Here is a 138834-nt window from a genome sequence, read left to right on the forward strand (position 1 = left end):
GTCATAAAAATTTAGGTGTTATAAAATGATAATTAAAAATGTGTAAAATTATAAGAAAGTAAAGTATAATTTAAGATTAGTTATAAAAAAGTGAAAAAAATTAAATAAAAGTGAGAAAATATATTTTTTAAAAATAATATATATTTATATATAGGAGCATAATCTTCTCACACTAATTTAAGTCTAAAAACTCTTACATTTAATCTAAACTTTTTATTTAATTTATATCTAACTTAACGGATATAATTTATTATTTTATTAACTATTAATTAAATAAAAAATTTAAATTAAATTTTTACATTTATAATAGTATAAGAAGATTCGTCTTTATTTATTTATTTATTTATATATATATAAAAAAAAGAGGGGTATATTCAATCAATCACGCACATAAGGCGTTATCTAAACAAGGAATCTTCTGCTCTCCTACTTTTGTTTGCAAGTATAAAACCAATGGCAACTTCATATGCATATTGTTATGTCAAATTACAAATTTGTGATGCCAAAAACTCAAAGCACTAGTGGTGAGTTTTTCAAACTAGTAACATGGACAAGTGGTTGACTAAAGCCATTAGAATTGAGACCCTCTTTGTTCCATTATTATGAAACCTATAACCAATAAGTGCAAGAGGAGCAAGGACGGATTTAGGTTGTTAGGGTAGGTCTGTCCCTTATATATAATTATAAGATCAACACAACTAATTGATACTTAAGTTCTTTAAGTATATTAATTATGGTAGAAAGTATATCTATTTGATTCTATGTTTATCATAAAATGAATTAATCTCTAACAATAACTAAAGATATCTTTAATACATATAAAAAAAAATATAGCATATACATTAAAGTCTATATATTTTCAATTAACCTTCTTCACTTGGCAGAGATTTTTGACTCACAGCCACACCTTGGGCCAAGGAAGAAGAATCTGGCGATTTAGAAACACTAAATTTCTCATAAAATATTGTCCTATGTTTATGTTTGCCGTTTGTGTCTATTTGTTGGTCATTTTCATTACACTCCTTTCGACTCTGCCCATGTGCAAGCATAAGCATGCTATCCCTTAAAGTGTATTCATTTTAAGGAACAATCCAATTTGAATGATAGCTAACATAGGCTTAGCTCAAGCGATCATTATGCCGAAAATTATTATAGAATAAGCATTTTTATTTTACATTTGTCTAAGAATGACATGACATTGCGTTCATAATGATAAAAAAAAAAATTATGCCCAAAATCCCAAGTTCATTGAATGGAAATAATATATGGGCATCATGAACGCATCTTAACATTTAGAAAATTTTCAAATAATCAAACCAACTAAAATAATGAATGCACAGAAGAGAAATTGCCGGTAGCTAGAGGGTTTCTTTCACTATCTAAACAAGTCCACGCCACAAGCTACACACCCACCCCAAAAAAAAAAAATAATAAAAAACAATATCCTTAAAATTTAAATGACCCCATTCAACTAATTTTAGGTAAATAACTTGTTGTGACGTTAATAATTTTGATAATTTACTCCCTTTGCAAGTACTAATTTGTCATCATTTTAATTTTAGTGGTTAATCTATTTAAAACCTCAAATGTAGCTAAATGTTAAGAATGTAACATATAAAATTACTTGACACATTAAAAACTAGGAGGAATTAGTTATCAAAATGAAATTACATAGATTATTTTGTTACATACTAAAATTTGAAGCAGCAAATTCTCAAGAAAAAATCAGTCAATATTAAATGAAGTGATTAATATACTTAAAGAAATGTTAAAACCTCAATCGGCATAGGTCACTTGTTTCCATTTTTTGAGAGCCAAAAGATGATTGCACTGATAAAAATTGGTATGACTCCTTCCACGTTAGGAGTGGATTATTGCTTCCAATTTAGTAGTAAATTATTGTTCACAATAAATAATTGTACTCTTTTATATACTATAAAATGTTACGAGATATACAAGTGTCAAATTCAGAGCTTCATTATAATTTTATATCAAACAAATCCAAGACAGAATTGAGTTATGGACAGACCATAGTTCTCCACAAGAGGAAAAGACTTGAAACGTAGGGAATGAATCAATCATGCAAACCTTCTCCCAAGTTTGATAATGACATCCATTTTAGGGTTGTCATTGCTAGCTTTTGCATAGGTACCATAGGCTTCCTTCATCATTTTTTTATTATGTCATAGGAAAATGACTTTGTTATCGTCGGTTCATATGATATAATTTATTTTATTCTTTATTTAAAAAGACATTTTTTAATTGTTTTGTGAAAAAAGATAACTATTCATCAAATCACTTCAAGTTGTTGAACTACTAGCATGAAAAATGAAAAAAAAAAGAAAAAGGTCCCCACAATGTTTTGGATTGTGTCACTAGTAAAGGCACCTTATTTTTTAAATATATATGAATTCTAACCAAGTAATAATACATAAGTTAGAAAATTTATTAGTGGTGTAAGGAGCACTCAATACATAATTATGAGGTACTTATAATGAAGAGTAAACTCCTTTAACTGCTAAAATATAAGGAACGTTACTAGATACAAACCGAGTTACGTATGAATTTAGGCATACAAGACAATCTTAAGTTTGGTTCTATTGGATTGAGCCTGATTGTATGAACCTAGAACAACTTTATTTGAATGATGGGAAAAATGAGAAAAAATAGACATGCCATTTGATCATAGGTTAGCAATAATGTCTAACATGGGGTGTGCACAAACCATACCAATATAGTGATACTAAGCCGTATTAACTGCAATAGATGTGGCACATTTTTATATTATGTACAGCCCAACCCATCTTTATTATACTATAGTCTATAGCTATAGCCTATAGGCTTCATCATATTTGGAAGCACAAGCACTTATTTTCCAACAGAAGTGATGTACCCTTCACAGAGTCTCTTCTTGGGAGCTAATTACCACCACACCCTTCAAATAACTTTCATAGATGCATTAAATTGAGCTGTGAGATTTGGCAATATGCAGAACACAAAAAAAGTTTCAATTAAGAATATGAGATCATCATATAGTACAGTCTGGTTTTCTAGCCATGACTTTCGTCCTCTTTGAACTTAAAGCAGTGTCTCCAATGTTTTGGCACTTTCTGTTTTACATGATAAGCAACTTGTAACTACTAGTGTATACATTCAATTAACAGCTATTTGATAATAAAGTAAAGCGATATTTTTTATTTTTCTTTAAAGTATTGTTATGAGGATCAAATTTGGTCTGCATGCCAAATGCATGTTCACTTGTACAACAATTTTATAACTTAATCATACTGTTGCATATCAAATTTAATACCTCTGCACCATATCTAAATTCCCATGCTTTTATGGGCATAGTAATCCGTTAAGTTAAATATTAAGTGTGTCATTTTAATATTACATATATACTTGCATTATTAATTAAAGTGTGATATATAAAGTGTAATTATATATAATCATTAATTTAAAAAAATGACTAAGATTGTTCTAACTTTGAAGTTTGTCATATCTATACTGGTATTATATCACACTTTCAATCATTAATTGAAGATACACTCAGAGGTAGCTGAAGTGTTAACTCTAGTGCACAAAATTGCCATGGATCCAATGGGTTTTAAACAGCAGACTGGAGATCCAATATAAAGAAACAAATATTATATCTTTTGTTTTTTGGGATTTGGTACAATGTAATATATAATTTCATGAGAAATCATATGTATATATAAGAGAGAGAAGTGTGAAATAAGATAGATAATAGGATGAAGGAAAAAAAAAGTGTTGAAATTGTTATAAAAGTTTGTTGCATAAATAATACTACTCTGATTTCGTAGACCAAAAAATAAATTTGATTTCATAGACATGCTCTAATAGCATACATAGCTAGGATGAGTAGTGGTTGTGATGAATTCCTGTGATACCCTTCAAAGAATGACGTGTGATTTTAAATATATATATATATTATTCTTAATTTCTTTGAGAAAAAAATGAATTTTCTTTTAATCTGTGTCTTTATTTTTAAATTTAAATGTCCTCTGTCTTAATTTATTATATTATAATTTCAATTTTTTTTAAAATACATGACACGATATTAAAAATATTAAATAAAATTACAAAGAATTAAACATATTCTAAAAATTATTATAGTTTTATTGTAAAAAAAAAATCACGATATTAAAATTAGTAAAAAAGTTTCGTCACTCATCATGGTTTTATTCAATCCAAAATGAATTAGCTAAACTTTTAGATTAATTTCTATACTAGATAGGACATCATTTGGTCTTAATAATAAAAGAAGGAATTTGAATACTCCTTTAACATCAATAAGACGAGTATTCTCTAAGTAAGATTAAGAATAAATTAAAAAATAATTAAATCAATTAGAATAAATAATCATATTATTATTTACTTAATTGAAGGGTTAAAGTCAGAACTAATCCACAAAAAGTCTATTAGCCCATAAAACTGCTTATAAAAGGAAGGTAAGAGATACAGGTAAATGATTGACTTTCGAATATTTAATAGCATTTATTACCTAAATTGACACTTTCGAATATTTAATAGCATTTATTACCTAAATTGACACCTAACTTTATCATCGGAGTATCTTTTATAGGTATACTCCTCCTACATCAGACAAAAAAAAATTAGCAGTACTGACAAGGATATGACCTTATCTCACAACAGAGGAGTATCGAGAAGATCAGTGTATCCGTGATAGGAACAATTTTTAAATACCAAAGTCCTAATCCACAAAAAGAAAAAAAAAATAAAAAGAGAAGCAAATGACCATGTTATTCCAAGTTCAAAAATAATTACTTTTACACCCAATTGTATTTGGGAGATAATGAGGAAACCTAAGAAGTGATTAAAAAGGAAAGCATAAAAGCTACTTTAAGATTTCATCTTAATGAAATAGGAAAGTAAATTTACCCTTTTCTCATATATAGTTGAGATTTGAATGAGACTCCACCTCACTGGTGGCTTTTGTCTTCGTGTAATGGAATTGGACTACAGTGCAAAAAAGATAGGTAATTGAGTTAAAAAAATATATATAAATAAACAAATAGACAAGTTATAAATGAGCTGAGCAAATTAAGATAGAGTTTCATAGGTTTTTAATAAATTAAGGTAAAGTCTTCATTTTAACATATCTAAAGAAATAAATCAAGATTAAGCATTATAAGTCAACTTAAACTTTAATTAGTTGATTTCACTCAACTCCCTTACACCTGTAGCATGATCAGTTTTGTATCATGACATAAGAAGTATGATGTTGAAATTATATATATAAACATTTATGCAGAGAGACAATTCCATTTTTGCAAGAACTGAACGGTCCAGTTAAGTAAAACACTTTATATCATATTCTTTAGGACACATTAAAATTTAGTGAAATCTATTAGATAAGAAATGAAAAAACTCACATTTTTAATAGATCTCGTATGAATTTCACAATAAAAAGGGTGTTTACACCGCAACGCATAATCAAAAGGATTCACATGAGGATCACCAGCATGACTACTGTAGACAGTACTAGTTGTTCATGTACCTACATCGTGTTTTGATATTTTGGATGAGAAAAAAAATTAACATTGCTGCTGGTAGTTTACTTGTTAAAATTTATAAGACGTAACACTCAACGCTAGTGGCTGCCTTACATTAACATATGCTTAGCTCGGAATTATTAATTAAAACTTAAACGCTTGTATCATAATTATTAATTAACATTGCTTCATGGAGTACTTAAACGATTGTATTTGATTACCCGTTGAAAAATTACAACACAATATGGGAGGAGAAAAAAATGTAAGAGTAGGTTTTTAACATTAGGCGAAAAGTCCGTTTAGTTGTATTTTAACTACAAAATAAACATACACTTGGACGATACAATTAATCGCTTGGGTATTTTGCTTTTGAACATTTGGACAAACTTATAACATTAACATTGGTAATTAAGCAATTGACGAATCTATTTGGTAACCAAATCCATCCACGTTTTTATGAATAAGCTCTCATTACAAATTCGAAAATTTAGCATTTCTCTACTACTTTAAGAGAATACATTAACAACATAAATGATCAGGAACTCATATTCCAATGTCAATAAACATTTCTTTCTGTCGGAACTATTAATCAATAGCAGTATGGGCCTTTTTCTTCTATGAGGGAGGAAGCAGTGGAACCCGAAGGGCGGGTGCTAAATCCTTGAGATTAACATTTCATTACTCCAACCTCCTCCTCCCCTACTAGGCTTTAGAAAAACAAAACTGTAACCAAAAACGTAGGATCCAAACAAAACAGTTTATCTTGATACTGCATCCAAAAATAGGGGGAAAGAACAAAAATTTAAATAAGATAACAGTTTAATATGCTAAGCAACATATGATATATCAGAGATCGTGTGGCCCTGCAGCCATGCCTACCCTGCACGCCTTCAGCCTGTGGGAAGGGACCATACATACATGGAAAACTGAGCCATAAAGATCAAGAAAGATCTAAGAAGAATCGAATACCATTTACAGTATGTAAAAGGTCATCATCGACGACCTCTTCTGCCATTCCCACGTTTACCTCTCCCTTGACCATGAAAACCTGATCTGTGGGTCTTAAGCCCCAAGGATTGAACTCCTCTCTTTTTCCGGTGTTGCACTTCTTGATCTTCCTTGTCTTCCTTATACTTAGCTGAGCTTCTCGTGGTGAAAGTGATTTCCCGTGATCCTCCTGGACCCTGCTTAACACCACGTGGAACACGAGAAGATTGTTGATCACCTTTGAGAGCTGCCACTCTATCTCCCATAGGAAGTGAATCCTCCCCTGCAAGTGATTTTTGGCTCCAGAATGCCTCTGCATGCTGCTCATTCTTAATTTCATACATTCTGCACATTATGTAAAAATATATCAGTAATTAAGAATCAAAAGACATGGAACAAATATAAAGAATGCATATTTCATAAACATGCAGCCAATAAAGAGAAGGAAAACGTAAAGGCATTGTCATAAAAATTTGATAAAATGCTCCAAATCCTCACGGATCACCCTATTTATCTCCCACAAAGGGAAAGACACCTTACAAGGAAATTGGTAACAGATTCTCACCTTGGAACCCGAGTTTTCTCTGTCACTCTATTCTCAGGTTCATCTTTTGATGATGTTGATGCATCAGAATCACTTAGACTTTGATCATCATCTGACATGACAGGTTCAAAATGTTCCTTTAACAAAGATGTTTGCTTCTTAGAACCCATAGGATGTAAAGCCAGATATTCTTGCGAGGAATCCTTAATCTCAAAATCCTGAAACCGAATAAGAAGTAAAATCGTAAGCAACAGAAATGTCTCATTTAAAGAAAGAGAAGTCAAAACAAACAAATTACATGGATCCACCATATTTCCCATCATATGCTTTCAAATATTTTTGTGCTCCAGTTGAATTTGAAATTTGTGGTCAGAAGTTCTTGGGTACATAAATTTACAATGGGCATCCACAAGAAATTTAAAATGATATGCTCACTGGGGCGGAAATTATTGCAACAATGATTTATCTGTATGCCATAATTTTTGTACATCATTAATCACAACAAGTGTGGGCTTTAAATTCAATTCAACCCATTGAGGACGGTGGAAAGTTATAATGTTAAAATGCATCAGCTATGCGAATGAGAAGTATCTTGAAACTTGTTAGAATAAAAGGGCTGAGGAGAGAGGATAAAGTCATTAAAAAAGACTAAAACAACTGGCAAATTTCAGATTACAGTACCTCATTAGTAAATATAGCTTTAAATCTTTCATCTTGAAGATCTTGCATGCTAAGCCCTTTCTTTTTCTTGGATGCCTTTTTAGTTTCACCATCATCAGCATCTCTCTTCTCATTTTCAGCTTCTTCACATTCAAGAAGGCGAGCTGCAAGGGCCCGATTAACTTTAGGTAATTTTTTCCTGATCTGCAAGGAGAATGATTGAGGCATAGCAATGGATTAATATTCCAATCCAAATCATTTAATCACCCTTGCCTATGTAAAATGTGAATAGAAAACTAAAACGATTAGTGAAGGAACCAATTTTACTGTGATTCTTGAGGCACGTTCAGCTTCCATCTTTTCTCTCTTCTGCTGTTCGATATAAACTTCATATTCAAAAGGATCTGCCAGTGCTTTTGCCTACAAAATAATTGATGCGTCATATGATAAACAGAATCTAGGTCTAGCAACATCTAAGAAAAATAACTTCAACATAAAGATGATTACCAACATTACCTTAATCAATCAAGATAAAATATTCTAAAAAATAAAAGAAAATTAGAGTGATAAAAAAAGGGAATGAAAAACTATGCAGCGGATTGATATCCTCCAAAACTGACAAAGTAAAATGCAAAACGAAGAGAAAAATAAAAAAAGCAATGATACCTAGTCTTTTTGCACACAAGAAAAGAGAACTCCCTCGAAACAGCTATGAGCTAACTATCAGATAGAAATCACATACACAGCCCTTTCCAAAATTCAAATTTAAGGGCAAAGAGACACCATTGAAAATGTGAGCATGTCTCAAACTAAATACACCATAGACACACTGACACAATTCGACCTCCTTTTTCTACCATAAGCACTGGGACAAACCAAGAGAAACTGCTTCAGCACCCAACATTCACCCCATGCGCCAAACACATTATTCCAAAGGAAATTAGCCAGTTTACACTGTAAAATTAAATATGGCCCACACCAATAAATAAGCACATGATAAAAGCAAGAAAAGGATCTTCAATCTCCACCATGAAAGCCTACTCAAGTTCTTAGATGTTTTGACTCATAAGATGCCAATCACTCATGTCTTTTTCCATTGAGCTAATAAATTAAATAGTTTTTTGTTTACGAAATTAACATGATAAAAAAATTCACCGAAAAAACTGAGAAAGTAAACATTCAGTTAGGATAGTAAGCAGAATTAAGAAAAAGAAGATGAGAAAGGATATTTCTGAATTCTAACTTTTGTGATGGAATGCAGGTCTGTAACTGAGATATACAAAATCTGGGTAATTAGTTGTGCAAAAAGGGTATACAAAGAAGAAAGAAAGTGCCTAGGCAGTTAGAGAGTTCCCAACCTCTTCCCAAAATCCTAACCTAATTCCAGCCTACCTCTCCTCCCTTAGTCTTTCCGTGTATTAAACAGATCCCTTTACCTCACAGCCAACTCAGCAGTTGGTTACAAACTCTCTTGAATCTTTAGGGTATCTTTTCCCTTTTTTCCTAGAGTAATATCTAGCGAAACTTCTATCCATTTGGGCCTTGTCAACATTTTAGACCTCATCAGGCTCTTTGGGGTTAAAAAAAAGATATCAGCATTTCAATAACTCAAGATACATGTAAAGAAGAAATTGTGCTGAAGACAACCCACCTTTTTGTATAATGCATGATTAATAAAGAAGCCATGCATGTAGGCTCTAAGTAGATTGGTGCCAATCAGGTTGGTCAAATTTAACCTCTCAAGCTCCTCCTTTGTCAAAAATTTGTAATGATCATAAATAGTAGTTTGTCCACCCATGTCTAACTCCTCCTGTAAAAATAGTTCTAATGTCACAAACAAAGATAACTAGACTAAAAATCTAATAATCAATATATTAAGAACATACAGTGAAATTCTCTAGGGAAGAACACCACTTGGGAGCAGGTCCAAGTGATGGTATGAAGTAAGATGGCATTTGGCTACAATCTAAGGCCAGCAAGATCAAACCACTGCCAGGAAATGTACACACATCATTTATGGTTCCTGTTGTCGGTTCAATGCTGGTCAAGCCTTCTCCCTGGGAACAACAAATTACAATCTATTACAAAACCCAATGCTGATGAGCATACAATATAAATGCAGTTATTATTTAAATGTTTAGGAACAAGGAATACCAAGCTCATCTAAACATAAAATGAATGTACAATTTCGTTTAGATATTGCAAAAACATCCTATTTACAAAAATCCTTCACTGATAGCCAACAAGTGAAACACAATATGAAGGTAATAAGTTGAACATGATTATATATAATCATGAACATTTTGCAAAAGTCTGACATCTTTTAACAACTATATCCAAAATATAGAATGTTGAAGATGTTCCAACATGTCAAAATTGAGTTCTTGAAATCAATCATGCCATGCAACATTATTGATCATTCTTTCTCCTAGGTAAATGATAATGACTGAACTAGTAAAAAACGACAATATGATGCAGAATTTTAATGAATGAAAACAAACATGACCAAGGAGTACAGATCAATTTGGAGAATATAATTAAACTGTTAATCGGAATTATGTGAGTAGGAGCCAAAATCCCTACCGTTTCAGGATTCCATATCCTAACAACATGACTATCACTGGTAATCAACATTGGTTGTTCATAGTTAAGAGTACGATGCCACTTAATATCCAATATTGAACTGCCATACCTGTAAGACAATTTTTAACCAACCGTTAATTTTATATAATAATGTTAATACAAACATAAATTTCTTGAATGAGAATGTCAACTTACATATGATCCTGTATTCGTACAGGATGTGATGAACGCAGATCATAGATGAGAACCTGCACATGCAATATTAAGATGTATTAAATATCCATGTTCAAAGGGACAAAACACATGGAGATTTTGTTTAGAAAATATGAATGTATTTCCGCAACTAGAATTTTTTCTGCTAAAAGAAATAAAAGTTTTCCTTATAAATAGCTGTTAGAAAAAAATACGGAAAATTAGTCCATCCTCTGTACTATCTCCATTTTGTGTTTACTTTTTAAATCAGCTGTCTAAGAGGTCTAATCATTTCCTAACAAAACTAGGGATCATGTAAAAGGTTCAAGCTTATCTTCTGACTTTGTAGATTCAATTACTTTAAAATCCAGCTGCCTTTTGGGCCTAGTAATAAACCACCTGTTAGAGATATCATACCATTCTTGGACCTCCAATTAACAACTCAGTCCTTAACATGGTATTGAAGTCTGAAAAGACGAAATGGTCAACAGTTGATCATTGGTGCCCCCATTGCTCCTAACTAAATCAAACTTCAGCACAAGGTAAAACTGGGCCTACGCATTACCCATTCCTGAAACTCAATAGGCTGTTGCATGAAGGGGTATTAGAAGGTAACTTCAAGTCACAGACTTTCACCATTGGGGGTTTTCTGCTACATCCAAAATTCTCCTTTATCTAATTTTTTTCCTTATCTCTATTTTAGTCACTTAAGATTGTATGGAGTGCAATGTATATTAGATTTCATTGTCAGAGTCACAAAACCATTCATGGAACTCCACTTAACAGCTTCAACTTTTGGGAATTAGCAATTAACATTGCCCATCTCAAGAAATAAGTCTGGCTTATCTTAATAGTATACATCCATAAATGCAAAACTACAATTGTGAGATGAAGACAAGCTTTCCTTAAAATCCCATATAACACAAGCCATGACTATTGTTCAGCTCAATCATAAAGAGGACAAAGTAAGTACTACAAAATTTGCTACAACTGTTGCAATAAGGACACTAGTCACACAGCAATTATGCTTTCATGGGCAAATAAAGTAGCATCATTACCTTTCCTGCACTACTTCCAACAGCCATTAAGAAACCTCCATCTGCATCAAACTCCAATGCAGTGACCTCCTACGAACATGGAAAGGTTAACAATAAAGATGTCAACTACACAACAAATTTTACATAGAAATCTACAACCTCAATTTTGGTTTTGATATGGACAAATGGAAATGACAAATGTTTCCTGCCCATTTGAAACTTGTGTGAGTAAATAGATGGGCAGGTATATGAGATTGCGATACATGATATTTACCTTATAACAAAAGCTTCAGCACATAAAAAATAAAATAATATATATATATATATATATATATAGGCAACTGTGAGAGAAGAAATGCTACCTGGTCTACATCACCACTAGGTCCAACAGCATCAATTCTACCAACTGAAGATCTCACACGCATGTCAAAGCATTCTACAGCACCATCTTCGCCACCACAGGCAACTAATCCGTGAAGCTTGCTAAAAAATTCAGATAAGATTCAAGTTCCAGTGATTCAATACAAAATTGCAAGGTGCATAGCCTCTAAGGAAAATAAAGCAGGGAAAACAGTATTAAGTTCCAGTAATTACCTTCGAGAAACTACATTCAATGCAGGGGACTGTGTGTTTAGGGAGGAGAGAAATCGCCCCTGACAAGTAAGAGAAAAGAAGCTTTCCATTTTCAGGATTCCTTTCTTCCAAATTTCAACTAAATTGAAACGGTATATACACACTACTAATGACATTATCATCACAGCAAGCTATAAGCTAAACACCTGCTCTAAGTTAATTCTGTACAGATCTGGGGATGAAGCGGCACAAAGCAAGTCACACGACCAGCAGTCATAAGTAATATCCCTTCCCATCCTATCAAATGAGATCGATAAATAGCCATTTTTCAACATAAATCAGATTTTACACTCCGAGAGCAGCACACACAAAGCCTAGAGAAGAAACCTTGGTATGCGCAAACTGTAGTGCTTTCCATATTTCGCATGTAGACAAACAGAGCGATCAGCACATAAGAATGCAAGTTTTGAATAGTCATCAGTCAGAACCTACACCATCAAAAAACATTCACTCATTACAATGAAAAAAAATTAAGAAAATATGTAGTTACCCCAACAAACTAATCCCTCTGTAAAAGACTGCTTACAAACACAATATTCATTAATGTAAATATAAATAAAACTAAGCACAACTATTGGAATATAAGCACACCCGTTTTCAAGGAAATAATTACTTGTTTTTCAAAAGTTCTTTCTTAAAATAAAACTACAAACGCTTTTCGTATCCCATACAAAATTGCATATACTAAAAATTTAATAAATAGTAATTTTTTTATTGAAAATTGTAGTATTTAATAATATCAATGCATTAAATTTGTAACTTTCAATAAAAATTTACAATACATAGATTCTTATTATGCACAATTTTACACAGGTTTAGCAAAAACCAAACTAAAAAATATAAATGATTGTTTTTTCAAAATAAGCTGAACTAAATGTAGAATAAATTTCCAAGCCAATCCTCGAGATTATGAGTCTGGCATTATAGTTCTTAAAATTTTAAAAACTCTTTATTAGTCTCTGACTTTGGTTCATTTTAATCCTTTGTTACTCTATTTTTCACTCTCTCGTTTTCCCCTAAAAAGAATAAAGTGAATGTCATTTTCCACTAAAAAGAACAAAGTGAATGTCATTTTGCAAAGCCAACATTAAGAGGTGCGATACAAAAAGACTAATTTGAAGGTTTATTTCCCCTTTATATTTTTTTGAAGTAAAGTTAGTTTGAGTACCTGAAAATCAACAATCTCCGAATCAAAATGGCGTTCGAACTTCAACCCTAGCTCCCTCACCTCATAGACTTTCACTTGCGAAGGATATATACCTTCAACATCAAATCAACACAATTTTTCACTAACACACATCATCGTTCCTATCCACATTTTCATCAAAATCATAATCAAAATTGTACCTGAAGCTATGATATACTCTCCATCAGGAGTTGCCTTAATCTTAGTGGCGGCGGTTGCGAACCTCAAATCCTCGAGCAATTGCAAGTTCTGCGTGTAACCTAAAAATCAAAAACAGAGATATGAGCGAAGAGAAGAACGAAGGAAAAGAAAGAGAGGAATCAGAGGTAACTACTTTTCACGTTGCGATGAGATTTCTTTTTCTTAGAAGAGAGCCATGAAGCGACTGAAGGTTGCTGTGAAGCTATCGTGTACATCTTGACTCCGTTAATGGACGTTGACTTCATGCCGCCGTCACGAGTAGCCATTATTACTGTTTTCGAGTTTGGAGTTCTGTATTCTTCAACAATCTGTTTGTTTGTGACGTGAATGGCGAAAGGTAACAAAGCACGAAACGGAGATTAAAGTGATAGAAAAAAGAGATAAACAAACAAAGACTAAGGAGGTTGCAATCGTGTCGCGCGGTGGTTGTAGAACTGTACCAGAGGAGAGAGAGTGTGTAAAAGAGAAGATGGCAGGGCTTCTGTTCGCGGCGAGGCGAGAAAATTTTAAGGGTTGTTTGGGGGGTTTTGGAGGGGAAGGTAAATTTTTATTTTTAAATTAACAAAATTATATAATATTTACGATAGCAAATAATATAATTAATATATTATGTTTATGTTAATTTATTATTTTATATTTTAAATTTTGAAAAATATTAATTTAAAATATGTATCTAAATAAAAATTTTGTTTTTCTTTTTTAATTTTATCTTTTAAATAATTTTAGAAAGATTTTTTATCGATTTTAAAATACAAGATTTTTTATAATATATATATATATATATATATATATATTAATATCTGTTGAAATAAATATTAAATTTAGATATTTACATTTATTTAATGAATATAAATATAAAATTAATTAATTTAATTACGAATTTGAAAATATTATAAATTAATTAATTTTATAAATTGTTATATAAAAATAAAATTAATAAATACTTTATTGTATGATTTTATTTTAATGAGTATTATATTTTTTTAAATATAAATAAATATTAAACTTTAATAACAAAATCGTATATGTTTAAATTGGGTGAAATTTAATATAGTAATGATGAAGATGTTAGGCTTAAGGTTTGTTGACTCTGTCTCCCTCACTCCTTCCATTCCCAAGTTTCTTAATTTTCATCCTGCAAGGTTCTACTCTCAGTCTCAACCCACATTCATTCACTATCTCAATGATGCCGTTGCCTCATTCAATCGCATCCTCAAGATGCGTCCTAAGCTTCATATCACTGAATTCAACAAGATTTTAGTATCCCTTGTGAAGATGAAGAACTACCCTATTGCTATTTCCCTTTCTCAAAAATTGGGATTCGTGGGAATTATGCCAACCCTTGCTACTTTCAACATTCTCATCAATTGTTGCTGTCAAATGCATCAAATCACCTTTGCTTTTTCCATATTGAGTAAAACTCTCAAAATGGGTTATCAACATGATACCAGAACATTTAATACACTTATGAATGGTATGTGTATTAGTGGTAAAGTTAAGGAAGCACTTTACTTTCATGATAATGTGGTAGCACAAGGGTTTGAGTTGAACCAAGCTAGTTATGGGATTTTAATCAATGGGTTGTGTAAAGTAGGAGAAAGAAGAATTGCCTTGCAGTTGCTGAGAAAAATTGAAGGTCATTCAATCAATCCTGATGTAATTATGTACAACATAATCATTGATAGCTTATGCAAAGATAAACTCTTACTGATGCGTGTGATTTATATTATGAAATGGTTGTCAAGAGAATTTCAGCAGATGTTATCACTTACACGTCTCTAATTTATGGCTTTTGTGTTGTGGGTCGGCTGAAAGAAGCTATTGATTTGTTTAAGGAAATGGCATTACAAGACATCAACCCAAATGTTTATACATTTATTACATTGGCTGTTGCATTAAGGAAGGAAAGTTGAAGAAAGCTAAAAATATGTTAGCTGTGATGATAAAAGTGTCCGTGAAACCTGATGTTGTTACTTATAATTCTTTAATGGATGGACTCAGTTAATGAAGGAAACAATGTATTCAACAATATGGTTCCATCGGTGTTGTCAAATGGCGGTTATGGTGCCTAATGGTGGGATTTATGGCAGTATTTGTGCTCTTTTTGATAAAGATGAGAATGATAAGGCAGAGAAACTTCTTCGTCAAATGATTGATGGAGGCCTATGGAAAGACTAAAACTTGGTGAGATGCTTTCTAGTTTCTAGTTATTTTGAATTTTGATTATGACATGCTAATATTTGTTTCTTTTGTTAGCTAAACGACAAAAGAAGATGCACTATATATTATGTGCTCACTTACTCTTTAGCTACAAACAATGGTTGATTATTTTGAGAATTCACATGACTGTCCTTTTTCACCCCAATGTGTTGTTGACATGCCTCATTGAACTTTTCAGTTAATGCTCATTATTCATGTTTTAGAATTCAGATAGCATACCTTGCAGAAACTGTCATGATTATTTGAAATTCTTTATCTCTTTCAGTTGATTCTATTTATGCAAAATTATGGAAAGTAGAACTTTGTTTTTTTATGCTTCATATATGTTGTGGTCTTTTACTAAAATGGAAGAGTTAAAATACAAGCTTATTTTGTTTGCATCATCTCAGTTATCTTGGTATTAAAAATTCATTGTATTTTTTTGTATGTTTTATTTTGATGATAATTATTTAAAGAATGTGTGTTCTAGTGTTGATGTTAAATTTACATTTACTAAAGAATGAATAAAACAGATATAAGGAATGAATTATTTAGAAGGCTCACATTTTACTTTCTAGTTTATTTATGATCATTTATTGTGGTTTTTAAATCAAAAGTCCTAAGATACATAATACCCTGTTGCAAACTTTTTGGAGGATTTGAAAGCATCTCCGAGCTTACTCATTGTCACAATTCACTTTTTGCTGGCAAATTTTCCTCCTCTAGTGCCTCAAGTATCAAAACAGTTTGTTGACTTTCTGTTCCTAATAAGCAGGACTTATAATGAATGCCAAGAACATTTTGTGAGCAGCTACTCCAGACAATGCTTTCCATGCATAGACAAATATGATAGTTTTCAGATGCTAAATAAACACACTAGATTTTCCTTGCTGCCTTCTCCAGAATATTTCCCTTCTTGGTGAGTTTACATCAGCTACATTGCATAGTTAGAAAACTTTCAATGAATTTTTTGGTACAAGTTAGCTTACTAGAGTTACAAAGCTCTTATAAGTTTTGTTTTTAAGCTGTTCTTACTTTATTTCTTATAGAAGTAGATCAAAGTTCTTAACTTGCGTTAGATTGAGTAGTCAAATTGCTTTCGCATTATTCTTAAATTAGAAAGAACCAATATACCCTCCTCTTGTTTCTATTATCAATATCACTAACCCCCATTCTACGTTATTCTCAAGATCTGTTTTGAGGTTGACTTGTCATAATTGTTAGCAGCCATAACTTGTGGTATCTTTACCACCTTTAGAAATATTGTTCATCTGCTATTTTTCGAGCAGCTTTATTATGATTGAAGAATTAGCCGAGAAATGTTTGAAGCTGAGAAAGAAAGTACGACGGGTGTAAGAACTCACTGCTATGAGAATTCTGATACATTGATACTCTCTTGATTATATGTTTTTCTTCCTCTTAGTTTCTCCCTTATGATTAATGTTACAAAAATAGAAAACTGATATGGCCTTTAATCAGGTCATTTCAACAGTTGGTTTCTGAAGTCAACAAAAGCTAATTATTATTAATCAACAACTTTCTGCAATTAAGAATGTAGCATCTTTTTGTGGACTCATCATATAAGAAATTCCGAACAATAAAATATTGATACAGGACAAATATAGATATCTGAAAAAGTAGCTGTCTTTTCAGTCATGTTATGCAAAACAATCTTGCAACCTTGAGTCTCTTGGGACCATGAGTCTATAGGTGAATCTTAATCCATACATGTTCATCTTGGTGTTTCATGATATCCTGTCTCTGGTACTTATCTTGATATATTAGCTAGGTACATGATCAAATTGACTAGAGGTGAGTCGTAATCCATCCATGTTCATTGTTGATGTTTCATGATATTCTATGTATTCGTCTTGATATATTAGCTAGATATACAACAAAATTTATTAGAGTTTTATAATTATTTGTTAAGGTTTTCTGGACAGTTTATCATATTTATGTAAAGAGTGAATGTTGAATTGGTTTTTGATGTAGGTCATAACTTCAATATCTTGAAGTTGTTTCATTGATGCTGTATATTACTCTTTCCTGGTGTAGCTTGCTGCTCAAGGAAACCTTTGTCGTGAACATGTGGAGAAAACTGTGACTTGTGTGAATTCTTTAAGGTTGATCCCTGTGAATTCTTCACTGGATCCCGATGTAACACTAGCTTGACGTTAAAGGCACTTATCCTAATCACCTGGCACGTAAATTCTGGAATTACTAAATCTGATTGTTTTCATGATCTATCTACTAAGGCTTCTGGAGTAACTTCACCAATTTGTCCCAATCATCTTTTAAAAGATCAGAAACTCTTGTGTGCAAGTTGTTACTGCTAGTACAAGTTAACAACATAATTCCCCGAAGATTCCAATTGTTCCACAAAAATGCCATGCTTGAAAATGAATGAACCTTTAGCCATATTCCTATTCTTGGTTCTTTGTATTTTCCTTTATTTTAAGGAAGATCTCTTATCCTACCAACTCTTTGTAATCATCTTCTCTTTGTCTTAATGAATTTCTTCTTTCATATGTTAAAACAGTTTCTGATTAAGGAAACTTCCTCTGCTGTGAAAGTAATTAGCATCAAGCAACTGTCCTAACCAGCAGATATCTTTTTAAGAATTTGATACCCTTTTGTACCAATTATCTCTTGTCAAATCCAAACTTAACTAAATTTCTAATATGTTAAATGGTTACTAATCTTCATACTTGTCTTTAGCATCACTCTTATTTCAGGGAGCAGAATCTCCTATATTTGTATAATATTTCTGAGTGAAATTAAACTCTTGGCCTTGTGACATAAATAAAACAGTAACTTGAAAGCAACCCTGCTAATATAGTATTATAAATTAAGAAAAACCAGGTAGGAATGTTTTGAAATTCTCCTGTTACATTCATTCTCTTGATTCATGCCATAATTAATATATTAAATGTAATGCATAATCTGCGCATAACCAACCATATGTGTTTTTAAACTTATAATTTATTGCACATACTGCAGTCTTAGTTTCTGTTGGGAAGCTACAAGGGCAAGTAATTTTTATGCTTTGTTTCGGAAATAAAAAGAAAAGGAGAAGAAAGAAAATAAAGAGAGAATGAATAGATTTATGTCTGTTTGTACTCCAACATGTATTGAAACAATGGATAGAGGGGGCATCTCTATATGTTTATTGTTGATAGTTTGATTTGCTTTACAATAATGATAGTGGACTAGCACGAAGTATGGTAAACCACAAGATGGGTTATGGCATTTCCTTTACTTGTCATGCTTTCAAACCACAAGATGAATGTTTTCTTTCAGGAGAAATAAAAAAAGGCAATATCTGAATTAAAAAAAAAAAAAAAAGATTGTTAGAGGGATAAACAATCAATGCCAAATTATATAATATGCCCTGATAATGCTTAATGAGAGGACTGAGTTATTGGTCCTTTCTTTAGAATTTTTTGTTCTTTTTCATTTTCTTCTTTCACTCTTTTGTTTCGATGCTTATGTACCTTCTTTTCATAAAAAATTAATTCTAATAGTATATTCTTTTAGTCTGATTAAAGATTATTCCCTTCATAATTTGCTTGCAGAAGCAATTGTGAAGAATTTGAATTACAATTTAGTGATCAAGAAGGGTTGAGAAAAACTATACTTTTCTTACATGTTGCCTTCTACGTATACCAATTGTATTTAAAATTAAGCATGGCACCCTGCTTTATTTCTTTTTGACTTTAATAAGATGCTCCATCCTTTCATAAATACAATCATAAGCCGTGTCTAATAATGTATAGGCCTTTTTGGTTTGAGCTGATCCATTCTTGTTCTTATGATTATATTTAGATTCACTATAAGTAAACTAAAAATCTTCGGAATGATGAATGTGAGTGACACATCGTGAGGAAAATCTCTATTCTAATAAACAATACAGTGATCTGTCAACCAAAATTCACCCCTTAAATTAATGAAAAGGTTTAATCAATTTCCATTGAAATATATAGTCACATCCACAGAAATACTTGTGTGCATTCCCAAATATTTTGAATTAATCAACAGTATGTAGTTACACAAGAAATAGAATTGTAGAATCTCTTTATCATACTACTAGTGATTTGTTTAGGGGGTACTACATAGATATTATTAAATTAAATAATATAAGGCATGTCTATTTTAAAAATTAATAAGTTTTAGAAATGTAAAAAGAATAAATATTATAATTATTAAAAGTAAATATTTTATTATATTAAATAAAATTAAATGAAGAGATAAATTTTAAATTAAAAAATAATTAGTAAAACAAGAAAAAACACATGACATAATCTGGAAGCGAACTAATTTTGAAAATTATTTTTATTTGAGAAAAAAAATTAATTGTACTTATATAGAGATTGATTAGAATAAAATCAATGATGTTCCCACTACAAGGGAAAAGAATAAAGCATGTGTGTAGTTAGATTATTTAAAATTGAATACAAAAGCAGAAACATTGGGAAATTGAATTGTAGAATAGATAACGAATCGCATGGAGGAAAAGGCAAGACAGAGGAAGAATAAGAACCCTTGACAACGTATTGTAATTTTATGGGGAAAAGTTGAGTGAGTACAAAGTTTTGCATTTATAATATACCAGCTCTAAAATCTACATAAAAAAATGTTACACTTGTGTATATATGACAAGACAAGCCAATGAGATTCCAAAAATTTGATCCCTTAAATAAATAAAAAAATAATATATATATATATATATATATATATATATGTATATAGGGGGCAGGATCTTCTTACAACAGTGTAAATTTAAAAACTCTTACACTCAATCTCAATATAAACTTTTCATTTAACTTAAATTTAACGGATTATAATTTATTATTTTATTGATAATTAAATTTAAGTTAAATAAAAGACATAAAAAATTTTAAACTCACACCTGTGTAAAAATTCTTTTTTCTATATATATATATATAAAAAAGTAGGATTCTTCTCACACTGAAATAAATTTAAAAATTTTTACAATTTTTCATTTAACTTATATTTAATAGATTATAATTTATTATTTTATTGACCATTAAATGTAAGTTAAATAAAAAACTTAAATTGAGTATAAGAATTTTTAAATTTATCTTTGTATATCTATATATATATATATATATATATATAGGAAATATACCTCTCTTATTACTGATAATACCCTGTGACAATTGGCGAGTGAATGAGCTAGCAATTATGCATTTAAAATTTAATTAAGTATTATGTACAGGTTTTGACTTGATAGAACAAATTAGAATGCGGATGAAATTCAAGTGCAATTTTGTATGTGTCATTGATTGTTTATTAATTAAAATTATTTTTATTTTAATAATATGAGATAATATTAAATATATTTTTATTAAATAAATTTTAATTAATAATTAAAATTAATAACTCCTAAATAACATAAGTTTTGACTTTAGAATAATTAAACGATGGTGCAAAGCTATCAAGAAAAGAATTTGAATTGTCTTTAAAGGAGTTCAAAACCAATTTGATGAAATAATCTATTCAATTACGGTTGGTTTAAATTTGTTTGATAAAATATAAGATTTGAGCTTAAAATTTTGAATTTAAATTGAATTCAAATTTTTTAACTTAATTCGATCAAGTTGTATACAAATTAAATTTGCTAATGTTTGTTGTTCAGAATAAATTTTACATCAATTAATAATTGACCGGTCTAATAAAAAGTGCAACAATATTTTTAAAAATAATAAAAACTCTTTAATATTAATTGTAAAAATAATTGGTATAAAAAGTAAAAATAAAATAAAATAAAATTTACATTAGTTGTTGTAACATGTGTAAAAAAATTTAACTTTCTATATTGACTATATCTATCGATTCTTCAACCAAGATAAAAAAAATTTAATTGATATAAAAAAACTTGTTTTACGCTAATAATAAATAAAAGACAAGCTACGATTAATGAGTATAAAGTATTGAAGACGTTTTAAAGAAGATGGCAACCACTATTTATGGTAATTAGCATTATTTATTAATCACAACTAAAATTTTACATTAGTAAATACAATGACATTACACATTTGTTATTAAAATAAAAAAAATAGTTAATAAATAGTACCAAGAACACTTAAAAAACATCAAATAAGTTTGGTTAAAAATGCATGTTGTTATGAGAGAACATTTGGGAGATAATTGCTACTTTTCTCATACGTGGAGTAGAGGGCAAGTATGCATATTAGTCAATTATTTATGCTAGAAATAGAAATAATTGTTCTTGCCTTCGTCAATTATCCTCTTAAGTCCCTTCTAAGCTAATTGACAATGTCTTGTAACTTTAATAACCATTCATTAGAGAATATTCTAATATTTTCATTACTACCTTCCTACAACATATTTCTTCCCTTGACCAAATTCTTCATTCAATATCTATGATAACATCAATAGTGACTAAAAAAATAATTTCATTATATAGCATGATGTTGGTCTTTTACTACTATGAAATCACCTTATTATTTTGCTATTTGAAAGAAATAGACATGTTTTTCTTCAAAATCAATTAGGGTAACTTCAATATTTTTCATTTATTGATAGCATCAGCACTTCCATCCTAAATTATTTCTTGGTTTCTTAATTTGATGCCTCAGCAATTTTAATATACACACGATGTCACATGTTACTTGCATTACCACGCTGCAAAGACAAAAAAAAGTAACACCAAAATATGGGACCAAAAGTAGAATTGATTTATTTCAAAATTATATAAATTTTAAAATTGATTATATTTAATTGATTTTTAATCTTAATTATCTATATATGATTATAAAATTCATGTTTATTTATATTTGATGTGTGTGTGTGTATGTGTGTGAATAATGATTTTAAGATATTTGGTATTTGGTTTGAAAAGTTTTTAACAAATGAATTTTTATAGTAAAATTATTAAATAAAGGCATGGAATTTTATATTCATTTGTTATTAATTAAAAACAAAATAAGAAAATAGAAGTTGGTTAGAAAATAATTTGATAATTTTAAATTATAAATTTTAAGGTTTTAATTTGTTTATGAAATTTTTTTATCAGTATGATATTTATAATTTAGTCAAACATACTAGGTTTTGATGATAAACTGAAGCCATGCAATGCAATGTTCTCAGCAATTTCAGAGTGTGAAAGATGAGTGACACCAAGTTTGCATCTCTCTCTCTCTCTCTCTCTCTCTCCCCCATGCATCCATGGCTGGAGGTCCCTAACAGCTTCCATCATGTTGCTAAGTTATATAAGGAACCATGAAAGTCAAAAATGGAATAAAAAAGAAAGAAAAGGTGATAAAATAAAGGAAACTCAATCTCAAATGTCCCATGTATTGGCAGGACAAAGCAAAACCACTAACTTTGTTTTGAATATATCAAATAATAGTCTTAAGATATTAATCAAAAACTTAAAGTAATTTTATATGAAATTATGTTAATATATATATTATAAAAATATGTATTAATAATATTTTTAATCATTTCAAAAAGTTAAAAGATTATATAGTTGCAATGGATGCCCTGCCCTACTATACTTTTTTTTCTATTGGTGTCAAAAGGTTGTTGGAAATGAGAAAAAAGAATTGCTTTTTTCTCTTTAATTTTTTTTAGTCTTTCAATCATAGTGCAATTGATTGCAAAATCATTTCTCACTACACTCCCTTCAAGTGTGTTGGCCCCATATTGCTTTGGAATTTGTGCCCATAGTAGTACGAAAAAGAAAAAAACAATTTTAGATTATTTTTGAAATTTAATAAGTATTTTAAAAAAAAATTCCAAATAATTGATTTTAACAGCATAAAAAAATAATCATTTTAATGGACTGATGTGTGACTAAAATCGTTTCCTTTAACAGTAGAGTAATTAGCCTTAATTATTAATTTTCTACATAAACGACTTGGATCTTGCAAACTAAATAGTAACCAGGTTTTAAGATATTTGGTAAGAAATTAGATTTTTTTTATTAAAAGTAATATTTTTAATGTTAATAATATATTGAATAGTATAATATAATAAAATAATTTTATTTATTAATTCATTAATTAATATCTTAAAATACTAACTAATGAAACTCTTGGAACATTCTTATTATAGATGTGTCTTATATTCTTAAACAACTTTGTAAAATCAATAACTCCATTAAAAGTCAATGAAATACTAAAAGAAAGTGCAAGATATAAACAATTTTCTAAAATTATAAAGCGAAAAATTTACTGTATTAAAAAGTTATTTAAACGTCATTATTTTATAACATATGTAGTATAATTGCTTTTACTATCTCCAGATAAATTACCAACCCATTAATTCAATTTCCAATTTTTTCACACAACAATTTGATGTGTTTCACATTCACTCAGGACGTGTTTGAAAAAATAATTCAATTAATAATATTTAATTAAGACTGATTCAATCCAATATCATTCTTGATTTTATGATTTTCAATTATTTTTTACAATTTATATTAAATTAAATGGTTTATATATAAACATCCTTACAATTTATATTCTTTAAAAAAGTTAAATATGAAATTTTTAAAAAATTAAAGAAATATAAGAAATTTTTAAAAAAATTATTTTTTATTTTAAATTTTTTAATAAAATTTTTCTTTACCTAAACAGGTAAAATTCAAGTACGACATAACCAGCAGTTGTTTCATTGAATAGAATTAAAGCACAGGTCTGCAAAAGTTACTAACATTGCCTTTTGCTTTAGTTTCTTGTCCTCCTACTAATCAACATAAAGTACATTGCATTATTTCAGTAGGTCACGTTTGAAAATGCAACAAGGTAATGCAATTTCTTTTTTGAAAATTCATTATAATTCTTACAATGGTGCACATTCAAAAATAATTATTATAATAATTCTAGATCAAACATTGCTATATGTGGCACTCAATAATTTTAAAAGATAAATCAGTTAAGGCTTAAGTAAGAAGGTCTAAATTTAATTTGATTAATGATTTCATTCAAAATGTTCATAACATGCTATTTACATTTGAGATATAGTCTAGGGGAAACTTTGGAATTTGTTTTTAAAAATATTTAAGCAAACTCTAACTAATGTCACAAGAATATTGATTATGAAAATAAAATATTAATTATTTTTTCAATAATGTGCAAAACCTTAAAAGTCAAGAAAAAAAAATGAAAGGAGTATAAAAATACACACTTTCATTATTTATAATGTATTACTAACTTAATTTTTAATAAAAACTTTGAATCTTGCTGACTATTATCTTAACAGTACGTATTGGTTAAAAAGTTAATAAATAATAAATCTTAATCAAAATTACGTATATTCATTAAAAGTTATAAATATAAATGCCTTTCTAAAATTTAATTCCTTAACAAAAACTCTTTAAGACATTAAATTAACATTTTCTATAAAAAAATTGTTAATTTTTTTTCAATTAACACCTTTAAAACATTCATCAGTGGGACCAAAAATTTATAAGAGTGTTTGTTCTCCCTTCTTAAAATTGTCCCTGGATCTGGTGCCCACCTCATTCTGTGTCTCAAGAACTTAGCAATTTTCATACAACATCAGTGTAGGAAGAAAGTAATTAGAGCATTGATGGTGATTAGAGAACATTGATGGTGATTAGAGTGATATCAAAGAGGCTAAGCCTACCTCGTTATAGGTAGGTCCAACCTGCATTTATACAAGTTGGAAAATAAAACACACTTTTGCCTCTGATATGTAATGTCACATTTTTCTTCTTTTTTATTATTAATTTTAACAATTTTGTTAAACGTAAATTTTAAGACTAAGTTTTTAAACATTTTCTAAAAAAAAAAAATTATTATATTTTTGTTCTAAATAAAAGATTAGGAAGTATTTTTAAACTAAAATAACTCAAGACTTTTGCACATGATACACTTTTTATCTCCAAAGTCATATTTTATAATAAATTCTTAATTGTACTTTTAGTTGTCATCATATTTTAACCGTTATATGATACTGATTGTCTTAATTTTAATTACTAGTATTTAATTAATTTCTTTAAATTTTAAATATTTAAATTAAATTTTTTATTTTAAAATTTTATTCAATAATTAAAAATATAATAATCATACTACATATAATAAAATAAATAAAAATAACTTATTATATTTTTTATTAATTTATATAAATAATAGTATGTCACACATTTATTATGTTTTTATTGTTTATCAGGTAAAATTTAAAAATATATTATTATTATATATATATAAAAGATTTTTTCATATTAAAAACTCTTATATTTAATCTAAATTTTTTATTTAACTTATATTTAATAAGTAATAATTTATTATTTTATTTACCGATAAATATCTTGAAAGTGTAAATCATTGTATGGATGTAATAAATAATACATGCACTATGAATGACTGAGTCAAGTTTTATTAAGCTCTTATAATTTATTACATCTATTTTTATGAGATTATATAATGATTATTAATGAGAATAAGCATTTTGTGGTATAAGATATGAGAGGATGACACTAGAAAACGTTGTTGGGGGGATTAGAAAGGAATATTTGGAAGGTGATGAAAGGGAATTAAGAAAGTTACAAATGAGTTTGAAATAATAGGGTTTAGAATGACAAATATGTGGAAGCAAACAAACAACCCTTTAGGACCTCTTTCTTCGTCTCTATGTGTCTCAGTGTCCCTTCACACATTCAGGTCAATGGGTCCACCAAAAATTTCAACATTCTTTATCTCACTATTACAACCACCGTTCATTCATTCATTCATTCATTGCCAATCATAAAATTACCTCATATTGCTATCCAACTTTCATCTATTCACCTACACAAGAGTTTAAACAAAAACACAGAGTATATCAATGCATGTTGATCCAAGTGACAAACAGCTCAGTGTTAGTAAGTGTGATTTAAAGCATTGATTTGTAACTATCATGTTCTCACAGATAAATTTTCCTTGTTAAAATCTCTTTTTCCTTTGTTAAAATCTCTTTTTGGGTTTCCTTTTGTTAACAAATGATAATTCACCTTTCGTAAATATATGATAACAAGATAATAGACCTATGGCAGCCGCTCTAGTTTTCATTTGTTTTTTTAGTTTGTTTTTTTCTTGAGATTTGTGTTACTTTGTGGCAGATGATTTGTTAATGTTAAGCTATGTATTTTATCCCTTAAAATATCAACTTTTTTTATTTAATTCTTGTATTTTTAAAGAAAAGTATATATATATTTTTAATTTTCATATAACCCTACGGTTAGTTTTGTCGTCAAAGTATCGTTTATAAATAATACAAATTATTTATTTAATTTTTAAAATATAACAATTTTTTAGAGTCCTTTTTTTTTCTGATAGAATCCTTTTATTATTTAGATTCTCATTTTTTAAATCACATAAACACTTCTGTTAGGATGACTCAAGTTTTAATAATAAAAAACATATTTTTCTTCTATTAAAATCCTCATCAACCTAAGCATATACTTTTGGTGTAAATTAAGTCATAAATTTACCTCCTTTAATTATTAGAAAAGTTCTAGTTCATGCTCTTAATTATGATATTATTTATTAACTTTTATAAAATCATTTAATAAATATATTATTATTAGTAAACTTTAGTAAAAATAGTTTGTGATCAATTAAACTATTCAATTTTGCAGAAAAGTTTTTTTCCCATTAAGTAATTGTCTCTTTTATTAAATATATATGTTTTCTTTTCTTTAACTCGTCAGACAGAAAATTATCTGTTCTCTCTTCTATATTTGTACCGCAAAAAGAACTGTCATTACTTGACAAATAAGAAATATTATGTAATTTGTATATTTGAATTAACGAGTCTCTGCCATATAAAGCTGTTTGATTATGCAAAAAAGCACAAGGAATAAGTGCTTTTATGTGACAAATTATACAAGATCAATTTCACGCCCCAAAAGTGATTATACATTGAGAAAGACTAGAACATCAAAAGCATTAGATTTGACGAGGATTTTCAACATCAGAACTTCAACCTTCATGAATGCAATTCACTTACCATAATTATTGTTTGAAGAGAAAAGTGTAACTGAAAGCTCCATCTTGAAAGATATATATATAAAAGAGTATTTAAAGTTGAAGGAGTTTGTTATTATGAGAAGTGAAAAACATTAATAATAATAATTATTAGATTAAAATAAAGAGCTTAAATTTGATATTATTATCATATTATCTATTTTTTCTTTTTTTTTTACTGTTTATAATTATTGTTTCTCGCCTCTTACTTGAAATATTATATATATATATACTCTTAATTAACAGTCAACTTTTTATTTAGTATACCAATCTACTTTAACTAAATTAAAGTTATCTAGTGTAAGAACATAGGCTAGTAAATGCGTATATCTTTGTCAATTTTAAGCATCCACGCAAAATATATGAACGGCGCATGAGAGTTTCTTGCAGTACAACTAGCGGATAAACTAGAAACCAAGATCTTTTTTATTTGTCAAAGTTACCATGTGAAATAAATATCTCTATCTTATGTAAATTAATGAAATCAAAATATTATATTAAAGGTTATATTTTTTTTTAAATTCAATTAATTCACATTGGGTCAATGGAATTATTTATTATGTGAGATACTTTAGTCAAACCCTTTATTTTTTTAAAAAAAGAAAGTCTTTTTGAACATCTAATTGAGAACATTTTTAAGTATTTTTTTATGTTGTAAAATATATTTTTTAGATATGTACATAAAATTAATATAATTATATAAAATATTACATGTAATGTTAATAACTCAAATAACAACATTATTATCTCTTTGTAATAAATGAGATAGATAAATAAATGCGTGTATATCGATACATATGTATTATTCAAAGACGTAACAACTTATTCTTTTCTTAATTTCTTATGTTAATTAATGCTAATACTAGCTAGCAAGCATCTATCTGAATTTAAAAAAGCTAGCAAATAAATGGATTAAAATATTTTTTGTGAGTAATATAATATGATTATAGTAAAGGTGTAATTAATTAATTTTATAACAAAATATGAATATTTTTATTTGATAAATGTTATATATATATATAGTTCTTTTAACATAACTATATATATTACTTAATAACGTAAGAAAATTTAAATTTCAGTCAAATTATGATCTCATGGAAAACATATACTCACTTTAGTCATTATCTGGCAATAAAAAATTGCATAGTTATTTGCTATATTATTATGCGAGAATTAAGAGAGGGGAAGAGAGTTTTTGGGGGATGATGATGATGAGATAGAGGTAGGAGAAGAAACAGTGCATGCAACCCTTCTTTGATTACTCTATTTAGTCTTCAATATATTTCAGCCCGTCGTCTTTGGAGATAGAAAAATCAAACGCACCAAAAATTGTCCCAACTTTGCAGTTTTTGCGTGTATTGACTACGCAGAAAAGCAAAGTTAATAATAGAAAAAGAAAGAAAGGAATTGTTGGAGTGTCACTTTCCTATATATACTCTCAACTCAAGTTAACCAAGAAAAATACACACTCATCTCTCTCTTTCTTTCCCATTCCCTTTATATTTTTCTTTTGTTTATATTATATGCACCACCACACCTCTCTCTCTCTCTCTTCCCCGTTAGAGTCTTTGAACCATGTCTGATTTGTGAAGCTGAGAAAGGGTCTTCTTAGCCTTCTTTCAAAGAAGATATATTTCATCCCCACTTTGCACCTCTACTAATTAATCACCTTGACTAATTAATATTCTAGTTTCTTCTTGTTTGTTTATTGCTTTGGTGTTCTCTTATACTATATTTATATATATCAAATTTCAATCAATAGTAATAGAGGAATAAATATCAACACCACACACACACACACACACCCTTGAGTCCTTCGTCTGTGTCTTGTTATTCTGGTTCTGAATTCTCCTTCTCTAAGGTTAAGTTCTTCTTTTTTTTTCTTTTTGTTCCTTTTCCTTTGAGTGTTATACTATATACTATAGCTTTGAAATCATTTCTGGGAATATAAGTAACTAAAAAATGCCCCAGAATAAGATTTTTCATGCCCCATCAACGAATCCGATTCCTGATCTTTCCCTGCACATTAGCCTCCCAAATAGTGCTCCTTCTTCAATTTGCACTGATGGAGATTCACCCTTTGATGTATGGACACAAGCAGATACTGATGGCCTCAAATCTCATAGTGATGGTTCAATCAAGGGTTGCCCTCACACCGACACAGAACTGTCCTTAGCCAACACCACAAGTACTGCTACTCATGAGGTTGAAAGCACATGGAGGAGGAGAAACTTTGTTAGAATCAATAATCATGGGTTTTCTGAGGGTGAAAACACAAGGCTCATAAATGGAATCCCTCTCTACAGTAACTTTTCTTCTTTGGAGAACAATATAGAGAGGGACCCTTCTAAGTTTTCTTCTCTCTATGCAGTTCCATACCCTTCTTGTGTCGCTAATTCAGCTCCTAATTATGATAATAATGGTATTATTGGGGGTGCAGCAGTAGAACCAATCTCAAGGTTTAATGGGATAACCATGGAGAGTCTAAGACCTCAACAGTTTCGGTACTTTGATTTTCCTCATCACCAATATCATCAGCATCAACAGCATCATCAGTTTGGGAATAATAACATTGGAGCTTCTGATTTTTCAAATGGATTTTTGAGGTCAAGAATGCTGTCGAGGCAACAAAGTAAGAGAAACATGAGGGCTCCAAGAATGCGTTGGACTAGTTCTCTTCACAATCGCTTTGTTCATGCTGTTGCGTTGCTTGGTGGCCATGAAAGTGAGAATCTCTTCTCTCCCTACTTGTGATGTGTATGTGAGAGAGGGCTCTACACATCTACTTATGTAGCTTTTTCCATGTTTTAAACTCTTGCATATGTATATTTTTTGGATTGTGTAGGGGCTACTCCTAAGTCGGTTTTGGAACTCATGGATGTCAAAGATCTAACATTAGCTCATGTCAAGAGCCATTTGCAGGTATACATGAATATGACTCACCCCTTGTTCTTACTTCTTACGCTTTTTTCTTCTCATTTAAAACAAAATCACAAACGAAAAAAATGAAAGAAAGAAAAACTATATATTTCTCTCTTTCTCTTTGTGGTTGTGTGTGTGGGCGCGTTTGTGTGTGGACTGAGTAGTGTGTAGACTTTGTCCAACGTCTATCTAAGAGGCACAAGAACCAAGGCATGCAGTGAATGAATGAATGCGAACAGTGGAAGCTGTTGTTTGATGCAGGGAACATGACAACTTCTACTTTTCATGAGAGAGAGATAAAGATAGAAAGAGAAAGTAGGAAAAGTTGCCATCATTTCTCAATAATAGAAGCAATTACTTACCTTACCAAACATCAACCTCGTGGTTATTAAACTAACCCACAAAAAGAAGCATCTGATTTGATTTTTTTAATATATTATTTTCATTTTTTTATTCTTCCTCAAAATCTTCTTCTTCATAGACAATTCAGATTTCCGATATCTATCATTGTTTAATTATTTATTTTTATAGTCATTTCTGTGTATTATATTCATCTTATTTGTCCTTTTTTGGATACTGCAGATGTATCGGACTGTTAAGAACACTGACAAGCCTGCAGCTTCTTCAGGTAATTCATATTGTAAATAATAACCTTGCCGCTTGAAATATTTTTTAACCTAATGTATTTTTTACTAATTAATTCCTTGATCTCTGCTCCAAATTCAAGTCCACTTTTTTCAATTCCTGTGAAGATTCCCTCACAACCCTTTATGACTCAGACCCTATTAATCCATCCATTAATATTGTTTAATTCATGTACATGCATAAAGTTAACATGTACAACTTGGTAAAAAAAATAATATCTGAATTCATATTTGAATGATCGTGATTTTATGTTTATTTTAATATTATTAGTTATATTTTTTTATTAAATTTATGTTTACATAATTTTTAATTTGATTTGAAATATGCACTTAATTATTTAAATTTTCGTGTATGTTTACAATATTACGAGTTATATTAATGCCTGTATATAATGAAATGCATATAACAGATGGGGATGGGGATGAGGATTTCATGTCCCTAACACTACCCCTTAATCAAAATAAGAACTTTTTACCAAATCAGAGAGGACCTCCAAATGCATCTATAGATCATGATATTGGCTATACTTCAAGCAATCTATGGGCTAATTCTTCTTCCAGGTAACCTCTTCTCTCTCTTTCTGTGATGTGTATGAATGTTTGGGCAGGCAGGCCATGGTGTCACTGTCTGCTATAACTAATTATATCTGCATGGGTGCATGGTTAGATTCATTATCTCTCTATCTATCTATCTATATATATATATATATATATATATATATATGCATGGTTGAGTTTTATATAATTAAAGTTGGAAAAATTATATATAAACCCAATGTGCACCCTTTTGTGAAACTCAAAAAGTGCTTCTTTCTGACAACTTTTGCTTTTCATTTATTTTCTCCACTTCTGCTTGCTTTCTGAAGATCAAAGTAGTGATTCCTCATTTGGCCGATGCACCTCTTTTTGATACAATGTCACATTCAGCTCCTTTAAATGTGTAGAAAGAAAATTTTTCTGGAACTAGATGAATTTTTTAGTGGTTATGTGCAAATTAATATTCAAGGAGCTAGCCTTCATTGTTCAATAATGCTTTCTCCGGATTAAAATTCTACTTCTAGAACAACATATTTTTATGCTCTATATTGACTTTATTTTTTTTACTTTCTTTGGCCATTTATCATTGCAAGTCTTAAAGGACTGGCTTTGATCTTCCTTCAATAACTAACACTATTTCACAACACTTCCTTTATCCAATTTAAGGGCTTTAACTCAATTCCTTTTTTTTTCCTTCTGCAAAATCGTACATTTGGTATTTGGCTTTATCAAAGATTGATGCTTGGTACTAGCTGGATTCTAATTCAAAATTTGAGTCAACTAATACGACAAAAGAGGCTAGGAACTTAGGTAGGAAACTCCTACTATGTGTACTAACCCCAACAAGGACATTTTTCTACCGAGAATTGGGATAGGTAGGGGAACAATTTCTAGTGGAATTGAAGGTACAAATTTACAATTCTGAAAATTACAGTCTTTGGGTGATCTAACATAGAATCTACTAAAATTAATTCAAAATTAATGCAATAAAAAATGTTGCAACTGGCACAGTCAAATATAAAACACCTACTGTTTAGTATTCGTAAAAAAAAAAAAGATGTGATTCAAAAAATAAATTATTAATATTTTGCATTCAACTCAATTAATTGTACCCTCTTTTTACTACATTGAATCCAGATTTCACTAAATTATATAGCATCTTTTTGTGGCGACAATGAAAAAGATTAGACAAGCAATTCCAGAACTGCTTTGAGACAAAGAAAATAAAGAAAACTTTATTAATTAATATTATGATTTATGACATTCAAATGAATCTGCAAATTGTGCATAGTACTAATTAACATACATAGATTGAAGAACATAAATTCATATATATTAAATTACCAGATTGATCACTTTTAGCTTCCCTAAATCATGATAATGCTGGTCCAGAATTGAGTTAGCTTCTGATCAGCTTTGACTCATATGCAAAATTTTCTCGGTCCTCACGTTTGTACTGCAAAAAAGTTCCTTCGAGTCAGAAAGACAGGTAGTGTGAGGTTGAACTTGAATGCATTGTTTCTCTTTGCTAGAGTACACAGCCCATACACGAGAAATAATGCTAGTAAAATAATTTATTTAACATTTTCTTATTAATATTCTTTTGTTGTGATGTACTAAATTGTATCAGTTATGTTATAAGCCCCTTTTTTGTTTAGTAAGATTCAGAAAAGAATTACCTAATGATAAAAATTTAATAAATTCATATAAATTTATTTTAAAAATAAAAATATGCTAGTAAGATAATACATTAAAATATGCTTAATTTACTACACATTTCATATATTTAGAAGAGAGAAAAAATAAGTGGTACACAGTTTTTATAATTTGTTCTTTTAAACATTTTTTTTGTAATTGAGTAAATTTTATTATCCACATTAAATAACTTAGGCCCTTTTCTTAAACTTGTTTGATAATAAAAATGTATTAGTAAAATAGGACATTAAAAAGTATTCTAGTATTGACCTAAAAGAAATGCTAGTAATATAGCAGCATTCTTGATGTTCAAAAATGACTTGCTATCAGTTACCGCATCTTTAAATTCACTTCCACCTGAGAGTAGGCCCATTATTACAAATTGCAACAAATATATAAAAGTAAATACTTGATTTAATATTATTAGGTAACTATAATTATAATATCAGGTAAAAGGGTTATCTTTGCATATGAAAGAAAGAAAGAAAAAAATTATTTATATAATTATATATAGATAGTTAAGATAGAAAGTTACTTAACATTGCACACAACCATTTTTATGTTTCAATTTTAATTATTTATGTTAGATTCAAAGACTTGCCTTATTCATTCACTCACTCATATAAAATAATTCTTTCATTTAATAATTTTATGTGTGTGTAAGATGTACTAAGTGAAATATTTTTTTTAAAGTAGTAAAATGACCTTTTTTATATATAAAGATGAGAAAAATAAATATAAACTATTAAAGTTTACATAAATAATCAAAATTAAAATGAATTTTTTTATGGTATTATCATAATTTTAATTAAACAACCAAAAACAAAGGGAAAGGAAACAACTAAGAGTGGACATATACAACACTACAAAACATCAGCCAACATAATATATCCCATAGTTAAACAATACAATTTTAAGTTTAATAATTTATGTATGATAATTATATGGTCAACACTTGTGTGTGTGAGTGTTTTGGAATTTTTAAGTTGGATACTCTCCATCTCATATATTATATGTCTCTTTAATTATTTTAGTTTGTCTCAAAAATTTTATCACTTTAAAAAATCAAAGAAAGTATTAACTTTTTTTCTTTTAACAATATCCACATCTATTAGTATCTCACATGAATACTTAAAATAGATTGATAACTACATTCTAATTCTTTTAATATGAGAATTTTAATTAATGAAAAAAATTCTATTGCAGTAATTCATATAATTAATAATTTAAAAAATATGTATTATTCTAATAAACAATTAGTATAAGAAGGTGGGAGCATAAAATAATGAAAGAGTCAGAATTGATTATACCTAGATTCATCAACCCTATCAGGCTACTGCAATAAGACTTTTCCTAGGTTGAGTTGAATCAGTCAATTTCGTTTGACCAAAGAAAAAAAAATAATCAATTTCTTAAATTGAAATCCAACCTAATTATAGTTTGAGTAAAACCAGATTAATTAGAATCAAACTAAATTGATATTTAGATAAAATGTAACAATTCAAATATTATATATCGTTATAGCTAAGTTATAAATTTTCAAAGTAAAAAATTTTAAAAAATTTATGCTTTATGATATGTATTTCAAAACAAATATATTGTTTTAGTGTAAAACATATACTATTTAAAATAGAGAAGTCTTTTACTTTGTCATTAATTTTTAAAATAATTTTAACTCGAAATGTAACTCAAATTCAACTCAATAAATTACAAATCAAGTTAAGTTATTGGACTTATTTCCTGAGCTCCTATACATATTGTAATAATATTTTATTTGAGATTTTTAGACATTATAACCATTCAGGAATGATCCAGAAATATCAGAAGGAAAAAAATGAGCACAATTCAATGTATACATAACTGTAGTTGTAAACAGTAAAACTGTACGGTTTATAAATATATAGAAAAGAATTAAAATGATGTTTGTGCACCTAATGAAATATTTCCTTCTATCTCACATACATGTAGAGAGAGGAATAGAAATGAATCAAGTTAGGGTGAATTTATATTAAATTAGTTTTTTTTTTAAATTCTAAGAACTAAGCATGAATTATTTTATATGTTTTTTAATATCTAGTTTGGCATTTTTAACAATATAACTTAACCTAAAATTTATTTAAAAATCTTTATAACAAGACATTAAAATGAGTCAACAAACCTACTTTAAATAAGATAATGGTCATGAACATAAATGTAAGCCAATAAACTTAAGTATCTAAATAGATTGTTAAGTATATAACTTTTAAATATTATTAAAAAATTATTATAATAATAATATTTACCATATTATTTATATTTATTTAAATAAATTGATTTGTTAAACTTAAAAGATTTTTACTGGTATATAACATTGCCTTTTATAAGAAAATAAGTTTTTAAAAAGTTCTGGTTTAATTTATTTTATAAATAGAATTATCTTGAATAATTGAGTCATTAAGATAAATAATAAATCGTATGTCCTTTACTAACCATCTTACCTATTTTTATTCCTAAATATATTGTTTCTCTATGTTACTGTATTGTAAATTAAAGTCATTAGAATAAGTTTAATTAGCATATAGAAATATTTATATAATTTATACGAAGATATAAATTCAGTTATCAGTATCACCTATAAAAGAAAAAGAAATGTTCCAACTTGATTACAATGTCTAGGCTAAGTATCGGGAAAAGTAAATAAATGATGTATGTTGAATTGATGATATCTTTTCTACTATAAAGTTTTTCTTGAAATGAAGACTACAAAGGTGTTTATTTTGGGAAATGATTTTTCATTTTTAAGAATAAGATGCTCTAGAAATAATATTTTTAGGAATGTTATTCTTAGACACTTATTACATTGATCACATTTGACGTTTTATACATTTTTTAAAAATTTATGAAAGTATAAATTTAATTCATACTAGTTTAAAATTTTTTATATTTGATCTAAACTTTTTATTTAACTTACATCTAATGATAATTAAAATAATAAATTATAATTTATTAAATATAAGTTAAATAAAAGACTCAAATTTGTAAACTTATTCCAATACAAAGACATCTGTGTCTCATATATGTATATATAACTAACGCACCTTTCCCTCCCAGTATATATGCACTACCCATAAAATACTTGAATCATACTCATCTCCTTTCATGGGTACAATTTAGTGGAAACTACACTTAAAAAAATATGCCTAGGAATAAATTTAGGTGGGAATAATTTTTCAAGTCTTAAAAACATATACATGACATTATATACCCATCTCAACATTTTTGTGAATATAAACTAATTCCTCAAACAAATTAATGCCTCCTAAGTTTATTGAAGAGTTTTCCAGGAGCAAGTTTTGAATCTATCGATGAAATAAAGAATTGTAAAACATGAACGAAAAAGAAAAAGTTTTGAATGTGTATATGTTCTTATTCCAAAAGGTCTTAGCTTAAACATTACTTGTAGCTTAAAAAAACAGTAGAAGACATAAATGTGAGGATAATTTTTCTCAAAGCACTAAAAATATCTGCTGAAACATATGCACCTTGACCTTCAGGAATAAAACTTTCGGTGTACCTTATAATATAGTTTAGTATCGTTAAACCTAATTATAAGATTGGGCTTAATTGATCAAGAATACATTATTTATAATCATTAAAGGAAAAAATGGTAACAAACATAAAGTCAAATATATAAACATTAGAAGTGTTAACTACTTTTATGTGTTGTGGAAACTAGAAAAATACCATTTTCTAACAGCATGTATACTTAAAAAATATATTTATTTTTCATTTTTTCAAAAATATAAAAGAAATAAATGATAGTTTCTTAAATAAACTAAACCAAATATACAGTACTTTAAATGATTTTCTCCCTATTTTTTATTTTCTAACACAAGATCACCTGTGCACAACTAAATAAGGGTTTGTAATATAAGGAAACATCCATATATGCTAGGATAATATACATTTCAGTATTGTTGTATTTGAATTAAAGGGGAATGACACCTTAGGGCACATTTGATTCATGAGGATATTTCCTGTTTTCTTTGATAATTACAAAATTGTTATCATATTTTTATTTTTTATAATTTGTATAAAAAATAATGAAAATAAAAAAACAAAAAAAGTGAAGTATAAAGAAACTGATGTTTATAGAATTATAAATAAAATATAATTACTAATAAAAAATACATGCATAAAATATTTCAACAAAGCAAATGCATCTTTACATTTCCATCTTAAAAAGTTAACAAAGTAAGTAGCATGCCCAATGGAAATTAAAAAAGAAAGCTGCACTTATCACAACCAGGAAATGACCTACATATCATGCTTGTTGAGGAAAAAGATTATTTAAATTATATTTTCCGGGTGTGAAATAAGTGGATAAAAAAGAAAAGTAAGAAACAAATAGAAAAACAAATATGATGAATTATAAGTAAAAGAAAAAGATTAAAAATATGTAAAAATATAATTATATCGACTTAGTATAAAAATTCATGATCGCTAATCCACCTCTATCTTACCGATATTAAATTGGAACAATTATATGAATTGCTTTTCAACTAATAAAAGCTAACAGAGACTAGCTCTTTACAAGAACAGAAAATGAAAAATAAATAAAAGATAAATATTATAATGTGTTCTGCAGGTATACTGAACCTCTAGCCCAAATTGATAATTTTCCCTCTATTCAATATTCATGGCTTCCATGTGCAACCTATGCTCCCCTCTAATATTATCATTTCACCATAGCTACCTGAGTTCAAACGTCACGTTATTTTTTGAAGCTCGACAACGTAAAATTATTCAGTTTATTTCCTCTTTTAACCTTCTTGTTCATGCATGTGCGTGTATTTTGATATATAATATGATGGGAATAGGGTGTGAACCAAACCTCATGCAATTAAGCTTAGTCAGTCACCACTAGTTCAACCCATGTGTGTTTTTATCCTTTCACTTTTTCACTGCTTTCCTTCTTGGAATAACAAAAAGGGTATTGTTCTTGAATTAATGAAGAATTTTTTTAATATATTGAAAGACACAATAATATAAATATTAAATACATTGAATATTATAATTGTATATAAATTTATATTATCAAATATTACACATTAGAAAAATCAAATGAAAATTGTTGTATGGTGGTTAATGTGTGTGTATATCACATTCATTCAAATTTGTGTTCATTGAAATGACTGGCAGTAGAGGAGCACGAATACAAGCAAATTCCCGAGATTTGGAAGAGCTTAATCATCAAGATATTGTATCATCTCAGCATGTTGGGAAGCTGTCAGAGGTTGTGACATAATCTTCACTACTGCTATATATTCATATTAGTAGCTAAGAGTATGACCTTGGTGGTATGAAAATAATTGCTTTGTGCAGGGAAGCAACTATACACAAACAAGAAGCTTCAAGGATCAAAATTTGGAGTGTCAGAATCCAAGCTTGGAGATCACCTTAGGAAGATCAAATTGGCACAACGATGAACATGCCTAATTTTATTTAGTTGGTTTACATGATTGCTTTACAAAGCCAAAAAAGAAAAGATTAATGCACAGATATATAAATAGATAGTGCTTTTGTTAAGACAAAGATGTCACTTTCCACAAATCTAAAGCATCTCTGTATATTCTTTTTGAGCCAAAGCTTGTTAGGTTGTGTTAGTCATTATATAAATGTTATAGCTTAAAAGTAAAAGTTGAAGAAAAGAAGGAATCATATGTATTATAAGGCTTTTGTTCCATCTTTTTTTATATATATTTTCTTTTTCCCTCCTTTTCCCTAGGTTCCTAAAGATTTGTCTATATATAACTTTTTTTCATTATATAAATGTTATAGCTTGAGTGATCAATGTGTGTGAAAGCTTGATAGCTGTTATCTATCATTAGTACTTTGTTCCTTGATTTTACACTTGACTTGTGCACACAAGGGATACCATCAAAGCTAAAAAGTAGTGATGGGTGTGAAAGATTTGAAGAATATATTATTGAGCTTTCTTTCATAAGTGTAAAACCACATCTTTTGGCAAATCATTTCTGAAAAAGGTTGTTTGTGCTTAAAAATTCCGGATACATCGGCTATGATTGGAAGATATCCACGTTACTTCACACTGTGATTTGCATGTTGATGTTGTGATTGTGGGTTGCATTATGCCCCACTAATGAACACCTTTTAGTTTATATGATATGCCTATTCCACTGACTTGATGCAAAAACCAGTTGTAACAGCTGTAACCTTAAGTGAAGCATATTCAAAGGCTGCAAGGAAACTATATATAAATATATATTAGAACATTTAGGTTGTTAAGGGCTTAATTAGCCCCTCCATTTCACCTTCAAGATAAATGATTTCTCATTATATCTTTGTATTTTATTATATTAACTGAGGACGAGTAGATATCTTGACAATGATAATTTGTTATTTATTATATGATCACACAAGATTAAATTTTAGAAGAACAAAACTTAAATACAATAAAAAGAACTTTTAATTCTCATTTAAAATTAGTTTTATATTGATAAAAATTCTATAATTTAATTAGATAATAACACAAAAATTACTTTAAAAAATTATAAATAAATTTTGCTAATTTTAGAAACAATTTCTCTATTTACAAGAGTAAGACTTGGTGTATCGATCTATCTCTCCAACCCCACTCAGTGAGGGCTTCGTGTATTATATATTGAAAATTGCAAACCTCTTTATTAGTGGTTGTTTCATTTTGGGGATAATATTAAAAATCATATAACATTGGCTAACTTTGGTTCAAGTGTTGAGAGAGTGAAACACTAATAATTGCATACAATGTGTCTGAATTATTTTGGCATGATGATGTAAACACACTTGGAGAAACGAAAGAGATTGATGAATTGACTATCACCATAAATTCACAATATATAATTGATATACCAATGTGGGGGCTAATGAATCATCGAAGATCACATATCAGGAGACATTCAGTAGTTTTATTTGAACACGCTTCCTCAATCTCACATTTATTTGTTAATTTCTTGATATATTTATTCATCTTTGGGACTGTAATTTTCTTCTCTCTTTTCTTATGTTTGTTGGTTTTGTTGCAATTTAGATTTGTTTAATGGACGAGATAAAAGAATAGAATAAGGCCGATAAACCTTTTTAAATAATTAATGCAAAAAATAAATAAAATTTTTATTATAAGTTAAAAATATTTTTTTAAAATTTTAGAAAATTTAAATAAAAGAGTTTATAAAAATAGATAAATGTAAATTCTTTTTAATTTATGAGAGAAGTTTTATTTATTTTTTCTTAAACAAACTTTTTTAGAAATTTATCTAAATTAAACTTAGGATAAATATATTTATTTTATTTTTATATTTATTTAACCAATAAGATATAATTCATAATTTTAGCCAATAAATTTATTTTATCCGTTTTTTTCATATATTCAAAATAGACAAAATATAAATTAATATAATACACGGATTATGTTATTCTAATATATACAAAAGAATTTATCATTCTCTTATTCATTTTTTCTTAACTTTTATATCATTTCTAATTCTATTCTAACAAAAACAAACACTATAAATATTAAGAAAAGTGAGCATACAAGGAAAAATTATTATTCATGGAATATGCGGACATTTTTTATACAACTTTATGAAATAAGTTTTGTGATCAAATAAATTTGTATTCTAATTTAATTCATTTACTCAACCAAACACATTCTTAACTATTACTGTTTCTTTAATCATTAATTTGCCAACAAAAAATAAAAATCTTATAAATATATGGTATTTCTTTGGTTTGGTTGGGTCAATTTGTCTTACACGTTTCGTGGGCCTTGAGCAATAAATGGACCTATCTGTACTCATTATGCACTGACAAAATCCTTCAAAATTTTCATGCATGTTATTATTAAGTAATACCTAAAGTCCTTCCCTTTGACTGAGTTTTTTTCTGATCAATCTAGAAGGGTCTGCCTTAAAGTTTTATATACATACAAAAAATGTAGAAAAAGTTAAATCTATAACATCATCAAGATTTTTATACAAGGTATTGTTAACTAGTGTTTTTAGGACATTAATAAAGAACTTAAAAGTGATATATTTTTATTAGAATTGCATTAAAAATTATAGAAGTATATGTATTTATTATATTTTCCAAAAAAAAACAAAAACAAAAACATATGTATGAATTTTTAAACAGTGCTATTCGAAGGATAGTGTAATGCCCCATTATGTTCATATGTGTGGAATCAATCTATTTAGTAAGAGATTTTTCGTTCACAGCTTACCTTGTGTAAATTTTTTAAGACTAGCAGTAACTATGAACTATAAGTTGAGATTAGTGTTGGATCTTTTAAACTTAAAAGCTGCCTTTTAGTCTCAAACATTGGATAAAAAAATAATGCCCTTCCTTAAAGCACTATTTAGCATTTGCCTTTTATATAAATGCTAATTAATATTGATTAAAGAATTACAAATAATTTTTTAATTAAAAATAATATTAATATATTTTTATCATTAACTTTAATGTTTTTTCTGAAATAAAATTAAAAATCTATTATTGATTACATTTATATATTTATACATGTCCTACTGAGCTTATTCTACAACGTTGTCTTATAAAACTAGTTAAGACTTCGTTTTGAATAAAGTGTACGGAAATAACTGCTTTTTTAAAAAAAAATAAAAATAAAGCCAATACATTTTTCATTGTGTTCAAAGTTGGAACTACTGGTTCTACACTAACAACTTATGAAGAAAGATCCAAACACCATAACTCTGAGATTAAAAGAAAATCCAGCATATTGAGTAGCTTTTCAATTGTTTTATTTGGATGTGAAGAGAAAACAAAAAAATTGAAAAAAAAAAATATAGAAGAAAAATGATAATTTTTCTTTGTATTGTTTGGATAGAGAGATAAAAAAAATGAAAAGAATAAATATAATCACATTAAATGTTAAATAACATTTAAAATTTAATAATATAATAAAATATAATTGGGACAAATGCATGTTTAGACATATTTTGGGACGAGAAATCAAATAAAATTTAAGTAATATGTGTAACAAGTTTCTTAATTAGGTTTACTTAAAAATTTCATTTTATTCTATAAAAATTACTCAATTTAAATTTAGTTTCTATAATATTTTTATTAGAATATAGTTTCTCTAAGTATATTGAGATATTGTTAAGTGTCAACTTGTAATTATAAAAACTAAAAATAATAATTTGTAAAAAAGTAGAAATTATATCCTAATAAAATTTATAAAAATTAAGACCAAATTGTATAAATTTTACAAAAATCATGCACTTAATTCGGCATCATCAATAAATAATCAAACAAAAAATAATATGGAGAAAAAGCTCTATGTGAAATCATTATAAAGAAATATAACATTGTTCCTTACCCAATAAAATAAATTATATTTAGAATTTAGAAAATAAAGTTGAAGTTGTCAAACTGTTCGAATAGGAGTTTCGATTATTTCACAGAATATATATATATATATATATATATATATATATATATATATATATAGTTCAATATTTTTTAGCAGAAAAAACTTATGAAGATTCCCCATCCATGCGTCGTAGTTCTGAAATAACATATTATAAACGGTTACCCGCCTAATTACTATAGAAACTGTATTCAGTAAGATATGATAAGAACTACTCTATACCCTTAAATCTTACAGATAATCAACATTAATTTTCAGTACAACTACTTAAATTTAATCATGATCATCTGAGTAACATTGAATGGATAATATATTGCAGAAACAAGTAAAGACATTAGTTATGCAAACTAAATACACAATTCATCTGTGCATTACACTAACAAACACACAAGTTCATAAACACGAGTGTAGAAAATGCTCTCAAAGCATAACAAATCAAATTCGAAATGTTGTTTTCATACTTTAAACATCAAAGGGTGAATTTATTCCACCTGAAACATCATTGAACATCTTTGGCTAGTGATTGGGACCCAAAAGTGCAAGAAGAAAAGCCCGGTAGTCGCCAGATGTTTCCGAGTGAACTTCATCGTTCAGCATTTTCTTGTATTTCTTTGAATATTCTGCTTTGATATACTGCATATCAATCTCAGTCCTTGTCACAATGACCCTTATGAGTGTGGAATCATCAGTCCCCAAACCTTTCATTGCCTTATGCAACACCTGCATGGTGACAAAATGTGAAGGTACAACTGTGTCATGATTGTAAGATATTTTATAAGGTTCCCTCGTTCATATTTGCAAAATCAATTCCCAAATATATTGGCTTGGTTTTTTGCCTCTGGAAGATATGACAAGGCATAAGGAATAGAGAAAATCACAACAAAGAAGCAATTACATGTGTATACTCCTAGTCCTAATTACTTATGTATAAGATCTACTTAGATTATATCTGTAGTTGATGTGGGATATTAATACTACCAATGACCAAAAGTTATACAAAGCCAAATGACTTAGCTAATACAACCTGCTTATTTTAAATAACCTTAGACTTTGTTTGAGAATTAGTTTTGGGGGGGAAAGGGAGGGAAGAGGAAGGTTTATTTAGTGACAACCCTTATTTGGGAGTCTCTAGATGAGAGGGGGAGGGTTTATAAACCCTCCAAAACCATCCTAAGCTCATGTTTTTTTGGTTCTCCCAATTTGGAAGATTTTTTATTCACTCTCCTCCCTCCTCCCTTTTCTTCCCTTTCCCTCCAAACTCTCAAACAAAGCCTAAGATTCCTTGCATATTGGATAGTGCAAATATAGTTTACAGAAGTTGTAAATGTTTAGGTTAATTCATAACTTTGTCATTTCACAGGATAATCTAGTTCCTCTGATTACATGCATGAAATAGATAAATAACAAGGAAAAGTAGGAAAATTAGTTGATGCAAATTACAATACTCCGGCTAAATAAGTAGATCATAGAGAAACATATCAAATGATTATATAGTCTCTCATTTTTTATTATATGGTTCATTTGTTTCTGAAAGTCATTTGGAAATGCTAAAACTTCAACTATTGTTCCTTCCTTATGAACCACAAGCATGCATGTAGAAATAGTCAAAATACTTTTTTCCAATACCCAATTTTCCAATACCCAATTACCCACCCTCGTCAATTTAAATTTTTAACAATAAGCCTAGCATGATTATCTTCCATTTGTCATCGAACAAAAAGATTGTTCCTATAGCATTGCAAGAAGCAATTACCAAAAAGTTGAAGTGAAAGTGAATACCTTTGCAAAATACTTTCCTGGATTAACCGCACATTGAACTATAGTCAGAAGTGCATGAGCAAAGCGCCCAGATGTTTCATTTTTTACTGCCTGATATTAATTCAGGTTGAATAAGCACCAGAAAATACCTCAAGAAAGAATACATTTAAAGAAATAAACTAAAAGTGGTGAATACACCTTCTTTAGCGAGTGACCATACATATCATGGTAATAAGAACTGACAGCAGCCAAATGTGCTGCACTCCGTTCACTGAATATGTGGATAAAAGTCTTTTCATCAGTTCCTAGTTTCTTCTCCCCTGCTTTGTAAAGAACCTTTGCATCCTTCTGAGCAATTTCTCTATTAACCTCAAAGCCTTCGGGGCGAGGTGTGCTTATATATGAAAGCAAGATCTGAAACAAGTATTTTACATTAAGGGGTCAATAACAGCTGCTCATTATTTTAATAACTTGAAAGGAACTCAGATGCTATCATGATATTGCTATCCTATGAGACAAAAATTTTCCATTTCTATCCTATGAGAAATGTTACAAACCAAGAAAGAAGGTACAGTGTTCCCTCAAAGAAGTATGTGCAATGTCACATACATACTTGCACATTATAATAAACCGATTAACCAGATGATTTTCCTGCCTTTGTGGATATTGTCTTCAATGAAGTAAGTAGAGAGCCTTACCTTAAGTGATCCATCAAAAAAATGGTGAGCCAGAGATGAAGGCCACAAGACTTTTGTAAATTTATTAGATATGAAAAGATGGATATGAATACCTGGCCACAATATAATAACTATTTACTATCTAGGAAGTAGATCATCAAAGAAGTACTATCCAGGAAACAAAGAATGATATACATTAGTATCACTTCATAAGATCATCACGGATGACAATGTAAAAGTTGATGTCCTATACTGAATATCTATGACTTTTACAGATAGACTACTCGATACCATGATAAATGATACACATCTGGAATCCTAAGTGAATTTTAACCCTTAACATTCTAAATCTAGAGAGAAATAAACACTCAAAAGATCTTATCTAATGTCATGCTCTATAAATGGAAGAAGTACCAAGATAGGAGAATAATTATGAATTCTTCAGCTAACAGAGAGAACCCTAAATGGGACTAACTTGTGATAGCTAAGGTGTCTTTCCTAAAAGCCACACATAATGACACAGAGAAAGTATACTTTTTTATTATCCCCTGAGGTGTTTCTTTTGATGCCATATGCTCAAGACAAACAACACATAGATTGTTAGCTTAAGATCCCCTAAGATGACTAATTCACAATAGCTCAGGTTCCTTTCATTAAAGTCACAAATAGAAACCTCACCTTTTGATGATCCCCAGGGGAAGTGTTTGTTTGAATATCATGCTCAAGATAAACACCAAACATGGAATGGTAGATCTGTTTTAGATATTGTAGCTGGGATGGAGTGCGTGAACATATTACTTCAGTAGCACTTTCAAGGGTTTTGTTATCAGCTGTTAGAGACTTCCTAATAATTGTTGCATCACGTCGTGCAGGGTCATGCATCCAGAGAAGAACTGCAGTCTGATAAACAGAAACAATGAAAGAAAAACAAACAAATGTTGGCTAACATTTAGGGGCTGTTTGGTTTCATAAAATGTTTTCTGTTTTCAGTTTTAATTACAAAATTGTTGTCTTGTTTTCATTTTGTTTCCTGTTTTCAAATATTTATACAAGAAAGACTGAAAACAACTTTTTCTTCTGTTTTCAGTGTTTTCTGTACAAATCTTTGAAAATAGAGAAGAGAATAAAAACAAGGTGGCAAATTTGTATTTGAAATTGAAAAAACAGAAAACAATTCCTCAGAGTACAGCAGTATTCGAAATTTTAAAATAACTATGATTTTGTTAATCTATACAGCGGTATATCTACATATAACAAATGAATAATGTGACATGATATCTGGAAATTTACTCCAACACATGAAATTGAGTTCATTAGTTATATTAGTAGTTTAGCACCTCTAACTTTCCTCTAAGTTCTGAAGCTAAGCGTTTGGGAAGTTCCTCAGAGTACATCGCTTTGTATTCTTGTTGGATGTAAGCACGTTGTGTAGCATCTCGATGGGCTAGAATATTAATAACAGCACTAGTATCACACCCAAAACCTGTGAAAGCACAGAATTAGAATAAAATTAAACAAAGACTTAGTCTTTGTTTGAGAGTTGGGAGGGAGAGGAAAGAAAAAGGTATGAAGGGTAAGGGAGGACAGAGCGTTAATACAAAACCTTTCAAATTAGGAGAACTTAAAAACATGGGATTAGGTGGGTTTTGGAAGGTTTATAAACCCTCCTCGTCTCATCTAAAAACTCTCAAACAAAGATAACCATTACATAAGTCTTCCTCTTCCCTCTCCTTTCTCCCAAAAACCAACTCCCAAACCAAGCCTTAGCAGCTGCGGTAGAGCAAATCTAAAGGAGTATGACTACACTCTTTGGGAGTAATCTCTATGTAAGAAGAATCATTTCTAGGTAGCAACCACAGATCATAGAACATCTATTTCCAAAATAAAGTTAGATGAAAAATAATCCATAAAAATAGAAATCTAGGCAAAGATCTAGTAACATTCATCATCAATATTGAAAAATGCTAACTAGTGCCCTAAGGGAACAAGTATAGAAATGTTTTTGTTGAAAAACATAAAAATGCACTTAAGGATATCGCTTAGCCTTTAACATAATATAACAAGTTAAGGATGCTTATAGGACTTGTCTCATGGCTGGTTTCAAGACTTCAAAGACCTTTCTGCAGTTATAGCCCAAAGTATGCAAAATGATTAAGAAAGAATGCACAAATAAACACATTGATTTAGAACAATTTCCCTAAGAAATTGACGCCACTTATGAGACATGCAAAATCATTTCAATTTTATGCTTTTATCACTTGCAGTTCATTAAATGTGTTTGTTCCTCATAATACAAGTTTAAATTAAAACACATGTTGAAATGCACTTGAAAATTAATGTCCCCCCTCTTCCTCAAATGGCAGTTTCAACCAAACAACTACCTAGTTAAGGTTCCTAAGGCAAGATTACATGCATGCAACATCATCGCCAACAATTCTAGAGAGAGAGAGAGAAAAAGGGTACCCTTGAAAGCACGGTAAAGTTGCATGGCATCATCTCTGGGAGAAGGACGAACTGGAGGTACAATCAAGGTAGCCATCTTCCTCTATGGAAATACAGAGAAGTTGTGTCTGAGAAGAGAAAATCAATGGTGTGAATTCAATGCAACAACTGTTCTTAACTTGGATTGGATTCAAGAAAGCAATTATTCGTTTTTATCCGTCCCCACAACTTGCACAAATATTTTTGACAACGTGTATATGAAAAATAAAAAATTAAAGATGTGTGCTTTTTAATAATGCAAGAAAATTTATATATAATATTCAATATCTAAATTTTGGATAATGGAACTGGCCAACTAAGCTAGTGGATCAAAATATGTGCTTTTCGTTTTTTTATCTTATGTTCTTCAAACCCAGTCAACGGCTAAAGAAATGTTCAGTATATGTGCTTTTTCAAATCTTTTATAATTTTTAGTTGACTTTCTGATTAGAAATAATTAAATTAGCAATCTGATCCTTAAATTATTATTATTATATATATATAATATCTTACAGATAAAAAATATTTATAAATATCATCTTTAATGGTACAAGAATGATTATTGTTTTTAATGAGTAAACCTTTGGATGGGTTGGGATGGCCCATCCTTTATTTAAAATCTTGTACCAATCTCTCCGACTTGAACACGTGAAACACGGGCCTTCATATTCTTATATTGTTAAATGAATTTTGTAAAATTAAAAGGATATATATATATATATATATATATATATATATATATATATATATATGATTTTTTTACATCTAATCTAAATTTTTTATTTAATTTAAATCTAACGATAATAAATTATAACCCACTAAATTTAAGTTAAATAAAAAACTTAAATTGAATGTAAAAATTTTTATATTTATATCACGTTTAAAAAAATCCTTTCTTTTAGTCTTTTTTTTTTATAAATAAAATTTCAGTTTTCTTATAATATTTACTTTCTCGGAGTTGTTTTCTTTATTTGGCATTTTAAAAAAATAAACTAGAACAAAATAACTGTATACACTTTCACTTTATATACTAATTTTACTTCATTCGTAATTTTAAATCTTAATTTTAAAAATTTTAATTTTATAGCCTAAAATTTCATTAAAAATACAAAAATTATATTGTTAATAATACAGTTTGTTTGATATGTCTCGGTCAAATTATACAAGCTAATTTAAATATTATGTAAACAATCAACAAAACAAGTTAACAAATTGTTAATAAAGAGATAAGATAAAAGTGAAAAACTAAATTAAAAATAAAAATAAAAATTTTTTGAAGAAGCGAAACATTATTTAAGCTTTTTTTTTTATCAGTTACCCTCTTCATTTATTCATTTTCCTTCCTATTTGATTCTCTTTCACCGAACAAATTTTCCTCTGACAGTATCCATTGCAAGAGAAAATCCAATTTATGCTAAAACTTGTATTTAATTAAGTTTGATTTTTTGTTAAAAATGAATAAACGTGAATCTAACACCAAATTTTGATGTTATAAAAACTTTGTAAGTTACCTAACCCAATGCCCGTTTTGGACCATTAGTTAAGGAACCATCTGATACAAATATTTCAAACATTTAAATATGAAATGCTTCAATCAGATAGTTAACCATTCATAATCACAAAATAAGATCAGATTCACTGATTCAACCCTTCGATTAGGAATGAACCAAATGACATTTTCAATATTTCAAACCTTTTTTTCTCATCCTTATTGTTTTTTTTATCTTTTCTTCCTTATTTTCCTTATTTGTATTCAAAAGAAGATTTTGGTATTCAAATAGTCGAAATTTTTAGCTAAATAATAATGAAAACTTGAAACTTTAAAGTAAAGGGTAAGAAGGGGGGGGGTAATTTTTTATTTTTTATTTTTGTAAAACAAAAATACCAAAAGTAAAACATAACTTAGAATTAGAGGTGGAAGATGAAAAAGAACAAGAGAATGAGGAATGAGAAGAGATCTAGAGGCAATTAGCAATTCATGGCTAGTAACCATTTGTAAAACAAAAAATAGCAAAAGTAGAACATATAGCACACGTCAAAGGGCCAAACATGTAACCAGAAAGCTTCAAATCCTTGTGTCTCTTTCTCTCTTTACTTTCAATTTAAATCAAATTGTGTGGTTTGAATAAGCCAGCAAGGTGCTTGAAGAATTTTTTATATCTTATCCAACAAAAAATCATATCATTTTTTTTTCTTCTTTAACAAAGGTTTTGTATCCATTAAAATTCTCATTGTTATTCTATATGTGTTTGATGTTGACATTATTGCCTCTCTTCTCATTTTCTATGACTTCAAAACTCAACTAGAAAATTCATTAATAAAAAGAAAATTTTTATCAAAATTTGAAGGAAGAGGATAAATGGATCATAAAGGAATGAATTATAAGTAAGAGGAGGAAGGAAATAAAACATAAAAGAAAAAGTGATAGTTGAAAACTTTATTAGACTATATTATGTATTTGTTGAATATAAGAAGGAAGAAAATAGTAATTAATAACAAAATTAATATTTTTATAAAAAAACTTATTTTAAACACGTACATTTTTTATAAGTTAAAGAATCAAAATGAAAAAGTTAAAAAAATAAATTAAAATAAAATTAAAAGATAAAAAATTAATTTACTAATTTTGCTTTTAAAAAATGCTTATAGTCCTATAAAAAAAAAGCCTCTATTTATATTCTTGATTATTTGAAATATTGGTAAATTCAAAGAAAGGAATATATATTATGAAAATGTAACAGTAAATTTATTTAATAGAATGTGTTATTAGATAAATATTATTAAACATGTAAATTAATTAACATAAAATTATCACAACTTAACTTGTGATTTTAAGTTTAAGTCTTAACTTGTTGAAATGTGTTGTATTTTTTGGGCTGAAGTTAGATAACTAAAATAAAGAAAAATAAAAGTAAAATAAAACTGAAAATTAAGATACTAATAATAGCTTAAATTGTGTCGAAGGATTAATTTAAAAAATTATTTGTAACCTCTTTCATTTATAATAAAACGCTAAGGTTAATATTTATTCTCACATTCACGTCCTTTTACGGCAATTCACGTCCTTTCATGTATATATATATTGTCATCACTCATCATCGTGGTTTTTTAACTTCTCCTATATTTGGCAACACATTTTCTTAGCTATTTTTATCATCTGCATTTTATCATAATAAACAAAACTCCCCATAATTTCTCTTCTCTTCTACTTTATTCTTTCATCTCTTGTTTAATATTTTCCGCGTAAAAAAATAAGAAAAAACAACGTAACATGAGAAGATAGATTAGAGGGATTGTTAATGGCAAAAGTTGTGTAGATTGGAAGAAAATGGCAAGAGAGGCATTCATTTTGAAGGAAAGCGCTTTGTTATCTCTCAAAACATTAAAGAGCTTGTTGATGTTGATAAATACGGGTGTTATGTTGTTGTTGTTGCCCTTTAGAGGGCGGAGGAGGGTGTCGCCGGCGGAAAAACTTGGCGGCAGCGGCTGCAAGGATGAGAAGCAGCCGGAGTGCCACCGGAAAGGGGCGGTAGTGCGTGTCCCAACCAAGATGGTGCCATGGAAGAGTGCTGCAATAAAGGCAGTGGATCTAACCACCACCACGAGAAGAGAGTTGGCCATAAAAAGGGTTGTGGAGGATGTTGATCAAAGTTGTCTGAGGAAGTATTGGCTTTTGAGAACAAGAAGGGGTGACACCATTTTCACACAATCTTGGGCACCAGCTAATGTTAAGATCAGGTAGGTATATATAACGATGCATTCTTCAACGAATTTTTCATAATTACAATAATATATATATATATATATATATATATATATATATATATATATATAAGAGTAATGCTATTTGGTAGGAAAAGTGAAAAGTGTTCTGAATCATTAAGAAAAATTTTAACAGTGTTTTAAAGGTTAATTTTAAGCAATTAAAAGAGACAATTTTATTACATTAAGGATAAAAAATATAATAGATTTTTTTAATAAAAAGTTATTACTTTTAGATGGTTAAAATGCATGAACTCTAAGAAATGTTAACATAATTATTTAATTAATTAGGTATACGAGTCAAATGACAGAATCAGGATAGAGAAATTTTATGATTTTATGTGTGTTTTCACAAAATTTGTTTCATAAATTTAAACAATTTGCTTGGACAAGGAGTGATTGGTTGCTTTATTGTTCTTGTGCTCTTTGGATGTTCTATATTTATGCTTTTTCTTAGCTAATATTTTTGTCAAGATTTAATTATACATAGATAGATAGATATTTCATGTTGATTTAATTTGTATCTTGTGCCTTGTTTTTATTTCCTCAAAACAAAGAATTCAGTTATAGCATAACATGCATAGTTTCTACCCCAAATGGTATTTCGTTTTTTTAAGGAGCTTGAAAATTGACCTTTTCAGTGACACACAGCTTACCCATTTATTCCTTTAGTGTTTTTTTTTTCCCTTAATACTTTGCTTTTTTTGCTGGTAGAATTTACAGCTAATATACCTGAACTATTTTTGCAGGGGACTTGTTCTTCTTATGCATGGACTTAATGAACACTGGTTAGTAATATTTTACAATTCTAGATTTGAAGTCATTCATATTTTATATTATTTCTTGTTTTCCTGAAGCTATCTCCATTATACTCTAAAAGTGGCAGATATAATGATTTTGCAAAGCATTTGAATGCTAATGGCTACAAGGTTTATGGGATGGATTGGATTGGTATGTATGATCCCAATTATAATTTATATGCTTACACAAAATGTGGAGGAATGATAGTATCTTTTCCTTTTGATTCATGAACTTCGTAAATCCTTTGGTTTCCTTATTAGGCTAAGAGCTATTCTCATGTCCTTGTCCATGTCCTAGCATGAGAAATATATATTTTTTAATATACCTTATATTCTGCTTCATCTTGTTATTATTTTACAGTATTTGATATGGAGGAGGATTTGCTTACCATATTTCTGCAATTTCTACAAAATAATTTTGAGTTACCAATGTCAATTAAATAAGGATAAAGTTATAGTAGTGCCTGACCTGCAATTTTGTTGGGAATTCCTCATTCTGCAAATGGAAGTACCTATTGGGCTAATTCCAATTTGAAAAATCATGATTAGTATTAATTGATCATAAATCATGTATTTATTACCCATATATGCATTTTAGCTTTTAGATATTCCATATTATCCCAATGATTGTCATTTCTTCCTCATTATCCTGAATTTTCATACATAAAATCTTCTACTAAGAAACTTCAAGTATGAAAATTTTCATTTGACAAATTTTATATCATTCTTTGTTTATGTGATTATTCCATTGGATTATAGAAGACAGTGATAATATCTTCCTTTTGTCTAATAGTTTAGTTGTTTGTCATCGTTCTTCAACATGCATCTATATTTGGATGTTGCAGGGCTAAATTATTTGGATCCCTATTTGTGCGATAAAGTAACATGTGAAGCTCCTATATATAAGTAAGCTTATCATCTAGGTGTATAGTGTCTGACTTGTTTGTTTACGAATAAAGCAATTAATTCATTAAGTCTAAATCAAATAGATTCATTTTAGATTAACAATTGTACATTTATTATAGATAACCCAGAGAAGTTTTATACAGAGATAAGTGCTCTTTGCCCTTTATTTTCTTTTATTTTGGAATTTTGGGTGTTTCATTTGAGGTTGATGTGGTCATTTTCAAAAGCATGAGCAAGATGTTTTAATTAGGACAAAACTGCTTTTTGGTATTTTTCTCTAATCAAGATCGGAACTTCACCTTTATAAGGTGTATCAATCTTTAATGCTGACCTTTATTACGTGAATTACTAAGGTGAAACTCAAATTTTAGTTAGAGAACAACATAAAAAATATCTATAGTACACTACCTAAGTTTTGTCCTTTCTTATTCCTATTTGGACTATGCTTAGTTAATTTACCCACCCAGGGGCCTCCAAGAGCAAGAGTGGAACATGCCATTGATTATGCATCTCATATTACCATACCAACCGCTTCCTTTTTCTCCAAGAATTAGATTAAGATCTGACTTTAAATTATGATAAAGTACTAATTAAATTGTACTTGTTCATTCTTTTACTATTTAAGTTCCCTATTTAAAGCATATAGCAATTTGTTATGATGATGATAGTTTCATGAACATTGGATGTCTGTTCCTGTTAATTTTTTTTTTCTGAAAACTTAAATGCTTTATTTTCTAATCTCTAGTTGTGTTGTATTCATTTCTGTCTGCTCCATTTCTAGTATTTGCTTTAATCTGATTTTTTTTTAACTCTTCCGTAGGCCATGGTGGAAGTGATGGGCTGCATGCATATGTCCATTCTCTTGATGAAGCTGTTTCTGATATGGTATGTTCTAGAATCTACAAAAATTTAGTAGGATAGTGTGTATAAATAAAAGGGGCTGTGGCTTATGTCTTAAATCTGCATTTCATGTCAGCAGTTAAGAGAAAAAGAGATGTAGTGGGTGGGAACTAGGAAGTAGTATTTTTTTAGACTTCATTATTGTATGAATTATCTTTGTTCTGATATATACTATTTTATTTTGTATGAACAGAAAGTATTTCTTGAGAAGGTTCTAAATGAAAATCCTGGGCTTCCATGTTTCTGCTATGGACACTCAACAGGTGCAGCCATTATTCTTAAGGTATGGTCTAAATAAAATATGATTCTTGAAACTGTACAGGACCTAAAAATTGATTCAGCTTTGCACTACTAAATATACATTGTAGGCACTGCTTGATCCAAAGGTTGAAGCTAGCATAGTTGGTGCCACATTCACATCACCAGCTGTTGGAGTTGAGCCTTCTCATCCAATTTTGGTGGTGAGCACACCCTGCTGGTTTGCATCTAATTTATATAATTATAGTGCATACCTTCTAACATCTTCATCACACATCACAATGTATAAAACATTTCATAATTGCATAAACATCAAATAATATAATTCATCTCTATATAAGAAGGATTAACCAAACTTTATAAGGAGTATTCTCTTCATATTCTTAACCTACATGAGACATCTTAACACACTCTTCTCATGCGCAACACCAGACCTAATTTACTCCTAAAAGTTAATTCACACCCTTTCACACTCAAGATTGAACATTTGGAATGGAAAAATTTTAGGATTGATATTTTCTAATATTGCATTGGAAAAGCTGCAGAACTTGGTAGGTTGCCCTAGGAAAGCCGTGGAACCAGATAGGTTAACTTGGGAAAGCAGCAGGCCTAGGTAGGTTGTATTGGAAAATCCACAGGAATAGGTTAATTGCACTAGAAAAACCTGTGAATCAGTTTTTCATTCAGTCAAGACCGACCCATTATTGGATCTATGATAAGCTATATCATCTTAAATTTAAGCTAAAGCCTAACAACCCCAAAAGCTAACTCGTAAAGTGAGGATTACTGAAACCCTTACAAGTTCTATTGTAGCCATGTCTTAGTCAATACAAGACTTTAATACTTATAATAAATATTCTAGCTATATTTCTAATCGATGTGAAGTATCTGAACACGTTTAATTTATATGAATATTCCATACCTTGTGTCACTTTCGTTACACATCAGAATATATGCAACATTGCATAGTTGCTTATACATCAGTGAATGGAACTCATCTCTATATTTTCTTCATGACAGGTACTTGCTCCTATAATTTCATTTTTTCTGCCAAGATATCAATGTAATTCTGCATATAAGAAAGGGATGCCAGTTTCCAGAGATCCAGAGGCTCTAATTGCTAAATATTCAGACCCACTAGTGTGTACTGGATCTCTTAGAGTACGCACTGGCTATGAGATTCTCCGAATTACAAACTACTTGCAGCAAAATCTAAGAAAATTGAGAGTTCCATTTCTTATTCTTCATGGAACTGTTGATTCTGTTACTGATCCTAATGCTTCTCAAAAGTTGTATGAAGAAGCTTCCTCTACTGACAAAACTATCAAGTTGTATGAAGGGTTCTCACATGACCTCCTTTTTGAACCTGAAAGAGAAGCTATCACTCAGGACATAATTCAATGGCTGAATAATAGAATATGAAATAAGATAGAGCAATATGGGAAAAAATATCATAGAATTTCCAACCAAAGAAATTTTGATTGATTAGCACTCTAGTGATCAATTGGGTTGTGGAGACAAGAGAAACTTGAAGCCATATAAAATCTGAGGCATATTTTTGAATTGGAATCCTGAAAATCATTTAATCTGTTTCATTTATTTAAAACATTAGTTAGGTGGATAAGTTTTTATTGTTATCAATTATTTGTGCCTTGGGACATTCCTGAATTTTGATAGTAAAGACTAAAGTCCGGAAGAGACCACCACCTTTTCAAAGAATCGTGGGATGTTACTTAAACCACCACATACATTCATTGGTAGAGTTGACGTTTATAGGTTTGTAGAATATGGGAATTTGGGAACTTTGTTTTATACTGATATTAAATTAGACAGTGCAATCCTAAGTTCCAAATGAATCCAGGATCTCAGAATGAAGTCTAAGAATCTTGTGAAGATAATACAATTTTAGCTTCTTTCACCTTTCCTTCCTTACACAACGCATCAACCAATATACGAAAGGTACAAGCGTCCGGGTTGTTTTTCAATACCAATTCATTAAACAAACAAACAGCTTCTTTCAATTGACCCACGAATTTAATTTTTGGAAAAGTATATTTTACATATTTTGAAATTAAATTTTTGCACAGCAAGAAGAGGGGTGTAAAATCCAATTTCCGTTGACATATTGACAATAAATAAATGAAGCCTCGATCTGGTGGTTACCCTGCTCCCGCTCTCATCCATTTTCACTACGGCCGTCTTCAAAGAATCTCGCAAAGATGATAACGAGAACCACTCAGATTACATAAATCGTGATTAAGAAGTGTGCTATTCTGGTCAATGTTATTTGTGTACCTACACACTCATTTGGAAAATTAAAAAGGATGGGTTTGAGCTGAATTTTTATTTTATTATCCAGGAAATAAGATAGTGCTAGATGGTAAAAGTAAAAAATAATGTGTAGGTAACATTATGTATAGTAAAATAAAGTTAACAAAGAAACACATACAACTACAGAAAAGAATATTATCAACATCTCGCGACTTAACATTGTCTAGCTCAAGAATTGTGTATCCATTGGTCAAAAAATAGCTAAACTGTACATCATACTAAAAGGAAGTATTAATACCGTCCAACCGTCATAATTGTTACAACAGCCATACATAATTTTTGAATTTTGATGAGTTTTCGGTTTAACACTTAATGCTCCGACAAAGATAACAAAGGATAAACAAATGTGGGAATATCTAATTTTATTGTATCCTTTCATTCTTAGTGAAAATCAGGTCCACTGTCACTGATCAAACAGGTGAAAAATATTTGTACCTTAATTGTACCAGTAGAATAGTCAGTACCAATACCATCCAAACTTTGCCTATGGGTTGCATGGGACTGAGTAGAACTCAGTTTAGGACAAAATGGTACCTTGATTCGACATAGCTCTCAACATCCCAGAGAAAAGAACCAAAAGTAACAGCTTCTAAAACAAGTCTCTTCAAACCACCAAAACTAATTTTGATGTTTTCATCCATCGAAGAATCAATTACCCCCTTCGGTGTTACAACAATTTCAGGTCTTCCAAACAATGCTTCTGTGTGCTTCTCAATGATGCTGAGAGCCTCTTTGGATCTTATTGTCGCATATCTCTGTAATGTCTCACTATCAAAGGACATCACATAGGACCGCAACCGTGACACTTTTGTACCATAACCAGATCCCCCCGAGCTGATGCGACCATCAGGCAAAGAAGAAACTTCAGGATTGGACATTACTTGAGAAGGGACCTCTCCAGCACTGATTCTTGAATCATCTACAACAGTTTGCTGAATGCTATTCTCTTCTACTGCATTAGGAAGAATTTTCATAGTCTTCTCCAACTGGAACCTTTGGACAACCCGCTTAAGAAAGTACCCATACATTACAGAAGCTGCATAGACCTGTCCTACTCTGATTTTGCTGATATGAGCTACAGACGTTGAATCCCCTAAACGGTTACCCAAAATGAGAGCAAGATGACTTTGGATCATCTCATAGGCTTCAGGTGAGTGAAGCTCCTCCAGTTTTCCAACTTCACTTGGCCATGAATCAACCGGACCAGAAGGGTTTGGGATTATGGAGGGTATCAGAGAAACATTGGCATCCATAAACTTTTGCACCACTAATGCATACAATATCTCTTCTAGAGCTTTTCTCCTCTCTTTAGCCTTAACCTCAGCGATTCTCCTGGAAAATTTTGGAATCCATCTTCATGGTCAACATTTCATTTCTTTCCTTTCCTTTTTTAGATAAAAATTAAAACACACCTCACAACTAGTCAACTACAAAACACGTTCTGATAGTAAAAATATGAATACTGATTTTATTCTTCTAATATCAAGATTCTATGCTGGATCTATAGTAAACACAGTCAAATCCACAAATACACCAATGCAATATAGTACAGAAACTTCAGAGGTAAATTCAATTCTATAGAATCACTGTGCCATTCATGAGAAGAGACAGACAGCATTTCACCACCAAACAATTACTTAAAATCATCTGACCAGATTTGAAATATACACAAAGTACAAAATTTACACAGAAGACAATAGAATGTCTTTTCTAGACCGTGCCAGATTTTCAAAAATATTTTTTGCATTCATAGTTCATCAAAAACCCCTGCCCCCTCCACCAAAATAATTTTAATAAATAAAAATGAACCCATCAATCTAACAAAGTAATAATAATTTCAAACGTGAATTAACATAATTTTATATACATTCAGATATTATATTCAGTAATGTTTCCAAACTACAATCAAGTCTACAGAGATAGTTCTAAAAAATAATCACAATAAAATCCAGCGTTAAAATATTTTAAAAAATATATGTAGAAAACAAAATGCACAACCACTCCAAATGAGAGAAACAAACAACAATTCCTCCATTAAACTCCTAACCACAAATCTTTTACAATGACAAAGCTAAACATGCCCAGGTAAATTTCCTAGGGAGATACTGGCTTATCTATAACGTAACAAGTAGCATTGATCAACAAGGGGGCCCAATCCATTGCATGAGAAGAGAATTATAAATTTCTGTAATATATATGGAATACTATTGTTTAAATAAGCTATAAAATAACTCCCCAGATTTAGTAGAAATATATGTTAACAGAGTATTAGATATTATCAAGTATAAAGCAAACCTGTACAAAACTAAGTCAGTGCCTGAAGCAGAAGGCTCTTCCTTTTGTTTATCACCATCACAATCAGTTTGGAATTGCTCCAGCTGCTGCTCTACAGCAGCAGGCACAAGATGCGGGTGACTTATCAAAATCTGAGAGAGAAACTGCCCGATTGGAGACTCCAGCTTAAGTGGAGCAAAACTAGGACTTGGTTCAGATGACTCTGGAGACAATGATGAAGCCCTAACTACAAAACCCCTTCTACTTCCCACTGAGAATCTCCCATGGCCTTGCTTGGGGATAGATAAAGATGTGCGTAGCCGCTAACCCCCAAGAACAGTCAGAAAGCAAACAACAATACCAGTAAGAAATAATTTCAAACAGCAATTCATCAAACACGCTATTTTCATCAACCATAACAAACAGAAAATGCAATAATAGCTGCCACAAATCAGAATCGAAATCCAAAACAAATAAATAAACAATTGCTTTAATAATACCTTACTGGAGAACCGAAAATTGGAATGAAAGGCCAACGTGGAGGGTCTTCCGACGGAAACTGATGGCTTACACAGACCGGACGATGATGCGAGGAAGGGTGCCGCCGCCGCCGCCGCCGCCGCTGCTTCCATTTGCAGCTGTGCAAAACGATGAAAGTTTAATAAACCAAAAAAATAAAAAAGGAAGAAATTCATAACATATATTGAAACGCAAGAGAAAATGCTTAATTAAGTATACCTCTTAGATGGAATGGAAGATTGAAACGCAAGAGAAAGAAAATGGAACCCTAGAAAGAGAAAATGGAGATGATGATGTAGTTTCACGAATAGGCCAACAAGAGAAAAGAAACCCACATGTATTTTATTTTATTTTCTTATTATTATTATTATTGTTTTGTTAAGACAAAATATTTATTTTAGTTCTATAAGCGCAATTATTCTAATTCTTAATTTTATAAAATTTTATTCAATTTTTAATTTTTTAAAACGTTCATTTTGTTTCCCTTCTTATAATATTTTTTAGTCAATTTATATAAATAAAAATAAAAGTAAATATTATTTTATAAAGTAAATTATTAAAATAATTTTTTTATAAAGAGAGAGGCTAAGTGATTCAAATTTATTAAACTTAATTTTATGTCTATTATGTTAAATATTTATTATATTTGAGATAAAATATTTGATAAACATTTTTGTAATAAAAATTACTTAAAGCCGATTCTTAAATTACCAAAATCGTTATTATTATAACATTAGTCCTGTAACATGTAATAAAATAAAGACAGAATTGTTGAAAACAATATTTTACCATATACTGAAAGTAAGGTTCTAAGAGCTCCAAGATAGTTTTCTTTCTTTTCAAGAAAAGGGGAAAAGAGGCACCGCTAGGGTTCTCGCCCTAGTTAGTCTGCGTTCTTGTGTCCTACCAAGAGACAAAGTGTGAGACAGAGGATAGAAAGCGGAAGGTTCTGCTCTAGTCAAGAGGATCGAGAAGGGATAGAACGTCATGAAGCAGAAAAACGGTCTAAAGAAGAGTTAAATCTGATAGATTGAAGTACGAAAAAGGCTAAGATGAGGTTTGAGGCAGTCTCTAAAGAGCAAGAGGAACTCATGCACGAAGACCTGCGTTCACCGAACCCGATTCAATCTCAGGTGTTTTCTAACCCCTAATGTTTATGTACCTTTATCATATGAAGATAAAGTCCTGGAGTCGATGAATCTGGATTTAGTTCTAAATGATGAGGAAATCATCAAGTCAGTTCTAGAAGATTTTAATATACATTCTGAAAACGATGAATCTGATGTAATAGGAAGTGAGGACCAAAATCTTTGCCCTAGTATTAAAATTTCCCTTAAAGATTATGAGGGTTGATGCTCTCCTTGAAAGTTCACCCTTATTGTTAAGCTTTTAGGAAAATCAATGAGCTTTAACTATCTAAACTAGAGACTTAGTTCTATTTGGGGTAAACATGGTTCGTTAAAAGTCCTTGATTTAAACAATGATTTCTTTTTGGTTAAATTTGAGAGTATGGAAGATTACAAATATGCTCTCTTTGAGGGTCCTTGGTTAATCTTGGACCATTATCTTCTGGTTCAGAGGTGGAAGCCTTTATTCCGGACTAAGGACTATAATATAAAGAAAATAGCTATGTGGGTTCGTATTCCTGACTTACCCCTTGAATTGTATAACAATAAGTTTCTGTGGCAAGTTGGAGTTTGTCTGGGATCAATGTTGAAAGTGGATCCCTATACTTCCCTGTTATCTAGGGGTAAATTTGCTAGAATTTGTATTGAAATTGACCTTAGGAAACAATTAGTCCCTGCTTTCAAAGCTTTAAGTCAAGAATTCAAAGTAGAATATGAAGATTTACACTTAATATGTTTCAAATGTGGAAAATATGGCCATAGGCAAGAGCAGTGTGAAACCACCCTTCAAGATAGTCAATTCACGATGGATCAGGAGGCTTCCCTTAATAGGAATGTCACTAATAGGATGGGAAATGGTCTTGATGATTCTAGCATGACCAAGGATATGGTTGTAGATTCTCAGAAATCTGATATGGGACAGACAGTTGATCAATTTGGGCCTTAAATGTTAGCCAAGAAACAGTTTAGGAAAAAAACTAACTACCGTCCAACTTCAGGAAATTCCCTTAAAAATGGGAAATTTAGGGATCTAACTGTTAGATCTAGATTTAATATACTTGGGGATGCTATTCAGGAGGAAACTGAAGAATTAGAATCTGTTGATAATAAAATTTCAGAATCTAGTAAGATTAATTTTGTGAAAATCAGAGATTCTATTTCTAATAAACAGGTTAATAAAAGTCCTAACCCTAAACTTGGTGAGAACTTAAAGAAAAATTTCAAGGCCAAATCTTTATCAAAACATACTAAAGGGGAAAAAGAGAAAGTGAGCACTTTTCAAATTGAAAATCCTGATGATATCAAGACTGATCAAGTTATTCCTAATAACAAATTTGATTTGGATAGTGAGGATACTCTTAGGTTAATGTCCAGTCTGCATAAAAGCCTCCTAAATAATAATACAGTGGGTCATAACATCTTAGATCTTATAGGTATGAATCCTAAAACATTGGGTCACCATCCCACTGATAAGCTACCTGATATACCCTTAGTAATGTTGTCAAATAAGAATATCAGTGAAAACAAAATCATTGATGAAGATAACCATATTAGAGGTAAAACTTTGGAGTTGTTCCAGCATCCTAAGGATGTTTCTAAACTGTTATTTTAATTTTATGAATTGTTTCTTCTGGAATTGTAGGGGGGCAGGGGGTAGGATTTTTTCCAGACTCATAAATGATCTTGTAAAAATCTACAATCTAGATTTTATTTCCCTGTTTGAACCTAGGATAAGAGCTGACAAAGCTGATTTAGTTCTTCATAAAATTCACCTAGATAGTCATGTTGTTGGAACTCTAAGAAAGTTCAAGTAAGTATTATAGGGAAAAATAAATATTTTATTCATCTCAGAGTTAGTAATGGTCAGAGAGATTGAGTGCTCTCCTTTGTCTATGCTAACCCTCAAGAAGGACTAAGAGCTGAAGTTTGGAAGTCTTTGACTGATTTTAGTTTATCAATAAATGATCCCTGGGTGGTTATTGGGGATTTTAACTCTGTCTTGTTTGAAAATGAGAAATTTGGGGCTAGACCTATCAACCTAGCACTAATAAACCAGTTTGCTGACTGTCTTAATACCTGTGGTCTTCAAGATTTAGGTTTTAAGGGTAATCCCTTCACTTGGCAAAGAAGACAGATTAAAGAGAGAATTGATAGAGTTATTGCTAATGACTAATGGAGAGCCCTTTTCTATAATAGTTCAATTATCCATATACCTACATTAAAATATGATCATGCTGGTCTGTGGTTAAAAGTTAGAGGAGAAAATATCCCTAGAACCCTCCCTAAGAACTTTAAATTTCTAGCCCCTTGGCTGTGTCATGATGATTTTAGCACTCAAGTTCAGAACTCCTGGTTGGAGTCCAGCTCTTGGATTGATAATGTGATTAGATTTAAAAATAATATAACTGACTGGAATTTCAATGTTTTTGGCAATATCTTTAATCAGAAAAAAAGGCTTCTTGATTAGAGGAATATCTTGCAAATTAGAAAAAGAAGACAATACTTTCCTTTGTAATCTCATGAATTCTCTGTGGATGAATTATCAAAAAATTCAGGATTATGAAGAAACCTTTTGGTTTCACCATTACAAATCTCGCTGGATTAAACTAGGTGACAGAAATAATAGCTTTTTCTATAAGGCTGTAATTATCTGTAGGCAACAAAATAGAATTGAGGCTCTTAGAAATAAAGATAATAATTGGGAATATGATCCTCTGAAACTTCAACACCTAGTTGTGAGTTACTTTAAGGATATTTACACTGATCCTAATGTTGCTCATAGTATTTTGACCACTGTTTCTAAATTTCCCTCGCTTAGGAATTCTGATAGAACCATTATTGAGGCTAAGTTAACTTTAGATGAAGTAAAATATGCCTTGTTTAGCGTAGGAGATTTCAAATCTCCTGGCCCTGATGGGCTCCATGCTTTGTTTTACAAAAATCAATGAAATTTCTTAGCTCCTTTTATTTTCAGATTTGTTTCTGATATGTTCTTAAATCCTCAAGATATTGTTGCTGTTAATGATACTGTTATTACTTTGATTCCTAAAAATAGTAGCCCTGAACGTTTGAATCATTTTAGGCCTATTGCTTTATGTAATGTTAGTTATAAAATTATAACTAAAATTTTGGCTAATAGAATCAGGGGATCCCTGCCTTTCCTTATCTCTGCTAATCAAACTAGTTTTATTCCTGGAATGCAGGATATTGACAACACCCAAATTTTGCAGGAACTTGTTCACTCTTTTGAAAAAATGAAAAATAGGAATAATTTTATGATTATTAAGATTGATTTTGAAAAGGCCTATGATAAAATTAAATGGAGTTTCATTGCTGATATTCTGCAAGAAATTGGTTTTAATAATAAGACTGTAGATCTTATTAATAAGTGTATTTCCACTTCTTCCATGTCTATTAATTGGAATAATGGCAGAACTTCTAGTTTTAAGCCTAGTAGGGGAATTAGGCAGGGTGATCCTATTTCTCCTTATATCTTTGTGATGTGTATTGAGAAACTTGCCCATTTAATTCAGGATAGGGTGAATGATTGTGTCTGGACTCCTTTTCCTTTTAGTTCTGCTGGCCCAAAAATATCTCATCTTTTTTTTGCTGATGATATTATTTTAGTTGCTAAAGTTGATAATCATCATGCTGAGATTATTAATTCTGTGTTGATTTTTTTTTTCTTCAGCCTCTGATTTGTCTATTAATAAAGATAAGTCTTTTATTTATTTTTCAAAAAATTGTCCTTCTCCTTTAATGCAGGATATTAGTCTTACCTTAGGTTTCAGAAAGTCCATTCATTTTGGTAAATATCTAGGTATTCCCATTAGTCATCTCAACCCTCTAGACATGAGTTTGCTTTTCTTATTGACAAAATTAGGAAGAAACTCTCTAATTGGAAAATGAAGTCTCTCTCTTTTGCTGGCAGAGTGACTCTGGCTCAATCTTGCATAATGAACATCCCTAATTATTTTATGCAATCCATGATTATTCCAAAAGTTATTTGTAAAGAAATTAATTCTATCTGTAAAAAAATTTATTTGGGGGTCTCTTAATGGTAAAAAAATGTCATTTGATTAGTTGGGAGACTATTTCTAAGCCCAAAAATGAAGGAGGCTTAGGTTTTAGAAATATTAACCTTGTGAATCAGGGCTTTATTATGAAACTTTGTTGGAGGTTTATTAATACTCCTGGTGAGTTGTAGACTAGAGTCCTTAGTAGTAAGTATAAATTCTCCATTGGAAAAGATCATTCCTTATGTATTGATGTGGACATAAAGAGTGAAGCTCAGGCCCAAACCCAAGTCCAAGACCAACCACAGGCCCAAGCAGTCCAAGATCCATTACAAGGCTTAGGAGGGCCCATGACAAGAGCTAGATCAAGGAAGGCCCAAGAAGCTCTACAACACATGCTGAGCACCATGCTAGAAGCCCAACCCCAATGTGAGGCCCAACACCCAGATGAAGTCCAACACTTGAATTCTAAAGTGTACACATGCATAGCCCACTTACAATGAAGGAAGAGTCCAAAGTTTCAATCTGAAGTATTTGAACCCTTGCACCTTAGGATGTAATATGCTCGCTTAACCACTAGAACATATACATCATGTTTGTGCTAAAGGAATTAGTTTTTGTTTTTATATGTCAAGTCCATGTGGACAAACTCCAAAACTGAATTGTACTAAAATACTTGGAAATCATTTTGAGGATATACATGATTGAAATCAGATTATAGTGAGAATTATTCTCTGCTAGGGTTCTTCCTTGCAACCTCCGATCTTATCAAGAATTCATCCGTTCTTGTGGCGATCTTGTTGGCTTATCAAACATCCTTGTTTGTGACGCCTTCCCTATCATATTTCCTTCCTTTTATTCTCTTTACAAGGTATGAATTTCAAATTTTTTTTTCCAATTCTGAATTTTAAGGTTCATAGCATTCTCTTCCAAACAAACTCCAAATTAAGCCCAAAATAACTTTTATCCATATCTTGCGTTATACAAATCCAAATTAAGTGATTCTTGAGTCAAAATTAAGGTTCACAATGTGAATATTCCTCTCATTTTTGAATCACCCATTTTCGAGTTTTGTAGCTCGAGATACATCCTAGTCCTAATAGGTCCGAAATTCAAGAGGCTTAGGGAAATCCTCATCATTTGGTATCAAATCTAGTTAACTAGGGCTAGTTTTGAGTTGAAATTTGGAAGTGTTTGCTGCTGGTTGTGTGTGTGTGTGGTTGTGTTTGGGTTTGTGCAACAATTGGAACAAGGAGAACAAAAATTGCACTTGTGGAAGAGGCTGAATTGGAGACAGCAAATTGTGCTCATGAGGTGTTTGCTCTAATGCTTCACTTGGCGACCAAGTAGGTATTCTAATTACTACAAGTTGTGATTGTGTTTTGGAACTTTGTGGGTGAAATTAAATTTCTATTTGTACACTTAAGTTTTTGGAATTATATGCTGAATTTGGGTACTTGCAAAGGAGAAAATTAAAGTTTGTTGATTGCAAATCACCTAGTTCTTTGTGGCTGTTTTGCTGGAAAAAAATTAAATTAAAAAAAAAAAGGAGAGTGTTTGAGTTTGTTGTTTGAGACTTAAATTCAAGTGTGAAGTGGTTGTTTGGTGGCTTGTAGTGTGGCTGAAACTTACAATTGACTTTGAAAGTGTGGTTTGCTGAATTTTAGAAGAGTTGAACCTTGTGCTTAAGCTTTTGAAGTGTATGACCTATAAGGAACTAAGTCACTCAAATTCTTAGTTATCTTGTGCCTTTATTCTTAATCCCTTCCCTTTGCTTGTGTTGTTCTTTCTTGTCTCAATTTTTGTTCAAATAATTCCTTACGTGCTTGTCTTTTTTTTTTGTGTTTGTTAGGTAGTAGAATTGTTCTTTACTACTTCTTTGTGTGGTGCCATAATCTAAATTTAGAGCCTTTCTTGATAGTCACTTGTCTTTTACTTCTTGGTAATTGATTAGAGAAGCTTGTAAGAACCTTAGGCTAGAGGAAGAGTGGAAAAAGGCAAGAGAGATACATTTGCTTAAAAGCCTTTTGTGTGAAACACTTAGAGTGAAACACTTTGGTGAGGATCTCATTTTATCATAAAATTAGAAATATGGCTGAAAGAGAGGAATCACCTCCTAGAGAACATAGGTTGCTACTAGATGCGTTAACTCAAAGGATGAATTAGATAATGAGGGAGCATACTAAAGAGATTTATGAGAGGCTTGATAATATAGAAAATCAAAACCAAAATAGAGAGAAAGAACAAAATGGAGATAGAAGAAGGGATGAGAGACAAGAAAGGAGAAGAAGGAGGGAAAATGAGGAGGAACCTAGGGTGGACAGAAATGAGGGATTTAGAGTGAATATACCACCTTTTAGGGGAAAGAGTGATCTTGAAGCCTATATGGAGTGGGAGTTGAAAGTTGAACAAATCTTTTCATGCCATACCCTAAGTGATGAGAGAAAGATTAAGTTAGCCACCTTAGAATTCACTGATTATGCTTTAGTATGGTGAGATCAATTCCAAAAGGAAAGAAAGAGGTATAGAAAGCCTATGTTGGAGACTTGAGAAAAGCTGAAAAGAGTTTTGAGGAAGAGGTATGTGCCATCCCATTACCATAGAGAGTTGCATAATAGGCTGCAAAGGCTTACCCAAGGTAGTAGGAGTGTGGATGAATATCATAAGGAGTTAGAAATAGCTATGATTCGAGCCAATGTTGAGGAGGAAAGAGAGGTTACCATGGCTAGGTTTCTTGATGGGCTAAATGGAGACATAAGGGATGTTGTTGAGCTTCAAAATTATGTAGAGATGGAAGGCCTAGTTCATCATGCCATGAAAGTGGAACAACAATTAAAAAGAAAAAGTGTGAGAAAAAGTTCCTCTAATTTTGATAATTCTAGGTGGAAGGAGAGGTTTAAGAAGGAGGGAACTTCATCTTCTAGGGTACCTATGGCAGCACCACAACCTACCCAAAACAAAGGTAAAGAAGTGGATAACAAGTCTCGATCTAGAGATATAAAGTGTTTTAAGTGTTTGGGTAGATGACACATAGCTTCTGAGTGTCCAACTAAGAAGGTTATCGTGTTAAAAGATAATGGAGAGATTATTAGTGAGAGTTCCAAATCAAAACCATCTAGTGGAGAAGAGAGTGAAGAAGTAGAGGAGATTTTTGAAGGAGACTTATTCATTGTGAGAAGGATGTTAGGAGGGATAGCCAAGGAAGATGAAGGAAGCCAAAGAGAAAACATATTCCATACTAGGTGCCTTATCCAAGGGAAGTTGTGCTTATTGATCATAGATGGCGGGAGTTGCACCAATGTTGTTAGCATTAGGTTGGTCATAAAAATGAATTTGGATACCAAACCCCATCCTAGGCCATACAAGTTGCAATGGTTAAGTGCAGAAGGAGAATTGAAGGTGGATAAGCAAGTGGAGATTGAATTTTCTATTGGGAAATATAAGGATCAAGTTCTATGTGATGTTGTTCCAATGGAAGCTAGTCATTTGCTTCTTGGAAGACCATGGCAATTTGATAGAAAAGCTCACTGTGATGGTCACACAAATAAATACACTTTCCACCATGATAACTGCAAGGTTACTCTTGTTCCACTGTCTCCAAAAGAGGTTTGTGATGATCAAAATATCATGAAAGAAAAAAGAGAGCAAGAGAGAAAAGAAAAGAAAGAAATAGAAAAAGAGAGCAAAAATAAAGAGAGAGGTCAAGAGCTTAAAAATAAAGAGAAAGAAAGGAAAATATTTTGTTTGTAAAGAGTGGTGAGGTGAGAAGAGCTCTAATAGCAAGAAAGTCTATGTATATACTTTATAATAAAGAGATTGCTACATTTGATTCTGATCTTGAACTTCCTAGTGGAGTTAAATCTATTTTCTAGGAGTTTCAAGATATTTTTCCAAGAGAAATACCATCAGGACTACCACCTTTGAGAGGTATTGAGCACCAAATTGATTTGATTCCAGGGGTTGTGTTACCTAACAGACCAACATATAGGAGTAATCTCTAAGACACCCAAGAAATTCAAAAGCAAGTTTCTGACTTGATGAACAAAGGTTGGGTTATGGAGAGTTTGAGCCCTTGTGATGTTCCTGTTGTTTTAATGCCCAAAAAGGATGGAAGTTGGAGGATGTGTTCTGACTGTAGAGCAATTAACAACATCACTATCAAGTATAGACATCCCATTCCCAGGTTAGATGATCTTCTTGATGAGTTGTATGGATCTTGTTATTTCTCTAAAATTGATTTGAAAAGTGGATATAATTAGATTAGGATTAGAGAAGGTGATGAGTGGAAAACAACCTTTAAAACCAAATATGGCTTGTATGAGTGGAAAGTGATGCCATTTGGTTTGACAAATGCCCCTAGTACTTTCATGAGATTGATGAACCATGTTTTGAGAGAGTTTTTAGGAAAATTTGTGGTTGTCTACTTTGATGATATTCTTGTATATAGCAAAAATTTGGATGAGCATTTGCATCATTTGAAATCTGTTTTGTATGTACTTGGAAAAGAAAAATTGTATGCTAATTTGGAAAAGTGCACATTTTGTAAGGACCATGTTGTTTTCTTAGGATTTGTGGTTAATTCTAGTAGAGTGCATGTAGATAAAGAGAAAATAAAAGCAATTCAAGAATGGCTAACTCCTAAGAGTGTGAGAGAGGTAAGAAGTTTTCATGGGCTTGCTAGTTTTTATAGGAGGTTTGTAAAGGATTTTAGTACCATTGTTGCCCCTCTAAATGAACTAGTTAAGAAACATGTAGAATTTAAATGGGGAGGGAACCAAGAGAAAGCATTTGCTGTCCTAAAAGAAAAATTAACGCATGCACCCATACTTTCATTGCCTAATTTTGCCAAATCCTTTGAACTTGAATGTGATGCCTCTGGAGTAGGGATAGGAGCTGTTCTAATGCAAGAAGGACACCCAATTGCATATTTTAGTGAGAAATTGAGTGGTGCTGTCCTTAATTACCCTACATATGATAAAGAACTGTATGCATTAATTCGGGCTTTGCAAACTTTGCAACATTATCTTCTGCCTAAAGAATTTGTCATTCATAGTGACCATGAATCTTTGAAGTATTTGAAAGGGCAGGGTAAACTAAACAAGAGACATGCTAAGTGGGTGGAATTTCTTGAACAATTTCCCTATACAATCAAGCACAAGAAAGGTAAGTCCAATGTGGTTGCTGATGCATTGTCGCGAAGGTATGCTTTGTTTTCTATCCTTGAAACTAAATTCATTGGATTTGATCATATAAAAGACTTGTATGAGAATGATGCTGATTTTTCTCATATTTTTCATTAATGTTCACACACTGCTCATGATGGCTATTTTAAGCATGATGGTTACTTAATCAAGGGTAAGTCACTTTGTGTGCCTAAAAGTTCAATTAGGGACATGCTTGTAAAAGAGGCACATGAAAGGGGTTTAATGAGACACTTTGGTGTTCAAAAGACTTTGGACATTTTGCATGAGCATTTTTATTGGCCACATATGAAGCATGATGTCTATAAGTTGTGTGAAAAGTGTCTAATATGTAAGAAAGCTAAATCTAGAGTCATGTTGCATGGTTTGTATACTCCTTTGCCTATTCCTGATTATCCTTGGATTGATATTTCTATGGATTTTGTTCTAGGTTTGCCTCGATCCAAGGGATGAAAGGACTCAATATTTGTGGTTGTTGACAAATTTTCTAAGAAGGCTCACTTCATACCTTGTAAGAAAGTAGATGATGCATGTCACGTGGCTGATCTATTCTTCAAGAAAGTGGTAAGACTTCATGGGTTACCAAGAAGCATTGTAAGTGATAGAGACTCTAAGTTCCAAAGTCATTTTTGGAGAACTTTATGGGGTAAGATTGATACTAAACTGTTGTTTTCTACTACTTGTCATCCCCAAACAAATGGGCAAACTGAGGTTGTTAACAGGACTTTGTCTACTCTCCTTAGGGCTATCATAAAGAAAAATATCAAGTCATGGGACAAGTATTTACCTCATATAGAGTTTGCATACAATAGGGCTGTTCATAGCACTACAAATTGCTCTCCATTTGAAATTGTTTATGGTTTTAATCCTTTGACACCTTTGGATTTGTTATCTTTGCCTAATATTTCTCATTTGAAGGATAAATCTGGATAAGAAAAAGCTGAGTATGTCAAGAAATTGCATGAAAAGGTCAGGACTCAAATTGAGAAGAAAATGGAAGGATATGTCAAACATGCTAACAAAGGAAGGAGAAGGGTAACATTTGAACCAGGTAATTGGGTATAGGTACACTTTAGGAAGGAAAGATTTCCATCACAGAGAAAATCAAAGTTGATGCCTAGAGGAGATGGACCCTTCCAAGTGCTGGCCAAAATCAACGATAATGCTTACAAAGTTGACTTACCAGGTGAGTATGGTGTGAGTGCTACCTTTAATGTGGCTGACTTATCTTTGTTTGATGCAGGTAATGAAGAATTAACCAATTTGAGGACAAATGCTTCTAAAGAAGGAGGGAATGATGTGGACATAAGGAGTGAAGTCCAGGCCCAAACCCAAGTCCAAGACCAACCGCAGGCCCAAGCAGTCCAAGATCCATTATAAGGCTTAAGAGGGCCCATGAAAAGAGCTAGATCAAGGAAGGCCCAAGAAGCTCTACAACACATGAGCACCATGCTAGAAGTCCAACCCCAATCTGAGGCCCAACACCCAGATGAAGTCTAACACTTGAATTCTAAAGTGTACACATACATAGCCCACTTACAATGAAGGAAGAGTCCAAAGTTTCAATCTGAATTTTGAAGACTTTTTATTTATTTTGGTACTTTGTGTAAAAAAACATGTTATTATGCTTTATTGTCTATTATAGGATTTGAACCCTTGCACCTTAGGATGTAATATGCTCGCTTAACTACTAGAACATATACATCATGTTTGTGCTAAAGGAATTAGTTTTTGTTTTTATATGTCAAGTCCATGTGGACAAACTCCAAAACTGAATTGTACTAAAATACTTGGAAATAATTTTGAGGATATACATGATTGAAATCAGATTATAGTGAGAATTATTCTCTGCTAGGGTTCTTCCTTGCAACCTCCGATCTTATCAAGAATTCATCCGTTCTTGTGGCGATCTTGTTGGCTTATCAAACATCCTTGTTTGTGACGCCTTCCCTATCATATTTCCTTCCTTTTATTCTCTTTACAAGGTATGAATTTCAAATTTTTTTTTCCAATTCTGAATTTTAAGGTTCATAGCATTCTCTTCCAAACAAACCCCAAATTAAGCTTAGAATAACTTTTATCCATATCTTGCATTATACAAATCCAAATTAAGTGATTCTTAAGTCAAAATTAAGGTTCACAACGTGAATATTCCTCTCGTTTTTGAATCACCCATTTTCGAGTTTTGTAACTCGAGATACGTCCTAGTCCTAGTAGGTCCGAAATTCAAGAGGCTTAGGGAAATCCTCATCATGTATTAACCAAAAATCCTCCCCTCTATGGAAAAGCATGGTGTCAGTCTGGGACTGTTTTTATAATGGGTTAGATTGGATTTTAGGTGATGGTTTGACTATCAAGTTTTGAAGGATAATTGGATTTTGCCTAATCAGAATCTATTAAGTTATGTTATTAAAGACATTCCTGATAATGAGTTAAATGATCTTGTTGCCCTTTTTGCTATTCAGGGAGAATGGGATTGGTCTAAAATTAGGAATTGTCTTCCTACTCAGTATTGTGAATTGATAGCTAAGATCAATCCGCCTGTTATATCTGGTGTTCAGGATAGGATGTTTTGGAAGTTTTCTAATGATGGTCACTTTTCTATAAAATCTGCTTACAATTTAATCTCCAATTCTAAGTCTGCATGTTCTAAAAATGCTAATTTATTTAATCTGGTTTGGAATTGGGAGGACACTCCCAGGATTTCTACTTTTTTTTATGGAAAATTGGTCATGGCAAGCTGTTAACTAATGTTGAAAGAGCTAATCGTAATATGATTGATTCTTCTATTTGTTTCAGATGTCAGGAAGCTCTTGAATCTATTATTCATGTTCTCCGTGATTGCTGGACGGCGACAGCTATTTGGAAAAAAATCCTTCCCCCTGATAATTGGTCCCCTTTTTTTAGTCTTGTTCTTTCTAACTGGTTGACTTATAATTTATCTAAATTGAATTTCCCTTTGTACACTATTTGGAATAAACTTTTTGGTGTTGTTGTTTGGAACTTGTGGAGGAATAGAAATTGTGTTCTTTTCCAAAACAACCCTCTGTTTGATGTAGCTCTTCTTCATAAAATTCTGCTTGATTTTGATTATTTCATTTTCTGTGACAGGGATAATCAGAGAAAAAATTCTGGCATTTGGAATAGATATAGTCTTGTTAAGTGGCAGCCTCCTCTTGATGAGCAGCTCAAGCTTAATGTAGATGGTGTTGTTTCTCAATCTATGGGGTTAGCTAGCTGTGGAGACCTAATTCGTGATGGCAAAGGCAGATTTATAAACGGTTTTTACAAGTCTTTAGATTTTTGTACTCCTATTTTGGCTGAGCTTTGGGGTATTTTTTGGGGTCTCCAGCTTGTGATATCCAAAAATATCCATCTTATATGGATTGAGTGTGACTCCAAAGAAGTCATCTCTCTTATTTTAAATGTTCAAGACTGTAGACATCCTTATTTCTCTATTCTTAATAAAATAAGGAATTTGATTAGTAGGATTAAGTTTGTTAGAGTCCAGCATGTCTTGAGAGAAGCAAACCAATGTGCTGATTGGCTTGCTAAGAGTGGTTCTGAGATAGGGTTAGATTGTTATATTTTTTATGAGGCTCCTGAGCATTTAGAACCTTTTTTACATCTTGACTCTCTTGGAGTGTTGCAGCCAAGGCTGCTCTCCTAAGTTGTTGTTTGTTTTGGGTTTTTAAACCACATTTAATAGAAGAAAAAAAATAAAGACAGAATTAAGAAAACATTCTCTGACATATATATATATATATATATATATATATATATATATATGCCGCATTTATTGGCATGAGAAAAAACATGTAATTGTTTGCAATTTATATGGATCTTCTTTAACTTTATTGGTAAGTTTTTTTTGTTGAAACGGGATGAATGGAGTAACATATTCTCGATATAGGGTAACTACAAAACTAATTCATTGGCTAGGGTGAAATTAATATAGTGTCATAAATTTTGTTATCGAAAAACATCTAAAATTTGTTTTTAATGAACAGTGTTAATTTACAAAATAATGACATTAATTTTACATTATTAAAAATTAAAATATCAGTAAAGTAACAATTGATATTAACTAAAATTGGTGTTATGTTTTATAAGTGTCAGCTGAGAATAGTTGAATATAATATTAGATTTTCTTTCGACACTTGTTTTTATTAATAAATTTAAAATATTATATTATTTAAATAAATACTATATATTAAAGATAGAACATGAAATCATTATTATTCATTATCACTAATATTATTAATAAATTTGAAGTGAATAAGAGGATGATTAAAATAATAGAATGTTGAATTAATTTTGAGATGTTGAAAAAAAAATACATATAAAATTGAAATTGTGCGAGAAATGTAATTAATAAACTAATTTCACAAGTTTTAAATATATGTAATGACAAAAATATTGACTATATGATAAGTGCATATTAATAACGACATTAAAAAAATGTAGTTAAGTAATGTGTAGATATTATAGTAGATAGAATTTCTTATGTTGTTGCACAAGTGTTACATTTAAATTTATCATTCTCACATATTAATGTTAGTGACAATAAAAAAGAATATGTAATTAGAAGATGTAATATATAATATTTATTTAAATAATATAATATTTTAAAGAAAAAAATATTCTTACACTGATATAAAAAGATACTACTCCTATTTTAAATTTACTAATTTATTAATAAATACAAGTGTTGCAAGAAAATAAGCCTACAAATATCATATATACGAGTGTCACTTATACTACGTGATATAAATTTTAGTTAGTATTGATTGTTACTTTATTGATATTTTAATTTTTAATAATATAAAATTTATGTGGATATTTTGTAAACTAACATTGTTTATGAAAAAAAATTAAATGTGTGTTGGTAACAAAATTTACATAGGAAGTTTTAGATTAACAAATTTTACTTTCAATAGAGGTTAAAAAAATACTAATCTAATTAACAAACAACAAATTTGGTACAATTATACGGTGAAAAATAAATTCAAATAAAAAAACAACTACCAATTTACATTTTAAGCAAAACAATACAATCTTAAAGAGTGTTTTTTTTTTTTTTTAAAATTATACTTTACCTCATTTTTTTCCCTTCATATGACAATGATTTCTAGTAAAGTTTAAAAAAATGTTGTAAAATATTACTACAAAATCTCTTTTGTCAATCACAAAGTAGAAATCAATCTTTGAAAGCATAAATAAAAGGAAAATAGAAATCACTAGCTATCACATGTCTTGGACAGTTCTTCTTTTCTTACATTAAAAATAGAATTCATTTTCAAAATAGTTTATGTTGTTTATTAAAACAGTAGTAAATTTTATTTATATTGGACATTATCTTTTATTTTAAATCGTGTTCTTACATTTTAATTTATTTTCTTTATATAAAAAATATATAAATCTTTATCTTTAGTCATAATATATATTTTTTGTTTTAATTTTTACATAAAAGAATACAGAATTATTATTATAGTTTCAACAGATAATGAGAACTAAAATACACAGGAATTGTAAATTTTTTAATACATAGATTAAAATATATAACTTTTTATATAAAAATTAAATTAAATATACAGAGTTTAGTATCATTAACATTAAATATTTCAAAAATATGTTATATTTGAGGGGAACATTATCAAATATAAAATATTATTTATTTGCCAATTTTTTTGAAAAATATTAATACATCCATCTTACCAAACATTATATAAATTACTTGGATTGGAACTTTACGCCAATTTTATCATAATAAATCAAAAGAAACCTTTTTTTATATAAAGTTTAAAAATTACAAATAATAAAAAATGATAAACATTATAGATATTTTCATATATTTTTTATATTTTTTCAAAAATTTTCTAATAATGTGATCATATGATGTTTTCCAAGAGTATTCATATACAATATACTTCTTTTTCAAAGAACAAATTTCATAAACATTTTCTTAAAATGTAAACTAATTACACCAAATAATTTTACAGAATTATTTCAGCTGCGTTAATTTCTAAAATTATAATTCGAATTCTACGAAAAAAAACTTTAAACCCAATATAACATATCATTTATCATGCAATATAAAATTATTTGAAGCTCATGTTTATTTCAGAACAAAATTGCACAAAATTAAACCCTGCTTCTATGCCCTAACTACGCCATTGCTGAGTTAGGGCTTCTCTATTCCGTTCTCTGCTTCAAATCAGCGTCTCAATTTCAACAATCGGAGACACCAAACCTCTGAATAAATCGAAAAACTGAAAACATTTGTTTGGTGACGATGACATTACGCTATGCAATGGTGTGTTCTTCGAATCAGAACCGAAGCATGGAGGCTCATTTCCTTCTCAAGAAGCATGGTTTTGACGTGTGTTCTTATGGAACTGGTGCCCACGTTAAGCTCCCTGGCCCCTCCCTCAGAGAACCCAATGTCTACGACTTCGGAACACCATACAAGCACATGATTGATGACCTTCGCAGAAAAGACCCCGAACTGTATCCTCTTGTTTTCTCTTTGTTTTCTTCTACCCTTTTGTGTTTTTTGCCCGAATATGAAATTCTAAACTTGTGGGGTTGCTTCAAATGAAGAAAGTTTAGGTTTTTTTTTTTGTTGCAATAGTTCACTTTTTGATCTGTTAGTGTTTTTCATGGTGAATTGAATGGGATACTAAGGTTCTGTTTGGATAAACAGTAAACTTACTTGACTAAATCTTATTACATGCATAAATTGGGTGAAATTTACTGGAATAAGTTAACGAGAACTTATTTCCGTAAGCTGGGGGGTTTGGAAAAGGTTATGAAAATAGCTTATATGCTTATTTCAATAAGCTTAGAGCTTAAAGAATAAGCACTTTGCATTGTAAGGAATTTTATTGTCAAATTTATAGGATAAGCTATCATACGAAAAGAACTTATTGAATAAACACTCCAAATGCATCCTAAGAAGCCAATTGACATGAGTTAAAAAGAGTTTACCAGAGTTGTAAGATATTTTTATAAGCTTCTTGCAAGCTTTTATTTTTTGGTCAAATTATAAGCTTAAGTAGATGAATGCATGCACTAGTGTATGCTGTTTATGTATCTATCTATTGTTGGACTTTTGTGTTGGCTTATGCCTTTACTTTGCACTTGTGTTCTTGTTCCTTGTTGTGTGTGGTGTGGTGAATGGATGGAACCTTTACTAGAGTGCAGCTACAAGCGAAATTCAATCTTGCCAATGCTTAAAAGAAATTCGACAGTCAAATTGGCGCCCCAACGGTGGCAAGAAAATGCTGCTGATGGCTCTTTTGATGTGGTATTTACATTTGAAGAAAAAGTATTTGATATGGTTGTTGAAGGTTAATTTTCTTCCTGATTCGTTTCATTCTGTTTTCTGATTGTTGATTGTTCTGATGTAACTGAATATAAAATTGGGTTGTAGGATATTTGAGTTTGAGTAACTTTTAGATGGATTTATACTTTGCTAGCTATATAAACCTTCTTCAGCTTTGCATTACGTTGGTCAATAAGCCATGCTTGGGTTTTAAGCTGAGATGTCTATCAGTAGTGTTATAGGGAAGTTTGAAAGAGATATTTCATGGCCCTGATTTTGGAGTGGATTTTGAACTAATTAAGAGAACAAGAAAGATGGGTGTTTGCACCCCCAAATTTGTGAGGAGGTTGCAATATCATTTTTTTTCTCTCCCCTTGTTCTTATCAGCAGAGTTGCAAATGCAGTGAACTACACTAATATTCTGTGTTCACATAAGATAATGTTTTATGGCTGTTGGCTGATCTCTGGTTGTTGTTAGGCATGATAATTTTTTAATTAATTATTTAAAGTATGATTTGCCTTACAAAAAATTTTAGTTGCAAGATTATAGAGTTGTGCATACTTGATTGCTTGATGTTTCGTATTTTTTAGCATTTTATTATATTTTTCTAGTTTTGGCTAAAGTTATTGTTTAATTGAAATTCACAAAGCTGTCAAGTTATTTTCAAAGTCCTTCTATGAATATTGTTGTGTTGTCTATCTAGTAAATTGTCTACCATATGGAAAGTTTAGCATATGGACATGTGAAATGAAGACCATATTGCCCAATGGCTCTGCAGTTATATCATACTTGTGTTTGACAGCTATCTAACTTCAACAATGTGCAGATCTCCACAATAGAGATCAAGTTTTAATGAAAAGTGTGCTGGTAGTCAACTTGGAGGTAAAAGATAATCATGATGAAGCAGCGGTAGGAGCGAGGCTTACTTTAGATCTATGTCAGGAGGTTTGTCTCTCTTGCAACACACATTTTCTTTGTATTAATAGTATATGTAAACTTCTGTTTGACTTCTTGAGAAGCTTTGAATGTGGGAGATCAATGCAACCAGATGGGATAATTTGAAATGCCCCATAAGAATTTGAGCAAATTACATTCAGTCTCTCTGAGGTTTAACAAAATTTTGCTTGACACCCTTCCTTTATTTTACATTACTTTAACCTCCCCTGACTCATAACTGCATAAGAAATCAGGGATGCTCTGAAATCGATAAGGGTATGCAGTGTTATGTTACATAAATTAAGGGGGTTTTGTGTAGGGCGAAGAAAAGGTGTATTGGGTGAAATTTTGTTAAACCTCGACGCACGGAATGTAATTTGTCCTAAGAATTTTACATGTTCTGATATGAAGATGACCCCTTTTTTTACTTTCTCTTAAATGTTTTTATGTTTCATAGAATGAAAGATATATTTTATGCATAGATTGAAGCTGCTGAGTCATGGGAGGAGTCAATTGATGACATTGTTGCTGGTTTTGAGAAACAGCATCGGCGGAAGCTTTTGTACAGCATCTCCTTCTACTAAACACATCCCAGTTTCCCTAGAAAAATAATTGTTACGCTAATTGAATACTTAATGTTTTGATTAAGCATAACATTAGTTTTTGATACCAATCAATTCCAAGAATGAAAATGAAACAGCAAAATGAAAAAGAAACATTGTGTGTATTATTGAAATATTAAGGAAATTCAGTAGCAAAGACTACTGCACTGAGCCAAATAGAAGTCTAAGACTAGGGTCAATTTTAACACATCTTAACTATGCCTAATAGTTTAAAATTAATTTTGTAATTTACTTTAAAACAAGTTGGTCCTTAGCCTTAAAGAGTGTGTTAAACTATAATACATTTCTTAAACAGAAGTATAGCTAATTAAATGTCAATATGATTTTACTTGTGCTAGCTTGTTTCTGTAATTTTTTTAGCATCATGAGGGATCATGTTGGAGTCTTGATGTAAATTGAATCGATTTTGTCTGGCTCCCTGTTCTGTTTTGGGATTGTAAAGAGCAGATTATTGGGGAACATTTGAATGGTGTAGTTCATGTAAATATTAATGATATTGTTTCAGTGTCTATCAAATTTTCTCATGGAGAGCGTTAAAAGTAAAACTTGGATTTTGACTATTTAAAAATTGTTGTATGTAATAATTTTTACCTTATAGTTAATTTGTTCAACTTAAGTGACTGCCTAATGAGGGAGATGAGTTTTTCTTTTCAAAGGTTCATAGATAAAAAAAAATGTTTAACGACATTTATGAGTAAAATATGTTAAATAATGAAAGTATTACAGAAATGCATAACACACATAAAAGAAAAGCAAGTATATACAAATTAAACTATTTTAACCATCCTAAGCATTATAAGTACAATAAAATCAAAATCAAGAACAAATGCAAAATAACAGAAGGAGACTTTATCATCTCGTGTAGGCAAAATCAATGGAAACTTTGTACTACGATGGACCTTCCTGTAAAGGTAGGCCCATTACATCATTGTGAAAAATAAAATAAACATATCCTCAAGAGCGAATGTTCTATTTAATTAGTGAAAGTTACATATCCCCAAATGAAGTGATAAGGGTTCTAGAATGACACTCATCTATCTGTCTATTTAAGAATATAATTTACACAATAACATTTAATGTCATATTTATTAAATATAATGCATAATTACTTTAATGAAAATGTTATATTAAATATAACAATAGAATTAAATTTTATATTTATTAATTATAATAATTCTATTAGATGAATGTGTCTATTGTTATTTTTCAGTATTTATCATCACTTTTATTTAAACAAATTTTGTTTAAAATATTTCTTCTCTTATAACCATATTCATAGGAGAAATTTTTTTCATATATACTTTTTTAAATAAGATTAACAATATACATAAAGTGGTAATAGACACTCCCTTATCATATGAATGGATTTTATGTTAGAAATAATTATTTTAAATTTTAATTAAACATAAATTAATTATTACAAATTAATTTAATATCTAAAAGTATATATATTATAATATGCACTGAAAAGTTTATTATTTTTATTATCATTTAGCAAATTGACTGTATATTGATACTTAATGTGATATTTATTAATTATATATATTTATTGCATGAATGGTTTATCATATTAGTAAATTTAAACATAAAATAATATTATATTTATCAAATATAATATACAGTAAAATAAAATAATATAATTAAATACTGTGCAAGTAGAATTTTATTCTATTATATTAACGTAGCATTAAATATTATATTATATTATAAGTAAGTCAAATTGTCTGTATGTCAGTGTATTTATTAACTATACTGTATTTACTAGATGAATGGCTTTACACGTAAAAATTACCAATAAATAAAAAATTAATTTATTTGAAATTTAATCCCTAAAATCATTAGCTAAAATGTGTAATAATACATGTTGACGGTGGAGAAATATTCACAATTAAAATTTATTTTAACACGAGTAATAACATTAAGGTAATGTATATTTAAATGAATATTATTGAGCATCTGAATTAATTTAGAGTTTTGAGTTCGAGTTTAAGTTAATGCAATAATAAAGTATTTAATGAATAATTTTAACATATATATTTGGTGTATTTTATTTAATTAATTTTGCTAAAAATATTAACAATTTATATAATTAATTTCAATGAAAAACATTACACCAAAAATATCGATTTAAAAAATTATCTATACTACATTATGGCTTGATAAAAAAAACTAATCTTTTAACATATTTTATATTCATATAAATCTGTGTAACAGAGTATTAAATCTAAGTTAAGATATTTCCTTGAACAGAGTAAAGGAACTAATCTCTTAGCTTATTAATCACTTAATTTGATACATAATACCTAATTTGGCATGTAATGGTGAGTCTCTTTTAGCTCGAATAAGGATATGATTGATTAGGTCGCATAACAAATTACAAAACAAACAAAGGTTAAGTCATAAGTTTATTACTCATTTTCTCTTTAGTCCGAATTAGGCCTACCCAATTATTTGCATTTGATTAGTAAATAAATAACTGTTCAAATGGTGTAAAAGTAAAATTAATAGTTTTATATTTTGGGAGATTGACCAAGCTCATTTCAAAATTGAACGCAAGACTGTGCCAAATTTACAAAGAACCTTCCCAGAATCCTAGGTCGTAGCACAGATCAGCTTATACCCTTTTTATTAATATAATAGCAGTATTAAATATTATAATTTATAATCAACAGTTATTATTTATTATTTTTTTATGTTTTACTTTTAGACACACGTTGAAAAGGTTGTATATTATAGTATTTATTTTGTTATATATTCCATTTACTTAATTTAAAATTGTATATAATTTTACTTCAGTTTTTTTTCTTTTTAATTTATTAAGTACTTTCATAAAAGTTTTTTAATTTTAATTTTAAATTTCTCACTTTTACTCAAAACTCATCGATGTTAATTTATAAAATTTTAAAATTATTTCATATATTTAATTTTTTCATAACTTTAAAAATATTTAAAAATAAAAAAATAAAATATTTTAATTTTAAAACTAGAAAATTCAATTAACTTAAAAAAATTTATACAATTCACACCAAGCAAATTAAAAGTATATTTGAATCCATATTATTATTATTATGTATTAAAAAATAAATGTAAATATTAACTCAGGGTGACGTAAAAAATAACGGAATCACTGAAGGGAGACAGAGTCTGCCGTTAAATGCCTCCGTTTACTTTTTCTTCTGCCAACTGCTGCAAGCTGACAACTAAACACTGAGAGACTCATTCACTTTTCTATCTCTCTCTCTCTCTCTCTCTGATCGAAAAGATGATGAAACCTTTTCGTTGATTCCCTCGAAAACTCTCACACTTTCCTTCACATTTTCCCGCACTTTCTCGCCATCCAAACACTCTCTCCAAACCCTAAAATGGCCTCCGAATCCGCCGAAGAAGACAAAACCTGGGAGGACGTCCTCCGCCGGATGCTGCCGGCCGGCGCACCCTTGCCGGACGAGGAACACCTGGACTACTCCATCGCCGTCGAGTACGAAGGTCCTCCTGTTCCCTATGACGTTCCGAAAGTCGATCCGCTCGAAATCGGCGCCGCCGCCGTTCCGATTCGCACGTCTTCCATCGCCTCCGATCACGCCGGAGCTTCGATTCCGGTCGCCATGCCGATACATCCGCGATTCTCACGGTTCAGCCGAGTCCGCAACGGTTTCGACCGGGCTCCGCGGAGTCCGGTCGAGAGTCAAAGGTCATCTTCGGTTTCCAGGTCTCAGTCTCACTTTGATACGCGCAGTGGCGAGGTTTATCGCTCCGATTTTTCCGGCGATGCGAACGCCGACGACGGCGTGAGCTCTGCCTCGTCTCCGCGGGAGTCGATGACGCCTCCGAATTCCGCTCCGGCTCCACGAAGCGGCGCCGTTGAAGGAAAACGCCCGACGACGGTGACCTTCAATACACCGAAGGATTCTGATGATGACGACGATGACGGTTATCAATCGCCGCGGTCTGTGGCGACGGAACCAGTTGGTTCGCCGGTTGCGGCATCGGCCGTGGCTGCGCGAAACGCGAACAGGAAGTGGTGGATTTGCAGTAGGTGTGGGAATGGGAACAGGTTGAAGGAGAAGGAAGCGTGTTTGGTGTGTGATGCAAGGTATTGCAGTAACTGTGTGTTGAAGGCGATGGGATCAATGCCTGAGGGAAGAAAATGTGTGAGCTGCATTGGGCATCCTATAGAGGAATCCAAGAGGTCTAGCTTAGGGAAGTGTTCTAGAATGTTGTCTAGAGTGTGTAGTCCTTTGGAGATTAATCAGATAATGAAGGCTGAAAAGGAGTGTCCTGCGAATCAGCTTCGGCCAGAGCAGCTTATTGTCAATGGCAGGCAGTTAAGGCAAGAAGAGTTGACTGAGATTCTGGGTTGTCCCATCCCTCCTCAGAAGCTGAAGCCTGGGAGGTATTGGTATGATAAGGATTCTGGACTTTGGGGCAAGGTGAAAATGGAAAAGAAAAATTTTAGTTTTGAGATGTGATGTTTTGTGTTTCTTTTTCGTTACATGTAGGAACTAGTGTTTTTGGATTGCTTTGTTATTGTTTTGCTTGATTTGGATGTGATGGATTTCAGGAGGGAGAAAAGCCTGATAAGATCATAAGTTCAAAGCTGAATATTGGTGGCAAACTTCAGACTGAAGCAAGCAATGGGAATACTAGAGTCTACATGAATGGCCGTGAAATAACAAAGATTGAGCTTAGAATGTTAAAGGTAATCAATAATTGTGTTTCTCCATGCATCTGGCTTGGATTCAGTTTTTAATGAAATAGTAAAACATGGAAGTTGGTAAATGTACTAGAAGGCTAGATACCAACTTCTGCAGCCGAGCATTAATCTTTTCTACCTTGGGCTTCAGTAAAGGTTCCGTGTAAAGTATCACGCAGGAATATTAATTGTAGTATTTTGCAAGTTTAAAGGCAAACCATCAACTAAGAAATAAACTCAAATGAAGGTAGACCTGTGTTATTATCAGTCATCTTCTGGCCATATCTGTTTCTAAGCTTTTAAGTGTCTGGACTTCGCATGTTATTTCAAATTATTACCAAACACTACCAATATTTTTTAGAAAAAGGCATTATATAAGCTACTATATTTGCAGGGTAAAAACATTGCCAATTCAGAAGATCATGTATAGTAATCCTGGAAATGCATTTAAATTTTTCCCTTTTAAATTAAGAGATACATATTTCAAACATTTAAGCTACCTGATTATTAATGGTATGGTACTATAAGTCTAGAATCATGTGCGTCCAATTAAATACTTAAATGTTTAACGCAACCCTAACTTCTACTTGTTGACAATCAAGTTTAATATGGCTTCTGAATCCGTAGATTTGGTGTATAATGAATTCCTTCAAATTTTCTGTTGTTATATTTGTATGTAAAATGTCTACTTTGACCAAGTATTTTTTTTTTCCTGCTCTCTATTATTTCTCCGATGTCCTTTTTCCTATTCTACACATCTTTCTATCTCTTGAAGAACAATGCTTGCCAAAGCAATGTAAGATGCTGTGAAGCTTTTCCTTAAAGGAGGACAGCAAGAACCTTTCAATGAACAAATCTGCTCCCCTCTATTAAATGCATTTAGACTACCTTAAGTGATAGAAATCTTGAATCTTGTCTTTCTCAGTCCTGTAGATATGATATTGTTCTAATCATATACCATTAACCTCTGATGTTTCAGTTTTCGTCTTTATATCTAACTGCATTGGATATCTGCAAATTGTATTTTGTTTACCTGTTTGTAATTCATTTATTTTATCATCTCATCATTGATTTACTAGTAACCTGTTGGCTATAATTTCAGCTAGCAAATGTTCAATGCCCGCGAGACACCCATTTCTGGGTTTATGATGATGGATCTTATGAGGAAGAAGGCCAAAATAATATTAAGGGGAACATATGGGGAAAGGTTCTCTCTTATCTGATAATATTTATTTACTACTGTTCAATTTGAGCTTGAAAGTGAATATCTTGATTTGGTTTTTTATATTATATTAGTTTGGTTTATGGTAGGCAGGCGTCCACTCGTTTCATTTGTTCGTTATTCTCATTGCCTGTACCTCCTACTAATCCTCCTGGGGTCAGAGAAAATTCAACTAACTATTCGACAAGATCTGTGCCTGAATACTTGGAGAATGCTCGAGTTCAGAAACTTTTGTTGTTTGGCATGGAAGGGTCTGGAACAGCCACCCTCTTTAAACAGGCATGCTCATTTCCTTTCCATTTCACTTCTCCCATCTCTCTAGCCCTTTGTGTCTCATAGTTGCATGTATTCATATCTCTCCATGCATGTTAACTTTAGTATGGCTGGTTTTGGTATCAACATCTTTGACTTTCCCTTTTTTCCTGACAAAGGACTTTAGTGAAGAGTCATAATTTAAGTGCTCGGTTTGTAGAGCAATGGTTGCTGGTGGACTGCCATTTATAATGTAATATACTATAGATTAGATTCCTTGAGTTTTAGATATATATGCGATCTATCCACACACTCACAAAAATATGTTGTTCAGCTATCAGCTATGTATTTGCTTATGTATGGATGATAGGTGTGCATACATGCATACATACCAATAGTTCTATGTATGAATGTTATGCATGCTTGCCACATTCATAAGATGTTCTAATGTGTACTCTGCGATGTATACTTAGATAAGTTAGATGTGTATGTTAATAAGAAGTTTTATTTTATATTTTCAATTCTTCTAATGTGTATGTTCTTGGCTTACGGATAATGGAAACCCATCCTCACCCTTCTTTTTATTTGAGTGGTTTTTCATATGCCTATTATGGTTTGGTTTTTTCAGTGTACAAGTGGCAGATTTTTTTAACTGAAGACTGCATTATTTAAGTTTACATGGTTATGACACTTTTTCTTTTTCTCATCTTGCAAAGGGCAAAGGTTATTTTATCTATTTACCTGGTGTTAGTGCTATGGTACTGATTGATTTTATTTTATTATTTCTATGTTTTCATTGTAAGAATATTCTAATTCCCTATCCTTGGAACAGGCCAAGTTTTTATATGGAAATAAGTTTACTGCAGAGGAGTTGCAAAACATCAAGCTTATGATTCAAAGCAATATGTACAAGTACCTCAGCATTCTGCTTGAAGGACGAGAGCAATTTGAAGAGGAGGCTGTGGCAGAGAGAGAATCTATTTCATCAGAAGGCGAAGGATCTGGACCAGGTACAATTTTGCTTTCATTCCCACTCTTCCCTTTCTGATGGTACTGATTCTCTTTTAAGTGCCACTGGCTTACTGGTATTTGGCATTTGTTATTATTCTCTAGTCCTTAAGTGCTTTTGCTTTTTTGTGTGTAAGAGATTGTGAAAAAAATGAAAAGGTTTTGATAACTGTTCACATTTGTTCTATATATTTCTTTAGTTATAATTTATAGTAGATGTTTTAAATTTAAATTTTAGTACTGATCCTGATTGAATAGGCTAAAAATATATTTTTTCTAAGTGATGTTTATTGCTTTATAAAATCTCATAGGCATTTTCTCTATGTATTTCTTACTTTCACTAGCTCAACTTGTTTGTCAATCTTCCTTCATGGTTTGTCTGCCTCAAATTATTGTTCAGTCAATAACTCAAAGGCAACTAATAGTATTAGTAACAACTTCCACTGGGGCTTTTCTCACTGGGTGGGTCAAGAACATGGATTGATTGACAGTTTGACACCATTGGCCTTTCAGAAAAACCAAATTTTGATAAAATCCATTTAAATAAGGTCCTTTCCAACGATTACTTGCTGTTTTATTAGGAGTTCTTTCTTGTCCATTATTTGCTCCAACTATGAGGGTTATAACTGGTATATTGGATCATTTGTCCTTTTAAGCAACAATTTTCAAGTTAGCAATTCTTGATCCTGTATCACTGCTTCCCATGTGGATTTTGTGTAGTCTTTGGAGAAGCTAGAGCTGAGTGAATCTAATTTTGCAATAAATTTAACTGAAACAGCAGCTGACGAAAACAGGCAGGGCATTTACTCAATCAATCAAAGGTTCAAGCATTTTTCTGATTGGTTGCTTGATATCATGGCCACTGGAGATTTGGAGGCTTTCTTTCCTGCTGCAACACGCGAGTATGCTCCTATGGTAGATGAGATCTGGAGAGATCCAGCTGTTCAGGAAACATACAAGAGAAGAGAGGAATTGCATAATCTTCCTGAAGTTGCTAAATATTTCTTAGATCGGGTATAACTCTACTATTTCTTTTTTACCATTTTGCCTTATTGTTCTTGATATTTGATAAGTATTCAAGGGTGTTGTCTTGTATATTTCTTTGTACCTGAGGATACTAGCTGTTAATCATTATTATCTTAGATATAAATATTTTTCATTTAAAAATATATGCAGCTGGCTCCACTGCTTTTGTGAACTATTATTACACATTATTTTTTCTTAATATTGCTATGCTTGTAAAAGCTAATATGATGAACTTATAGAAACAAAATGAAACACTAGAGGTGAGAAAAAAGGAGTGTCAGTTTTTTTTTTTCCTGGTTTCAATATAGAAATTTAAATGCTAAATATAATCTACCATTGAAGAGATGCAACGTATGTAACTTCTCTGGCTTTAGGAAGAAACCTGAATTGAAAAAGCGGTGTATGCCAAGAAGATTGGATATGTAAATATAGTTGGGTGGGAACAATTATCTGGAAATGTCTTTTTTCCTTAAAAAGGAAGAGTTTACAAAGTTTCCATTTATAGTTTAAAAAGAAATAATTTGAAATGAATGATAGGTGAAATATGTTAGCACTTTAGAATGACTGAATGAAACTTCCTATGGACCTAACCCAGTGGCTATGTTCACTAAATCACTTCTCCTTTGGGTTTACCTTTTAGTAGCATTCATTCAAGCATTTAGTATGAGGTGGCAGCTTATTTAATGCAATGCTAATTCCGAAAGTTTTTGGTTGCATATTGTCATTATGTAGCATTTGATAAAAGTAAAAGTAGTCTCTCGTGAAGTTCTACCCTACGGTTTGAGCCCATTTAGCATGCATTGATACTAAATTACTAATTTGTTCTAAATATTCTGACAAATTGTGTTTATAAGAGAAGTATCATATCATATGCATGGCTATTTCCTCTTTAGCGTAACCTTTTAAATTAAAGTGATGCATTGAAACAAGATTCAATTCCAAGAACAAGAGGTTCCTGAAACACCTTGTTGCAAGTTGAGTCTTGGCTCATTGGCAACACTGATAGATATATTGTTACTGTGTCGAAGAATTATGTATAAGTTGCTTGGGCTACTTTCTACAAGTATTGAATGGTGTAAGTATTTTCTTTTATAAATTGACCCTCATCCTATATGATTATAGAGACAGACATCCAATCATAAATATCTATTGAACATTAAACTACATTGGAAAAGAGAAAGTTTGGAAATTGTAACTGCTTCCATATTAATAGTAAAAGCGTAAATTATCTTAACTGAAGATTGAGAGTATGCTATATTAGTTGATTATGTTTAGTTGTTTAAGATTTTATAAATGGCAAGGTGTCTATCATTTTGACAAGTAATTATGTACTTCAATACAACTTCAAATGAGCTACAGATCTCCTAATAGGTATAAGGTAATCAATTAAGGTGTGTATCTAACATTTGTTTAAGAATATTCCTGTCCTGGCATGCCTCAATTCATGGTAGTATTTAATGTTAAAACTTTTTAGAAATCCTAAATCATCAGACCATTGGTTGAGAAACTGAAACCAAATACAATGCAGTCTATTAAAATTCTGATTTGGAAAACTGCCAGTCTAACATTTGAGCTCTTGTTAATATGTAAGTTTCAAATGAGTGCAAGTCTTAAATACATTATTAATATATAGCACATATATGTCGTGCTCTTGTTGCCGCTGCTGTGTATCATAGAGATTGCTTCCAAAGCACACACGTTTGTGTGCATGGGTGTGTATGTATGTCTAATTAATGCATGAATCGATATTTAACTCCCTAGTTTTTAGTGCATATTTTAAAATTTTTTATTATAATATTGCCATCTTGGAAAGCCTACAATTGGATATCCACTATCCGTCGTTGTTGTGATGTATGCTATTTTCTGTATGAATTGAAGATTGAGAACTTAACCTACAAAAGAATATCTGAAGTGCTTTGTAAATTTTAAATATCATGATCTGTAGGCTGTATGACTCCTCCCTCTCCTACTATGCAGTGTATCTAAATTTGGATGATATAATGATAAATGTTTTTGTCTTTCCCCTTTTCTGATATAATATGTGCCTAGGTTAAATAGGATTGGAGTTTACTAACTTTAAGTTTCATTTGTCTTGCTTTTATTATTTTCATTTGTCATTTGTCTCTGGCTAATAATTCATAAAACAAATTCATTATATATTGACCTTCACCATGTGTTCTGTTGTCGAGATGTCTGATCCTATCTGATGATTTTATTCTGCACAGGCAATAGAAATATCGAGCAATGAGTATGAACCTTCTGATAAGGACATATTATATGCTGAAGGAGTCACTCAGAGTAATGGTCTTGCCTTCATGGAATTCTCATTTGATGATAGGAGTCCCATGTCAGAGATATACAGTGAAAACATAAATTGCCCTCCTCCGTTAACCAAGTAAAATCACTTCCATCTCCTTTTCTCGTTTTGTGGAAGCTTTTGAAAATGTTCTTAACTCCTTATCATTGTCGCTGTCTCAGATATCAACTGATTCGCATAAATTCAAAGGGACTGCGTGATGGTTGCAAATGGTTGGAAATGTTTGAAGATGTGAGGGTAATCCTATTTTGTGTTGCCCTGAGTGATTACGATCAGGTGTGGCCGAATAGCACTGGTCAGCTTAGTAACAAATTGCTGGCAAGCAAAGATCTTTTCGAGAATCTGGTGAGGCATCCTTGTTTTAAAGACACCCCATTTGTGCTTCTGCTAAACAAATATGATGTCTTTGAAGAAAAGATAAACAAAGTTCCTCTGTCAACTTGTGAGTGGTTTGGGGACTTCTGTCCCGTGAGACCCCATCACAACAATCATGCCCTGGCACAACAAGCGTATTACTATGTGGCTGTGAGATTCAAAGAGCTTTATTATGCCCTAACTGGCCAGAAGTTGTTTGTGGGGCAAACTCGAGCTCGAGATCGTGCCTCAGTTGATGAAGCATTCAAATACATAAGGGAGATCATCAAATGGGACGATGAGAAGGATGATGATATCTATGAAATCAATCCAGAAGAGTCATTTTACAGTACAGAAATGAGTTCATCTCCATTCGTGAGACAGGAATGAGTTCCCAAGTCCCATCGTTTGTTAACCCTTGAGACTAAGTGATGAGAGTCTCAACTCAACGCTCCAAAGAATTTGTTGGGAGCATTGCATTTATTGAAGGAAGGGCAGTGAGTTTTGTTGGCTGGGCTGTGTCGAGTATGCTGTTTTGTTTTGTTCTGTAGGATTTTCTTGAACGGGTTCAGAATGATTTTTGCCCCATCATAAATTAGCTAATTTGCTTCAGAGGTTGTAAATTCAGAGGTGATTTGTTGTCTGTACAGCTTATATTGACAATATTGTTCAGCTTAAATTACAAATAAAAAAGCGGTATTTTTTTCAAGGTATACGCGAGGAATAGAAAGCTTGTATTTAATATTTGATATAAATTATTTTATTAGTAATAATAATACAAATTAAATATAAAAATGTAGTGGTCAAAAGTTTTAATTTTGGAATATCTTAAAGTTTGTTTAAATAATAGAAGATTATTTTTGCTGCTTAAAATATTAATTTTGTTAAATTGCTTCTTTTTTTTATTAATCTTTGTCATATTTGCAACTTCTTTTTTTCACCTATTTTCCTTCTTCTTTTTTCTCTTTATTTTCTTATTTTTATTTTCTTTCTTTCTTCTTTCTCTTCGTTCCCCTGTTATGTGGTGGAAAATCTTAAATGCAGAAGTAGGAACAATTTCAACTTGTGTTTAACCAAAGTTACTCATGCAAATTCAACTATATGTTTTTTTTTTTTTTTTTCAAAATATCAAAAGAAGAAGAAGCAATATGATAAGAGAAAGATAAAGGAGAAGGGAAAGAAGTGGGGAGAAAGATGAATATACATGTGATAAAATAAAATAAAAAATTTAACAAAATTAACATTTTGAGTCAACACAAAAGTATTTATGGAAATATATAATTTTCCAATACTAAAGGAGTTGATACATAAATGAAAGTTAATAATGGAAATAAAATTTTCAAAAAAATTAAAGGAAGTTTAAAAAAATAAAAATAGGTGCAAAAAGCAAAGCCTCCATTTTATCCATAAGATATATATATTAATAAAAAAAATGAATGGTTAGGGGATATGCAATAGTAAAAAAGGAGAAAAAAAAAACATGATAAGGTGATAAATTTTTTTAAATGAATAATATATAAAAAAAACTGTAAATAAATGTAAATGAAAGTCGGTTGAACACAAATAGTCAGTGAAATGTAATTAACAAATTTATAATAAGCAAAAACTAAAATGTTTAAATAAATCTAAATAGAAATTAAGTTAAAAAAATTTAATCCAATAAAAAAAGTGAGTTTTAGTGGTCATAAATAGATATATACTTTTGGAAATAAAAATATAATTAAAATGTAATTTTTTAATTAATAGACTCTACAATGTAAAGATTTTAGAAGGACTAAACCGTAATTATGGATATCCGCTGGTTCATGTGTAGAAGTTTTGTAATGGTATGTTACATGCTATCCACTCATAACCAAGGATAATCAAATTCCTTGTTTGCCAATTATCTTCCAAAATTGCAAAGTATTGTCATTATGGAATAACACATTTTCTAATTTTTAATTTTTAATTTTTTTAATCAATATTCATATCTCCTTCTAATATATTTTTATTCATCTCTCTCTCTTTATATATATATATATATATATATATATATATATATATATAATTGTGTGAATAATCCGTGAGAAGAAAATTACAAACAAAACTATTATATTCTATGAAAGTGAATTCAAATTTATTATATAAAAATGAATAACTGTGTATAAAGGTGAGTAACTAGTTAGCCTATTTTTTTCTCATAGTTTTTTTTTTAAAAAGAAACATATTAACATATAATCTCTAGGATTGAATTTAACTAGCTAATAGTGATAAGATTTTATTATAAAAATATTTATTACACTTAAGTTTTTTAAAAAATAAAAACTTAAAATTAACAAAATTATTTTTAAAACATGGAATCAGAGTATAGTTCATGAAGTCAGTAAATGATTTAAAATTAAAAAAAAGAAAAGAAAAGAAAAAGGGTGGTTCCATGTTGGCCGGCAGGTGTTGAGATAATTGTATTTTTCTGACTTCATATTCATACCTAACTGGGCCGACCTATGCTTACTCCCAATTCCTTATCGCTCTTACATTAAATAATTATTCATTTTTCTATCTTAGTCAAACCAATTACTTTCATTTTCACTTTTCCTATTAATCTTTAATATATAATAAGTTTCAGTTTGATTTATAAATTGAAAAAAAAAATTAGATTAGAAATAAAAAAGTAAAATTCATGTAATTTTTATAATTTCTAATTAATTTTAACTATAATTATATTCACAAATGCATTACTAGTTTTTTTCAATAAAGGTGAGCCATAAAAAAAATATATCATATTTGCGTGTTAGTTATAATGTGGGGCTTCAATTTAAAATTTAAATTTTTGTATGATACATTTTTCTTTGTCCAACGTATATAGGAAATGTCTCCTCAACTGCATACACCACCATATGACACTTCATGTTTTGAATTAGCAAACTTAATTTTAAATTATGTTCTTTTTTTCCAATTCCAAATGATGCTGATTTCATAAAATTAAGTTTTCTCAAAATTGAATTTAAAATGAAGTGATAAAACATTTGTTATTTTTAAAAATTAATTAAAACACGTCATTTTTTAAAACCCACGTCAGAATTCTAAACACCATTCAAAAGTAGGAGTTATTAAAACCAAAATACATTTTGGTGCATTTGTTCATATAAAATACTCTTCAGGTTAATGTTTTTCTAAGCATGTATGAATTCATGGTACTTAATATAACTAAATTTGGGTTTGATTATGACAAATACCAAATCAAACACCGCCCTGCCGTAATCAACTAATGGGCAATTGATTTTGGTAATATATACTTAATTAAAAACTTTTTAAAAATAAGATCTTGAATTTAAAATTTATATAAATATATATTTATAGAGGGAAACAAAATCCCTATTCGGAAGACTATATTCACTAGAGAAATGGTTGAAATTCTGAAAATATATTTATTTATTTATTTAATTTTTTATCTGATTTAATCTGGATTTAACTTAAATTATAGAATTTAATTTAAGTCATATATATTGATATAGTGAATAAAACTATTAACAGAGATTTTGTACATACAAAAATTTTAAATTTTATTTAAATATTACTGAGTTACTTGCTACTCGGATCAATTTCTGTTAATTATATAAATTTATCGGGAATAACTCAAAATACCTTAATGTCATGAAGAATCTAAAGAGAATTGAGCCTATGGCATTGCAAACGTAAGAAAGTCAAAGGCTTTGGTCTCCAAAAAAGAAAGTAAGAAATGGGAAATTGGAATGGTTGGCAATGCAATTGCATGGTTTGAAGGTGTCAAAAATGGAGCTTAGTTTGGTAAAACAGAGACCAACCCTTACGCATAACACCGTCTGCATTTTTTCACCTTCGCTTGGTAGCATCATCGCATAGTATAGCTATTCAATTTCCAATAATAAAATATGTAACCAAAAAGTCAAACTCAATACAATACAAAAAAGACTAGTTTCTAAATTCAATTTAGGTTCTTTTTAGTGATTGTGTTACATTGTAACTTAAGAGACCACCAAGTTTATGTTCCTGATTTGTTCTTTTCTGTATTTCACAAACACTACCTTAGATCATATGTGATTCTAGATTTTATATCAACTCATATTAGGATTTAAAAAATCATCAAATGAAGCTTAGAAACCTTTTAATGTGAAAAACTATTATATAGTTTCCACGCGTACACCGACTTCATTTATCAACCTAAAACATTCTATCCTCCATTGAACATCTAGAAGTTAAAAAACTTTCATGAAGCATCACATCATATGAAAATTAGCAAAATATTCTTCACATGGTATGTGACATGATTTATCATGATGATCTTGTATTCAAATTAAACAATAATAAAATAAAGACTATCCCTAAATTAATACTAGATTATGAAAACCCATAACTCAAGGTGTCGACTTCTCCCTCAACCTTCAAAGAAAAGATCTTGAATATCATTAAATAATTTTATCAAGCAATCAATTTTTTATGAAGTCTTCCTTCAATTCCTCTGTTATTAAGATATATTAATAATTATGTAATATTCTTTGTGCATTAAAATATTAGTGCAATATCCACACTACTAGTTCGTTTATGAGAATTGGTCTATTTCGTGCATAGAAGATTCACATATGTATAAAATAAGTCTTGCGTAATGATTCAACTAGTATTAAAAATAGGTTAAGAAAGTAATAAAATAAAGCTTGAAAGTGTATATGACATTGCCATTAGATTCAAAATAAAGCTTGAAAGTAATAAATTTTTTCTTCATAGTTGCACTTGTCAGTTTAGTTTTTTAAAACCAAAATCTCATTATTTAATTGGTAGAATAGAAAAAGAGACATAAGAAGAATGAAAAAAACTTATTTAATTAATGAAATTAAGTATTAATTAGTCTTCATTAAGGTTACTAAGTTAGTATTTTCTCCGAAACAAAAAATATTAAAGTTTCTCTTTTTTCTAAAACAATGAGTTAAACACCAATTTACGATTTTAATGCAAAAAGTTTAAAAGTAAATCTTTTATAAAAGTTAGAGTAAATTTATAATTTAATTTTTGAAAGTGACAATAATATCGTTTTAGTTCCAGAAAATTTTTGTAGATCTATTAACTTTATGATAAATTAGTCCTTTCAAACGTGAGACTAACTAAATTAAAATTAAATTTATCATACAAATTGAAGACTAAATTATTATGAAATGAATAGATATAGAAATTAACTTTATAATGAAATTATGTAAAATTTCAAGACTCAAATCAATACATATTATCGCATTTGCACATAGAATTATATATTTATTCTAAAATTTAATTGAATAAACTTTTAATGTGAATCTAACAAGGAAAGCTATAAATACTTTAGATCAAACAATACCTAAGAGGCTAAGAATAAAAAAAACAAGGTAAAAAGATCACAAAGATTTGGTTGTTTCGGTGTTAAAATAGTACTCCTCACATTTTTTTTAATGAAAAAATATATAATTGAAATTAATTTATGCATACATGTAAATTATATTCAAAAACTAAAAATAAATTTTATTAAACTTTAAATGAAAGTGTATACAAATGAGAGGAAAAGGGTGTTAGCGTGTAGTATAAATGTAGGACTTGCGTTGGTCTCAAATTCCGTAGTAGAAAGCGTGTGTAAGAGAGTCTATTATACCAAAGCCAAACACAGCCCAAACAATGCCTTTGGTTTTACCCGTTCCACCCCTTTGACGGTTATGGCTGTTCCAAATTTTTCTTCAAATCTTCAATGGTCAATATTCAAATCCTCACTCTTACTATAAGAAAACAACGCATTCTCTCTTTCTCTCTCTTCAATTTGAATGCTTCTCTCTTAGAATATTTCCTTTGGGGTCTAACCTTTGAACACTCTTTGTATGAAAGCAAGGACCATGACCCTTACGTTATATCAACACAATCACACGCATGAAACATGATATATCTATGTGTTTGTATCTATCTATATATATTAGTATTATTATTAGGTATTATATATACATGAACAAACCCACTTGAAGACCCATCAATATTTCTGTACGAAGTTTCAAACTTGATATTCAGAGGAGCTTAATACACCTTACAATTCACCAAAAAAAGCAACATAGCCACCGTGATTTCTTTGATCTTTGATTCCTTGGAGATGGTGTTGGGTTGGAGAAGAAGGAAGAACAACAAGCACAGCAAAGGTGGCAAACCCAATGTGGAGTTGGTGGTTCCAAACCACTTCAGGTGTCCAATTTCCCTTGATTTGATGAAGGATCCTGTGACATTGTCAACTGGGATCACATATGATAGAGAGAGTGTTGAAAGGTGGTTTGATGAAGGGAACTTCACTTGTCCTGTTACAAACCAAGTTGTGAGGAATTTTGACATGATTCCTAATCATTCTCTTAGGATAATGATTCAAGATTGGTGTGTGGAAAATAGGCAACATGGGGTTGAGAGGATTCCAACTCCAAGGATACCAATTAGTCCAATTGAGGTTGCTGAGCTTATTCTTCAAGTGAAGGATTCAGCAAAGGGTTTGGACCAATATGGATGCCTGGAATTGGTGCAGAAAATGAAGAGATGGGGTGGTGAGAGTGAGAGGAATAAGAGGTGCATAGTTGACAATGGAGCACCTGGGGCATTGGCTTCAGCTTTTGATGTATTTGCAAATGATTCTGTTGAGAGGAATGTGGTTGTTCTTGAGGAGATTTTGTCTGCACTCAATTGGATGTTTCCACTTCAATTGGAAGCTCAGAAATCCTTGGGATCTTTGGCTTCTTTACGTTGCATGGTTTGGTTCTTGAAGCACCAAGATCTTTCGGGGAAAGAAAAGTCCATTGTGGCATTGAAGGAGCTTCTTTCCTTTGGTGATGAACAACATGTGAAGGCTTTGTTAGAAATTGAAGGGGTCTATGAGCTCTTGGTGGAGTTCATCAACAAGAGGATTAGTCCAACTATCACAAAGGCTTCATTGAGGGTAGTTTGGTACCTTGTTTCATCCTCTTCTAATTCCAGTGATAAGATGAAATTGTCATTTGTTGAATTGGGTTTGGTTCCTTTTTTGCTTGACATTCTCATTGACTCAGAAAAGAGCCTTTGTGAGAAGGCTTTGGCTATTTTGGACTCACTTTGTAGCTGTGAAGAAGGGAGGGAGAAAGCTTATGGTAATGATTTAACAATTCCTTTGTTGGTGAAGAAGATATTGAGAGTTTCAGCATTGACCACAGATTATTCTGTTTCTGCTATCTGGAAACTTTGCAAGTTTGGAGAGAAAGGTGAAGGAAGAGCTCTTGTTGAGGCTCTTCAAGTTGGTGCTTTTCAGAAGCTCTTGTTGGTGTTGCAAGTTGGTTGTGGTGATGAGACCAAGGACAAAGCAACTGAACTTCTCAAATTGCTGAATCCTTACAGGGCCGAATTGGAATGCATAGATTCAGATTTCAAGAACCTCAAGAGGTCCTTCTAAGTTTATGATCATTTTCAACTTAGAAGTTTAGTATTGAATTTTGTGCAAAAATTTTTGGCCTAACTATGAATATCTGCAATTTGTGTCATGGGATTCAAAGAATCCAAAAATTAATAGATAGGGAACCTGTAGAATATTTATTCTTTTTGTATATCTCAATAAAAGAATGGCATTTTAATATCTTAGAACAATTTGTGTGTGTACTTTATTACATGATGTCGAATAACTTCACTTCATGATTTGAATTAACGAAAAGAAAAGACAGAAAGATATCAAACAATTTGTGAGTCTACTTCAATTTGTGGTGTTGATTAAACTTCACACACGATCTGAATTAAAGAAATGAAATGACAAATGATTTAAGTTTGGTGCAAGCTAACAATAATCCAAATATTTGGAGTTATATTATTATTATTTTAAAACATTTTTTTATATTTTATTTTTCCTCATTATTCCTCTCCATTATATCACTTATTTTATATCATATTTCTCTCTTTTTTCTTCTGATCTCCTTCATTATTGTAAAATGTACAACTTTACAGTACAAATATAATTTCTCAAATATTTAAACCAACAAGTTTGATAAGCTAAAGTAGAATATTGTTTTAGCTTGAGTTGAGCTTAAAATCTGCCTTCTGAAAGAAAATGATTGGCCTCTTTCTTTTGAAATAACATGTGAGTAGGTGAAGATAAAGAAGGTAAAGTACCAGAATGAGGAAATTAGAGGAATTGCGGTATATGAAGCTTGGATGAGCCAAAACTTTAGGTAAAATTTTAGGTCACGATTGCCATCTAAGTTGGAAATCTTCAATAAATCATTGTATTATTCCAACACTAACACAAACTGCATTCTACCTTTGTTTCCCTTTTCTTCTACAGTAATGCTGAGCAGTACCTACCAATTGGTAATTTTATCCCTTTCACGTTTTATTTGCACTTCTTATTAGAGTATATTTGAATTTTTATTTCAAAATGTTGTTTAATGTTTTCAAAAAGTAAAAATAAAAAAAAATTTGTTTGATGAAGTTTAGTTTGAGTTTAAGCTTTACTTTTTTTTCAAAGTAATATTATTATAAAGTGAAACATGGAGACAATTATTACATGTTTTATTTAATTATTTGTATAGTGATATATTTCTAAATGTGTATCATTGTATACATGAATCAATTAGCTGAGAGTTTTTCCAATTTAATATGTAATTTCAAATTTGAATCGTGTGAGATTTTATTATCTACTAAAACAATCTCTTTAATCTTTTTTAATGTAGTACTTTATCCACTTCATCATTTCACATACTCTAAAATCGGAGAAGGGCATGGTTGAAGTGTGGAAACATTTGAGCATCTGTGATATGATAATTTTTATATTTGAATTGAAATTACATGAAGCTTTATGTACCTCATTTTTTTCCCTTTATATACCTCAATACTATATTGTCACACCTTTATTTCTTTATTTATTTATGCGTGCGTTATTTCGACATTTTTCATGGCAATCATGGGGTCTAAGCTAAGGCTCTCCAAATTAGGAGAAAGGCATGGTTGAAGTGTGGACTCATTTGAGTATGTTTGACATGAAAGTCTTAAAATGTGAATTGGAATAATGAATACAAGTGAATGAGCTTTGGAAAAAAAATTTGATATGATATAGATGTTTTTAAGTTACTCTTTCGAACTTATAAGATTAACACAAAAACCATTTATTCTTTCTTTTTTTTTTTTTTTGGACAAATTTAACTAATTATCATGAAATTTTTAAAATGTATTTTTCTCTTATAAAACATGAAAATAGGGATCCTATATGATCCAAAAACTAGCTTCTACATTTTGGCCCCATATAAGCTTTATGTACCCACATTTCTTCCTTTTAATATATTGAATTGTGACTTTACCCACTTCATCATACACTCGTTAAAATGCTACATAACTTGAAGAAGAAAAAAATCATTCAAATTTTATACTGGATTCAATTAGATTCAATGATAACTATTTGAAGAAATAGAGTGACAGGCATTGTTCAATCATCCACTAGTCAAAAGCAAGTAAACTCATTGTTTCAAAATTTCTTCTTGTGTCATTTTTCTTGCAACTCTGTTCAACCATGATGACTTTACCTTAGCTTAATTGGAAATAAACTAAGTAATGTTGGTGTTTTAGAGGCAAAATAATATTGAAAGAGGGGAAAGTTAAAATTTGGAGAATGATTTTCCTTCATGAAATTCTCGTGTAGCTCTTAAAATTAGCAAGCAATGATTAATGTTAGTTGCTAAGACTTGTGGTTTACACAACAGCCCTTTAAGTTGAACTCTCTCAATACCCTTCTGAAAATTGTGAGATTAAAATAATAATATACCCTACTATATATATGATGTTATTTTTTAATAGTTTAAATAATGAAATAATTTTTAATTCGTTGAAAACTTTGGGAATTGAATGTTACATTCTTTTACAGGTTACATTTTCATAAAAAAAAATGTTAGCAACATAGCTTGTAATACTTTTTTAAATATACCATTTATTATTAATTAAAATAATAAAATTGTAATTGAGACATTAAATAAAGAGAATTAATATTTTTTTAATTTGTAAATAAATTTAACTAATAAAAAAATATTTAAAAATGTTGCTAACATTATTTATTTATTTATTTTTGTATTTCACCTTTAAACTCTACTTAAGTTGTATTTATTCTCCAACATATATATATATATATATTATATGTAGCTGGTATCATTAAATCAAGACCATTGGACATTTTCAAAATTTCCCCATTTTTCAAATTCAAATCACCCTAATCACATGAAAACATTATACCTATACCAAACATACTATAATATGTGATAGCAATTAAATATAATTACACACAAGAAATCAGGGGCAGCACTTAGTTGTAAGCCCAAGACTAGTGTGAATATATAATACTAAATTTGAAATCATTTTTCCCATTTCACATCTCCGTTTTTACCCAAAACGACTTTGAAGAATTATTGTGAATCATGTGATGTGATAAACGAGGGGCAGAAGAGGGCACCATGAATATGAGAAAGTTTTGGTATGTGCAAATGGGAACATTTATTTGTATTCACACTACAGAATAAGCAGTGAAATCCCATTCAAAGAGATAATCTAGAACAAGCTCAGCACATTACATCCAACCATGAAACTCTTAAATGTAATATTAAAATTAAATTTGAACCAATATATTAGCTTTACAAATTAAACCGTGTTTTACTTTAACAAATATTCTTGAATAAAACTTGTGTCCTTGAGTGAAACGCGTATGACTTAGAAAATAATGCATTCTTATGAATAAATAAGGCATTACACCTCATCCAGTTTGCAATAGTCCACCGACGCATCTGACAAGAGAATTTATTGGATCAGTTTGCCATTTTATTGGTTCAATTACTCATCTTATCTAACTTCATTTACTAGACTTTCAAGTCTCAATTTTCAACCACGCGTGATAGCTTTGATCTTAAGATTTAATTGACTACTATTTGGAGGAATTTCTAGAATTACAAATTGGTGTAAATTTTTTAGAGAAATAGGATTTCAAATGAATCATGCATAGGAGCAATTTTTTATGTCAACATGTGTTATCTTTTACTTTTAAAAAGAGAAATATGTTGGCCATGATAATCTTCTAATCTTAAAAATAGAATTCTATTCTACCTGTAACGTTATGTAAATTATTACTTCCTCGTTTTACACCTATCTTGATTACAAATCAATTTTTTCCCTTAAGAAATGAAGCATTTATTATAATGAATATGTAAAAGTTGGCCATAATAAATGCTTTCTTTCTTTAATTTAATACATAACCCTCAAAGTTGATGTAAATAAAATTCTTAAGCTAATTTTCCTATCAATTTAAATCTGAAGAGAAATGAATTTTGGTAAGCTTCAAGCAACAAACAAAAAAACTTAAGGAGAGGGAGGTTTTGTCCACTGTAAACTATGGTTGCTTTTCCCAGTAGATTTTATCTTGTTTTGTGTAACAAAAGATGACCTTGTGTGATCCGCACCTAATGGGGTTAAGCTTTGTTGTTTGAGTAACAAAAGATGGGATAAATGTAGAAAAGAAAAATATTTCACTGATATAGACTAAATGCCATTAAACAAAATAGAGGTCAAAAAGGTGTGTCCAAACAGCAAAATAAAATAAAGATTGGAATTTGAAAATATAGAGCTGCATCTCATGTATCTCATAGGGTATAATTTGGTACATGATGTTGGCATGTCCATACTAGACTCAACTAAAGCTGCCTCAAAGATCTCATTCACTAACCACAACAATAGGAAATTGTGAAAACAAACTACTTGGACTTGTATCTCTTCTCCACTTCCTCCAGATTCTGGATTTCCTTCTGATACTTGCAAATGCGGCTAATAGACCTGTCACCACATTCATATGCATTAATTGAGGTTGAGTTACAATGCAAGATAGATAACTAAATCCATTTCCAATTTAAAATTGTTACTTTACCAGTAGAGAAGACATGCTGAAACACACAATATTACATTTCTCTGAGCTTTGTATATCTGAGAAACACCAATTATGGACAATGAGTCAAGTAGTCAACAATGTAAAGTATTATAGAAAGGAGAGAAATATGGTAATTCAAATTTTGAAATAAAGTAAACCCAAAGGAAGGTCATGCATAAGTCATGCAGTCTGATATTGTCGGTTCAACTCAACTCAGAGAATTCCAATCATAAGTTTGAAGTTCAAACCCGAAGTGTAGTGTAAGCCACATAAATTTCAATGGTCAAGAATTTACAAATACTCCAAATCATCATTAGCTACATTTGATGCGCTTAAAAGATTCTAGACATGGCGATGATAAGGAAGATGGAACTGGAAGCAATCACACCCTTTATAGCTTCCATTATTAGGAGTGCAAGAAAGATTATTATCCAATAATATCCCCACTGTAAAAACCCATGACTATAAAGCACAGCACATTAGATAGAATTTGGGCTTTTATTGTAGGAATCTGGTCAATTTTTACCTTTACAATTGTTGATGTTAATATTTTTCAGAGAAAGATTCATCTCAATAGGTTATAAAACTCAGATCAGACTGACTTTGAGTTTTGAGCCATCTATTAGACCATAAGCTGATTAATCCAAATGATCGGTTGAGATTCAATGAACTGATTGAGTGAAAATAGTGAGCAAAAAGAATAGGGGCACGTGGTTCCTCTAACAAGCTCACACAAGATGGGCTCTACCATCTTATATATCTTTCACACCGCACCACACAATGTGGAACTTTGAAATCATGAGCAGAAACACCTCACCCAGGAAGGAGTGCTGGACAACAAACAATATAGAAAACAGACTTTGGGTCCAATAAAGAAAAATTATTTTCGGTTTCTTTACTTAAAATCTAAAAATACTAGGATATCAAACAAAATGCCACTCTTCTCACTCCATGTTCACAGTTCACAACCTTACAAGAGTGCTGAAGATGAAACTTTAATATGGGGTAGCAGTAGGGATTTATATTTTCATACTAAAGTCAATGCAAATAGCATTGTGGAGACAAAAGTTAATACTGACATAATGACACAGTCTATACTCATTGGATTTACTTTGTAATTTGTATATGTCCCGGTATGGCCATACCATACCTCATCTACTCTTCCATTCTGAACCACAATACCACCAAAACTAACAATTACACGCCATTCCTTTTTGCTTATTCTCTGGTTAATAAGGTGCTGTATTGTACAGTAACACACTAACATTTAGCTCTCCTACACTTATATCCCAAGGTGCCTTGAATTTGGCTGAGAACTTAAAGCCTATTTTGTCATTATAAAGATGAATCAATATTCAGGTGCCGTCAACCAAATCCATTAGTCATTTCTACCTCCTCCCTTTTCATCTTCCCAAAAAAAGGGAGCTAAAAGTTACATTCATTCATGGACCTACTTCAAGAAAGTAAAGGAGGAACCCCTAAAATAATGAACAAGAAAACACTATCATGAGAACAGAAGTATTAACAAAGTACTCATATTGAATGAAGCTTCATCAAATGACAAGAGATTATGTTAGCCATCAATGCATGATAGTTGTATGATTTCAGGCATATAACGTAAGAGAAAAATCTTCTTTAAAGCAATGATACGCATCTGATAGTCAAATAAATCAGTAATACCACAATCCACGTTGCATCAAACAAGCAACTTGCAAACTGCGTAAAACTTGCTGCACAAACCGACATTACCAATTGCTTATAAAGTTTCATCCAATATTCACAAGATTGTTCTAAATAAAAAACTGAGATCCTCAATCATTAAATGGGGCTTCTCAGCATCACCCACAACTGTCAAAAGTTACTTAAGCACATTCAATGACCACAATTTACATTGCAAACTACGAATTCCCCCAATTAAGCTTTTTTGACATCCATAACAAATACTTACAGATTTCTCATATCGGTCTCTCTCTGCAGCAGTACAAACCTCAGAGGTACACATCAACCTATGCTCATTCTTCCAGTATATATCTGCAGACAACCATAGATCAAAATTCAGGAAAACCAACACTAGATCCCAACAATCACCAAATGGATCTCCTCAGAAACAGTGCCATTATCACACAACCAACATCTAAAAAACAAAAAAAGGAAAACCCTCATCTAAGGCATTTTCAAGTTCTGAATAATCTAACTATCAACAGGATCCACTGAAAGATGAAAAGTGAAAAAGATTAAAAATTTCCACCAATCAACAGATACGTAGATGAGTGATCATCCATAAACCCTAAAATAAAAGCAATTGAAACAATTTTGAACCACCCACCCACCAACCCAGAAGTGAAAAAGGAATGATTTTGGGGCAAACCCAGTTATTTGATGAAATGGAAGAAACCCATCAGAGGAAAGAGAGAGAGAAAAGCACAGATACCTAGGAGATGAAACCCTGCAAAGGGAACAATGAAAAGCGCAGGTTGAAGAATGAGGGAAACGAGAGAGACAAAACGGTTCCTCAAAGCCTTTGGTGAGGGAAGGGTTAAGAGAATGGCCACAGCAGCCTCAGCAGCAACAACGTAGGTGAGTATCAACCACTGCAACGCCATCTCTTCTGCAAATGTGTTGTCTTCGGCGGGTCGTTAGTTGCTTCGTTTCTTCTGCAGAAGTGTTGTCTTTCCCTTCCTTCCTTATTGTCTTGGATGTGAGTTTTTTTTTTTTTTTTTGATACTTTTCTTATGGGCTAAGATTGGCTTGTCTTGATTGCATGGATTGATAGTTTCGAGGTAATCACCTTCAGTAAAAATTAGTTGATAAATTAGTAAAAAGTTAACTAAACATTAAAAGTTGATGAATTAATCGATTAAATAAAAAATATTTAATACATAATTGTAAATATAAAACACCATAACAATACATTTAGCTATTCAGTCATAACTTCAAATTTAGAAACTAGATGTTTTTTAAAATAGTTATTTTTTACATTTTAATTTTTCTTAAATTATGTATTTTCTTAAAAATTAACATAATAATTTGTTCAATTAATTCTTATTTTTTATTTTTATTAAATAAAATGAGATAAGATTATCAATGTATATTATAATTTTGATAATCTTATGTTTTAAAAAAATATTTGATTATTTTGTTGAATTCTCTTCAAGAGTTAAAAAAAATTTTTTGAAATAACATTGTTTTGAAAACAATTCTTTATCATTTGAAATTTCCATCAATAAAGATCAAATATATTTTTAGAAAAACATTTAGTACAATAAATAAAAGAGTGTAACATTAAAAAAAAATAGTGTTAAAATAACAATAGTAAAAGAGAAATCTCTTATTACGTAGACCGGCCCATTGAATCCAGTTTCCTGGGCAACGTATCTAATCACATTTTCTCCTTCCATTCTCATCTTTAACTTACATTCCTATGCTTTAACTTCCATTCTTCTATAATTAGTGATTTTTTTCGAGGTAGTGGTCACAATGATTCCATGATATGCACCCCACCCCCCAAATAAAGTTATAGATGACAGTTTCTGGCTAAATTTGTTACATCCAGAGCAATAGCATTTCAGAAATAATAAAGAAATGAGAATAATAATAATAATATATAGTACATACCATCCATCATACAGAGCATCTCCAAATTTGCATGTATCACTTGGCTCACATGCTCTTGTACTTTGCCGCAATGTTAGAACCAAAACAAGTCAATAAAATGGCCTTGATGTATAAATTACACATATGAAACTTGTAAGAGATTGAGAATAGGAAGAAAGAAGATGCATGCATGAGTAAAAGAATGAAAAAAGAGTTAACTAGCAAGCGAGAGAGGAGGGAGTGAGGGGAATGAAGCCTGGTCCGAGAAACTCTCACAATTGATTCATTGGTAAATGGACACATCTCGAGCCAAACAACATTCCCCACACCCTCATTCTCCCACCTTCTCTTGTATTATACTATATGCAGCCTAGAATCATGCATTTTCTTCATTGATGCACATTTTATTTTCTGGGCTTCCAAACAGAACTTGGAAATTATTGGAGTGGAATATGCAATTGGTATTAATGGGGTGAGAAAGAATGAGAGGTAGAGTGAAGGGTGTTCATTGTTATCTTGACTTCGGAACTTACCATGTGGAAGTTGGAGGCTCTCTTTGTCGTTAAGACTTTCCAACATTGAGTTACATATTGCTTCAATATAAGGTTACTGTATGGATTAATTTGTCATATTAATTCATGCCTAACTACCAATTTCCATGACAGTAATTAAATTGATTAAATAAGTTAAATCACTGTATAGTTTCTAATTAGTGCAACTGGTTTTTCTCACGTATGGTTTGCCTTCATTTGTAAAAATCAAAGAAACCTGCGGTTGGTATATAACGAGCTTCTAGACATGCTTAATGGGTCTTCTATGATGAGGTTGATAAAAGAAAAGGTTTACACGTGCACTATTGAAGTAGTATATAATGAGTGCAAGTAATTATTGAGTACCTGAAGGATTCCCATTTTGCTTTTTCATTTCCCTATTTTTCTCACCCTTTTCCATCTCCTCTCTCTCTCTCTCTCTCTGTGCTAAATATATATTTTTTTTAAATGGTACTTTGGTTTTATTTTTATTGGAAGTGGAAAAATATGCAAAGAATTCTTCATATTTATTTATTCATTCTTTTAGCTTTACCTTTAATCTTGGATATGCTCCAAGATACTACAATGGACAAACCTAGAGAATAATAGAAGTATTCTAATATCACAATCATGACGATTAACCATGTTAAGATACCTGCTTTTGTTTTGGGTCCCCTCTTATTTTGTCTCCCTTTTCTTCCATTTTCTATATATGATTGTATTTTAAAAAATAATTTGGAGAATGGGTCCAGTCTAGAAGTGTGTCCTCATCTCCCCCGAGTTTAAGTCATTGGCTTCTAGTAGATTATGCAAGGGTTTTGCTTTTCAGGCTGTATTTTTTTTTTCCTTTTGTAAGCACCCCTTTAATTTTTTATAATATTTTCTTAATTTTTATTTTTATTTTATATCTCTAACTGGATAACTATGCTGTTAATATATCAAAATCTGTAGAGATAATTTGTCAATTAGCACATGATAATATATTTCTTAATTTCATTACTTTTATCTCTAATTATGATGTAGCTAATTAAAAAATTAAAACCTCACAAAAATATAAAGACTGTACATTTAGAAATGGGCTTTCCTTTGTCATGGAAAGAGGATGGGCCAACTCATTCAAGAGGTAAAATTTTAGGCTTAGCTCACATGAGATGGCCCATAATGAGAATTCTAACCAACCCAATTGGCCCATTCCTCCGCCTCCTTCAGCCGTTCATTCACAACGGTGACTCCTTCCGCTTCACCCCTGCCTCAACATACTTCTGAGTTTCCTCTGTGTTTCCTATTTCCTCAACTTTGAACCCACCTACCAATCATTCGTTGCTCAAGTTTCCAAATTGAAGAAGGCAAAAGACAAAAGCTTGACCAAATTCAAATACTACCGTTGAGGTCATTATTCTTTTATTTGTAAAAAAAGTTCAGATTCTTGTTTCATTTTGATCCAATTTTATCGCAATCTAATCTCATTGTTACTAATCTTAATTATTTTTTACATCTAACTGAGGTTTTCAATTTTGGGTATTGATTTTTTGCGTGTTTGCTTCAGAAGAACTTATATATGTCAAGTTGAGCTGTACTTTTAAACATATTGAGAGAGAGAGAAGTTTAACTGTTTCAGATTCATTAGTGTTTATGTGTTCCAAGTTCCATGAGTATAAGATGGCCAAGAGTGTTGACACCCACATACCTCTGTCAAATTATAAAAATCCAAAAGAACCCATTAAAGGCTCTTCACATTTTCAATGAAGCCAAAACTAAGTACCCTAATTATTGCCACAATGGTCCTGTATATGCCACCATGATCAACATCCTTGGAACATCAGGGAGACTCACTGAGATGAGGGATGTGATTGAGCAAATGAGAGAGGATTCATGTGAATGTAAAGATTCTGTCTTTGTGTCTGCTATTAAGACATATGCAAATGCTGGGCTGGTAGATGAAGCAATTTCTCTATATAAGAACATTCCTCAGTTTAATTGTGTGAATTGGACAGAATCCTTCAATACCCTATTGCAGATAATGGTGAATGAGAGCCGGCTTGAAGTTGCACACCGTCTTTTCGTTGAGAGCTCTTGTGGTTGGGAAGTGAAGTCACGGATTAGAGCATTGAACTTGCTTATGTATGCTCTTTGTCAGAGGAGCCGCTCTGATTTGGCATTGCAAATATTTCAAGAGATGGATTATCAAGGCTGCTACCCTAATAGGGACAGCTATGCAATTTTGATGAAGGGATTGTGCCAAGATAGGAGGTTGCATGAGGCCACCCATTTGTTATATTCGATGTTTTGGAGGATCTCACAGAAAGGTAATGGAGAGGATATTGTGGTCTATAGAACGCTTTTGGATGCTCTATGTGATGACGGAAAATTGGAAGAAGCTGTGGAAATTCTGGGTAAAATTTTGAGAAAAGGACTAAAAGCTCCAAAGCGATGTTATAATCGACTTGATCTTAACCAATTCTGGGATGGTAAAGATATAGAAGCCATGAAACGCTTGATTCATGAAGCTTTGATTAAGGGCTCAGTTCCTTGTTTGGCGAGTTATAATGCCATGGCTATTGATCTGTACAGTGAAGGTAAGATAGGTGAGGGTGATAACGTTATCATTGAAATGCAACATAGAGGCTTTAAACCAACGCATTCTATCTACGAGGCAAAGGTAGCTGCATTGTGCAAAGTTGGCAAATTGGATGAAGCAATCGAGGTAATTGAGGAAGACATGGTGAAAGTCAATTGTCTACCAACTGCTAGGGTGTACAATATTCTCTTGAAAAACCTCTGCAATGTGGGAAATTCAACAGCTGTGATCGAGAGCTTGAACAAGATGTCTAACAAGGTGGGTTGTGCAGGTGACAGGGAAACATATGGCCTTTTGCTGGAAATGCTTTGTGGTGAGAAAAGGTATCTCGAGGCAAGTCAACTTCTGGAGACAATGTCAATTAAATCATATTGGCCTTGTGCCAACAGTTACAATGCTCTCATTAAGGGTCTTTGCTCCTTAGGTAGGCAATATGATGCTGTTATGTGGTTAGAGGACATGATAAGCCAAGGGAAGCTTCCTGAAATTTCTGTTTGGAATTCATTGGTGTCTTTGTTTTGTAACTCAGAAAATATAAAATTATCCTCTAATACATTTAATCGCCTAAGAAGTTTGTGATTCTAAATGGTGTTGTAGATATATAGTGGCTAATTAATTATTAGAATCATGTACTACCAAATTTTAGTTTAATATATATGCTTCCCTTTACTAGGTTCAAAGACACCATGTTTAGTGCTGATTCAGTTGCTGACTTGGTCTTCAAACTTGTTCAGTTACCAAGTTTGCATTCTCTTTTGTGGCCCAAAACTTCAGGCACAGAATATGATTGGGCATGAAATCTCTGTCTTAAGGTTTGCATGACATAGGGTCCAATAAATTGCTTTATTGTTTTACATTATTTTTATCCAGGGCTTTATAGTTTGACATTGATTTGTGAATAAGACTCTACAACTAAGATCCTTTTTTGGTTATTTTTGTACTTTACCTTTCTGTTGATAGGTTCAAGCTTGATCAAATCAGATAACTTAAGTAGTATTGCTACAGGAAATGTAGGACATGACATGATCAATTTTCATATGCCTTATGGCTTATGCCAATGAGATAATGGTGTTGAGTTAGGGTCCATTACTGATTTAGTGAAGTTTTTGGTATGGCTGTAATAGCTTGATAGAGCAATTTGGGAATCAAGGGTTGTTTACTTTTTAGCTATGAGGCCTCATTTGTTTGATATAAAATGTCATGTAAACCTTGTCAAATGTTCTTGAGTATGAGTACTGCTCTAAATGCCAAAAACTTTTAGTAGAATTATCATGAATTTGTGAAGCATGTAGTTTGATAATCCCTTATGATGCCTTACAATGATGTCTGTGCTTTGATTTCTTCTCTTTTTTCAAAATCTTTTATTATTAGTTTAAAATGGCACTTTGAATAGAGTCTGCATTTCATGGTCTTACTTTGTTTATTAGCATACAGTTATATATGATTTAATAATCCGGTGCAGAAGAACAATGTGATAATCTTCTGCAATAAATTAACAGAATCAAATTTGGCATTCTTGTTGCAATTGTTAAATTAATTATATTTGGTTTAGCGTGATTATGCCTTGATTAAGACAATGATTGGCTGAACAAAAAAGTCCATGTAGGTTGTGCTATTTTGCATCAGCTACTGGTTTTGCGACCTTTAGCTCTGAAAAATCTTGGTGCTGATTCATATTTTGTGGTTGCCTCGATTCTTTGTGCATGTACTACACATTCTAAATGATACAATTAATGTCTGCTATGCGACAGAGGAAGACAGAAGAAACAAATTAAGGTTTATAACATTGTTATATTGTGAAATTCTTTGACATATTATCGTATTATCGTGTAAATAACTGTATTGCAATTTATACAAAGCAAGGGTAAATGTAATTAGTTTGAAAGTTGACTTGTTTTCAATGTGGCATGGCTGGCATCTATAATTTTAACATGCGTCCAGAAACACATATTAAAAAAGTAATAAATAATAATTTTTACAAAAAAATATAGCATTTAATGTTGTCAATGTATTGTGTTTTTTATTAAAAAATTATATATAAATTTTTATTATATATCATCAAATATATGTTAGAAAAATCTTATAAAAATTGAAATTTGTTTTATTTTTTGTAGTGCTTTCATTGTCCAATTTCGATATTGGGGTTGATGAAAATAACACATCTTAGAAATTTTACACTTTTTAAGGTATGTTAGAAGAAATCTCACATTGTCTGGAATGAACAAGAAAGTGGGTGAATAAGGCTATATAATGGACTTGAGTCTATGATATCAAGGTACTTTAACACAAGTCTATGATGGAATAATCAATTTTGGCTTGTGGCAAATAACAAGTGAAAGATGTGTTGATACAATTTGGACTTGGATTCTCCAAAGTAGAGAAACATAAAAAAGAAACTCTCTCTTGTTTCGGTGGAGGATGATCTTTTGTAAAAGATGAGTTAAGTATTCTTATGGCATGTCTTCATTACTATGGAGCTACATCTTTTACGAAAGATCGAGAAGGACAATACTGGCATCCAATCCGGAGATATTTTTTTATGTTTCTTCACTTGAATAATTTTTCTTTACATACATTTATGTAATCCAAATTGTATCAATATATCTTGACTTGTGTTTGCCAAAAGCAAAAATTGATCCTTCTATTAAATTTTTCTATGTCACGTTTAACAATTCTTGCAAATGACATTGTAACTTCAGCAATCAAAGATGATTTTTCGATAAATTAATCTTTACTAATGTAGAAGATCAAACTAAGTTAAGTTGTAACTAGAGTATACTAACAATATTTTTCCTTTGTTCTTGTGAAAAGATATTCATGGTAACTAGTTCATTTTTTTGTTCTTGTGAAAAGATATTCATGGTAACTAATTCATTTAAAATGAACTATTTCTAGATTTGATTTTTAATTTTGTTATGGTTGAAGTTAATAGGTATTAGGAATTGAAAAGAAAAATTTTTAAAATAAGAATTTTAGAGCATGTTTGATTTTTATTTTTTCTTTAAATAAAATATAATACATTATATTATATAAATCAAACATGTTCTTAAAAGTTATTTTTATAGTTTCTTTTTTTTTTTTTTAAGTATTGTGATGTGTTTTGGGGTAATTAAAAATTGTACTCGTCTTTATTTATATTAATACTAGACCATGATTCTAAATAAATAAAGAGATAAAATATGAGATAATAAAAAAAATATAGAAATAAAAAAAAAATAATGATATGAAATATTTAAGACACTTTAAAATATTTCAAATGATTGGAATGATTATTTTCATGTAATTAAAGATCGGTGGTTCGAAAACATCTAAAACTAAAATATAAGGTTGGATATAAAAAGGCAGCTTATAATTTAATAAAAAAATTTCATATAACAATAAATTTTATTATTAAATGAAAAGACTTGAATTTTATTTAATAAACGTTGTGTTTATTATTCGCACACTAGTTTTCCTAGCTTTTTTTAGAAGTATGAATTTATTTTCTTCTTTTATCCTTTTTTAAACTTAATTAGCCTTCATTAATTGTTCATGAAGTATTTTTAACAAAAGGAATTAAATTTATAACAAAAGTTTGGATAAAAATTTACACAACTAGAAAGCCTGAGAAATAATAATTAATGTGACATAGAAAGATAAGAAAAAATAGTATTATAAAGAAGTGTACAAATTGTTATAAAAATAATATAACTCGTTTAAAAATGATTTGATATGATACATACACTTACGTAAGGAACTTCCATCACCATCGTGTCACTATTGCAAAGGCAACTCAACCAACTTTATGTCGAACAGTTTATTAAGATTGGGACACCTTAATCGTAAACAACAGGCAATACTTTCATTATCTGTCTTTTTTTTAACGTGCGTTCAAAATCATATATTAAGAAGTTAAAAATAAATTATTAAAAAAACTATGATAGTTTAATTTTTTTAAAATCACATGTAATTTTCACTAAAAACAATATTATTTGAAATTGGTATAATTATTTCAGATGATAAAATTTTTATTTTTTAGTACTTGATATAGTCACATTTATTAAGACTCAAATTTAAAAGAAAATGTTAAAAGATAATAAGATTTTAAAATAATATTTAATAATTTTCATATATAAAAAGAAAATATGTATTCTAACTAATCAACTTGTAATGTATTTAAAGTTTGGATGAACATGAATACGTTCCATTATGATCTGATGCAACTTGTTGGCGGCTTTGAGATAATTTAAGGACACAGGGACCCATGTTTAGGTCTAGCTAAAAATTCTAATTACTAGCTAGTTAGTGTATTACCTTACTTTCTTCTAATAGCTTATAGACAATTTAATATAATTTATAGATGTATATACGTAATTATTAATGTGAGTTTTATTTAAAAACTCAAAATCTAAATCACTATCTCAAACTGAAATTATAAAGTAATTCATTCAAACGATCTGAATTTTTACTTGAGTGGATTGTTCAATTCATACTAAAACGGGAAAAATTTCTGGTTCCTCTTTCAAATGTGCGAAATATAGTTAAATAACAACAAAGAAACTCATTCCATTAATTTGAAAAACTAGAAGCACAAGATGAAAACCACATCATCAAGACTTCATATCCATTCACCATTCTAGGATTTCACAAGAGATTAATCAAAACGATATAGTAACAGCCAAATATAAAAGCTTGTCCATATACTACAAATGATTATTTGTGAGTAAATATCATTTTTTCTGGGAGGATTTTTTTTTTAATTGTTTTCTCTGTAATCAAATAAATGAGTGATGACTCCCTTTTATTTGTCTTTTTTTTTTCTCAGTCGCGACATGACTGAAAGATTTTGAAAATTGTTGAATTGAATTTTAGGCCTAATATTTATGCCAAATTGTATAATGTAATAAATAATAAGATAGTAATCGTTTAAATATGATATTTATCCAAATAAAAATAATGCTTTAACCCACCAATGATTTGTGACATAATTACAAATCAGAAAAACACTAATTACATAATTTTTTATTATTAAAATTTATAAAATTGTAAGTGAGATTCATCTAATAGAATGAAACTCATTTTATGTTGAGAGTCGCAATCAATTTCAACTATTACTAGAGAACAGATAAAATGACTATGTTAGAAAGTAAGTTGATTTTATTATTACCAATACTTTAAATTATTTATAAACTATTCATTTTTAATTTATTAAATATCTGATCAAACTTATTTATTTTAATTGCTAAATAGTTTCTAACTTGACTTGAAACTTAATGCATACATGATTTAAATTTAACCTTTAAGAACTTAATATTAAAAACTCATAAATAATTTGTATGCATGTTATATAATGATAACAAAAATGCTATTTTAAATTAGAAAACGTATGTACTTATTATACAATTTTTATGTTTAAATATTTTTTAATCTCTATCTCTTTTATTATTGAATCATCTTTTAATATGGAAGTGTCTAATAAATTTAAACTTACTTCGAGAATATGTTTAATGATTAATTTATCTAAATTATATATAGATATAGATATACGGGCGAGTCAAACTTAAACGTTACGTTATTCTCTAAGAATGCAAATTCAAACTCAACTTGTGTACACTTCATTGGTGAAATTTGCAAATTATGAGGGTAAGTATATCATTCATTACTATTCAATTAAATACTTATCAAATAATTGTACCACTTGCTCTAGTACCGCTACTATAGCTTTTCATGCAACATGGGTATTAGTTATTAGTTATTATTATATTAAAAGGACAAGAAAAAGGAAAGAGAAGGGGCAATTATCAAGATCTAGAACGATTAAAAAGAAAAAGAAATTAAACTCATACATATAAAGCTTGATTAAAGTATCGTGAAAGTGGTACAATTTTAACTTATTTTATGAATTATTGTTTTTTATTTTTGTAATTTAATAAAAAAAATTAACACTTGACAATACTTATATATATCATATTAGCAAAAACAAAACAAAAAAATAATTTATAAAAAATTAAGAATCGTATTTTAATAACATTTTTATATAGCCTAATGTATGATTTTCAGTCTCTAGCTGGCAGTAGCCCCTCACCCCAAAACCTCTATTCTTTGTAAAAATAAGCAACTTGATTTATGGGACCAGCTGCATCCACAGACATTCATTCATTATGCAAACTAACTCAATCCATTTCCAATTGCACGTATAATTCTAATCATGATTGATCACCAACACTTTAATTAATGATGATTGATTAGTTTTTTTTATTGAGTAATCTTTAATTTTAAGCTATTGTTGTCCTCATTATTTAGTATTCTTTTTATAATCATCATAAAAAAATGTTAACCTCAACTTAAACTTAAGCAATTAATAATATGAAATTTTCATGAAAAACTAGTTTATTCAATCTTTATAATTTTAATAAAAAAATCTACTTTAAATATATATAATTTTTCTCTTCCACATACTCATCCAAGTAATATATTGTCCTATTTAAATTATTTCCATTAAAAAAACAGATCGAAAAGATTCCCATCTTTTAAAATGATAAGTGGCATGAACAAGCAATTTGGATGTATTTACCAACCAAAGGTGTTTTTTAATGTTTTACCTCGCATGTTAATAAACAACAAAAGAAGCATGAAAAACTTGGATATTTTTTTGTTGGTTTTCCACACAATGTATCATCACTTTGTATAAGAAAATACCACTTGAAATGAAATAGAAAATGTGACAATGTAACCAAAACAACATAATAAAGTAGAGTTTTCTTTAATTTGTTAGTTAGAACAACACGATTAATTAGAAATGAAACACGAGACAACATTCATTCATAAACAATGTTTGGTTCTTGTATTTTTCTATTATCCAAGTTTCATTTATAAAACTAATTAATTTTAAGGATGGTCTTCTTTTTCTTGTTTGAGGATTCAAAACCCAAAAGATGACAGCCTATTTAATCAACTATATACAACTTCACGTATTTGTTTCTCAAATGTTTATTTTATGCACCCTATTTCACACCCACTAAAGAAGTGTGAAAATTTTATTAGCTAGCCATGTGCATATTACTTGTCATTGTTATCTCTCTCTCTCTTTTGCTGAAGAAATAATAACTAATTAATTGCATGGATTTATAATACCATGTGATAAACAAGAAAGATAATAATTAATTTAAAAGTACAATAAACAAATCTAGTGTATCTTTTTGGTATACAGTGTTCCTTTAAAGAAAAATGTTTTTCCAGCACAAACATTCTTTATTAATTTTTGAACGAAGGTATTTAATCCTTCATTTAAGTTTTATTTTGTTTTATTCATCTCTAACACTCATCTAGATTTAATTAATCTTATTTTTGGGTATGATTAATTAATATTAATTTAAATTTTAAACATTAATGTATTATTTTAAATCAAAGATACCTTTTTCATTATATTATATAATTTTTAAGATGTTATATTAATAGCCCATCTCAACTCAAATTCAATTTAAAATTTAGCACAGCTTATCAAATTGCTAGATCACGTGAAGATGGTATAATTTAATTCAAACAATTTAATCTCAACTTCTTCTTTTAAAATAAATGCTATATAATTGAATTAAATTTTAATTTCAAACTTATATATATATATATATATATATAATAATAATTATTTGTATGTGATGATAATAGTTTTCACTAAATATATCTTCACGTAACTACTACCAATTTTAATTTAAATAGCTAGTCACACGTGCATTCATCCCCATATATAATAATTATCTCTCTCTCTCCGTATTTTGCTGTTTTGATTCAATTGTTTATTAATTTACTTAAAAATCAAATTATGCGGAACCAGAATCAGTTCCTACTAAATTCAGGAATATCATTAAAATTCAAGAGATTATGGAAATAAAATTATTTTAGAAAAAGGAAAAATTAAAAACCTTGCGTGAAACTCACATAATTTATTATTTATTCGTTAAATGTAATTTAATTGAAATTATTTTGGAAAGGAATAATTTATATTATTAATTATAAAAAAAATGATCTATTAAAATTTAAACATGATATAAAATACAAAGGATATTTTAAAATAAAGATAAGTTTGGAATTTGGAAAGAGGGAAGGAAGGTAGATAAGCTGAATTTAATCACATGCAAATAAAGAAAGTAACAAAAAAACTAACTTTTAATCGGCAATGATTCATTGAATATTCAGCATTTATGAATATTCAATATGAGTAATTCAAAAAAATGGACCCCTCTCCCATATCCACCTTCTTTCCTTCATCACTTTCCATAAGCCACTCACTCACCATAAAACCTTCGCAACCTTCACACTCACACTCGCTTCATTTCCCACTTTCTCCGCCGTCAACCACAGTCAATGGCCCTCGTCCGCCACCGCCGCCACCCCAACCTCCGCCTCCCCCTCCTAGAATCCTCCGAACGCCGTCCTCGATTCCCTCTACCCCTCCCACCAACCGCCACAAAACCCTCCGCCGCCACCGGCTGCGCCGACGCTATCTCCGCTGGCGACCTCGAGAAACTCGCCGTGCTCGGCCACGGAAACGGAGGCACCGTCTACAAGGTCCGCCACAAGGTCACTTCCGCCATCTACGCGCTGAAAGTCATCCACAGCGTCACCGACTCCACTACGCGCCGCCGTGCTCTGTCGGAAAGCACCATCCTCAGCCGCGCCGCCGATTGCCCCCACGTCGTTCGCTACCACGGGTCCTTCGAGAAGCCCTCCGGCGACGTGGAAATTCTAATGGAGTACGTGGACGGTGGCAGCCTCGAAACCGCCCTGAAAAAAGACGGCACGTTCTCGGAAGAGAGACTGGCAGCGGTGGCGCGTGACGTGCTCAACGGCCTCGCGTACCTGCACGCGCGCAAGATCGCGCACCGTGACATCAAGCCGGCGAACATCCTCGTAAACACCGAAGGGGAAGTTAAGATTGCGGACTTTGGTGTCAGCAAGCTCCTGTGTCGCACGCTCGAATCGTGTAATTCTTACGTTGGCACGTGCGCGTACATGAGTCCCGAACGGTTCGACCCGGATGCTTATGGTGGGAACTATAACGGTTTTGCTGCGGATATATGGAGTTTGGGTTTGACCCTTTTTGAACTCTTTGTGGGTCACTTCCCTTTCCTTCAGGCGGGTCAGAGACCCGATTGGTCCACCCTTATCTGTGCCGTGTGCTTCGGCGACGCCCCGAGCCTCCCCGAGACTGCGTCGCCGGAGTTTCGCAGCTTCGTCCAGTGTTGCCTCAAGAAGGAGTCCGGTGAGAGGTGGACGGCGGCTCAGCTGTTGACCCACCCGTTTGTGTGCAAAGCCCCGAATCCGTGTTAATTGGGTAGATATGATCGGGTCGGGCCTAGGTAGCACTAGAAGTAGCCCTTTTGAGTTTATGTATATATTCCCCGGATTCAATTTTTTTCGGATTTTAAGAAAACCATTCCCTCTTGTAAGTATTTTTCTCTCCACTCTTGAGGGAAGAAAACCATGAATCATGTTGAATGAAATTAACTGCATCATCAATTCTAAATTTGTCTTTATAGTTTAATTTTGAGTTCATTTTAAATAACTACAACTAGTTTTTTAAAAGTGTTATCATATTAAGAGGAATAGGAACAAGAATGAAAAGGAGTAGATAAGGCAAATGGGTAGAAATGCATGAAGTGAAGGTGGAACACTCTCTGTCTTGACACCATCATTGCTCTCGTCATTTCTTTTGGACCTTTTCGTATGCACCCACCCACTTCATGTTTGGTGCACTAAACATTGTCTTATTGAATAAAACGTGAAAAATAATGACATAAAAAGGAAATTAAAAAGCATGATGAAAACAGAAGAAACACGTTTTCATTATTTTATTAGATAAAATGAGAGAGAGAAAACAAAAATAAAGTTGTGATTCTGTAAAGTATCTACTTATTTTTGTATACTTGGAAGATTGATATCTTAAAGTATGGCCACGGGTTAAGGGTGAAAACTTTTTAGTTTTAATTACATTTTTATTTTTATAATTTTAGTTACTTAAATATTAAATTTCTATAATTATTTAATTGTTTAAATTAAGCCATTTATTTTAGTTCTTTTAATAATTAATAAAAATATAGTAGAAACATGGTATGTTAAATTTGCATGTTAACTAAAGTAAAATAATAATAATTCAATTAAATACTTTTTTAACTATATTTTCCTTATATATGGATTTTGGAATTAAATTAAGAATACATTTTAATGAATTATAGCTTCTTTTCATATTAAAAAAAAAAACAATGGCAGCAAAAAAGTATTTATTAAAAATCAATTTTATTTAAGATCACATGTGTAATGAAATAGAGGCTTTTTACAGGAAATATTTCATCACAATATAATTAAAATACATCATTAATTTAAATTTTATTTTAATTATTGTATAAATTACTGGTTCATACTTGTATTACAATATAGATTTCATGATAAGTGTAAAAAATTATTATATGATTTATATATATAAACAATCAATGATTTAAGTTATTATTTATATTTATATATCATAAAATATAAATTTCAATTTTTTCATATTTTAATAGACTTGTAAATGTAAGTTTAATAAATTTCCTATTCTATAAAAATTTATATCAAAAGATACTCTCTTTTTTTTTTAGAAATTCTCTTTCCTTTACCCACGACTTCACTTAGAGAGAAAAAAAAAATATTTATACTAACATTCTAAAAAAATAATCACTCTTTCATTCATTATAGTAAAATAATGTTACTACTAACATAATTAAATAAAAAATTATTTTTTAACATTTGTTTACAATACTTATCTTTATTTTTTGTTATTGTATATTTAAGTTAGAATTAAAATTGTCTTCCATATTAAAAAAATTGTTTAATAAACTTTTTTCATTATCGTCATCGTTACTATCATTATCATAATCTAAATCTTCATATTTATTATTATATCTAATTTTTTTATTACAATAAATTCATAAATTTTAATTCTAACAATTATTTCGTTGATACAATTTGTAAATATCAAATTTATCTTTACAATAATAAATATTTACAAATATTTTATTATTTAACAATGAAAGTGATAAATTTAAGTCTATCGTTTAAAACAGAAATGATGAACTTTCGCTAATAACAACATTTACATATAACTCAATAACAAATTTATTAGATTGTTGATATGCATTCATCATGCACTCAATTTCTTTCTCATCACATGTTTGCAAAGTTGTATATTATCTAACATTTCTATCAATAAAAAAACATAAAATTAATTTAAAAATATTTTAACTATGACTATAATTAAATTTGAAATGAATTTTTTTAATACTTCAAAACTAACTCTCATTTTATCTAACTTATTTTCTTATTTCCTTTAAAATTCACTTATTTATAGATTTTACCGTTTTAATATACAATAATAACAATTATATTCATCTTTCATTTTTACAAATAACAATGAATTAATTCATTAAAATTTAATTCTAAATTAAAAATAATAATAATCATGCCTCTTAAATAAATACATTTTTACTTATTTAATTTAAATTAAATTAACTATAGTAATTAATTTCATTCTTATAAATTAAATAACAACAGTATATAATAAAAAATCTTAAATAGAACTAATCTTGTAAAGGTTTAAAAAATCTTTCTTCAAAATTTTTCAGATGAAAAATGTATCTAATATACTTAGGACAATTATTTTTGGACAAAAAACATGTACTCAGAAGGGGTCGTAAAAGTTCATCACAGAGTCCACAATGCTCAACAAGTTTTGCCATTAACATAGCAAAATTTGTCATATCATATCATGTGTTAATATTTTATAGTTAACGTGTATAAGTATTTTAAAGATAGTAATAATAATTTATTTGAATTTATAAAATTAAAATGCCATATACCTTTTAAATTTATTTCAATAATGTTGATGAATAAACATGTTAAAATAAATTCATATTTTTATAAGGAGAAAAATATGAAAAGAATGAGAAAATTTATAAAAAAAAAGAAAGAAGATATAAATTTGGCTAAAGATTATTAAAAAAAAAAGAGAGAGAAAAAGGATAAATAAAAGGTAATAGGGTAAAATCATATATTTGTTATTTAATATAGTTTGGAGATTTAAGTTTTAGAAGGTGGGTATAATATTTCTTTTATATTTATGGATTTTAAATTTGCTTATGATCACATGTTTGATGAATTATAGTTTCCTTTTAAGAAAAAAAAATACACAAATAAAATCAGGTTATTATTTGTAAATGTAAAATATAAATTTTAATTATTTTTTTATATTTTAATAAACTCTTAAATGTTATATAATTTTTTTATTTTGTAAAATTTTATATAATTTTTTCTTTCTTTTTACTCTCTCTCTCTCTCTCTCTCTCTCTTCACATCTATTAACAAAGAAGAAAGAAAAAGAAGAGAGAGAAAAAAAAAAAACAATAAATGCATAAGAGATAAGGGGTTAAATATAAATGTGAAATAATTTAGTTGAATTTATGAAAAAGGTTTACGTATTTTTAAAGTACATGCTCTTTAAAAATAAAAATGTTAGTAGCGTACTCTTTTAATACAATTTTGTTATTAATTAAAATTTATTAAAAATATAAAAATTACGAGTCTCGCTTTTTTTTACTTGTTAAGTTTACAATCAACTTATTTAAATAAGATTCATAATCTTAAGAGCAAATTTTTATTTGATAAAAAAATTATTAAATAAATACTTAATTAAACAATTTATTCAAGCACACCATTAGTTTTTTAAGATTAAAATCCAATAATAATGATACTTATTTAAAAATTAACACAATAAATTTTAACAAATCTATGATTTATTAGACTCAAGCAATTTTTTTTAACTGCAACCGTTTACAATTAAATATTTTTTATTTTTCATTTGACAATTAAAAAAATGTTTTTTTTAACTAATTGGAGGTTGAAACTCTTTGAATAGAGTATCTTATAATTGAATTTTCCGAGGAGGATTAATGAGGGAATTTGAAAGCATGGGTGTTTTAAAATCAATAAAATATTACTTAAGATCAATAATCACACAACAAAAATTAAATAAATTGAAAAAAAAAAACAAAAAAAAACACTTCAATGACTTTACTATGAAAATTTAGTGAGTATTTTATATCTTAAAAAGATAAAGGAAATAAATAATGAATTTATAGTTTAAATTTATTTCACTAAAAAAATTTTAAAATTTTGATTTAAATTTCTATATTGATTGAGTCAACCTTATATTTTTAGTTGATTTTCATATTTTGTTTTTTTATATTTTTATTAATTATACATGCAGCCCATTAACTTCGGACCCAAGGTACGCTAGATGCAAATCAGTAGCTTTATGGGCTTCTTTGTTTTTCGGGCCAACCCAATTCTTTATTTTCTCAGTTTGTTGCAGCCCAACCTGGCTTATGTATTATTGACCCAAAACAAAAATATAACCCGCCTTTGTATTATTATTTTTATTTGATTTAATTTAGATCTGACTCAGATTATGCATTTCGACGTGGTGGATGAGTCTATTATTAGAGATCTTTAGCATATAACAAGACTCAAATCTTAGACCTTGCTTAAGATATACCAAACCGTTTGCTACGCAAATCAATCTCGATTAGTGCCTATGTATTAATTTTGTTTGGTAAAAGAAATTAATTAAAAATAATTTTAGTTATAAAATAGTAAATAAAAACAAACTTTGCCCTAATAAATAAGCTAATCTCACACTTCAATCATTACTGATTTGATCCCTAAAATCTTATCATAAAAGTTTTAACATAAAGTTTTTTATACAATTTCTTAGGTAAAAAACAAAACAAAATAAAATAAGGAGCATGTCATACTTTTATTTGTGATAAGATGCTGCTCTCATTTCTTAAAATAAGTAATGCTAATTATTGTAAGATGTTAAGATAATAAACAAGAGTAAAAAAATTTTCATTGAGTATGAATAAAAACATTGAATAATATATAAATAATAACAATAAATAATCTAATGCTTTAAAGTTATGTATTAAAAGTGAGATTCAAATCTATTTATATGATTTATTTATGTTCATTCAAAGAAATATATTAGATGTTTTAATCCTCTTACCCCATCCTAGCAATGAAATATATTACATAAATTGCGTTTACATGTATTATATTATTTGGTATACACATGTTCATAATAGGAACCACACCTAATCTTAAAACTTGGTGATCATGCTATTTACAATCACAAACAAAAAAGTTTTCTAATTTAAAAATCAGTTTTCTTTTTAGCTTCATTAGCACCAAGTGTTCTACTTTAATATTGAAAGCAATACACATGCACCTAAATCTTTTTTTTTTTACTATATACGTAGAAAATAATTTTATGATTATTAATTAAGATAAAATAATTGATCCACAAACTTAATAACACTTAATTAATTTACTATTTTAAGTTTATTTTATCGCCCCAAGTTTCCATGACCTACTCAAAGTCAAATCACAGGGATATATATATATAATATAAGTCCTAGTAAGCTTGCAGGATACACGAGGTTTTATAAAGTCATTATATTGTCTCTCATGATAGAAGTATGTAACTAAAAAATTAATTCCCATTCTATTAAGTATGATTAAACTCAGATCAATAAAAAAAATATATTAAATCATGTCAAAAACTATTTTTTTTGTTTAATAGAACAAATCACATGATACTTTTTTAATCTCTGCGTTTAGTTTTCAATATTATTATCTCAAAATAGAAAAAATAATAATAACAATTTTATTACTTAAAAAATTGAAAAACTAATTAACAATGACTAACAACTAATATATAGCAAAACACGACCAACAATAGATTCAGTGGGCAGAAACGAGTAGAGACATTTGAGGAAGGAGTAGTAAGAAATCTCACATCTTATTTTAAACATATATTTTTTAATAATTTAATTAAAATGCATGGTAAGTATACATTTGTTTACACTGTTATGCATTATTAAAAATATTTAATTTTTGTAATAATTAATATAAAAAATATATCTATTATGTATTTTAAATAGATGATAATATAAATTTTTTTATACTAATAATAACTTAAATTAAAATTTATTAAAAACTATAAAGTATAAGTGAAAATTATAAGAGAGAAACTTACATTATTTTTCACAATAATTTTAATTAATAATAAAAAGATTTTATATATTTAAAAGAATATATTAAAAAGCATATTAGGGAATTTTTGTTCGAAGCATGACAGCTGTTGAAAATAATGTTCCTACCATCATTGGTTAGGTTCGTCCAATGCAGAATGCCTGGATTAATCCCAATGCAGTTTCTCATTCTCACTGAAATCCAAAGAACACCATTATTAGTTTAATAAAAAAATATTTAATTGACGTCATTTTCTCTAAAATCTTTGCAATAATATCTTTTCACAGTCACACTCACATGAAGTCCAATCCATCAAGCAATTGTTTATAGATTTCCTCAAACTTATCCTAGACATTCAGCCAAATGCTACAAACGAAAAGCGAGATTCATAATTGCACGTTCCCTTTTGTTTTCTCCAGCTGAGAGAATCATATCATAATTCGTAACTCAGATTCAGATTCACCCTTTCTTCTTCACCTCTCCCTTTACTTTTCTGTGCAGAAAGTTGTAATTTTTCCTTCAAAAATGGCATCTTTGAGCATGGCGCAGATCAAAGTTGGGAATTCTGCATCTGTGTTTGCCTTGAATTGGCCTAAGAATGTTCAGGCTGGTCCAAACAGAGTTGGGATTAAGGTGTTTGCTTCCGAGGCTAAGGCTTCAGAGCCTGATCTTAGTGTCACTGTGAATGGATTGCACATGCCTAACCCCTTTGTTATTGGGTCAGGTCCACCTGGAACTAATTACACTGTCATGAAGAGGGCCTTTGATGAAGGTTGGGGTGCTGTGATTGCCAAAACTGTAAGCTTTCATTTCATTTACATTACACCAACCATTTTTGTATTACTTAGTTTGTCTCAACTCATTTTATGTGTTTGGTTTTTGGTTAGAGTGTGTTTGGATAATAAAATTTTGTGTTGTGAATTGTGATTTAATGTTGTTGTTCTTTTAACTAGTTATTATTATAGGCCACAGATCTTCATGGTTTATTAGACACCCTTAATAGTTTGACACTTGGATATATGATCCTGGTAGATCATCAATTTAGCACAGTTGAATCTTGAATTATTGTTGATTATGTGTGCAATATACTGATTTCGCCTGGCTCTGGAGAGAATCCTTGGATCTTATTTTGATGTATTTTATTCTTTTGGTTTATTTCATTTTTCAAAGAGGAAATTTAGATCAGTGGATTGAAACTATTACCTATCATCTTCTTTCTTAAGAAGTTAAAAGGGTATAGTTGCAGAGAACGTAGAATTTCATGAAAGGATCACCAAATTAGGGGGAAAGATGAGGTGTAATCAATGTAGTGATAAAGACGCAAGTGTGGGAAATGCACATGGTGCTGCAATAATAAACTATTAGCTTGGTTTATGTGCATATGTGCATGACACATGGCATGAAAGGAATATTGACTATTACAGCATAATCAGTCTTTAATATTATAGTAGTAGTTGTTGAAGTGGGAGAATTGTCTACTTCTTAAAGGCTGTTTATGATTAAGTTGTTATGTACACAGCTCATGAATTTTAGGCAGGCATAAAAATCAGAAGCATGAATCCTCAAAATGCTGTCTTTTTTGATAAATCCTTTGGCTTAAAGCAATCAACTTTCCACTTTTTTTTTGTTTAGTTTGAAAATAAGGGAGGAAAAATAATATATTTTTTTTGTCAGAAATAACGTTGGTTATAGCTTTGGGATAATGTGCTCACATGTTCCTTCTTCATATGTGCTTGATGCAGAATTTGGAACGCTATATATATTTTTTTTCTGACTGTTAAATTGGATACTCATAAGATTCCTCGCCATAAAAAATGTGAAATATTTGGTAAAAGGGTCTTTTCTTGGCTTTCAGCTGTTGACAATTTGAATCAAAACATTTTCTTGATTTATGGATCATATGTACCATATCATGGAGGAATGAGGATGCTTTCTTTTGTATGGTAAATTTGCATCAGCAGGGGTTTGGTCTTCAGAGTAATGTTGATTTTTGTGGTGAAATTGTTATTTTTCCAAGATGTGGATTAATATAGATGTTCTTTTCATACTTGTATGCTCTAACTAAGCATTTAGAGTTAATTGCCTGGTTGGGATTCTATAGTTATAATTCCAATTGGGATATGCATTCTATAGTGATTATTTGTATTTGGATTTGATATTTCCCTTGCTAGGTATCACTTGATGCAGCAAAAGTTATAAATGTAACTCCTCGGTATGCCAGACTACGGGCAGGTGCAAATGGATCTGCAAAAGGAGAAATTATAGGGTGGGAGAACATAGAACTTATCAGTGATAGGCCACTAGAAACTATGTTAAAGGAATTCAAGCAATTAAAAGAAGAATTTCCAGACAGAATTCTCATTGCTTCAATCATGGAGGAGTACAATAAGGCTGCTTGGGAGGAGCTTATTGACCGAGTTGAGCAAACTGGAGCTGTAAGATTGTGTTTCTTGGTTGAATATTTTTCCAGCATTTCTGATAGCTAACCTCTCTGACATTCTTTTAGGATGCAATTGAAATAAATTTCTCCTGTCCTCATGGTATGCCGGAACGCAAAATGGGCGCTGCTGTTGGCCAAGATTGTGCTCTTCTTGAAGAGGTTTGTGGATGGATAAATGCTAAAGCCACGGTTCCTGTTTGGGCTAAGATGACTCCCAACATAACTGATATTTCTCAGGTTGGCTTTGTATCTAGTCCTTTTGTCATACTCTAACTATATTCCAATGTTTAAGAAGTTAAAACTTGTTCACTCATCAAATTTTAGATTTGTTTTGTGTGGAATGGATCCAGTACCTCATGTAAACATTTTTTATGGACTTTGTACATGTCACATACTCAGGGACCGGAAGAAACTGCTTTAATGAGCCTCTTTGACTTGTATGCAAATGCGTACTGTTCTTGAGCCAAAAACCATGTTTTGTACCAAAGTTACATGTTTTTCTCATGTCCCTTTCATGTGAAATGTCTTGTGAACTTACTGATGCAAGTTTCACTTCAATTGGTAAATGTGTATCGCTTTGTAAGTCTTTCATGATTATCATGTTAGTAATTTGGGATGCTTCTGCTTATAGCCAGCAAGAGTTGCTCTTAGTTCAGGATGTGAGGGAGTATCCGCCATCAACACAATCATGAGTGTCATGGGAATCAATCTCAATACATTACGTCCTGAGCCTTGTGTTGAAGGGTTTGCAATCTCACTTAGAGCAAATTCATAACTTTGCCTTGCTTTTTGAATCATGTTAAGTACCTAATTTCTCTAAATTTTGTTGTTAGGTACTCAACACCTGGAGGTTATTCTGCAAGGGCAGTGCACCCCATTGCACTTGGGAAGGTGATGAGTATTGCAAAAATGATGAAATCAGAGTTTGATAGTGAGAACTATTCACTTTCTGCCATTGGTGGTGTTGAGACAGGTGGTGATGCTGCTGAATTTATTCTTCTTGGGGCTAACACTGTTCAGGTATCGTGAACTAATCACTTTTTAGGCCTTATTAATACTTACAATTACCATAGGACATTCTATACTTTGGTCCGCTAGGTTCCTCCTTGAGTCCTTGTTCAATGGAAAATAATATTAGTTAATCCAAACGCACACTAGGGCTCAGTTTGAGTAAGCTTCTAAAAAAGCACTTGTAGTAAAAGAAAATAATGAGATAAAAAAAAAAAACTCTTCTCATAAGTTAAAATCAACTTATGCATTTTAATATTTTACAAAGTTAATTGAAAAATCTTTTGGAAGAGTAGAAGAACTTTAGTTGATTTTAATTCACAGAAGTTTGATTTATTTTACTTTTTAATTTTTGTTTCCTATAAGTACTTATTGAGAAATTAATCCAAGCTGAACTTAAGTAAGCAAGTTTTTTAAAATGTAGGTGTGCACTGGTGTTATGATGCATGGCTATGGTCTTGTGAAGAAACTGTGTGATGAGCTTAAAGACTTCATGAAAAAGCACAATTTCACATCAATAGAAGATTTCAGAGGGTATGGTTTTAATTTGATATGGTTTCATATAGCTTATCCAAACACATAACAAAGGTAAGTATGCTAACTTTTTCCCTTTTTTATATAACATAATTTTGTTTATGAAAATCACAGGGTTTCTCTTCAATATTTTACCACTCACACTGAATTGGTGCAAAGGCAGCAAGAAGCAATTAGGCAGAGAAAAGCCATAAGGAAAGGGTTGCAATCTGACAAAGATTGGACAGGAGATGGTTTTGTGAAAGAAAGTGAAAGCATGGTTTCTAACTGAAAATGTGCAATAAAAAGAATAAGCATCCTTTCTAATATGATTACACGTTCATGCAAATAGGGCACTGAAGGACATTATCCCTTGTTGTTAATAATGGATATTTATCTTTTTAAAGAACATTATGATGTATTTTATGTGAGGAAATAATGGAAGTATACTTAAGAAAATTCTGGGAAAATGCTCATTAACCTTGTGTAGCATTTTTTGGGCAACCAACAGTATCCTTGATGCACTTGAATAAGATGAAGTGCTCAAAAGTAGTTGCTGACATTTAATTTTAAAAATAATAATTTTTGCACCATTTTCATTATTTAATTTTCGGAGGTGATTAATATATTTTGAATTTTTGTTTCCAGAAAAAAGAGATGCTGTAATTAGAAGAAAAAAAAAGTTGGTGCAGAAAAGAAAAAGCCTATTGGGTTTTTGTTAGGAAATAGTGGGTCCAAAGTTGATTTTTTTAACAATGTCCAAACTTTATTTGTAAGGAGATTTCTTTTCTATTTTTCTTAGTTGCCCATGGACCAAAAGTGTAATGGGCCAGCTTTTCTTAACTTGACTATGTTGCTATTGGGCTTCTTGTTGTTTATCGTTGATACTTTTTTCTTTCTTTCCTAGTTTAAACAATAAAAAAGTAAAGTTAAGAAAATAAGTGAAAAATTAAGGAAAAAAAACCAAAAAAACAACAAACACAAACTTTGATTGAAGTTCTTATGTTGTTTTGGTAAGAGTTAATTTATTGCTTTTGTATTTTGTTTACTTAATTCTCTTTGTAATTATGTCAATTACTGTGTTGATTGACTGAAGATAAGCCATCTTTGACAATTTGTTTTGAAAATTCTAATTTTTATTTAATTAATAAAAAATTGAATTACCATTACCAACAACTATTTTATAAGAATTACATAATGTTAAACTCTCATTATACTTTTGAAATACGTAGTTACAAAATATTTATTTTATTTAAGTTGTATAGTTTATAAATTATATAACGATAACCAACAAGCAAATCGAGCTCATACCAAACGCAATTCCAACCTCCAAAACTTACACATCAGCCACTAAATAGAAGATAATGTAAATTTATGTTGTGGCTCATAATGTTGCAGTGTGTTATTCTGCTTGTATATATTATTATGACCAAGAGTGAGCTTATATATATATATATATACAGCCAACAAAGTGCTGTGGCGTTAAATTTCAAAAAAATCATTTTTTATTTAAACTTTTAATAACAAAACTGTTATTTTACTTTTATTCTATTTAATATTTTTTTTTCATTATTCTTATATGAATGTTTAAAAACAACATACAAAATAATTTTTTAAAGATTTTTTTTAAAATCATACAATCTCTTATCTTTTGACCTATTACTAACTTGCCATGCTAAACGGTTTCTAAAACTAAACGTAATGGTCTCTGAGTTATGTGACAAGACCACTTGGAAACTAAGTTAAGAGCTAAAAATATATAAGATAGCCTATATGTGACGAATAAATGAGAGGCAGATTCGTGGTGGTTTTGATAACCAAAAAAAAAAAATGTTAAAATATTATTAGTATATATCCTAAAGATACTAATTTTAAAGAATAAGAATATAAAAATTTTATAAAAATATATTATAATCAATGTACTTAAGTCTCAACATTTATTAACAAGCTCAATTGCTAATAACTCCCCCTTTCTTTCTTCTAAAATGAACATCTCATTTTAGGTTAGCTTAATTACTCCGAGGTAGCTTCATGTATTGCTATGGTAAAAGGAAGCATATTATAGTAGATTTAAACCGCAATTTATACATAACAGTTATGCCCCTTAATTTCACATATAATATATGATTTAGGCTTTAACAAGGGACTTGACAATTTGAGAAGAATTGAATCCTTAAAAACCTAGCTGGAAAATATTACATTGCCATGCCATGCACACCGAAAAAGAGGACCTCTAAATTGCAGGGTTTCTTCTGAATTTGCACTCACTAGAAGATGTTGTAGCTGCTGGTTCAGTAGGTGTAGCCATTGTTGCTTTAGTGAGCTCCCTAAGTTGTGAATGCATGTTGTTTATGAAAGTCATGGACTTCTGTTGTGGCTCTTCCATTGCTTCTTTAAGCTTCCCAAGTGCCAAGCAATATGCTTCCTAGTTCAACCACACATAACCACTTTATCCATAATAATCAAATCTTATAAATAACCCTATACATCAATTGATTGTGTCTAAGTTATTCTATGGGGTAAATAACTTCAACCTAAGTAAACTAATGAGATTTTTTCTCTTAAAAAATGATATAATCTCAATACAATATCTTAACTTTATCAATATGAAGTTATTTATTCTGAGGTAACTTACGCAAACTTATGCCAATTTTTTTTTCACTATCAAATTATTTATTAATATTATATATCATACTTTTACTATAGATGTGTAATAATTGTACTAACAATTTTACTTTATTAGCCAAATTCTGTACTCTATACTAACAAGACAAGTTTAACGGCTAAATCATAGGAATTTTATTTTTTTTTGGTAGTGTGTACTCTTTATATAACTCTAGAGTTTTAAGTATTATGATAAGTTGCCTCGAAGAAGGGTGTCCTATGGTGAAAGTGAACACAAACTGGTGAAAATGAAGGAGAAGAAAATGACAATTATATATGTCTACTGGTGATATAAGGTTGTTTTTTAAAGCCTTTTCACTTTAATTCATACAAGCTCCAGACTACTTTTAAATTAATTTCAATTTTGACAAGAAAAGTATTTTTCTTGGCACTTAAATGTAATTTCTTTATTATTCTAATTGAAATACTAAAACTCAACAGTTGATATATTTTAATTTTCAGAAATAGAAATGCAAATTGGTATCTTTAAAAAGAGAGCCAAAGATTAAAAAAAAATGAAAGTTTAAAGGTCTCATGAAAATTCAATGTAAAATTAAAATGGTTATAGAATAATACAGTCTATAGGGTTAAATATATTTTTATTCTTTAAAATATATTAAAATTTGATTTTAGTATTATAATGTTTTTTAGTCTTCACGTTTTAAAAAATCATTGTTTTAGTCAACAATGACATGATTAACTTAGATATTATTTCGTGTCAATTTTTATATTATAAATTATTTTATGAAATTATATTGATGAAAAATGCTAAAATCAATAATATTTAAAAATATCTAAATAAAAATAATAATTTTAATTTTTAAAGACTAAAATAAAAATTCAATATCTGTGTTTAATTATGAATATACATTATGTAGCATATTTGCTTATATTCACAGCAACGTAAACAATGAAGATAGCCACAAACCTTATATCAAATGAGTGAATATTTGCTTCGATCTAGTTCTACCAGAGTTATATCTGAGTTTATATCAGGTTTTCCCCTCTCCATCACCCTTTTTCACAAAACTTATATACTATTTCATAAGTATTGAATGTGATATTTATCGGTTAAAATTAAAATTTCATTTTAATAAAATAATTATATTTAATGTAACTATAAACTACTAAAATAAAACTTTAATCTTAATGAAAAAATTAATAACACGAGCATGTCTGACAATTACAAACAGTCAAAGGAATATCCATTAAGAAATGATTTATTAGATTTTTTTTCTTGAAAATTTTAAAATAAACAAAATGATAAATGCAGATAGAAAACCAACCAGAATCCCATGTCACAGGTTTTAGAAGCACTTTATAAATAGAAGGCTCCTCAGTTAAATGCTAACTTTTGTTTTCTAAAAGGCTCAATCATTGACTTTTTACTGTTATTTGCATTTATAGGTTGAGTTAAAAAAAAATATCCCCTTACCTAACACTATTTTTTATTTTAACTTCTATATAAAAAAACCTATTTTCTGGTTCTCATAAAATATTTATAAATTAATTCTACTTATCATTTGTCAACTAACAATGTTAGATTTAATTTTTATACCTTAACAATTTTTCGTTTTAATTTTTACGTACAAATAATTTACACTTAGTTTTTGGATTAATTTTTTTATCTTAACTTTTACATGTAACACATTATTTTTTATTTAGAACTTTACATAAAAATATTAATATGGTTATACTTTTGACAATGACAATAATTAATTTAATTTTTTTCATTATGGACTAAAAATACAAAATTGTTTCTTTAAATATTTTTTATTTTTTTATAATATATCATATTTTGATTTTACTTCCTACATTTTTAAAAATTATTAATTATTAATATTTTTTATGAAGTGTGTTAAAAAATGACACATAACAAATCGGAACATTTAAGTTAATCATGTCATCATTGTTAAAGACAGATTAATAATTTTAAAAATATAAAAATAAAAAAAATTATAGACTAAAAATAATGTATATTAAGAAATAAAAATATTTAACTTTTTATTTAATACAAAAATTGAAACGAAAATCATGTTAAATATAAAGACAAATTTTAAATTAGCCCTCTCTCTGTGTATCGTCATAACTATAAATCCTTATCTTTTCGTGTATTTTAGTTTTTCTAAACCTCTCATGCTGTCATGGGTGATATATATTATATAATATCTACTTGGAAAGCAAAACATAAAATATTATATTTGAAATTAGCAACTCACATTACATATAATTATCAAGCTATTTCTCATTCAACTAAGAGTTGGAAATCAACAACTCTTCCCTCAAGTATATTGAAGCTCATAAATTCTTTCAACATAAAAGTTTCCACAAGTAGCTGCAGACGGTGGGTCTAATAAGTCTCCTAAAAATGAGCAATTCAAAGTGATGCAATGTGCAGTCCATTCAAAGTTCTATGCTACTTTGACAAATTCATGTCTCAGTCAGAGATAATGACAGCTACCACTTTTTCTGAGTAAATATTTAATGATAGCATTGCCCATTTGTGATGTGTTGGATTTTTTACCCCAAAATTAGCAATAAATTTTCTGAGAAATTGCTATTTGCTATTCAGCATTGGCCTATAGTTTTGTCCTTTTAGAATTTTAGTCACTTTTTAAAATAAATTTTAAGCATTTTAAAATATTTTTTAAATAGTTAAAATTAACCTTTTTTAAAAAAAATGACATTATTAGAATTATTTTAATTTTTAGACATGAAAACTAACAACTTCATGCAGAAAAGTTGGGGGGTTAAAAGACTTAAATATCATATAATAATAAAAATAAAATAATAATAAAACGAGTAATATTTATCATAGGGACATATGAGAATGACATGGGAATTTATGGCATTGCCATTTATATGGTAAGTAAGCAAGCTCTATTCAGTAATAACTGGCCTAAAGTATATGTGAAAAGACACGATCTGAATACTAGCACAAACACAGAGACAGATAGGAAAAATGTCACAGTCATGGAATTGGAACAAAAAACTATGCGCATTTCTAAGTGTAGTCTCTTTCATGCAGGAAGCACATGCTTTACCCAACCATGAAGTGTCCATCAGAATGCAGAAAATTCTTCCCATATGTTGTTAAGTTTTTTGACCAACTTTTCATTAAGGTCTTGACTCATCCACCATAGCAACCTCTTAAAACATTCATTCATTATTTGGTATAATGTAAAGTAACAAACTCACACAAGAGAGTGTGTATGAAGTACCATGAAGAGATCAAGCTCAGATTGGCTGAACATGCCCAGGTTTTGTTTCTTGGTTGCTTGCATCTGATCCATTTTCAGCTCATTGTCCAAGTTTGAAATGTCTCCAACCTGAAAAGAAGTGTTAACAAATGGATTACACCATGCATCTTCAAAGTTTCATGCTTAAATAATTGAATGAATGAATGAGCTTTTGTTCTATGGTATATATCTTGTGTGTACATGGTGCACCAATTAACAAGCTAATCTACATTTTATCAACTAAGTCTATAAGTGGCTTCATTTTTGTAAGGATTTATAAATATATGTTCATGCTCAAATTAACTGAACAAGCTCTTGGTTTCTGATTACGATATATGTATATCTTCCATATGGTAATTAAGGATGACCAACAAGTTTAATCTCACTAGTTAAGGCTAAAGAGTGCTTGAATCTGCTTTTTCTTATACTTTTTCTTTGGTTAATTGGACCCTTAATTCATTCATATGATCGCAACTTTCAATAAACAACTGAACTATAAGATTAATCAGCCGGCAACAAACTGAATTTGAGCTTCCGCATATATATCCATTTAACTTGCTCCCTTCTTCACTGTATGATATAAGCTTATACAATTCAATCTGCAGTATATATAACCCGGTCTCTTTTCATCAAGATTCAACAAGTCGAATAAGATGAATCAAAGTTCTCATCTACAAGTGAAATTAAGGAAAGAAAAACCCAAAAGACACATTCTCTCTTCAAAATCACCTTGAGAAAGAACATGATAAATTTGAGTCACATCTTACTTTTACATGATCAATTTAAGAAGCATAAACATATACATAACACATAAATTAATATGCACTGAGGGTGGAAAGAAGTATATATGTAGAACTTAGAAGAAGGAAAGAAAGAGAAAGCGAGAGAGAGAGAGAGAGAGAGAGAGAGTGAGAGAGAGAGAGAGACCTTCAAACAATCTAAGTGAGCTTCAACAAGCAAACCGTAGAGGGGGTGGCTAGAGATTCTTCTCTTGAGGATCTCATTGTTTTCCTCCTCTTGTTGTTGTTGTTGGTGATCTTCATGGTTGTAGTTGTCAACAATAGTGTTAGGCCTCTTAGATTCCATATCTAGTTAATTCTGAGAAGAGGGAGGGAACCTATGATATACCAAGTGGAGATAGCTAGGTAGCTAACAAGAGATATTAATAATAGTAACAATAATAAAAATGAAAAGGGTATTATATATATATATATCTGAGATTTGAAATGTGATGTACTATATATGGTGGTGGATGAAGATGATGAGGTCAGTGAGATTGAGATGCTCCCACTTTTGGAAGTAATGGAAGAGAATGAGGAATGCATGCATACGTGGAGTGGAGGGTGTGAGAGGGGTGTGGTGTGGCCTTTTTGCTTCCTCTGTTTCCCCTGTCTTTTTGCACTCATGAAAGCAACGCTTCAAAGTTTTCTCGAGCAATGGGGTGGCTTTGTTAGTACACTCACTGCTTCACCTTCAGTTTTGTGTCTTTTTCTTTTTCCACTTTTTTACTAAGTCATTCATTCTCTTCCTTTCCCTTCTCCCCAACCCAATCAGCCAAATCTCAAACTGTTCACTTTCGTTCCCTTCTTACTTATCTCTTTCCTCCAAATTCCTGTTTCCGTTACTGTTTTGTGGTCCTATCTACTATAGGACAATTGTTTACTATAATTTTAGATAAAGGACAATCCCCTTCCTAAAAGTCTTGCTTTTTATATTCAATGTAAGCCCTTGCATTCTCTCTTTCTTTAAACATTTTTCTTTCATCAGTCTCATTCTCATTTTAATATCTCACCTTTTTTTTCATATGTATAAGGCATCTTTAGCTCACAGTCAAAAGTTAATCCATTGAGATATACAAATTATTGAAATAAATTTTATCTTTCTTTAGTAAAACCTTTTTTGTGTATATAATAATATATTTCAGAAAGGGTTTTGTAAAGTAGTGTCTTTGAAGCATTGGTTAAGCAATTCAAAATTATAAATTATTATTAAAAATTATGTCAAATTACAGTAAAAATCATAAAAAGAGATGAATTTCTTTTTTCAACCAATCTTTTTGTTTGGTTTTTAATAACACTGGTTAGTATTTACCTTTAAGAAATACAGTTATTTATTAAATATATTAAAATTTTAAAAAAGTTGTTTGGAAGGGGTTATAGAGAAGAGAACATATAAAAATAGCTTATGAATTTTACTTTATTTTATTTTAATAATTTTTTAAAAACGAAGTTAATTACATTTATGACATAAATTATTCTTTAAATACAAATTATTGAAAAAACAGTTAATTAAATTATATACATCTGAATACACTAATTATTAAGTTTAATATGAGGGGTTTAATCACTACAAATAGTGACTATTAAAAAAGAAAGAAAAAAATGTACACATAAAGAGAGGGAGAGAGCTATTAAGAACATGGGTATATCATTTAAATGATTTGTTTATGGAAGTTCTAAATGTTAGATCTATTAATTAATTTTGTTAATATTCACCACCTTGATATTTAAAAAAGAAGAAGAAGGGGTAGGGATTTCTGGTGAGGAATGAACGTGCATCGCCTCAACTTAATTGATAATTGCATTTGATTATGCCACCAAATGAGCTAACAGACAAAATCAAGGATTCAATTAAGGTTTGATCTTGCTGGTCTGACTTTTGGGAAAAGGTATGATCATTGTGCCACTAAATCATTTAAGGATATAGAATCATGTCCACAAGCTAATGGTAAAAACTATATTTTTAACATGTTTCTACTTTTCATCCATTACACCTAAACTTTAGGAGTGAACATTATAAATTATCCGACACTATTTTCAAGTTTAATTATTCTAAATAGTATTGATTTAATAATGTCATTTTGCTTTGTTCAAAATATGCTATCAGACAAAGTTGAAGGACTACATGTATATGGAATCCTAGCTATCTATATGACAACAAAAACTAGGGATAGAATCAACCATTTCTTTGGATTTTTTTTGTTCACTTGTTGAAATTATTACAAGATGAAATATTAAACTTATTTAAAAAACCCAGATGAAGTACTTAATCAATAAAATATGAATTTAGGAAGGTTATGATGGCAGGAGATAGCTTTGGAATGGCTGCCCCGAATGATCATTGTCATGGGCCATGTACGATGAGCTTTCCACGGTTTCAGTGTTTGAGAGCCAAAGATTATTGACTGCTTCATTTTTACTACAAAAAGAAGCAAAAGATTGTATTGGGAAACTCTTTTTAATGGGATTACACTGTACCTACCTTGTCTGAATTCAACTACGACTCTTTTCTTTTCCTTTTTTTATTTTATTTTATTGTTTTTCCTTTCTTATATTTGGTCTTTTCAGTCAAATGGAATTTATACATACCCTTGCCTCTTGCTTTTCCTCTATGTAAGATGAACTTTTCATCCTTTGCCTTTGTTAGTCTTTTATATATTTAATATCAAAGTTTAATATAAAGGGTTGTAGTAGTTAGTATTCTAATATAAGATATTGATTAAGGGATAAATAAATTATAAATTTTTATTAAAAATTTCATTCGAATATAGCTATACAATTATTCAAGTTGGTGTATTTTTATTTTTAGTTCTTTAATCAGGATCTTTAAAATGTTGATTAATATTTTTCGAAAAAATAAGCAAAAGTAAAGATATTTGTGATATCTGATGATTAGTAATTTCGATCAATTTAAATAAAGGATGCTAAAAGTTGATTTATATTGTACTAACTCATGATGTTTAAGCATGCTAGTTTAGAAGAAATTAGTTAATATATTATAAAAAAATATTTTTTACCTCGTATAACACTGTATAAAATAAGAAGTTATGTCAATATAATTTAATATATTTATATTATTAAATACTATAAGTTTTAATAAAAAAATTACTGTATACTATTTCTTATCATTATAATATTAGTTTTAAAAAGTAAATAAAATAGTATATTTTATTTTATTTAAATTAAAGAGAACTGTTAATGCGTTACATATGAGGAGACACAATAAACATCTTTTGATAAAAGAAAAATTTTGAGAAAGGGAGAATAAATTGTTCTTTTTCAATATAAAGGCCTTGATTAACAAAGTCTTTTGCTAGCACTCATAAATGAATTATTAAATTAAACTAAATATTTTATTTTTTAATTAAATAATAAAAGGTAATTAATATATATATCAGTCATTGACAAATATTTTTACCAATTTCTCATATTAAAAGTAAATCTATGCTATTTTAGTGTAAATTTTAACATTACTAGTTCCTCCATGTTATCCTTATTTACCAATCTGTATATGTAGTTAATTTAGTTGTTATATTTTATGTGCTAAAAATATTGTAGTTTCTCTATCAATTAATTCGTATTGGTTAACAGAAGTTTTAAAGTTTTACTGAAGCTATATTTGATAAAAACTAATTGATAAGTTGGTTAAACGTTAAAAATTAATTAGAATATTAAATTTATTTATTTTTCATAAAATTGATTATCAAACTAGTCAATAAATATAAAATGACATAAAATACTTGTATTTTTTTATACAAACTTTAATCGTATTTTGTAGACAAAATATATTTTTATGCAGTTAAATTTATAGATTTTTAGTTCATTTTAAGTTCTTATCATTTCAAAGATAAAATATTTCATTTAAAATAAAATAAATAGTATATTAATTAAAATAAACAGTATAATATTAAAACAAAGAGACAAAAAAGGAAGTTTATTAAAATAATATGGATAAAAATAGAAAAAAATTCATAAACTATAAAATCAAATGGTATTTCAATTAATGTCTAAGAAATCATATAAACTCACTTACCAAACACTTTTTTTAGTCAAATAAATCTATAAACCTGTAAAGTAAGTAATAAAATACTTGAAATGACAAGTGAAATACATAATAAATTTGCACTAAAATAGACTTAAACATTGATAATTAGTTTGATGTGAAATAAAAAAAATTGAAAATTACTCCAAAACATTTTGGTTGACTCTCACTGTTAAATTTTCATGCACTTGAAGCCGCATGTGCAAATATATAAATTCCCTTTGGATTATTAGGGATATGTATCTGGATTTGGAGGTAGTGGTTAATGGTCCAATCATGCTTGTTACAACTTTGGAAACCATTTGTGATTTAGAATGGGCCCTAATAATAATAACTAATCTAATTCAAAATTTGGGCCCACTTGTACATTATTTTTGGCATGCCATTTATTAGGAGTTGACCAGAAAAAGAAAAAAAGTTCATTAAGAAAAATATAGGATTAGTGGTTACTTATTTTTTTGTTTTTCTTTTTGTGTGAGATGTTATATTACCTCTTTATTATTATTATTAATTTGTTTCACTCTAAGTCACATACCAAAAGGGAATTGATAAAACAGCAAAACCAAAATAATAAAAAGGAGTAATTAGAAGCAGAAGGGTAGGGACAGATACATTCAAAAGCAGATAGAAAAAAGAAAAGTGATAAAACAAGATGGCTAAT

The 138834-nt window shown here is 30.1% G+C and overlaps 14 protein-coding genes and 1 pseudogene across 22 annotated transcripts; 10 read left to right on the forward strand and 5 right to left on the reverse strand.

Annotated features, from left to right (window-relative positions):
• Positions 1 to 5930: 5930 nt before the first annotated feature.
• On the reverse strand, positions 5931 to 14060 carry LOC113867167 (nucleolar protein 10). 2 transcript variants are annotated; one of them, XM_027502263.1, is made up of 16 exons: positions 13694 to 14060; positions 13521 to 13619; positions 13342 to 13433; positions 12501 to 12601; positions 12320 to 12410; positions 12135 to 12193; positions 11903 to 12023; positions 11562 to 11630; positions 10507 to 10559; positions 10312 to 10420; positions 9615 to 9785; positions 9380 to 9538; positions 8056 to 8148; positions 7750 to 7932; positions 7090 to 7286; positions 5931 to 6869 (listed from the first exon to the last, which is right to left on the reverse strand). In XM_027502263.1, exons 1-16 carry the CDS (start codon positions 13824 to 13826, stop codon positions 6530 to 6532), a joined length of 2070 nt encoding a protein of 689 aa, XP_027358064.1. In that variant the 5' UTR covers positions 13827 to 14060; the 3' UTR covers positions 5931 to 6529. The 2 variants fall into 2 exon arrangements, with proteins under 2 accessions (XP_027358064.1, XP_027358063.1); XM_027502262.1 differs by having other exon boundaries at positions 9615 to 9806; positions 13694 to 14040.
• A 559-nt stretch (positions 14061 to 14619) lies between these two features.
• Positions 14620 to 15738, forward strand: LOC113866743 (pentatricopeptide repeat-containing protein At1g62680, mitochondrial-like). The gene is made up of 3 exons (XM_027501546.1): positions 14620 to 15216; positions 15306 to 15425; positions 15562 to 15738. The coding sequence occupies exons 1-3, from the start codon at positions 14620 to 14622 to the stop codon at positions 15736 to 15738; spliced, it is 894 nt and encodes a 297-aa protein (XP_027357347.1).
• A 13547-nt stretch (positions 15739 to 29285) lies between these two features.
• On the forward strand, positions 29286 to 39282 carry LOC113867907 (transcription repressor KAN1-like). Of its 3 annotated transcripts, none has more exons than XM_027503415.1 (6): positions 29286 to 30504; positions 30625 to 30701; positions 31284 to 31329; positions 31756 to 31906; positions 38759 to 38852; positions 38942 to 39282. In XM_027503415.1, exons 1-6 carry the CDS (start codon positions 29742 to 29744, stop codon positions 39053 to 39055), a joined length of 1245 nt encoding a protein of 414 aa, XP_027359216.1. In that variant the 5' UTR covers positions 29286 to 29741; the 3' UTR covers positions 39056 to 39282. The 3 variants fall into 3 exon arrangements, with proteins under 3 accessions (XP_027359216.1, XP_027359217.1, XP_027359218.1); XM_027503416.1 differs by having other exon boundaries at positions 31762 to 31906; positions 38942 to 39163; XM_027503417.1 differs by having other exon boundaries at positions 31762 to 31906; positions 38762 to 38852; positions 38942 to 39163.
• Positions 39283 to 43295: 4013 nt separating this feature from the next.
• LOC113867243 (annexin D5-like) lies at positions 43296 to 48141 on the reverse strand. Its single transcript, XM_027502419.1, has 6 exons — positions 47906 to 48141; positions 46780 to 46925; positions 46121 to 46342; positions 44964 to 45179; positions 44787 to 44876; positions 43296 to 43727 (listed from the first exon to the last, which is right to left on the reverse strand). The coding sequence occupies exons 1-6, from the start codon at positions 47979 to 47981 to the stop codon at positions 43524 to 43526; spliced, it is 954 nt and encodes a 317-aa protein (XP_027358220.1). The 5' UTR covers positions 47982 to 48141; the 3' UTR covers positions 43296 to 43523.
• Positions 48142 to 51091: 2950 nt separating this feature from the next.
• On the forward strand, positions 51092 to 56079 carry LOC113867916 (monoacylglycerol lipase-like). The gene is made up of 7 exons (XM_027503426.1): positions 51092 to 51661; positions 52435 to 52473; positions 52566 to 52636; positions 54212 to 54276; positions 54485 to 54574; positions 54660 to 54752; positions 55570 to 56079. The coding sequence occupies exons 1-7, from the start codon at positions 51252 to 51254 to the stop codon at positions 55969 to 55971; spliced, it is 1170 nt and encodes a 389-aa protein (XP_027359227.1). The 5' UTR covers positions 51092 to 51251; the 3' UTR covers positions 55972 to 56079.
• Positions 56080 to 57006: 927 nt separating this feature from the next.
• Positions 57007 to 60027, reverse strand: LOC113867298 (UV-B-induced protein At3g17800, chloroplastic-like). Of its 2 annotated transcripts, none has more exons than XM_027502530.1 (4): positions 59893 to 60027; positions 59655 to 59792; positions 59176 to 59477; positions 57007 to 58212 (listed from the first exon to the last, which is right to left on the reverse strand). In XM_027502530.1, the coding sequence occupies exons 2-4, from the start codon at positions 59784 to 59786 to the stop codon at positions 57393 to 57395; spliced, it is 1254 nt and encodes a 417-aa protein (XP_027358331.1). In that variant the 5' UTR covers positions 59787 to 59792; positions 59893 to 60027; the 3' UTR covers positions 57007 to 57392. The 2 variants fall into 2 exon arrangements, with proteins under 2 accessions (XP_027358331.1, XP_027358333.1); XM_027502532.1 differs by having other exon boundaries at positions 57054 to 58212; positions 59176 to 59474.
• Positions 60028 to 66985: 6958 nt separating this feature from the next.
• Positions 66986 to 73687, forward strand: LOC113866744 (annotated as a pseudogene).
• A 2455-nt stretch (positions 73688 to 76142) lies between these two features.
• On the forward strand, positions 76143 to 79411 carry LOC113867093 (RNA polymerase II subunit A C-terminal domain phosphatase SSU72). 2 transcript variants are annotated; one of them, XM_027502088.1, is made up of 4 exons: positions 76143 to 76527; positions 77224 to 77369; positions 78172 to 78290; positions 78764 to 79411. In XM_027502088.1, the coding sequence occupies exons 1-4, from the start codon at positions 76313 to 76315 to the stop codon at positions 78863 to 78865; spliced, it is 582 nt and encodes a 193-aa protein (XP_027357889.1). In that variant the 5' UTR covers positions 76143 to 76312; the 3' UTR covers positions 78866 to 79411. The 2 variants fall into 2 exon arrangements, with proteins under 2 accessions (XP_027357889.1, XP_027357888.1); XM_027502087.1 differs by lacking the exon at positions 78764 to 79411 and having other exon boundaries at positions 78172 to 78707.
• A 2674-nt stretch (positions 79412 to 82085) lies between these two features.
• Positions 82086 to 90487, forward strand: LOC113867092 (extra-large guanine nucleotide-binding protein 3-like). Of its 3 annotated transcripts, none has more exons than XM_027502085.1 (8): positions 82086 to 83334; positions 83466 to 83603; positions 84700 to 84804; positions 84913 to 85098; positions 85904 to 86081; positions 86858 to 87093; positions 89331 to 89500; positions 89584 to 90487. In XM_027502085.1, the coding sequence occupies exons 1-8, from the start codon at positions 82267 to 82269 to the stop codon at positions 90164 to 90166; spliced, it is 2664 nt and encodes an 887-aa protein (XP_027357886.1). In that variant the 5' UTR covers positions 82086 to 82266; the 3' UTR covers positions 90167 to 90487. The 3 variants fall into 3 exon arrangements, with proteins under 3 accessions (XP_027357886.1, XP_027357887.1, XP_027357885.1); XM_027502086.1 differs by having other exon boundaries at positions 82090 to 83334; positions 86861 to 87093; XM_027502084.1 differs by having other exon boundaries at positions 82104 to 83334; positions 86852 to 87093; positions 89584 to 90483.
• Positions 90488 to 95377: 4890 nt separating this feature from the next.
• On the forward strand, positions 95378 to 97363 carry LOC113868153 (U-box domain-containing protein 21-like). Its single transcript, XM_027503727.1, has one exon. It carries the CDS (start codon positions 95889 to 95891, stop codon positions 97197 to 97199), a length of 1311 nt encoding a protein of 436 aa, XP_027359528.1. The 5' UTR covers positions 95378 to 95888; the 3' UTR covers positions 97200 to 97363.
• A 3987-nt stretch (positions 97364 to 101350) lies between these two features.
• Positions 101351 to 104412, reverse strand: LOC113867834. The gene is made up of 4 exons (XM_027503329.1): positions 104119 to 104412; positions 103636 to 103718; positions 101688 to 101743; positions 101351 to 101596 (listed from the first exon to the last, which is right to left on the reverse strand). Exons 1-4 carry the CDS (start codon positions 104288 to 104290, stop codon positions 101518 to 101520), a joined length of 390 nt encoding a protein of 129 aa, XP_027359130.1. The 5' UTR covers positions 104291 to 104412; the 3' UTR covers positions 101351 to 101517.
• Positions 104413 to 107059: 2647 nt separating this feature from the next.
• On the forward strand, positions 107060 to 109212 carry LOC113867797 (pentatricopeptide repeat-containing protein At1g05600). The gene is made up of 2 exons (XM_027503279.1): positions 107060 to 107200; positions 107358 to 109212. Exon 2 carries the CDS (start codon positions 107460 to 107462, stop codon positions 108966 to 108968), a length of 1509 nt encoding a protein of 502 aa, XP_027359080.1. The 5' UTR covers positions 107060 to 107200; positions 107358 to 107459; the 3' UTR covers positions 108969 to 109212.
• Positions 109213 to 116697: 7485 nt separating this feature from the next.
• Positions 116698 to 117899, forward strand: LOC113868022 (mitogen-activated protein kinase kinase 9-like). Its single transcript, XM_027503573.1, has one exon. It carries the CDS (start codon positions 116730 to 116732, stop codon positions 117693 to 117695), a length of 966 nt encoding a protein of 321 aa, XP_027359374.1. The 5' UTR covers positions 116698 to 116729; the 3' UTR covers positions 117696 to 117899.
• A 5791-nt stretch (positions 117900 to 123690) lies between these two features.
• LOC113867276 (dihydropyrimidine dehydrogenase (NADP(+)), chloroplastic) lies at positions 123691 to 127913 on the forward strand. Of its 2 annotated transcripts, XM_027502483.1 has the most exons (8): positions 124015 to 124121; positions 124213 to 124286; positions 125660 to 125923; positions 125995 to 126165; positions 126560 to 126672; positions 126762 to 126948; positions 127361 to 127470; positions 127585 to 127913. In XM_027502483.1, the coding sequence occupies exons 2-8, from the start codon at positions 124239 to 124241 to the stop codon at positions 127739 to 127741; spliced, it is 1050 nt and encodes a 349-aa protein (XP_027358284.1). In that variant the 5' UTR covers positions 124015 to 124121; positions 124213 to 124238; the 3' UTR covers positions 127742 to 127913. The 2 variants fall into 2 exon arrangements, with proteins under 2 accessions (XP_027358282.1, XP_027358284.1); XM_027502481.1 differs by having other exon boundaries at positions 123691 to 124286.
• Positions 127914 to 129682: 1769 nt separating this feature from the next.
• Positions 129683 to 134438, reverse strand: LOC113868091 (protein KNATM). Its single transcript, XM_027503657.1, has 3 exons — positions 134280 to 134438; positions 133335 to 133442; positions 129683 to 129874 (listed from the first exon to the last, which is right to left on the reverse strand). Exons 1-3 carry the CDS (start codon positions 134436 to 134438, stop codon positions 129683 to 129685), a joined length of 459 nt encoding a protein of 152 aa, XP_027359458.1.
• Positions 134439 to 138834: the final 4396 nt, after the last annotated feature.

Source organism: Abrus precatorius, unplaced genomic scaffold, assembly GCF_003935025.1.
Source record: "Abrus precatorius isolate BTA unplaced genomic scaffold, Abrus_2018 Scaffold5, whole genome shotgun sequence".
NCBI classification, from domain to species: Eukaryota; Viridiplantae; Streptophyta; class Magnoliopsida; order Fabales; family Fabaceae; genus Abrus; species Abrus precatorius.

Coding starts and splice junctions, on each gene's coding strand:
- LOC113867167 (XM_027502262.1), bottom strand. CDS start 13,826: ATGGCTACTCGTGACGGCGGCATGAAGTCAACGTCCATTAACGGAGTC. Junction 11,631..11,902: donor CTAGTGGTGATGTAGACCAG/GTAGCATTTCTT, acceptor CCATGTTCGTAG/GAGGTCACTGCATTGGAGTT. Junction 9,539..9,614: donor CTTCCCTAGAGAATTTCACT/GTATGTTCTTAA, acceptor CTATTTTTACAG/GAGGAGTTAGACATGGGTGG.
- LOC113866743 (XM_027501546.1), top strand. CDS start 14,620: ATGAAGATGTTAGGCTTAAGGTTTGTTGACTCTGTCTCCCTCACTCCT. Junction 15,217..15,305: donor GTCATTCAATCAATCCTGAT/GTAATTATGTAC, acceptor ATGGTTGTCAAG/AGAATTTCAGCAGATGTTAT. Junction 15,426..15,561: donor TACAAGACATCAACCCAAAT/GTTTATACATTT, acceptor GGATGGACTCAG/TTAATGAAGGAAACAATGTA.
- LOC113867907 (XM_027503415.1), top strand. CDS start 29,742: ATGCCCCAGAATAAGATTTTTCATGCCCCATCAACGAATCCGATTCCT. Junction 30,505..30,624: donor GTTGCTTGGTGGCCATGAAA/GTGAGAATCTCT, acceptor TGGATTGTGTAG/GGGCTACTCCTAAGTCGGTT. Junction 38,853..38,941: donor ATGTTGGGAAGCTGTCAGAG/GTTGTGACATAA, acceptor TGCTTTGTGCAG/GGAAGCAACTATACACAAAC.
- LOC113867243 (XM_027502419.1), bottom strand. CDS start 47,981: ATGGCTACCTTGATTGTACCTCCAGTTCGTCCTTCTCCCAGAGATGAT. Junction 46,343..46,779: donor AACTTAGAGGAAAGTTAGAG/GTGCTAAACTAC, acceptor TCTGTTTATCAG/ACTGCAGTTCTTCTCTGGAT. Junction 45,180..46,120: donor CCCCTGGGGATCATCAAAAG/GTGAGGTTTCTA, acceptor TACTTGTTTCAG/ATCTTGCTTTCATATATAAG.
- LOC113867916 (XM_027503426.1), top strand. CDS start 51,252: ATGGCAAGAGAGGCATTCATTTTGAAGGAAAGCGCTTTGTTATCTCTC. Junction 52,637..54,211: donor TTATGGGATGGATTGGATTG/GTATGTATGATC, acceptor ACTCTTCCGTAG/GCCATGGTGGAAGTGATGGG. Junction 54,575..54,659: donor GTGCAGCCATTATTCTTAAG/GTATGGTCTAAA, acceptor TATACATTGTAG/GCACTGCTTGATCCAAAGGT.
- LOC113867298 (XM_027502530.1), bottom strand. CDS start 59,786: ATGGAAGCAGCGGCGGCGGCGGCGGCGGCGGCACCCTTCCTCGCATCA. Junction 59,478..59,654: donor ATTTTCGGTTCTCCAGTAAG/GTATTATTAAAG, acceptor CTTGGGGGTTAG/CGGCTACGCACATCTTTATC. Junction 58,213..59,175: donor ACTGACTTAGTTTTGTACAG/GTTTGCTTTATA, acceptor AAAATTTTCCAG/GAGAATCGCTGAGGTTAAGG.
- LOC113867093 (XM_027502087.1), top strand. CDS start 76,313: ATGACATTACGCTATGCAATGGTGTGTTCTTCGAATCAGAACCGAAGC. Junction 76,528..77,223: donor CGCAGAAAAGACCCCGAACT/GTATCCTCTTGT, acceptor ACTAGAGTGCAG/CTACAAGCGAAATTCAATCT. Junction 77,370..78,171: donor ATTTGATATGGTTGTTGAAG/GTTAATTTTCTT, acceptor AACAATGTGCAG/ATCTCCACAATAGAGATCAA.
- LOC113867092 (XM_027502084.1), top strand. CDS start 82,267: ATGGCCTCCGAATCCGCCGAAGAAGACAAAACCTGGGAGGACGTCCTC. Junction 84,805..84,912: donor AGGGGAACATATGGGGAAAG/GTTCTCTCTTAT, acceptor TATGGTAGGCAG/GCGTCCACTCGTTTCATTTG. Junction 85,099..85,903: donor CAGCCACCCTCTTTAAACAG/GCATGCTCATTT, acceptor TCCTTGGAACAG/GCCAAGTTTTTATATGGAAA.
- LOC113868153 (XM_027503727.1), top strand. CDS start 95,889: ATGGTGTTGGGTTGGAGAAGAAGGAAGAACAACAAGCACAGCAAAGGT.
- LOC113867834 (XM_027503329.1), bottom strand. CDS start 104,290: ATGGCGTTGCAGTGGTTGATACTCACCTACGTTGTTGCTGCTGAGGCT. Junction 103,719..104,118: donor TGCAGGGTTTCATCTCCTAG/GTATCTGTGCTT, acceptor GGTTGTCTGCAG/ATATATACTGGAAGAATGAG. Junction 101,597..101,687: donor TCAGCATGTCTTCTCTACTG/GTAAAGTAACAA, acceptor ATGTGGTGACAG/GTCTATTAGCCGCATTTGCA.
- LOC113867797 (XM_027503279.1), top strand. CDS start 107,460: ATGAGTATAAGATGGCCAAGAGTGTTGACACCCACATACCTCTGTCAA.
- LOC113868022 (XM_027503573.1), top strand. CDS start 116,730: ATGGCCCTCGTCCGCCACCGCCGCCACCCCAACCTCCGCCTCCCCCTC.
- LOC113867276 (XM_027502481.1), top strand. CDS start 124,014: ATGGCATCTTTGAGCATGGCGCAGATCAAAGTTGGGAATTCTGCATCT. Junction 124,287..125,659: donor GTGCTGTGATTGCCAAAACT/GTAAGCTTTCAT, acceptor TTCCCTTGCTAG/GTATCACTTGATGCAGCAAA. Junction 126,949..127,360: donor TTGGGGCTAACACTGTTCAG/GTATCGTGAACT, acceptor TTTAAAATGTAG/GTGTGCACTGGTGTTATGAT.
- LOC113868091 (XM_027503657.1), bottom strand. CDS start 134,438: ATGGAATCTAAGAGGCCTAACACTATTGTTGACAACTACAACCATGAA. Junction 133,443..134,279: donor CTCACTTAGATTGTTTGAAG/GTCTCTCTCTCT, acceptor ACTTCTTTTCAG/GTTGGAGACATTTCAAACTT. Junction 129,875..133,334: donor CTGAGCTTGATCTCTTCATG/GTACTTCATACA, acceptor TGGTTGAACTAG/GAAGCATATTGCTTGGCACT.